General features: G+C 29.8%; 5 protein-coding genes and 1 long non-coding RNA gene across 9 annotated transcripts in view; 3 read left to right on the forward strand and 3 right to left on the reverse strand.

The window, feature by feature from the left end:
• The window catches only part of LOC135960121 (LHFPL tetraspan subfamily member 2a protein), a 3360-nt gene extending 1623 nt beyond the window's left edge, over positions 1-1737 (reverse strand). Inside the window, exons 1-2 of one of the 2 annotated variants that reach the window (XM_065511343.1) lie at positions 1201-1737; positions 1013-1126 (exon numbers count right to left, since the gene is read on the reverse strand). In XM_065511343.1, coding sequence (XP_065367415.1) covers positions 1013-1126; positions 1201-1657 — 571 coding nt within the window. In that variant the 5' untranslated portion in view covers positions 1658-1737. The remainder of the gene's footprint in view (positions 1-1012; positions 1127-1200) is intronic. The other variant, XM_065511344.1, reaches the window with a different exon arrangement.
• A 22464-nt stretch (positions 1738-24201) lies between these two features.
• On the forward strand, positions 24202-31155 carry LOC135961555 (protein kinase C-binding protein NELL1). Its single transcript, XM_065513060.1, has 4 exons — positions 24202-24342; positions 29977-30386; positions 30871-30978; positions 31035-31155. The coding sequence occupies exons 1-4, from the start codon at positions 24202-24204 to the stop codon at positions 31147-31149; spliced, it is 774 nt and encodes a 257-aa protein (XP_065369132.1). The 3' UTR covers positions 31150-31155.
• A 7787-nt stretch (positions 31156-38942) lies between these two features.
• Tina-1 (Troponin C-akin-1) lies at positions 38943-52391 on the forward strand. Its single transcript, XM_065513762.1, has 3 exons — positions 38943-39102; positions 51322-51641; positions 51727-52391. Exons 1-3 carry the CDS (start codon positions 39088-39090, stop codon positions 51896-51898), a joined length of 507 nt encoding a protein of 168 aa, XP_065369834.1. The 5' UTR covers positions 38943-39087; the 3' UTR covers positions 51899-52391.
• Positions 52392-55929: 3538 nt separating this feature from the next.
• Fem-1 (protein fem-1 homolog B) lies at positions 55930-76647 on the forward strand. 3 transcript variants are annotated; one of them, XM_065511026.1, is made up of 8 exons: positions 55998-56016; positions 56223-56434; positions 70456-70851; positions 73404-74216; positions 74303-74529; positions 74603-74705; positions 74769-74895; positions 76269-76647. In XM_065511026.1, the coding sequence occupies exons 2-8, from the start codon at positions 56261-56263 to the stop codon at positions 76430-76432; spliced, it is 2004 nt and encodes a 667-aa protein (XP_065367098.1). In that variant the 5' UTR covers positions 55998-56016; positions 56223-56260; the 3' UTR covers positions 76433-76647. The 3 variants fall into 3 exon arrangements, with proteins under 3 accessions (XP_065367097.1, XP_065367098.1, XP_065367099.1); XM_065511025.1 differs by having other exon boundaries at positions 55930-56434; XM_065511027.1 differs by lacking the exons at positions 55998-56016; positions 56223-56434 and adding an exon at positions 65143-65274.
• An 18648-nt stretch (positions 76648-95295) lies between these two features.
• LOC135962289 (uncharacterized) lies at positions 95296-140197 on the reverse strand. Its single transcript, XM_065514135.1, has 3 exons — positions 139973-140197; positions 139694-139915; positions 95296-95417 (listed from the first exon to the last, which is right to left on the reverse strand). The coding sequence occupies exons 1-3, from the start codon at positions 140103-140105 to the stop codon at positions 95332-95334; spliced, it is 441 nt and encodes a 146-aa protein (XP_065370207.1). The 5' UTR covers positions 140106-140197; the 3' UTR covers positions 95296-95331.
• On the reverse strand, positions 100722-108017 carry LOC135962519 (uncharacterized). Its single transcript, XR_010576656.1, has 3 exons — positions 107784-108017; positions 107393-107668; positions 100722-100940 (listed from the first exon to the last, which is right to left on the reverse strand). It is a non-coding gene; the product is annotated as an uncharacterized LOC135962519 (long non-coding RNA).
• Positions 140198-144179: the final 3982 nt, after the last annotated feature.

Genomic DNA, 144179 nt, shown 5'->3' on the forward strand with positions numbered 1-144179 from the left:
TATTTCCTTACTGTAAATTTTAAGTAAAACCTATTCAGAATATTATAGTCCATATAATTCTAAATATACTATGAAAGTTTTACTAAAATTGGAAAACGTTAAATCGCGAAGGTCAAAGGTATAATTCTTCAATATTTGGAAAATTTCAAAATTTAAATCGCAGGTACGGAAAAACTATAATATTCTCAATAAATCCCAATGAGATGATCTGCTAATTCTGAAATTTGTTTAACAAAATTTTTAAAAATTTGAAAATGGAGTTTTGAAAATGCCGTTAAAAATTTTTCTTTTTTTGGTCATACCTGCGAATAGGTTAACGGTATCCTACGAAGACAAAAACTCATATACGAGTAAATATGGTGATATATGGCCTGGCGAATTTTTAATAACTTTAAAATTTTTTGACCAATTTCTGTTTTTTATGTCTCATTAGAACTTACGTACGTACACATTTCTATTTTTTTAAATTAAATTGCAAAAGTAATTTTTTTAATGGCAAAATTTTTACAAAAACTAAAGAAAATGCATATTTTCCCCTTGTAAATGCTCTAATAACCCCAACTCTAACCCCAACCGATTTACCTAAAATTTTTTCAGGATGATTTTTTTTTCTAATGTTCACCATTATGGCCAAAATGAGAATGGGTGAGAATGGCCAAAATCCAACTTTCGTTAATTAAGGGCCACCCTAATATACATACATATCGCACACCCAGTTCAAAAGTGACGCAACTCAAAATTTAAATTTTTCAGAAATCGGAAATAAATTGAAACATAATGAAAGACATTAGTATTTTTTAGCCCCAGTTAACAACAACAGAATACACTGATATCTTTTGTATAGATAAACAAGTGTATTGTGCATAGTTTAGGCGTAAAATGAATTTTTCCGGTTTATATAACCCGACAAATTAATTTTATGTTGTCACTTTTGAACTGGGTGTGCAATATATCAATAACAAAAATAATTAATTTCCAGTTATGTATGTATGTATATCAATTAATTGTTTACCTATAGAACAACCAGCAGCATAGAAAGGCTCAGCATCGGGACCACATAATAGATGGACACGTGGGGCTGACCAACCCAAAGGATGCAAAAATAAACTCATCATTACACTTATACCTAAAAAGAAACCATGGTAATCATACAAAATCAGTTGATTATAGCAGCAGTCATCGAATAATTTATATGCTCACCTGCTATAACCTGTGCACAGGCAGTCATATTATGTATACTTTTGCCAAAAACCGACTGTCGACAACAAGAAAACAAAGTGCACAAAACAGTCAGGGTTAATAAAACAAAGCCCAACGATATGAAGAACATGGTGGCCTTCCAGGCTGTAGGATAAATTTCACTATCCGTCGCAAACCCATCCAAATCAAAGGGTCCACAATGAAAGCCAACATCTTTCATAGTTTTACATCGTGTATAAATACCAACCGACGAATAACGCAATGACTTGGTAGGTTGTACAATCTCATTTTGTTGCTCCAGCTTTACATCCAATATAATCCGTGGTATATTAAACGAATGAGGAGCGGGCGCAATTAGCCATTTGGGCGTAACTATGGCAGATATCACAAACATATCAGCTATTAGAGTTAAAAGAAACCATACCAGACTTCCACCGGTTACTATCAAATAACACATTGTTAAAATTCCAAGTCTAGCTTACAATCATTCCTTAGCTATTTTTGATTTGAATATTATGCTTAACTATACATGCGTTAATGTATGTATGTATAACCTGTAACGAGTATAAAAATATTGATTTAAAATAATGGATTATTATTTCTATATTTATTTATAACTAACTTGACCCCTGTCGTAGTTAAATAAAAAATGTGAAAGGATTTTATAAAAAAATGAAATCCGAGTTTTACCAGGAATTTTTTGATTTTTTTGCTTTACAAACCATCTCCTGAAAATTTCGAATCGAAAAAATCAGCCAAATCGCTCCAAGGGATCTTACGTTATGCGAATTCATGCAAGACCATTTCATTTTTATATATGGATGTATCAGAAGCTGAAAGGCCTAACTCCACTTTTCGAAAATTTCTCAATTTTGTTACATTACTATCTAATTAGTTGTGAATTCTTTGAAAATTATTTTGTTCTTCTATTATTTAAATATTAGGGTTTGAGTCTTATTTATTTTTTTTTCAGAAGATATTTAAATTAACATCCCCTCCCCAGTATTTTAAATACCATAGCCCATAATCATAGTCAAACACTAAAGTCAGTTCTTTTTAGAAACAACTTTAAAATAAAAACCAGCTTTTAATTATTTTGCAACTATAGTCAAAACTAAACTGTGTTTTAACCCAGATATGCCGACTGTACTACATGTAGTTCTTGTTTACAGGATACGTCACGTTTATCAAAATACCATTTTTTTTTGTTCACATACTTAGTACCAAAGTAAATTATTAAAGTAGCGACAGTACTACAACAAATACAACATTTACAAAAACCACAAGCAATTTTGTATTTGGTTTAAGGCCTGAGTTGTCAAAGTTGCCTGTTGTTGTTTTTGCTGGTGTAATGATATACAAGGTGACATTAATCAAACAGCTGATTATTGTTTTGCTCGAGTTATACCAAGGCGAATTCATACAAGGTGGTGTCAGTTCTACAAAAACAACGATTGGTCTTAACAAATGTCAAAAAAACAAAATGAAAAATTTAACAAATAAGTATTTAAACTTTATATAGTGTAGATAATTGAATAGTGCGGGCTTTACTTATTTATGTAAACAATAAATATTTTGTTAATAAGCTTAGAATATGTAGATATTTAAATATAAAAACAAGCTTTGACAGTTGTTAGAACCAAAAAGCGAAAAAAAAATTATCAGCTGTTTGACTGACTCCACCTTGTATAAATTCGCCTTGAGGTATACTTTGTGTCATGGGAGATTGTGTGATCGCATTATTTTTTGCTACTATTTTTGAGTTATTGAATTTTTAATTTGTAATATTTTCATAATGCCCATATTCAGTCATTATGGACATATCTCGTTTGTACGGAAAGTAAAATTTTGTTAATAAATACTATTTTAAAACAACTTTAAAATAAAAACCAGCTTTTTATTAATTTGCAACTATAGTCAAAAGTAAAGTATGTTTTAAATTGAACCGACTTTAACTGGGTGCCACCGCAAATGTAGAAAATGTTGTCATACAATATACAACAAAAAACAGACAAGTGGCAACGCTGAACAGCTAACATACAAAATAAAAAAAAACAAGTAAGAGTGCTATATTCGGCTGTGCCGAATCTTAAATACCCTTCACCAAATTATACTTCAAAATTTTAAATATTTTTAGGTAAACAAAATTTAATTTTTTTTTCAGTTGTTTTTTGAATTTTTTGGAAAAAAAAATTTTTCGATTGTTATTTTAATTTTTTTTTTAAATTTAAAATTTTTTTTTTTTTTTAAATTTTAAAATTCACGTCACGTTTATCAAAATACCATTTTTTTTTGTTCACATACTTAGTACCAAAGTAAATTATTAAAGTAGCGACAGTACTACAACAAATACAACATTTACAAAAACCACAAGCAATTTTGTATTTGGTTTAAGGCCTGAGTTGTCAAAGTTGCCTGTTGTTGTTTTTGCTGGTGTAATGATATACAAGGTGACATTAATCAAACAGCTGATTATTGTTTTGCTCGAGTTATACCAAGGCGAATTCATACAAGGTGGTGTCAGTTCTACAAAAACAACGATTGGTCTTAACAAATGTCAAAAAAACAAAATGAAAAATTTAACAAATAAGTATTTAAACTTTATATAGTGTAGATAATTGAATAGTGCGGGCTTTACTTATTTATGTAAACAATAAATATTTTGTTAATAAGCTTAGAATATGTAGATATTTAAATATAAAAACAAGCTTTGACAGTTGTTAGAACCAAAAAGCGAAAAAAAAATTATCAGCTGTTTGACTGACTCCACCTTGTATAAATTCGCCTTGAGGTATACTTTGTGTCATGGGAGATTGTGTGATCGCATTATTTTTTGCTACTATTTTTGAGTTATTGAATTTTTAATTTGTAATATTTTCATAATGCCCATATTCAGTCATTATGGACATATCTCGTTTGTACGGAAAGTAAAATTTTGTTAATAAATACTATTTTAAAACAACTTTAAAATAAAAACCAGCTTTTTATTAATTTGCAACTATAGTCAAAAGTAAAGTATGTTTTAAATTGAACCGACTTTAACTGGGTGCCACCGCAAATGTAGAAAATGTTGTCATACAATATACAACAAAAAACAGACAAGTGGCAACGCTGAACAGCTAACATACAAAATAAAAAAAAACAAGTAAGAGTGCTATATTCGGCTGTGCCGAATCTTAAATACCCTTCACCAAATTATACTTCAAAATTTTAAATATTTTTAGGTAAACAAAATTTAATTTTTTTTTCAGTTGTTTTTTGAATTTTTTGGAAAAAAAAATTTTTCGATTATTTTAATTTTTTTTTTAAATTTAAAATTTTTTTTTTTTTTTAAATTTTAAAATTTTTTTTTTTTAAATATTAAAAATTTTTTTTTTTAAATTTAAAATTTTTTTTTTTGTTTTTTTAAAATAAAAAAATCTGGTTCAAAATTTTTTTCCCGATTTTGACCCATTGTAGGTCCAACTTTCTATGGTCTTATATACGTCGTTGCAAATGTATTTGAAATATCTATCATTAGATATCCATATTGTCTATATTAATGTCTTAGTAATCCAGATATAGGTAAAAAAAATAGGTCAAAAATCGAGGTTGTCTTGGTTTTTTCCTCATATCTCAGCCATTTGTGGACCGATTTTGCTGATTTTAAATAGCAAACTTCTCGAAAGCATGTCTGACAGACAGACAGACAGACAGACAGACAGACAGACAGGCAGGACATGGCTTAATCGACTCCGCTATCTATAAGGATCCAGAATATATATACTTTATAGGGTCGGAAATGAAAAATGTAGAAATTACAAACGGAATGACAAACTTATATATACCCTTCTCACGAAGGTGAAGGGTATAAAAAACAAAAAAGGTAAACAAATAAAAGTAACCGGGAACTAAAGAAAAAAAGTTGTTTGTTGTGGAAAAATAGATTAATATCATAAATAGCTGTTGTTAAACGAATTAATAACGTTTATTTCATGTGTCAAAGAAGAAGAAGAGTTAATAACGTGAACCAAGATAGCGTCGACGCACATTGGGTTGAATCGCATCCAAAGTGACGCTTAACTCAGGCAATAATGTTAGAGTTTTTCAATATATTTTTTTTTTTAAAGATTATGCCTTATTAAGTAAAAAAAATAGAAAAAATGTTAAATACAAAATTTTATAAAAAAAATTTCACAAAAGAAGAAATTTTCAAGTCCATTGAAAAAAATTTTAAAACCAATATCTTCCGATCGGGATGAAATTTGCAGCAAGGTTTTCCAATTGGATAGTAGTTTATTCAAAATTCAACAAGATCGGTCAAGAACTCACTGAGTTAGAGGGGTTCCAAATTTGAAACTTTGACCAAACAGGTGTTTTTTCTCATCCCGAGTTACCTCAATTGGAGGCCTTGAGGATTTGCCGCGTATTAGTGATTTAACTCCAAATTCAAAACTTAAACTCAGCTACACCTCCTCTATAGCCATGGGTAATTTTATTAAAATCGGACAATACGTTTAGAATTTACACATTTATTTACAGTTTTTCATTTCCGCCACAGTGCAGCTCGAGTCTTTTAATAAAATCTCAATTTAAAGAAAGGCACGCAAAAATGTGCAACATTTTTTTTGTTAAAATAAAAGCCTAAATGTTGTACTTTTTTTATTATATAGTTTAGAAACAAACAACTACAAACATATTTAGTTATTATCCATCAAAAATTAAAAATACTCTAAATTTTGGAACATTTAGAAAAAAAAAAAAAAATACTTTTCCAAAAAAAATTTAAATAAAAGATTCTTATTCATATACTCAAATATCTGAAGTTGATGGTTCCATCATAAAAAGTTAGCTTTTAAATGTTTTAAACAAAAAAAAGTTATTTTAATTGTGTTTAATTTCTATTTTTATTACTTTATCAGAAAATACGAAAAAATTTTCCACTTTGACAGAATACTGCCGAAAAAGTATGCAACCTAGCAAGGCGTATTAACAAGGTGAGTGCGTCCCGGCAACAAATACAACAATGCAAAAACAACAGGCAATTTGTTTTTGTTAAAATGTACGTTAAATGTCAAAATCAAGGCGAATTAAAATATTACTATGTTATTTACAATAACAAATGTAAACATAAACAATGTTTGACATATAGTGTACATAAAACCACAGCGAATTAAGAAACAGCTGATTTTATGCACTCACCTTGTTAATACGCCTTGCAACCTAGAATAACGATTTTAGATATTAGTGAAGAATTTTGTCTACTTTTACCCGGTACCAAATTTAATAAATAAATATTAATTCTAAAAAATCAATTAAGCGCCACTTTGACCATGATTCAACCCAACGTGCGTCGTTGGAAAGGTGCTTAAATATTCTATCATTAGATATCAATATTGTGTTTTTTTTGCTTATAAATCAGCCATGTGTCTGCCAATATATTGATGTATTAACCATTTATGTAAGTTATTTGGGGGCTTCGGAAAGTCGATTTCAACATACATACAGACGGAAAGAGAAAACAAATTTTCGGTTTACTACAGACAGTGCGTCAAAACAATCAACACGATATAATGCTATTTTGTAAACAAAACAAGAAAACAAAAGAAAATAGACGATGTACAAACTTTTAAAATGTTTTGTTTTAAAAAGTTGTAATTGTTTATAAATGTGTGTGTGTGTTTTATTAATTTATAAACATATTTGGTCAATTCACAAGGTCTTTTATCGGCAGGGAAACTGGAAATATGCTCTAAAAAAATGCGCTTTAAATATGCAGTAAAAACTTTAAAATATGCTCTTAAAATTTTTATATAATTTTAACCAAAAAATATACTTTTATTTAAAAAAATCAATACAATTCATTTCTAAAAAGGTAAAGTAACATAAAATAAACAATAATAACAAAAACTAAAACAAGTATAACAAAAAATAAATACAACATAAAAACAATTGGAATTTAAGTTATGATCAATTAAGGTATTATTGCAATAAATTACAAAATGTTGACTTAAATTTTCAAATAAAAATCGTTGTCTATTGGATCTGAAAACATTTTTATACATAGAAAATGTTCTTTTGACATCAATTGATGTTATAGGAGCAAATTTAAAAGATAATATTTCTTTAACGCTTAGAACGGTTAAGTTTGAATTAGAACTAAAATTTGATATTTAGATGGCGCTATTATTAAAATAGTGCTTATTTTATATTAAAAATAAGCCATCTATTTTTCAATTTTGAATTCTAAACAAGACAAAATTTGTTTTTGATAAAGTTAAAATATGCTATTAAACAGTGAAATATGCTCTAAAACGCAAAAATTTGACATAAATATGCTCTTAAAGCAAATATATGCAAAAATATCCATTTAAGGGTAAAATATGCAAAAATATGCACTAACAAGTCGATGCCAAAATTCTTAAATAGTTCTGAAACGTGTAAATATATTATCCATGTGCCATTAGACTCACCAGAAAAAACATGCATTTGCATATTTTGGTTTCCCTGTTTATCAGTCATATTGTCATAATGTTCTAATATATCCCGACTCGTCAGCTCGGCTTAACCGACTCTAAGGCATTTGGCGCAGGTATCTGCTGGTTGGTTAGGATAACATAATAAACATAGCATACAGAGTAGTATTATTTTAGGACATTTTTTGCTTGAAAAGCAATTAAAACCATTGTGAAATATTAGGAGATTATGACAATGTGACATGATAAGAGACTTTGTGAATTGACCAATTATGTTTTTGTTATCGTGTTTCGCGCTAAAACATAAAACCAAAAGAAAACCATAAAAACGCGCTAAAAAATAAGCACAAAACCAAACCAGTTGAAATTGTTTCGAGCGAAAGAGACAAATATATTTTTTTGCCGTGTCGCCTCTGTATACTTTGTGATAGCATTATATGCGTTTTGCCTGGTTATCATGCTGGAAAACCCATCTTCAGCAGTTTTTGTACTCAAATCGTATTATATGATCGGTGATACGATAACTAAAATATATGTATCTATGTTTCCTAGATTCTAATTACCTAATGTAACATTATGCTTAGACACAGTATTATGAGGTTTACATTTTATTTCGTTAAACATTTACTGCGATAAAATTTCCTAAAATACTTTATAATATTATGCTACATCACTTCTTGTAATTCCAACATCAAAAAAGCCGTGCGTTTTTTTGTCACTCAGTGTTTATATAGTGTTCTATGCAATTCTAATCATTTGTTTTTTTCCCCGTCCGTTTCAAAAATAAGCAGAGGCTCACACAAAGTTATATTCAAATTCGTAATTTTAATGGTATTAAATAAATTATTAGTTATTTTGAAATAAAGTGTAGTAATATACCATCTACATACATTTGCTGCAACAACGTCATAATTCAAAAAAAGTCGTTTCGAGAAAAACGGCTTTGAATGTTTTATGACATTTTACTATTTCTTAAATAAATTTTCAACACATCATGCGATTTCAGAAATAAAACCTGATTTAAATAGTAGATATTAATATCTTTCTAATCTGTATTTAACCCAAATTTTTACTTGTCAAATATACGAGAAAACATGAATTTTAATTCTTACGTTTACAACGAAAAAACACTCTCATACAAGAAATAATTGAATTTTTTTAAAACTGATAAAACTATATGAAAGACTAAAGAACGGCGCATATTTTGTATTACTCAGTTCAAAACACCCAGATTTTGAGTTATGACGTTGTTGCAGCAAATGAGCGATATGTATGTATGTACGGATGTACATATAAAGTTGAAATGAAGAGAATAATAAAAATAAATAAAAAAAACTTCAAAAACGAATTTTGAATGACTTGGGGTGCGGCAAAATTACTTATAACAAAAATATGGATTGTCTAACATATCAATATGGCAGAGTATTTAAAAACAAAAAAAACACACACAGCACATACATACAGTGAGTCAAACGCAAAATCGGACAAGAGTTTGTCTGATATAAATGTGCTCTAAACATGAAAGGATGTACCAAAAAAATTGTTTTTTTACGCTTCTATTTACACTCCACATACCTATATCTCTAAAAATAACAATAATTAAAATTTGCATAATTAAAACTGTAAACTTTTGCATAAAAACTCAATTTCTTGCGCCAAACACAAAATCGGACAGAGTAAAATAAGTATTGAAAGTGGGCGATAAATATTTAGTTGCATATCTTTTGTTGTCTCGAATGACCTGTAATCGCTTTTGAATCGCATTTACCATGTTTTGGCATACTTTCGGCTCTATTGAGGTCCATGCTTTCAGTAAGGACTCTTTTATCTGAACTAACGTTTTAAATTTTATTTGATGCACTCTGATAGCTAATTCCTTCCAAAGATGCTCAATTGCATTAAAGTCTGGGCTCTGTGCAGGAGTTTCTATAAGTTTGGGACAGTTATGGATCAACCAAATATTTGCAACACCTGATATGAGCTTGGGATCGTAGACTTGATAAATGGAAAAGATGTTTTCTGTACCCACATTTTCGCACTTCTCTCTAAATTTTGCTTCAAAATGTTGAGATAGACAATAGCTTGCAGTCTGATACATGCTCAATAATTTTACTTCCGTCAGTTATTAAATGCTTAAAATAATGGCAACTATCAATAAAAATGCGCTTTACGATGGTTTACCACCTATAGAGGCTTCTTATATTACGTGAAATTAAATAAATAAATAAATTTGCTACTTTATCCCAAAAATCTTCTATTTTGTTTATGGTTTTGGGCTACATATTGAGTGCCGAAGTATGCAATTTGCATTTTATCGATGGCAAAATGTACAAATTTGTCTATCTCAACATTTTGAAGCAAAATTTAGAGCAAGTGCGAAAAAGTGGGTACAGAAAACATCTTTTCCATTTATCAAGACTACGATCCCAAGCTCATATCAGGTGTTGCAAATATTTGGTTAGTCCATAACTGTTCCAAACTTATAGAAACTCCCGTACAGAGCCCAGACTTTAATGCAATTGAGCATCTTTTGGAGGAATTAGCTAGGAGAGTGTATCAAATACAATTTAACACGTTAGTTCAGATAAAAGAGTCCTTACTGAAAGCATGGACCTCAGTAGAGCCAAAACAGGGTAAAATCGATTCAAAAGCGATTACAGGTCATTCGAGACAACAAAAGACATGCAACTAAATATTTATCGCCCACTTTTGAATACCTATTTTACTCTTTCCGATTTTGTGTTTGTTGCAAGAAATTGAGTTATTTTGGTTTTTATGCAAAATTTACAGTTTTAATTATGCAAATTTTAATTTTTGTTATTTTTAGAGATATAGGTATGTGGAGTGTAAATAGAAGCGAAAAAAACAATTTTGTTGGTACATCCTTTCATGTTTAGAGCAAATTTATATCAGACAAACTCTTGTCCGATTTTGCGTTTGAGTCACTGTACACAGTGTTGCCATTTTTTTTGAAGAAAACTTTTTATTTCTAAACAAAAAACTTTTTTTAAGTACATACAAAAATTACAAAACCCAATTCGTACATATATGTAATCAGACTGATATAATTTATGTGAATTTAGTGCTGGAAACACTTTAAATATTTTCAAATCAATCTCCCCATTTAGTAAATGAATTTGGGGACGATCATTTTGAAATTAACGGTTCAACTTATTGATATCATAAATTTATAATTTTCCACAAAACTTTTTCTTAAAAAAATAAAACTTTTTGCATCTCAAAAACCTTGTAAAAAAGGGAAAACTTGATATATGGTAACACTGTACATACATAACTCCCCAGCAGGCTAACAAAATTCGAAAGCCAAGCCAGAATTTATTGAAAAAATTGCATTATTTCACTCTTATCTTATTGTTAAATCCTTACAGTCATTCAAGCAACATTAATAGATTATTAATTAAAAGAATAAGATGTTACGAACACACGATTTTAAATTTTTTGTTTGTATGTATTTAATTGGCAATATTTGATTTTCCGGCCAACATATTTTTTTATTTTATTATTGTGATCACGTTTGTTTCTTTTTTTTCTAAATGTAAGTTTTCCTTATCATTTCAAACAAAAAAAAAAGAAGAAATAGGAATTAAAAATGTGACTGCTCAGTTAGACTATCGAACAACAACTACTGAGTGGTGACTGGCTGACTTCATCCAGAACAATTGAACTGAAATACACCACCAACAAAATGAATTAAAAACAAAAACAAAAAAAGTGGAATTTTATGTTTTGGAATTTATACACAAAAGAAAATGTGTATAAACGAATTGTCCCTCAGTCTATCTGTCAGCAGGCGAGTCAGTCGCTCCGCCATCTAATGTATTATACATACATACATATGTATTTTGTTTATACATACAAGACTAATGTTGCAAGCTTTTGTATGTTTTTTGGTTTTGTTGTGTATTGCATTTAACCCGCCCGCCATTATCCAGACATTTCAGAAAGCGCCCGCGCATTGTTTTGTATCTTTGCGTTGAGAAAATTTGTTTATTTATACACAAGGCGAATTTATAGAAGGTGGAGTCAGTAAATCAGCTGATAATTTGTTTTTCGCTCGTTTGGTTATAGCAACTGTCAAAGTTGTTTTTGTTTAAATTTTTCAGTACACTAAATTTCTAGAAATTTCCGTTATAAGTTTAAACTGTGAAAGTGTTTGAAAATTTAACAATAAATTATTCATGGCTATTACTATTCCCACTTTCACCATTCACCCTATTTTTGTATGTCCGTCATGTGCGTTAGTAAAAAGTTCTCCAATTAAAGCGGAACTTCATCCGTGGGAAGAGCCAGATGGAAATTGGCAACGCATACACATAGATTATGCCGGTCCTTTTCAAAATAATTTCTTTCTTGTGGTAATGGGCTGAAATCGGTATTAGCCGAACAGCACCGTCGTCATTGTCGACAATAGAAATTTTAGAAGAAATATTTTCGAGAAATGGATATCCAAACGTTCTGGTATCAGACAATACAACAATTTTTACAAGCGAGGAATTTAAAAACTTTTTGTAAAAACCGCGGCATTTTTCAAAAGTTTATAGAGCCAGGCCACCCAGCCACGAACGGATTGACAGAAAGAAATGTACAAACTCTAAATCACAAATTGACGACAATGGAAAATGAAACGATGTCTATTCGGAAAAACTCCTTCGGAACAGTATTTGGGAAGGCAAATACGTATAAGTCTTGATGCATTTAAACCAACTAAGTTGAACAGAACTCAATACTCAAAATGTATGGCCAGGCAACTGTATAATTACACAACAAACAAGACAACCTGGAAGACGGGTACAATTACCAAGAAGCTTGGAAATCTCCATTATATAGTTGAACTAGATAACGGATTTGTGTTCAAAAGGCACATACATCATTTACGTGCATCATATGTCCAGCCTAATATTCCCGAAAACAATAATAAGAAAGTAGTTCTGCGAGATGAAAACAACAGTCGACAATATGCAAACATCTATTTATTATATTTATGTTTAATTTATATTAAGTGAAAATTTTACTCTAATTATTAATAACTTATCGGATTCTAATGCTGTAATTTATAAGATACTAGCTAAAACACGGTGTACTTCGCTACCCGTACCGTAAAGATTTACAATATATGTACCCCCATTTTCTCAATCTCTGGTTATTTTTTATCGTGACGATAAACTCATACAAAAAAATGTTAATTGGAGGTTTATCGTTACGAAAAACGATAACCAGATATTAAGAAAATGGGGGTTAGTCTATCTGAAATTAGTTTCTGTTCATGTGAAAAACATGGATTTTCTAGATTTAGTCCGCAAACTTGCAAATACTGACGTTGAGCTTTATCAATTATCATTGCAAATACTAAGCAAATAGGAAAATGCAATCGAATAAAATCAAATGGCATTTCCGAAGTTATAATTCGGTCGCTCCGATTAGATTGTTCATTAATTGCCTTATTGTAAGTCGAGTGCCATTACAAATACGCAAACAATCATACAAACAAACACACATTGACTTTTATATTGTTACGAAATTGTATTTGAATTCAAATATAACGATTTTAAGGGCTGATTTAAAAGTAGCATAATGCTTTCAAATAACATTGCTGTAATAGCAAACTGTAACATATCTGTGGGCATTATTAAATAAAAGCTTTCAGTTGACCATTGATCGTAAGTTGGCAACGCTGTTTGAATTCGAATATTCAGTTAAAGAACATTGTAGAAAGTACACCACAGATGGCGTATGATCTAGAATATTCGAACTTTGACAGTTAAAGAGCAATTTACACAACAAACAACTTTCTTTCTCTAGATGTCCCGGTTACTTTTATTGTTTACGTTTTTTCCATTTATTTTTTAATTTTGTATGTCAGCTGTTCAGCGGTGCCACTTGTCTGTTTATTGTTGTATATTGTATGAAAACATTTTCTACATTTGCAGTGGCACCCAGTTAAAGTCGGTTCAATTTAAAACATACTTTAATTTTGACTATGGTTGCAAATTAATAAAAAGCTGGTTTTTATTTTAAAGTTGTTTTTAAAAAGTGTTTGACTATGATTATGGGCCAAAGTTTTTTGTTTAGAAATAAAAAGTTTTCTTCAAATATATATGGCAACACTGTGGCTACCTCAACTGCTACTTAACTGCTACTTCTTCTACTACTTCTTCTACTACATCAACTACTACTTCTATTACTACTAAATATTAAAAGTAGCAGATGTAATAGAAAACAAATGACTCTGCTACTTTAGAACTTCTTAATTTTTAAGGTAGCAATACAAATACAATACTACAACTACTGCTACTAAAATGTGAAGGTAGCAGTAGTAGTAGTAATTGATTGACTCCGAGTTTTATTTAATTTTTTAACTAGTGTGTTTTTTGGTTGCTTTTAAACACTGCCTCCTCCTTGTTTGTACAGCAGCAGGATCATGACAATTAATATGAGTATGAAGTAATCAAACACAAAGAAAAACAGCTAAAACAAAAACTCATACTACAGTGGCTCATAGCTTATTTCGTGTATATGACTTTTTTATAAAAGATTTCGTTATATTTTTATAATTATTCACTTAACAATTCATTTATTTAAAATATTTAACATAAAAACGAAATATTAAGAAAAGTAACCTCACAGCTTATTTCGTGTACAATTTGTCCATATTAAATTACTAAATTAATTTATTACAAACAATAAATTAAAATAATTTAATCATATTTTAAAGAAAACTAATATTTTGTGGGATATCCCTTTTGTTTTAAAACTGTTTTAAGTCTAAATTGTTATCTTCTGCCATTCATATTGGAGTGCATTTTTTAAGTCCAACTTACTATAGAACACTCCACAAATTATCAATAACATTAATATCTGGTGATTAAACTAAACTAAATTAGATAAATACTAATTTTCCGACCACTGCTGACGACATGCATACCCACACCATGACATGGCCTCCACCATATTTAACAGTGTCACGTAGATTTTTGGGTTAAATTTATGTTAAATATTTTTAGTAAGTTTTTAAGTTTTTTGTAAATACAACAAATAATATATGTATTTTCAAATATTTTTCGGTGTTGTTTTTGTAATATGTAAGATAATTATAAAAATATAACGAAATCGTTTATAAAAAGTCATATACACGAGATAAGCTGTCAGCCACTGTACATTGAGATAAGAGCGTTCAAAAATCGGTTTCCGGTTTAACCGAAAAAGTATGTTTTTCGGTTTCGGTTTTAGTCCTTTAAAAAACGAGTAACTCGATTCGGCTTCTGTCTTCGAAAAAACTTGTTAACCGGTTTTTATTAAATTTTAATTCAATATGAAAAAAGTCTACTTAAATAAATTTTTATTGATATTTTTGTTAAGGAACAATTTGGAAGTGGGCCTATATGGGAGCTATAAATAATTATGTACCGATCGTCACAAAATTTGGTGAGACCAGTTTGGCTTATATAAATCATATTTTTGCTGAATAACTAAGATATTTATGAGAGCTTAACAATTTGCAGGGCAATATGGGGTCTAGGACAGTGATGTTGAAAAATAAAAATGAAGATGTATTGGTGAGAGAGTTACCCAGCAAACATAATGTCAAACACTTAAAATAAGAACAAAATAAAGAATGTTTAGTTTTAGAATTTTTGCCAGATATAACCAATTTATTAAATGAATGTAATATAAATTTTAAGGAAATGAAAGAATATACATTATACGGCCTAAATTCTCTCAAATTGTTTATTTATTTTTGACTTTGTCTTTTTTGTGTTCAATCGTAATTGAAACGAGTGTGTCCGCTATGCTTCATCCAAAAACCAACCAACAATGCTTAATGAATTTCTTTTAAAAAAAGGCATTTGTTACGATCATTAAAAGAGCACAACAAATGTGTGTACATTTTTTAAACAATTGTTGTATGGGGTGAACATCACTGGTCTAGGATAAATAATGGACAAATCTAACGATATTCAATAGGCTTTGTCCTGTTGTTTCATTACAAGGTTTACAGACGGACGGTCGGACATCGCTTGATTGGTATAGATGGGTATACTTTAAGGTGGGTGTTGGGACAATATTTTTGCACGTTACAAACATCAGCACAGTTAAATTCGACTGTGCCGAATCTTGTATACCCTCAATCAATATATAGTTTTGGCCTTCTATGGGGACTTGAAGCAGCATTTATGGATGAATGACTTATATGTTAATTTTTATTTAATATCGTATATAAATTATTCAACATACTTCTGAGAGAATTAAACACATAAAAATACTTGAAATTTTAACATCGATATTCGATTAAATAGAGACCGAACCACTTTATTATTACATTCTACACAATATTTGTCATTTTTTTTGAATACTTTTCAGGACACTTTTTTGCCGAAACACGTTAATATTGCTCAAACGAAAAATTTTTTTTATTAATTTTTGACACTTAATTTTTTTTGTGGTGGAATTTAATTTATAGAACAGAGTTTAAATTTTAGGTATTGAAAATAGAAGAAAATTTAAAGAAATTAAAATTTAAACATTTTTATAAAACTCTGTGTGTCTGGTGAAAATTAAAAAGGCACCAATACAATATCAAAACCATGATATAAAAAATACAAGGTAGTTTCATTTTCTCTTTATGTCAACCTTATTAAGCATTTGACAATAAAGGAGATTTGAAGTTTATGTATAAAATAAAGCTACCATATTCATAAAAATTAATCCCATTTTTGCCTTTATTGAAGTAAAGATACTTCAAACATAAATAAAATAATACAATACATATTGTATTAAAAAAAATATTGATCATCGACACAATAAATATTGATCATCGACGCGTTTCAAATAAGGCTTAAGAACCATAAATAGATAAGCGAAGCACACTAAAAGTCCAATCCAATTGGTTAGCATCGTGACTATTGAGCAAACATATTAATCGATCCAGGACACGTTGAAAATAGGGATAAAAGTCTTCTCTTAAATCCCTAGCCAACACATAAAGTAGTTAGTACAGACTGCTGTATCAAGTTTGTAGCACAGGTTAGCTTTATAAAAGTCGACCACAAAATCCTTTTGATGCAATAATTGGGGAAACGTTAGAATTCCTCTGATAAATTTAAAAACATCAATTTTTTTAAAGTCTGATTGAAAAAGGTATCACTATCTTCGGGCAGCTCTTAATTGTCATGGCCTATGTGATATAACGGCACACGTCTTAGATTATTGTGAACTGTTACATACTACACATATTTCATGGAAAATTTCTCGGAGTATTGAAACCTTTTTCTAAATGTGGCAACGTTTCACTGAATATTTACAAATAAAATAAACTTCAAAAATCTCCTTTCTTGTCAAAAAAATATAAATGAAACTACCTTGTAATTTGTTTATATCATGATCAAAACTATGTACTAATACATTCTCATGACTTAGGTTTTCTCCCTCTCAGTAACTCTTCTATGGATATATTATTCTATGCTTTACAGTATAATTTCATATTTTATCAGGATTGCTGCATAATCAACATATTTATGACTAGTATTCCGGGGACAATTGTATGGGGCTAGGGGAAATCATGGACCATTTTCAATACTAAACGAACCTTATCAACAGAGAGTATATGTGGAAAATTTTAGCCACTTGGATCCTTTCGTTTGATCCCTATCGTGTTATAAACAGATAGACGGAAATTTTTTGTTATAAAATAAAACAAACCTTTAAATTTTATTTTAAATGTTAATATAGGGAGGAAACAAACATTTTCGACTAAAATTTTTCAGTTTCAATTGTTTAATTAACTTTTAAACTGCCTGCACGCTTTCCTAACAATCCTTAACATACATATGTACTCAATACAAAAGTTATAAAATGTTCAGTTTTGTTATTGATTTCTCACTGTTATGAAGTTCAGGGTGGGTATAAATCTGAAATATCTTCTGTGTAAAATTTATTTTAATTCAATGCATTAGTTTTTGTTGTTATATTTTTAATTAAATATTTTTTTTTTTGAATCGTTTATTGAATAGAAAACAAGGGTATTTTCACTAAAATAAACACTAGTTAACAATAATAATGTTTAATATATACAACGTCCAATATTCTGGCTCTCTAGTATTACTAATATAATAATTGGTTTTAACAAATTTCAAATGGGGTTCTTACTATAAATGAAAATTATATAACGATATATGTTTTTTTGCAATGAAAAACTTGTTTTTTAACAAGTAAAGCTAGGTACTCTGTTCAAAATTTCGTGCGAAATGCTGTCAAACTACATATAAAATATTTGGAATGAAATATATGCGAAATAATTTCGCACAAGCAGTACTCTGTTTTTATTGTGGAAAACATGTGAAATACATCTGGCAACCTCATTTTTTCACACGAAATAACATACGCAGCACTTCTTTCGCACGAAATTAAAACCAACAGCTAGCTGTCAAACACCATGTAAAATTTTTCGCATGAAAAAACCATAATTTTTCGCAAATATGAACAGAGTACTAACCTTAAAGCTAGGTACTCTGTTCAAAATTTCGTGCGAAATGCTGTCAAACTACATATAAAATATTTGGAATGAAATACATATATGCGAAATAATTTCGCAAAAGCAGTACTCTGTTTTTATTGTGGAAAACATGTGAAATAAATCTGGCAACCTTATTTTTCCACACGAAATAACATACTCAGCACTTCTTTCGCACGAAATTAATACCAACAGCTAGCTGTCAAACAGCATGTAAAATTTTTCGCATGAAAAAACCATAAGTTTTCGCAAATATGAACAGAGTACTAGGCTTAAGAGTGCTATATTCGGCTGTGCCGATTCTTATATACCCTTCACCAAATTATACTTCAAAATTTTAGATATTTTTAGGTAAACAAAATTTAATTTTTTTTCCAGTTGTTTTTTTGATTTTTTGAGAAAAATTTTTTTTCGACTATTTTATTTTTTTTTAAATTTTAAAAAAAATTTTGTTTGTTTTTTAAATTTTTTTTTTTTGAAAAAAAAAAATTCGGATTCAAATTTTTTTTTCCGATTTTGACCAATTGTAGGTCCAACTTACTATGGTCTTATATACGTCGTTGCAAATGTCTTTGAAATATCTATCATTAGATATCCATATTGTCTATATTAATGTCTCAGTAATCCAGATATAGGTCAAAAATCGAGGTTGTCTTGGTTTTTTTCCTCATATCTCAGCCATTTGTGGACCGATTTTGCTGATTTTAAATAGTAAAATTCTCGAAAGCATGTCTGATAGAATTATTGAAGATTTGGATCCCGAAGATATCTGGGGTCTTCAGAAAATTTATTTCAACAGACAGATAGACAGACAGACAGACGGACATGGCTTAATCGACTCCGCTATCTATAAGGATCCAGAATATATATACTTTATAGGGTCGGAAATGAAAAATGTAGAAATTACAAACGGAATGACAAACTCTAAAATCCCGAAATTTGTAAAACCCAGTTCCGTTTGGCATCCCTAGTATGTATATACTTCAAACCATAGAGAATAGACATAGAGCGGAAACTCTGCTGTCAAAGACCTAACTCAGTTGTCAGAAACCTAAGTGGTGAGAATGTATTAGTAGAACAAACTATATAGTTTGTGAAAACAAACACAACACTCGTATGTGTGATTAATTTGAGTAATATTTTTGTTTGAGTTTTTTTCTAGTTTCCGCTCTATGTTTCTCTATGCTTCAAACCACTTTATTAACATCCACTCTGAATTTTCAAAAAAAATTGTATGTTGTATGGGAATTTTAAAAATTATAAAGCCATTTGTTTATTAATAGTTGACACAGAACTTCACAAACAAAATAAATAGATATTATTAAATAGTGGTGAACTGTATTAGAGAAAGCCGCTAAACTTTGAAGGATTTATTTCGTTACCATGGTACGTAGTTGGCTGAAAATGTGATGGATTGTATTAGTTGTTTTCGAATATTTGGAGAACAATAATTGTGAAAGTCTTTAAGATTAGTACGAAGTGTAGATAAAAATGTGCGAGATCGGAACAGTGGGTGAAGGACCTCCATTTTTTGTTCTGAATCACTTTTTTTATATTTTAGGATATTTGGCTGAATAGGTCGGGATCGGCTTAGTAGGAATGAACCCTCTCATATAAAGAAAATAATTATAATTGAATATATGGATATATAATTCATAGTAATTTTGTTACCATTGTACATAAAATATATAAAAGTGCGTGTGATCAGAACAGTGGAGTGGTATATTCATACATATATTATTATTTTCGAATATCAAGTGAACTACAATTGTGAGTCTTGAAACTTTATGTAAATTACGTTGATGCCAGTGTCCTGTTATGCTAAAAATTAATGGGTCGGCGAAAGGGACGTGTCCCTCCCATACAAAGTAAGTATTTATTATCGAATATCTGCAACTCTATAATAGTGCAATTCTCAATACTTTGCATGTATAATTCGAATATCTAAAGAACTGTTGTAGCTACAGTCTTTTAACTCTTTATAAATTACTTTCCTATCACTGCACATTAGGTTAAACTAGAGTTTCGTGTTCGGTTTTAACCGAAACCGCGTTTTTCAAGGCCTAAAACCTAAACCGACAATTATTCTTTGGTTTTTACTTTGAATTTATTTTCAGTAGAAATATTCAAAATTTAGAACTGAAAACAAACTTTTTCATTCAATGATTCATCTAATTTCTCTAAAAACAAATCAGTTAACATATCTTAAGATTTCTTTAAATTATTTAAATTGTATTACAATAATGGCTTCAGATGATGAAGAAGGCTAGGCAAGGGAAACCTGTTAAATAAGAATGAGACAAACACATTTGAAAATATTGATCACACGAGTATTTCCTGACAATTAAACTTCAAATAACTGTTTATTTATTTAATTTAAAAACAATAATGAAACATTTTTGTAAGTATGGAGGACTCGCCATCCCAATTGGAAGAAAGAAATAAATAGTACATACTATTAAGTCTCCCTTTGTGAATTAATACTAATTCAGGATAACATATCTCTAGTTTCATGTTAATTGATTCACTGTAAAGTGGATTCTATCTCATTTGAAACGTCTTATTAGAATACAAAAAGTACCATAAATACTAGGGTATTCGAATTATTCGATTTTTTTCTTGTTCGAATAAAACGAATAATTCGAATAAGAGATTTTAACTTGTTCGAATAATTCGATACACGTTTAAAATTAATCGAATTATTCGAATAATTTAATTTTTTTTTAAAAAGTAAAGAATGAAGTTGGCTGGCCATGAATCTGATTTCAAATACAATATAAACGTATTAAGAACTTTTTTATATCGTTCATTAATTCGGGTTTTAAATTGAGTAACTAATTCTTTAGTAAATTAATTATTCACTATTTCTAAATTATTTATAACAAATTGTATTATACATCACGTTCTATCAACGTTGCCGAATCTTTGCTTAATAAAGTGGTCTTGGTTAATTACGCAATAAAGGGAATCTGTCCAAAGTTTGATATCATAGTCAGTGAATGTGGCTAATTTGAAAGGTAGTGCATGATTGATGCATTTACAAATACGCAAAAAGTTTATTACCATGTTAGACAAAGCTGTTCAACGATGCATCGCGATGTTCAAAACATGTATAAGACGAACTCCATGCTTTTCTTGCAACAAAACGTTAGTTTGCAATATTTGTGTTTATCATTCGATTTATTAAATATTTTGCAACACTTACGTACGCGGTTAATAACATCAATTATGTATGAAGGCCATGGCCTTCATCTATTTCAATGTAATCATTATAAATGTCATCCTCAATATCACTTTCGACGACCGTTTCAAAATCACATTCAACTCCACTTTAATCTATGTTAATATTTTGATTATTAACTGCGATTCTTCTAATATTTCGCCAGATCAATAACAAATATTTTATTCCGTACCTTTTATTTTCATTGGTTCAAGTCCTAAATTAAAAATTTTTAAAGATTTGTTTTTAGAATTGTAAGTTCTTGCAGTAACATTTATCTATTTATAGAAGGAGCTATCGGAACACTCATCTACAGTGATAGAAAATCCTATTGTCTTATTTGTCGAATTTCAGAAACAATACAATTTTTGTGAAATTATGAAAAATTTTAAGCAATTTAATAAATTTAAATATGTATGAACATTTATTCGTTTTATTCGATTATTCTACATAAAATTGTTCGAATTATTCGTTAATATATATAAGTTAACTAATTTAATATGCATATTAAAAAAGTACCATTAAAAGAAAGAGTACCAATTTTCTTTATCCTCTTGAATTTTAAATATGTATAGCATTTGCTACATTATTAACTGATTTTGTTTTTATAACATCAATATTTAACAAATTATCACTAAACCCAAATATAACGGAAACCGCGGTTTTGAAATTCCTCGGTTTTTTGGAAACTCTAGGTTAAAAAATGGCTACCAAAACTGTGCTAAAGTCTAATTTTTCAAATCCAAATATAGCACTTTTCTTAATGCCATTTTGTAACGAATACTCCTAATTAACTAAATAAGCTTTTTGTTTTTGGTAAATATTAAATTCCGTTTGACAACACGCAGTCAAAAAAAATACATTGCATTGTAATCACTTAATAAAATTTGTTGAGAAGCCTGTATTGCTTTCAAAGATTCAATTGATTGTTTAAATAATTTCGCGATTTATAAAGAAGAATGTGAAAATAGAGAACAATAAACTAAGTAAAGTAAGTATTAACGTTTTTTGTTAAAAAAGGTGATAAATTTATTTGACTTGCTTCAAATACAGCCACATTTTTAACATAAACTTAAAATTGCTGCGACTGTATTCAAAATGTAACTTCGTGGAATCTTTTAAAATTTCGGAGAAAATTTTTTATGTTATTGTGTTTTAAAAAAAAGCGGAGTTGTTTGAAATTTAGCTTAACGAAAATTCAAAAAAAGGATACCGTTTTCAAACATGTAGATGACAAAATTCAAGTTAACATATTGTTACGTTTTAACCTTTTCAAAACGCTGGTTTATTTCCTTTAAATAAACCGGATACTTTTGATTGCAAATAAAAGCCGTTTAGTAGTTTAAAAATTGTAACAACTCTTTATTTATTTAAAATGTACAACAACCACTGAATTAAATAGCCCTCAATGTTTTTTATACAGGTTTATAAATTCTCAGAATTACAGACACAATTTATAATGTACACGAATTTACTTGAAAAACACAACACACTTTAAGGCACTCAGATGATGTTTATTCGAAAAGCGTCTCTGATAAACTCACTCACGACTGCAACCTCTGCCACTATTTATAACACTGCATTACCATCTAGAAAGCTCTTTAACTGTCAAAGTTCGAATATTCTAGATCATACGCCATCTGTGGTGTACTTTCTACAATGTTCTTTAACTGAATATTTGAATACAGCGTTGCCAACTTTCGATCAAATCAACTGAAAGCTTTTATTTAACAATGCCCACAGATATGTTACAGTCTGCCATTACAGCACTGTTATTTGAAAGTATTATGCTACTTTTAAATCAGCCCTTAAAATCGTTATATTTGAATTCAAGTACAATTTCGTAACAATATTTTCAGATGAAGTACAGAAGCATATTACGCAAACAATACATTTTGTATACCCTACACCACCAGATGTTTGTAATATCCAAGAATATTATTCTAACACCCACCTTAATTAATTTGTTGCATATAATTTTTGCCTCCCAAGGACGAAGCCTATTGAAACTGCCTGAAATATTCCACCTTGCCCCCATGCAAATGTCCTCACGAAGTTGGACTTTATCTGTCATAAATATTTAATTTATATAGGTATCTACACAAATTTTGCTCCAAATAAGTTTTATATATTCGGAATTCATGTCACCTGATTTAATGATCATAGCTCCCATATAAGACCCGCTTCCGAAAATCACTTTAACGTACATACATCTCTTAAAAATTTTGGTATACACATACAATTAAACAGAAACAACTTTCATATAGAAATTAATCACACGACCTAATTTCATGGCGATCGGTCCATTCCGAAAATCACCCACGAATATAAATAATTGAAATTTTAAAAAGTTTTGTTGCAATCTTTTTACTGCATGTTGCTAAAAAATTATTTTTTTAAGCTGCGAATTAATACTAAGCTGTCGATACCATTAATTTATAATTAATTAATTTTTGGTCGTTAGTGGGTTAAATTGCATTTTTTTAGTAGAGTTCTTCTTACTTATGAAATTCTTTAATTTCTATGTGTTCCCAGTAATTTGGTTGAAGCGGAGTGAGCATTCGCGCGATTTGTGTTACTTTTGCCGAAATCAGCCGAATACCATCAGGCTGAAGAATCAAGATAGGGAGAAAATCGTTTACCATAAATGTGATTCAGTACAGCCCGCGGTACTACGTTCAACATCAAATCCAAAGGCTCCATCGGAAGAGGTTCGCACAATTCCATGTGATGATTTAGAATTACTGAGTATCGGCTCTAGATCAGAACTTTATTCGGAATTTTTACCAATAGGAAATATGCTAGCCGATCCATCGCCGCATTTTATAACCCAAGCGGATTTTGATGATCTCGTGCGTGACACAAATATTTCGCAAAGAAGTGCTGAAGTATTAGGTTCCCGATTACAACAGTGCAAATTGGTTTCTGAAGATTTTCGGGTAACATCAGTCCGAATGGGTTTAAAAAAAGGGTTTGCCAAACACCAATGTTTTTTGTGTCTTTGGGAAGGTCGGCGCAAAGATCTTCATTACACCGACCACAAATGGCAGCCTCGTATTATTCATCAGCTTGGACAGGATAGCATTGAGAACATTCCGCTCGTGCCGTCATCAAAAATAATACTTCCACCGCTACACATTAAATTGGGACTTATAAGAAATTTTGTTCGTGCACTCGACGTTAACAGTGCAGCTATGGTGCACTTGAAAATTTTTTTTCCCAAATTAAGCGAAGCAAAGATTGACGCCGGTAGGTTCGATTGCTAAATACTTATATTATTGTATTACCCTAAGTAATCTTTTATACTTTAAGGTGTTTTTAATGGACCCCAACTAAAAAAATTTTTAAATTGCAAGGAATTTCCAAACCTTCTATCACTTATTGAGAAAAATAGTTGGAGGAGTATAGATGCCATAATAGAAAATTTCTTAGGTAATAGAAAATCTGAAAACTACGAAGTAATCGTCCGCAATCTCGTTCGCAACTTCGGTGAACTGAAAATACACTTCTGAGATAGGCACCTAGATTTTTTCCCCGATAATTTGGGTCATTTTAGTGACGAACATGGGGAACGATTCCACCAGGACCTAGCAATTATTGAAAATCGCTTTAGAGTAAAGAGCACTTGTCGCATGCTCGCTAAATACTGTTGGTCGATATGTCGAGATTCTCATACTCCATACAAGCGGCAGAGTAAACGTATTCATTTTTCTCCATAATACATTTTTATATTTCTTCTTTCTTTTATATCTTTATTTAGTATTTAGTATAGCTTAAATATTTTTTTTATTATATAAATTTAATTTTTTTATAATAATTGTTCCTGCTGGTACTAATTGGGAATTTGTGAAAGAATAAAATTTAAGTAACTCTTTTGTTTCATTTCCAAAGATTGTCTTTTTTTATTTGATACACATATTGACAAACGTTTATAAAAATATTTATTTAATTTTTTATAAATTTGTACATCCTTGAAACTTTGAAGTCCTTTAAAAAGAAGAAAGGATCAGAAAATTAAAAACTGAGAACGTAGATTTACTATATACGATCTCCAGTTTCATGTGTATGTGGACTTGTTCAAGTCCAAAAAGTACTATCTAATATTTTTGTAATCTTAATTGCTGTATCGATAAAAGTATTTTTTTTTAATGAACTTTGTTTATGCGTAAAATGTGTTTGTTTTGTTAACTGCCCATATTTAAAGATCCTGTGCTGTACAAAAACTTCCAGTCGACGGGAAGTTTTTGAACTCTCACTTGCTCTCTTTTACTAAAGTATATTTTATCCGTGTGCCTTAAACATAAAAAAGAAATTGTAACTAAACTTACTTACCAAACAACCCCAGAGAAAAAAGGTTCGTATAACCAGAATAAAATATTGTTCAAAGTACACAATTAATCCCCCGTATTTTTATTTATAAAAATTTGTTAAATTTGTTTACGCTGCATCCCAACAAACTTAATAATATGTTTTTTTCTGTTTAGGCTTAACTTATAAAGCTATAAGAACGAAATTTAAGCATGTGTTAAAGTATATGCATGGTTTCAACATATATTTTTTTAGAAAAATATATTGGAAATTCTCAAGGATATAAAAGGATACATTTTTCAAAGGACATTTTTTACAACTTTTCGTCCTGAAAAGTAAAAATAAAAAAAATTATCTACTTCTAGAAATTGTCCCCTTTCATTTGATATCCATATAAAGAAAAACTAATGAGCAGAACTATTTAAATAAATTTTAAGAAATTTCTATATCCTTAAAACTTTGAAGTCCTTTAAAACGAAGAAAAGATCACAAAATGAAAAACTTGATTAAAGCTCTTTTTCTTGATTAAATGCTTATTGGCCAAGTTATTAGCGAATTTAGATATTTTGAGTTTTTATATAAAAAATCGATTTTTGGTCAGAAATATGAGTGATCACAGATCGAGTTCTTTTTCTTGATTAAACGCTTATTGGCCAAGTTATTAGTGAATTTAGATATTTTGCGTTTTTATATAAAAAATCGATTTTTGGTCAGAAATATGAGTGATCACAGATCGAGCTCTTTTTCTTGATTAAACGCTTTTGGTCAGAAATATGAGTGATCACAGATCGAGCTCTTTTTCTTGATTAAACGCTTATTGGCCAAGTTATTAGCGAATTTAGATATTTTGAGTTTTTATATAAAAAATCGATTTTTGGTCAGAAATATGAGTGATCACAGATCGAGTTCTTTTTCTTGATTAAACGCTTATTGGCCAAGTTATTAGTGAATTTAGATATTTTGCGTTTTTATATAAAAAATCGATTTTTGGTCAGAAATATGAGTGATCACAGATCGAGCTCCTTTTCTTGATTAAATACTTATTGGCCAGGTTATTATCGATTTAAGCTATTGTGAGTTTTTATATAAGTAATCGAATTTTGCTCTGAAATATGATTGATCACAGACCGATGTATTTTGCAGATGTACAGTGGTGGCCACCAATTTAAGACAAATACTTGAATTTTTTTCAGCAACTGAATTTTAAGTGCGATAGCGCCAAAATAAAAGGACCTCTAAGGTATGAAATTTATTATTAATGTTTCTAGTTTCTGAAAAATATTTGGAAAAATCGGTAAAACATATATGGACAAAGATATGTGGAAATACGTTGACCCACCTCAGCGAACATCCGCTGTTAATAACATGATATGAAGGTAACTAATGGAACTAAAAATAAGAAATTTGGTCCGAATATTTTATAATAATAAAAATATAATGATATAAATGTGAGAAAATATGTTTATTTAAAAAAAAATTTTTGGTCAAGTTGTAGAAAATTTTTATGTGTTCGTGGTGAATATGTTTGAATTGACACAGTCGAATATAACACACTTGTGTGTTAAAACAGACCTCATGCATACATATTTGTGGAAATATTTGAAAAAATAATTGACAATCACGTGGAATTTAGCAAACAATTTTTGTCTTAAATTCCTGTCCACCACTGTATTTAATAAGTGGGCGTATTAGTGGACGGTAACAATTTTTATTTATGTAAAAACTTAGCCGTTTTCCGATTTTAGATAAATCGAAAAAAGTGGGCGTAAAAGTGGGTGTGGTCAAGTTTTCATTCTGTAAAAACCTAAGTTGGGCTATGACCAACATTTTTTAAAAAAAATTGTTTAAATCGCCAGCCGTTCTCTACTGATGCAATTACCAACGAACGACATTTGATTTTTATTTATATATGTAGATGCTCTAAAGATTTATAAACACATCAAATATAGTACATACACATAATTATAGAGGTATGACTGTTTATACAAAAATACATTTGTATGCACATACAATTAAGTATGTATGCATTTATGTACATACATATGTATGTCTGTGTGTATGTATACCAAATAGGTTAACAATCAATTAAAGTTGTAAATCAATAATATAAATACATAGTAACATTAATAACGTAATACCAAGTACATACTGTATGTACAAGTATAATAACATTTATTAGGGGGCCAGTTTTAATTTTACAAAAGCTGGAAAATGTTCTAAGCGTTAAAAAATGGCGGGACATACAAAATATAACTGCTCCCATTATATTAAATATACATATAAATTTTCCTTAACAAATTTTTTCACGTAAAGCAATGCTTTTACGAACGCTAAACTTTTAATTTACTGCAGTGATGGAAAATTACTGCATTTACGAACCCTAAATTACGCATCCTAAATTAAAGAAAATACTAAAAATATTCGTTTCAAAAATTTTAAATATTTTTTATTAGACTCTTTTTAAAATTAAAACGGAAGAGTGTGTATGATTATATACTTATTGTCGTTCAAGTAATAAAGAATCGCTAATGCGCTTTTTCGATATACATACATAAATAACTATAGGTTTCATCCCTGTTCCAAAATAATGATATGTGCCAAATATGATTAAATTATTTAGTATTTATTTCACAAATAAATAAATTGCTGCCAGTTTGATCACAAAATTAACATGGCAAATGAATGTACCATCTGAAGGACTAATCGGAACATTTTGCAAAACTAATACATATCTATGTATGTATATGGGGGATTTCACGTCAAGTGAACAAACTTTTAAAATCGATGTCTTCCGATCGTAATTAAATTTGCACCAAGGTTTGACCTATTCAATCTTTCGAAAAAAATATTTAAAAAAAAAATAAAAAAATTTTAATATTTTTTTTCCGAAATCAAAAACTTTTTAGATTTTTTTTCAAAATGGTCCCATTTTTTGATTTCGGAAAAAAAATATTAACAATTTTTTATTATTTTTTTTAAATATTTTTTTTCGAGAGATTGAAGAAATAGCTATGTAAACTATTTGGGACACATTTTGCTAAGAACAATAGGTAATAAGTTACATGGATGAGAAAAATCACATGTTTGGCCAAAATGTCAATCTATACAGAATTATATTTCTAAAAATATGTATGTATATAAAAGTAGGATATGGGATGGAAAATGTTCGAGTTATTAAAAAAATAATTGCAAAAAATTGGGTTCCTGCCTAAAGATAAATTCTCAAATTGAAAATTGCCGCAGTTGGAAATGGATGGTTAAACGTTATCATAGCTAGACAAAAATTTATATCAAATCTTATTAATATTGGAAAGGTTAATATAGTATTACACTATAAAATTTGACAATACATACAATTAAAATTTATTTCGCATTGTCCTTTACATGACTAATCCGAAACTGGTATGGATTTAAAACTTTATACATAATAATATTCGATTTGACTTAAACGTTGATTTGATAAAAGTAAAAAAAAACACCCTAATGTATTGATAAGTATTATACAAAAGTACATACATATGTATGTACATTAGACAAGCCCTTAAAAAATATATTTGCTTTGGATGGGTCTTCTTATTTTGTTCATTAGTAGCTAAAACTAACTACTGCAACATTTAAGTGCAATCTGACAACTAGAACACGTGCCGGAAATCAATTGTATTATTTACTCACTGTTTTGCATGCAAACAACTATGTCAACAACAGAAATGCGAGTAAAATATGCGTAAACTAGTACTTTTTGCTCAATATTTGGTCAGATAAAACTCGTACCTATAACTTTGTTATTTTTCGAAAAATATTCGAAATTTTTGTTTTATACCTTGCTAGAAAGATAATTTTCTCTAGAAGCTTAGGTTTATTGCAAATGTTTAAAAAACAGTATTCAAGTAGGGAATTTTTTTAAGATGTCGGAAAAGGTACCATTTTTTCCCAATTTTACAACATTCAATCGATTTCAGGCACGTGTTTTAGTTATCCGATTGCACTTAAATTTTTCATTATGTAGATAGTTTTAGCTACTAATGAATAAAATATGAAGGCCCATCCAAAGCAAATCTATTTTTTAAGGGCCTGTCTAATGTACGTACATACATATGTATCTGCACTACTTTCATTACTTATAGTTGTACATATGTACATACATACATACATATGTACGAATGTATAAGTACATATTACTAACTTTTAGTTTTGTCAGTATAATATTATCGTTTTGGTGCTATTATCATTTAAGTAAATGATTTCTTCTGTTATTAAAAATATAGCTTGATCTTATCGAAATGTGTTTGAAGGGTGTCATCAACGGGATTTCTGTGTTATTAATTTTGATTGTAAATAATCACAGTTTTAAAGCATACAAACTAAATGATCCTCCGCCAATATGTTCAGCTTACGAAATGTTAATTGTGAATACCAAACAATGTGTTTCTCGTTGTCCCATACGTTGTATCGGGGAAGTGTGTTTCGAAGACGGAGAATGTCCCTGTGAAAATTCATATATGACATCATTTGGAGTTGGCCTGGTTTGCGGGAAAACTTGTTTGCCTGGGTGTATACAAGCTGGTGGTTACTGTGCAACAACACAAATATGTGTGTGCTCCCAAAAAGGATCGTATTTTGATCCCGTTTCAAGAAAATGTAAAAAGTATTCATTATTTAAAGACAAATGTGGAGGGTAATAACACTGTTAAACTAAAAAATCACTTGCATACGTATCTATATTAGATCTCCTTTATGTTCATCCGTTACATTACAAAGTAGTACATACTACATACATACACACATACGTTAAATTGCGATGTGGAATATATAATTTGTAAAATCTTTGCGAAATTACAGTCGCCGAAATAATGATAGGTTCACCAAATTTTTTGCTTTGAAAACGGTAAAATTTTTGTTTCTTTATTGTAGCATAAAAAATAAACGAAAAATTTTAACGGGATATGTAAAAATTTGACGTATAAATACACTGACACAATAAACTGTGATAAAACTCGGTATCACTTAGAAAAAAATGAGAAAAATTTTTTGAACCTATCATTATTCGGCGACGTTGAAATATTTTCATGATGTTGAAATATTTTCATAACTTTAGGGACGTTGAAATATAGCGTATACAAATTATATTTGCACATAAATGATTGGTTTTCCCTTCGCAGGAGATGTCTTTATGGCAAATGTGCATATGATGGCGACTGTACTTGTTTTGAAGGATTCAAGTATAATAATAATTTATTTGGTCAATTGTGTAGTCCAGTTTGCAAACAGTGAGTGAATTATAAAATGTAGTTATCATTTATTCCATTTCCTTATTTTCCAACAGAGATTGTGGACGAAAAGGGTTCTGCTTCCTACCGAACATGTGTGCCTGCCGTAAAAAGCATTATCACTACCAATCGGATGGCTTGTGCCACAAAGATGATGATTACATTTTTTAATAGAAAGAAACTATTTTGTTTTGTGGACAATGTTATTAATAAAATGAATTTTATATATCAAACATGTTCTTTATAAGCCCACATTTAAGCATTAATAAATAAAGGTAGCAAAATTCAAAGCAAAAAACATGGAGCCATAGGGAATAATTGCTGATGATAAAAACCTTATTATGCTACCAGAAAACTTTAGAGTTACCTCCCTATGTGACTTTCTAAAGTCATGACTAGAGCATCCAAAACCGAAAAACGGTCATTCGGTTTTTTCATCTTTGTAACTTTTCTGTCTTTTGAGAAACCGGTTTTGTAAGGCGATTAACCCGTTTTAATGAGATATACATATTTTCTAAAGCTCATTTAAATATATTTTTGAAAAACTTTGATACCATTTTTCAATATATTGTTTTATTTTATTTTATAAAAAATTGTAGCATTGGACAATAGGTCTGTTCATTTACTTTCCCAGTAAATACTTGCAACGAGAGAATAAAATCAAAATTTACAAAATTACTCTCTTAAATTCTCAAGAATAGTAAAAAGTAAATGAACGCTTTTCCAGTAACTATTGTTTTATAGACACAATTTTCTTATTTTATTCCTTTTAAAATGTAAAATACTCACATTTTCTTCAATTTAAATTTTTAAATTCTTTTTTTTACATTTTTTCACCACAAAAATAAATAAATAATAACACAAAACATATGAAATATAAGCTGCTAACAATTACGAGTTCAAAATAGGACTTGTAATAGTTTGCAACGAGAGAACAGTCTCTAAAATTTATACGCTCTTGATTTTTGCTCTACTTGAAAGTTTTTTGAGTTAATGAACGCTTTTCCAGTAACAATTGTTACTAACTAGTAACAACTTTTAGTTATTGAAAAAAGCTAATATTTCGTAAAAGATATAAAATAATTGCATAATGATAGAGCCTTAAGAATCAAAAAAGTTAAATTTCCGACGATTTAGTACACAATCCCTAACATATATCATATTGAATAAAAATTTAATATAAACCGTTTAACCGGTTTTTTTTAAGACATAACCCGAATCCGGTTAACCGGATTTTTAAAAGACAAAAATCAAAACCGGTTTTATCAAAACACAATTTTCGGTTAAACCGGTTTTTTAAATTTGACGAGTTTTTGGACACTCTAGTCATGACTAAAAAACTTGTTGTTGAACGGTATATTTTAAATTTTACAGATATTAATTTGGATATTTCTACCGCAAGTTTTGTTGTGATAAAAGTTCTTAAGAGAGGCATTTCGCATATTTTGATGTCCCGTGCGATATTGTAAAACAACATTTGTTATCAGTACATGTCAAATATTGAGTACAAAGATTTTATATACAACTAGCTTGACCCGGTGCGCTTCGCTACCCCTGTCATAGTAAAATAAAAAATATGAAAGGATTTTATATAAAAATAAATGAATATGGGCATTTCCTTGGGTCACGAACGTACGTTGGTACGCTTTTGATGTCCAAAGAACATAGACAAAAAAACTTTTCCTAGCATTTTTTTGCGATTCTGTAGCATTTTGGTAGCTCTATGTTTAGTGCAAAAGATGGATTCCATCAACTTTACGTTTTCATAATGATAGTTATAAACATGTGATAACGAACGTACGCAAAATAGAAGTCAACTTTAGCTGACAGTAGTGAAATGAAAAAATCTGCGAAATTGAACGGAATATTTAAAAGCGATTAATTTATTTTAAATGTGTACTAATGTAGGTCTCTATCCGGTATTTACACAATAAAATATCTCTATTGGTTCTTGTTTAATTGGCTTAAGTACTGGTCGCGCACGTACAAGTCGCGAACATACGATTGCTCCATATGTTTTTTTATTATTATCACCATGCATTTTCTCATAAATATCTTCAAATTTCCTTAACAAACAAGTAAGAAAGTATGGTCGATCAAGCCCGACCATATAATACCCTACACCAAGATTTATTAACCAGGTGGCAGCGTAACTACAACGACTAGGATCGCCTGGTGGTCAAAATTCGACCACATAACGAAAATATACAGTTACTTTTGAGTATACACAAAAATATTTTTCACGTTTGTGTAGAAATACACGTGTATTTAGATTGTATAAACATGTTGTTGTTGTTTTTCAAGCAAATTTAAAACGCTTTTTAACACTTTTATGGAAAGAATTTTTTAAAAAAAAAAATATATTGTGCACATCTAGAGAAATAACCTTTTAAACCATATATGTTTCATCAATATCGGTGGACAATAACATACTTAAATGTGTACCACAAAAAAACGTGTGGCCTATTTATATAACTACAACAATTACAACATACAAGAACAACAGTCATTTTTACTTTCTAAACTGTCAAAAACAAAATTCACAAAAACACACTTTTTAAAATGAAATAGTTTGTTGTGGCACTTTAACCCATTACCGCCCACTGTCCCCATATGAGTACACCTATTCAAAGACTGATAACTCTGACAGTTATATTTCTTAAAGTAAACATACTTGTAACTTCTTTAAGCTCAATTAAGTTTATAATCGGAGACACATGTTACTAAATATAAAACAAGTGCAATTTTTAGTGTTTTTAATTTCGTATTTCGATTGGGTCTACTTTGCCAAATCTATTATTGTAATTTTTATACCCTTCACCATGAGTGGCAAGGGTATATATAAGTTTGTCATTTCTACATTTTTCATTTGCGATCCCATAAAGTATATATATTCTGGATCGTTATAGATAACGGAGTCGAAATAGCCATGTCCGTCTGTGTGTTGAAATCAACTTTCCAAATCCCCTAAATAACTTACAAACATGATTGATACATCAAAATCTTCCGGCTCCGTTGCTATTTAAAATCAAGAAAATTGGTCCACAAATGGCCGAGATATAAGCATGAAATCATGTACATATGTATATAATAGCATAATAAAAAGAAAACAAAAGTTTAGTTGTGTGTATATATGTATGTATGTAGATGTGTGCAATACACATAATGTGTTGCCACAACCTCAAAATATTGTTACGTTTTAACCTTTTCAAAACGCTGGTTTATTTCCTTTAAATAAACCGGATACTTTTGATTGCAAATAAAAGCCGTTTAGTAGTTTGAAAATTGTAACAACTCTTTATTTCTTTAAAATGTACAACAACAACAGAATTAAATAGCCACTCAATGTTTTTTATACACGTTTATATATTCTCAGAATTACAGACACAATTTATAATGTACACGAATTTACTTGAAAAACACAGTTTAAGGCACTTAGATGATGTTTATTCGAAAAGCGTCTCTGATAAACTCACTAACGACTACTTGTACTTTCTACAATGTTCTTTAACTGAATATTCGAAATCGAATACAGCGTTGCCAACTTACGATCAAATCAACTGAAAGCTTTTATTTAATAATGCCCACAGATATGTTACAGTTTTACAGCACTGTTATTTGAAAGCATTATGCTACTTTTAAATCAGCCGTTAAAATCGTTATATTTGAATTCAAGTACAATTTCTTAACAATATGTTCTCAATTATACATGCCTTGAATTGTCAGACTAATATAAAATAAAAAATAAAAGTACAATTGAAATAAAACATCAAAAATTAACTACATACATAAATTGAAAAATATGTAATTTAAATTCATTTTCAAAATATAAGAAGAAACATGCGCGTTAAATGTTGTTTGTGTAAATGTTTGTCTTTGTGTAAATGTCCTGAAAATAAAATTAAAGAATGGAGTGCAGCCAGAGGTGTTGAGCTGAAGAAACACTCCCGGATTTGCATGCATCATTTCAATGACTCCGATTATATTGAACTGCATCAAGCCACAAAACATGCACGTCTAATACCAAATGCGACATCTTATCTTGAGCCAGTAAATGGCGTAAGTGATTTTTTTTTCGTATTTCAAATATAACTGGCCTACCTAAACAAAAGCGTAAGGCGGAACGTTTTTTTCCGATTAGCTTTAACGCTGAAATGTCATACCTAAATAAAAGCGTCAACGCTATGTCAAACAACAAAAACAAAGTTATCAAAAAAATAAATATAACAACACGGATTATTTAAACAATAAAGTAAATTACGATAAAGGTGTTTCTGATTTTTGTTTTGTGATTTGTAAACAAAAATTTTATAAAAAAAACTAAATATTAAAGTTTAAAAAATGAGTTTCTTGCTTATTTGTTTCTCCTTCTTTATTTATTTGTTTACATTTGTTGTGTTTTGCAACTAACTTCACTATTAAACGCGCTGTCAAAATTGGATTTTACAATTGCAAAGCGTTGCCATAGCGTTGCCGCCGCGTTATTTCGGTATGCTACATACAAATTGTATGGGCATGAGGATTTTTGACAACTAAAAAACGCTTGCCGCCCGTGTTTAGGTATGCCAGTAAACAAAATATTTCTCAATTTTCAGTTGTTATTATTCGTATTTTCGTATTTCTGTTTTTTGTTTTTCTATTATTTGACGTAACTCTCTCCCTAGTGGTTGTATCATGACCAATTCTATTTTGTTTCTTGTAAATCAAGGCGAATTTATATAAGGTGGTGGTAGTTCTACAAAAACAACAAATGGTCTTAACAAATGTCAAAAAACAGGAATTAAAAATTAAACAAATATGAATTAAAATTAAATATAGTGTAGATAATTGAATAGTGAGGGCTTTACTTATTTATGCAAAATATAAATATTTTGTTAATTAGCTTAGAATATGTAGATATTGAAGTATAAAAACAAGTAAGAAAGTATGGTCGGTCAAGCCCGACCATATAATACCCTACACTAAGTAAAAGAGCAAAAAAAAATGTTCATTTAAAATTTAAATAATTAATATTTTTGAGTGATTTTCGGAAGTGGGCCTTATGTGGGGGCTATGACCAATTATGGACCGATTACCATGAAATTAGGTCGTGTGATTTATGTGTATATTAAAGTTAACTATGTTGAATTTTGTGTGTTTACCAACATTTTTAAGCGATTTATGCACGTTAAAGTGATTTTCGGAAGCGGGTCTATATGGGAGCTATGACTAATTATGGACCGATAGTAACAAAATTTGGTGACATGAATTTTGTGTACATAAAACTTATTTGGAGCGGAATTTGTTGAGATACATATATAAATTAAACATTTATGACCGATAAAGTCCAATTTCGGGAGGACATTTGTATGGGGGCTAGGTGAAATAATGGACCGATTTCATCCAGTTTCAATAGGCTTGGTCCTTGAGCCGAAAAAATAATATGTATCAAATTTCATCGAAATATCTTCAAAATTGCGACCTGTACTCTGCGCACAAGGTTTACATGGGCAGCCAGCCAACCAGACGGACGGACGGACATCGCTTAATCGACTCAGAAAGTGATTCTAAGTCGATCGGTATACTTTAAGGTGGGTGTTAGACTAATATATTTGGGCGTTACAAACATCTGCACAAACGCATAATACCCTCCCCACTATGGTGGTGTAGGGTATAACAAGCTTTGACAGATGTTAGAACCAAACAAGCGAAAAAAGAGTAATCAGCTGATTGACTGACTCCACCATGGCGTATTTAACAAGGTGACAGCAGTGGCGAATTGATATAAATACAGGCGAATTCACTTATTTTTTATATATAGAGTTTGACATACGGGCGTACGGGCGGATATTTTTTATATATGTAGTTTGACATTTGTGCGTGATATTTCTATAATCAGCTGTGCTGCCGATGTCACCTTATTAAATGCACCTTGGACTCCACCTTGTATAAATTCGCCTTGTTGTAAATCTTATTGTCTAACAAAATAGAGTGAGTTGCAAGGTGCATTTAATAAGGTGCCATCGGCAGCATAGCTGATTATAGAAATAGTACGCACAAATGTCAAACTACATATATAAAAAATATTCGCCCGTACGCCCGTATGTCAAACTCTATATATAAAAAATAAGTGAAATCGCCTGTATTTATTTCAATTCGCCACTGCTGTCACCTTGTTAAATACGCCTTGGTGACGTCGAAAAGCCAGCTGTCACTTCTAGCTGTCAAAGTTTGTTTACATTTCTTTATTAATTTAAATTAACGTTTTTGTTTCTTTTAATAAAAAATATAAAATAGTGGAAAAGTGAATAATTGATAATATAAAAGTGAATGGAGTACTTATTAAAAGTAAATTTCACGTATTTATTTATTTTCACCCCTGTTTTTGATTTTTGGTAAAGTGGTATTTGTTGTAGAATTGGGTATACCTGTAAATAAATTTGCCTTGTACCAGGGCACACTTAGAAAGGTGACTGCATCACTACAACAATACAAAACCAACAGGTACTTTGTTTTTGTTAAAAAGTAGGTAAACTGCAAGGTGCATTTAATAAGGTGCCATCGGCAGCACAGCTGATTATAGAAATAGCTCGCACAAATGTCAAACTACATATATAAAAAATATTCGCCCGTACGCCCGTATGTCAAACACTATATATAAAAAATAAATGAATTCGCCTGTATTTATTTCAATTCGCCACTGCTGTCACCGTGTTAAATACGCCTTGGTAAACTGTCAAAGTTGCTTGTTGTTGTTTTTGCTTTTGGGTTTGGTTTTTTCGCCACAACAACCACAAATGAATTAACAATTCAAACCAAGGCGTATTTAACAAGGTGACAGCAGTGGCGAATTGAAATAAATTCGAATTCACTTATTTTTTATATATAGAGTTTGACATACGGACGTACGGGCGAATATTTTTTATATATGTAGTTTGACATTTGTGCGTGCTATTTCTATAATCAGCTGTGCTGCCGATGGCACCTTATTAAATGCACCTTGATTCAAATAGAATAAAAACAAGTAAGAGAGCCATATTCGGCTGTGCCGAATCTTATATACCCTTCACCAAATTATACTTTAAAATAAAATAAATTTTTTTAATTTTTTTTTTGTAATTGTTTTTAAAAATTTTTTAAAAATTTTTTTTGTAAAAAAAATGAATGACAAAAAAATTTTTTGATGAAAAAAAAATTCGGGTTAAAAAATATTTTTCCCGATTTTGACCCATTGTAGGTCCAACTTACTATAGCCTTATCTACATCGTTGCAATGGACTATGAAATATCTATCATTAGATATCCATATTGTTTATATTAATGACTTAGTAATCCAGAATAGATAAAAAATAGGTAAAAAATCGAGGTTGTCCCGGTTTTTTGCTCATATCTCCCTTATTTATGGACCGATTTTGCTGATTTTAAATAGCAAACTTCTCGAAAGCATGTCTGACAGAATTATTGAAGATTTGGATCCCGAAGATATCTGGGGTCTTCAGAAAATTGATTTCAACAGACAGACAGACGGACATGGCTTAATCGACTCCGCTATCTATAAGGATCCAGAATATATATACTTTATAGGGTCGGAAATGAAAAATGTAGAAATTACAAACGGAATGACAAACTTATATATACCCTTCTCACGAAGGTAAAGGGTATAAAAATAATCAGCTGTTACATTACAAGGAATATTGTTTTCAAAAGATTATCTTAAGTTAAATAATTCTCAGTGTTTTAATATAGTAATTAAAAATTACTTATTAAAAAAATGTCACACAGAAATGTACCAGAGTAAAGTCACATAAAACCAATATTAAATTAATTATTTTTTTTTATTAAATAATAACTTTATTTATAATAACGTATTTTTGTCTTGACGATTTTTTTTTTTAAATTGACGATTTCTCCAAAAAAAAGTTGGCAGCACTGCCTGCAACATACCATACAACAAATAAATTTGAAATCAGTTGAAGTTTTTCTCTCCGAGGGTGCGTTTACACATATCGGAATTTTAAAGTGGATCAGATTTTGTTAAAAGTTCGACTAATTTGAAAGAACTTAGAAAATATTTTTAAAATACACAACTTTAAGAGATTAATAATTATTTGTTCTTAAAAGGCCAAGAGAAATGTGTAACTTGAGGGTAAGAACTGTGTGCAATACGTTATACATAATACAATAAAAAGATGCTTGGTTTAAGCAAATGTCTCTCTCTCTGTGCAAGGACTCTACAAGGAGTATAGCTAATGTTATAATAATGTGTATTACACATGCAGCTTTATTGATTACCTGATGTAAAGTGCTAAAAATTATAATTTTAAATTTTATAAGCAAACCCAAATTTATTAGGTTGACTAGTTAGAAGTGGTGTCTTTGCCAAAGAAGGTATTTTAAATTATGTAATCTTATTGTTAAGGGCCATAATTTCTGGAGATAATAAAATGTTTATTATAAAAAATAACTACGCTGCACCAGACATTGTATTAAAAAAACAGGCCTTTTAGACAATACAAATTAACATTAAACCCATTCAGAGGCGTTAATACACTTGAAACGTGTCATTTATCTACATACATACATAGTAGGTACATACATATATACATTTAAATTAAAATTAGTATGGCCAGAAAAGCCGAATTGTTTTTACTAACAGGTGAATACAATTTTTGGGCGACTCTCCGTTCAAATCATAGCATGTATTTACTTATAGTAAATATTTAACTAAAACGATAAGGCAAAGAAGTTTTTTAATTTTGGATTTTTTAGGTTTCATAATTTTTATTTGCTTGTTTTTCCAAATAAGCATATTACGCAATTTGGCTATAATTTTTATAAAATTTATTTTTATCTATTATAAAGTCAATTTTATTTTTGTTTGTAAGAATAATTTAAGAAACGTAAAATTATTTCATTATCATTGAACTTTTTTTAATTTTTAGTTGGAAAAATTACATTCTGATTTTTTTAGCATTGGTTTTGTTATAAATGCAACTTTTGGTGGATTTTGTTTTCTTGTGTTTGTTTGAAATGAATACGCTTAAAGGGGGGTCAGACGGCATGTATTCCTTGTGTTTTGTGCCATGTATTGGAAAATTTTTCCATATGTAAACATATATGTACATACTAGGGATGCCAAACGGGACTGGGTTTTACAAATCCCGGGATTCGGGATTTTAGAAATGTAAATCCCGGGATCCGTAAAGTACTGCGGAAATCGGACTACATTTGCCCCTTCAGAAAATAACTTGAACATAAATTTCGTAAAAGTGTAAATTGTGTAAAAGCCTGTCAGAAATGAAAAAATCTGGCTGCGTTTGGATTTGAAGCGAGATTATTATAAATATGCTGAAATTTAGCTTTCTAAGTATTTTGGGTGCTTCAAAAATCTTCCTAAAATATCAAAAATCTCATAATATTTCCCGGGATTCTTTTTCACAAATCCCGGGATTCGGGAAATCCCGATCCCGAAAAATCCCGGGATTTTCGGGATCGGGATTTCGGGATTGGCATCCCTAGTACATACTGTGAGATCCATATGAAACTTTGTGTATGTAAAATACATTATCCCCTGTCTATACTTGACAAATATTTATCATAACAATTAATGACGTTTGTTGTCAAGACAAAGTTGTCTGAGCAAAAGCACTAACAATTTTGTCATAACGAAGCAATAATACTAATAAATGGGGATTATACCTGATAATTTTGTATCTTGACAAACATTTTGACGTTTATCATGATACAAATTTGTATTTTGAAATACAACACTGTGTGAGTGCAAAATAAAAAACAAAACAAAAAAGAGTAAAGAAAAATCATAACAAAATAAGTTTCTTGCTTTAAATATATTTATTGTGATTTAAAAATGTTTTAAATAAATATACATATAAACTAATAGAGGCAATTACATATGTAGGTTTGAACGTAGAAATTATGAATCGTATGTATAACGTGAATTTTGACATACACATGGAATTCCATATGTATCGAATACATGTCCCAATACACAAGCAATACATGCCGTCTGACCCCCCTATTAAAGAAAAAAACTTTCTTCGGGACTTTGATACAATAATTGTAGAAGGCAGAATCACTAGGGAGAGTTTTAAATATTTACCCCAATAACATAAAGGTTGTACCAACTTTTAATACATTTCTGTTAAAAGCAACAGTGGGCCTTATGTGTAATTTATTACCATCTAGATTCTAGAAAATCGCAGATTCATTTGAGACCTACCCTGGTTGGGTTTTCGTCAGACACAACAAATGTTATGGCTGGATGACATAACTCTATTTTTAGTAATTTAAAGAAGTCTGTTGAAAATATCGCATGTAATTAATGTAGCTTTCATTCCATACACCTAGTAGCCTTAAAGTCATGCTAGAAATCATAAAAGTTCAATTGAGGACGTGAGGACAATTTTACCACTGTTTTTACTAAAAATATTATAATTATCCTTACGTAAAAAAATGTCATACAATAATTGCTTATGATCAATAAGAATACAAAAACAGCAGATATGGACAATTGGATACCCTTTTTAAGCAAAATCAGTACTGTTGAAATTAATACAGCAAAGCGTTGCATTTTTTATGCTCGGTACTGTACTGTACATACATACATGTATGTATACATATAAACCGGTTGAATACGAACACACATTACACATTCCTAGTACATACACAATACAATTTATTTATTTAAAGTTTCTATAAAAACAATTTTAACTTTTTTAAAGCTACCCCTGGCGACGCTGCTACATAAGTAAATACATATTTTATTTTCAAATTTGTTGCGAGTTTTATCAATACACAACTAAAGAATAGAATTGGTAATAACAACAATAACAAACAAAAACAAATCGAAAGAAACTTCTTCGCTTTAAAATATACCTATATGTACATATCAGTGTTGCCACCAAATAAATTATAAACTACACATGCCTCATACCTAAATTATACATACGAGAAAAAATTACACATGTAAATAAATTTTCGTGGTACAAGATTATTAAAACGTACATGAATATAAAAGGTTTGTCACAGTGGACTCTGGGATGTTTGGACCAAATACGATCACTTTAGTTTATCCAGGAATTGGATATATGAGGTTAATACCCCTTAACAATCTCTATTGTTTTAGTGAACTCTTCTAATTTAATGAATTCTTGAGATCAGTCAAATATGTCAATCCCAAATATGCTTTTAACAAATATTAATCAATGTTCATTTGGGATTGTTCCATTGCAAATTGTTACATTTCTATTAAAAATTTAAATTTTCGAATTTTTTCCTAATTTATATTAAATGCTTTGAAATCAGTTTTGTTTTCTGTTTCAAATGGTCTTAATTTCGACAAAGTTAAATATTTTTTACTATTTGTTTAAAAATGATTGCTCTGATCATTTACCTTCCCAGTAAATTCTTGTAACGAGAGAGAAAATTAGGAAAAAGTAAATGAACCCTTTACGAGTAAAATCGTGTAAGTAAATAAATGTATAATTTTTGTAACGTTTAAATTTTGAAAATTTAATTGTAAATAGTAATTCCATTTAATATATAAAACACACACCAGAAACCAGACAGACAATAGCATAAACACAAATAACTAGTAACAATTTGTAAATAAATTTTTCTCACACAAATTCCTACATTCTTGTTTTTTTTCTTAAGATTGGCTAACGTTACCCCGAAATAACTGCAATTACCTTTAAAAATAAGCCAAACAAACCTTTACCGCTAAATCACCTTTATCGAAATAATCAAAATTAGCGTTATTGTTAACTTTTTACAGTTCTGAATCGATAGTCAACCTTGGGATATCTTGAAAATTAACGTTTTTCCAATAACAATTTGTAATAATTCGTAAAAATTTATAATTATTGAATACTATTTGTTGTTTTATATTTTTTTTCATGTTGGAATTAAAAGTTTGTAATATAAACTAAAATTTGGTTTCATTACCAATATCACAAACCAAACTATCACAAACGGCGAAATGTCCGCTCGGTAAACCAAACATAGCAATCTCCAAATTACTTATCGTATTTTTCTACAAACCTTAATGTTAATTTAGTTCAAACTTAATTCATATCTTCATACATATGCATAATTCCATTATACAAACAAACGAGTACAATATAATATACATATATAAATACATTAAGAGATACTGGATTTGTTATTTATCAACTAAAATAAAGCATATTATTTTCAGTCGGATTTGAAATCTGAATAATCCATGATTCATTTAATAAAAATAAAAATCCAAAATATAGATAAAAGATATATGTATGTTGACAATATATTTTGGATATAATTGGAATTTAAAATTACACATGAATTGCACATGCGATCAATTACACATGGGCTACACATCCAAGTTAAAATTACACACAATATGTGTAATTACACATGAAGTGGCAACACTGGTACATATGTATAACTAAAGTACCCTATCAATGAATTTTTTCATATGGTATTTTTTTTGTATAAAATCAAAGTTTTAAATATCTATTATTATTATTTTCATTTGTTAATATGTTTAGTATTGGTAAACAAATACTTTCAAAGTTAACCTTTCTATAAGAGGTAACTTAAAATCAAAAAATATTTTAAGGTAGAAAATGAAACGGACAAAACTAAAGCACCCCTTCAAGGATATACTATAAAAAAAAATTTAGTTAATTTTTTGTTGCAAATCCTTTGTATCTCTTGGCATAGAAGATAATATGTTTTTATGGCGTTTATCGATATTCCTTCCCAGACTATTTTAACGACATGAAATAAATCGCGAAAATTTCCGATCCTTATTTCAAAAATTTTCAGGATTTATTTTCATATTATCAATGTGCCACAAGTTCTCAATAGGATTGAGATCGGGAGATTGGCCAGGCCAATGAAGAACTTGAATCTTTTTTCTGTGTAGCCAAGTCTTACAAACTTTGGAGGGGTGCTTAGGATCGTTATCCTGTTGGAAGCTCCCTATAATTGACATCTCTTTACTGGCATAAGGCAACATTACATATTTCAATACATCACGGTACATGAACCGATCCATAATCCTATAAATTTTATGATTTGGCCCAAATCCTTGACCAGAAAAGCAACCCCAGACCATTACATTGCCTCCTCCATGTTTATTGTTCCTTTGCAATACTTAGGATTCAGTCTTCCTCCTATTGGTCTGCGTACACGCCTTATTCCAGCGGAACTTTTTAAGTTGTATTTGGATTCGGCAGGGAACAGTACTGTGTTTAATTTTAGGACACTCCAGTCGATGTGGGCTTTGGCAAATTTCAGTCTAGCTTTCTTGTTCTTAGCTGATAGAAATACTTTTTTTTGCTGGTCGTCAGCTGAATAATCGGGCTTCTACTACTCTTCTACGGATTGTTCTTTCGCTAACGTATAATCTTAAACTTGTTCGTACTTGAATAGCTGATGCTGTAGGATCTTTTTGTATTGCTCTTTTGATCAAGGAATCATAATATAGTGTTTTTTTTTCGCGAACGACCTGCACCGGAGATTTTCGACCAGTCTTAAAAAATTTTGAAACGAGTCTGGAAATAACTGATCTGTTAATTGAATATTTTTTACTACATTCATGTAGTGATAAGCCCGTCTTCCAGTCTTCAATAACTTTAATTTTTAATTTACTGGAGTACTTGTTCCTTGTCATTGTTTTTGGAATTTTTAAGTCCATTCATTGTGATTCCCGATAGTTCACATTGCAAATATGCAGTACCGAGTCAAATTTTTAAACATCTTATAAAGAGGGTGCTTTTGTTTTGTCCGTTGCGTTTTGAGTTTTTATATGATTTATCATTTTAAATTAATTTTTAATAAAATTATCTTTTACTAAATGAATATTAAATGAACAATAACAATATTAGTTAATAAAATATATACAAAATACATCCCAAAAAAGCCGTTTTTATCAAAAAAAAATATGATTTGAAAAAATCCATTGAGGTGGTGCTTTAGTTATGGCCAATACTGTATGTACATACTAGGGTATTCATCGAATAATTTCTTACGAATAATTATTCGAACAATTTAAAAATTACCATTTTCGAATCACGAATAATTCGAAAAATTTTATGTAGAATAATAAAATAAAACGAATAAATGTACATATATATTTAAATTTATTAAATTGATTAAAATTTTTCATAATTCCAAATTTCAATAAGTAATAATGACTCACAAAAATTGTATTGTTTCTGAAATTCGACAAATAACAAAAAATAAAGGGAGTCTTACGATCACTGTAGATGCGTGGTCTGATAGCTCCTTCTATTAATATATGTATGTATAAATATTACTGCAAGAGTTACAATTCTAAAAACAAATCTTTCAAAATAGGACTTGAACCAATGAAAATAAAAGGTACGGAATAAAATATTAGTTATTTTTTAAAAAAAAAAGCTGAATGATTTAAGAATTGATTTCGAAACACAAATTTTAGGGTCTAAACATGACGTGGCGCCCGTGGTGTGAACATAAATTAGCTGGCCACCACTGCAAGTGATGTTATTAACCGCGTGCGTAAGTGTTGCAAAATATATAATAAATCTAATGATAAACACAAAATATTGAAATTTACGTTTTGTTGCAAGAAAATATGGAGTTCGTCTTGTACTTGATGTTAAACATCGCACAGTGGGGGATCTGAAAAAAAAGTGGAAATAAATCTGTAACTTCTAATCGAATAGCCCGATTTTAATAAAATTTCCTATGGCTATAGAGGTGTCGATAAGTTCTAGTTTTTTAGTGCCACAATACCATCGGGTATATCAAAAATTAAAATTTTTGTTTGCGGTCCGATTTGAAAGATTTATATATATAGGAATCTACTAGACGAGATCTACAAAAAACATTGGTTATTATATATTATCTCTTATAGTTTACGAGTTATTCGCATTTAAAAAGTAACATTTTATTTTATTTACCCACCTTGGTCTGGCTTTTCGACATGGTGGTTAAGCCCATACTAATGTATGGAGCACTAGTTTGGTGGGAGGCTCTAAGTAAATCCACCTACTGTAGGATAATTGAGAGAATCCTGCGAATATCTGCACTAATGACTACGGGTGCGCTGCGCAGTACTCCGTCTCTGTATTATTGAAGCGACTGAAGACAACATTAAAGCCAAAGAAGCTGTCGATCATTTGAAATTCAGCACACTGAATTTCAAATGATCGATGAAACTGACATTAAAGAATTGAAAAAAATCAGGGAAGTGGCGGTAAATAATCTGGTCGAACAAAAGAAAAAACAGAAAATAATAACCGACTATTTTCATATTTAATTATGTATATACAAATGATATATTGTAATTTTTTTATGAAAGTGGATTTTTAAAAACTTTTTATGTTCCAAATAAATTACTAAATGATGTTTTACTAATGCTTTGCGTTTTCATTACTTGTATAAATTGTTTTTAGACAGAATAACATAGTAATATATAAAAAAATTTACAATCGAAAATGTGAACAAATTCGAAAATATGAACTACCCCAACATTAATTAGTTCACATTACCGAGAGTTCACTGTAATTTATTTACTAAAGAATTAGTTACACATTTTAAAACCCCAATTAATGAACGACATAAAAACGTTCTTAATACGTTCATATTGTACTTGAATTCAGGATCATGTCCAACTAGCTTTACTATTCTATACTTTTTTAAAGAAATTTAAATTATTCGAATAATTCGATTCATTTTAAACGTGTGATCGAATTATTCGAACAATTTAAAATCTCTTATTCGTTTTATTCGAACAAGAAAAAATCGAATAATTTGAATACCCTACATACATATGTATATGCATATTAATATGCCAGTGTCTAAACAACGCGTGGAAATTTTTTGACAGTTTGGTATATATTTATATGTTGTGCATGTATGGATATTTACAAATATTTTAAAAAAATAAAGCAGTATTTTTTGGATGGTATACATTTTTGTTGTTGCCGGTATACATAAATGAGTACCAAGTTGTTATACTGACACATAATTCGTTGAGGTCTTAAGCCATATAATAAACACATAGAACGGAAGGAGAGATTAATATATATGAAAAATTACTCTCTTTTCACACATGTGATACAATAACAAAATACATGCAATACATTCTCATGAATTAGGTTTTTGACAACAGACTTAGGTTTTTGGCTTTCGGTTACCTACTATCTAGTTGTTGTCTATGTCTTAAGCTATGATTATGAGTTATATCTCAATAATTGTTTTAATTTCTATTTTTTTTATTACTTATACCTACATACATGAAATAATCTAAACATACGGTATTATCATTCATCCGGAAAATCAAAAAAAAAATAAAACTTAATCTACTTTTATAAAATTAGTTTATGTGATTATAGAAATTGTTAACGTAAATTTAGTTTCATAAATTCGTTGAAATGCATTGTTGTGGGGATAAGATATATATATCTGGAATTCTTCCGTCTCGGTTGCTATTTAAAATCGACAAAATCGGCCCACAAATGGCTGAGATATAAGGAAAAACTCGGGACAACCTCTTGATCTATATCTGGATTACTAAAGGTAGGGTCACACATGGCAAATATTTGACGAAAAAGACGTAACCACTAAATAAAATACATTTGAATTATTTTATTTATATGTATGAATAACTTCTTTTACTTAGGTTGATCCAAAACAAAAAATTTAGTTTTATTTTATTTGATGCTGTTTGATCTTACAAAACTCTTGTAAGAGTAAACACGACAAACAATTTTGTGCTAAAAAAAGTGGTTACGCTTGATTTTGACCAAAGATTTAAGAACTTCATTACCGACTTTAAGACTCGACATAATAAAAGTCATCATAAACGTGTGACTTTTTTAAAAAAAAATTACATTTATAAAATTTTGTGAAATACAAAAATTGGATTTTAAATTAAATTTATACTACAATAAATACATATACTAAATTTATTATTTGAATTTTTTAATAGCACATTAAGTATGCTTTAATTTCTAATTTTATTCATTGATTTATCGCTTTTCATTCCAAAGTTACAGCATATATTGTGAACTAAGGTATTTTTTTCTAAAAAACCATAATGCACTTAAAGGGTTAAAAATTTTTTTTTTCTAAAATGCTGTGTTTTTATGTATTTATAATTATTTATTACTAAAAAATTATAATATTATCTTTTGTGACTTTTTTGAAAAAATTTGTAAATTTATACAATTTTGTGTAAAACAAAAATTGGATTTTAAATTAAATTTATAGTAATATAAATTTATAATTTGAATTTTTAAGTATGCTTTAATTTCCCATTTTATTCAATAATTTATCTCTTTCCATTCCAAAGTTACAGCTTAAATTGTGAAAAAAGGTCTTTTCTTCCAAAAAACAGTAATGTGCTTAAAGGGTTAAACATTTTTTTTCTAAAATACTGTGTTTTTATGTGCTTATAACACCGTGATACAATTTTACATTTTTTTTGTTGGACTTGAACGACACTATACACATATGAAACCTGAGATCATATATAGTAGAACTGCGTTTTCAATTTTTCATTTTGTGATCTTTTCTCCTTTTTAAAGGACTTCAAAGTTTTAAGGATATACACATTTCAAAAAAATTATTTAAATAGTTCTGCTCGTTAGTTTTTCTTTATATGGATATCAAATGAAAGGGGACAATTTCTAGAAGTAGATAATTTTTTTTATTTTTACTTTTCAGGACGAAAAGTTGTAAAAAATGTCCTTTGAAAAATGTATCCTTTTATATCTTTATGTAACATCAAGCATCTAGCAGTTTTGAATTGACACGTCAAAATTCTGTTAAATAATTTTTAATAAGTGGTCATTTTTAAAAAGTAATATGGAATGTCCTAATAAAAACAAATTTTGTGTTGTTTGTGGTTTATTTGTACCTTTTAATAAAGGAAAAAGTGTAACAAAGGCTTTTGTGGATAAGTATGAACAATATTTTTTAATAAACATGGTTCCGAAGGCATGGTATATACCAGAAGTTGTGTGTAATTATTGTTACAAGGGGTTACTACGATCTAAGCAGTTCTCAATAAAATATGTGTACCCAGTAATTAGGTTGAAGCGGAGTGAGCATTCGCGCGATTTGTCTTACTTTTGCCGAAATCAGCCGAATACCATCAGGCTGAAGAATCAAGATAGGGAGAAAATCGTTTACCATAAATGTGATTCAGTGCAGCCCGCGGTACTACGTTCAACATCAAATCCAAAGGCTCCATCGGAAGAGGTTCGCACAATTCCATGTGATGATTTAGAATTACTGAGTATCGGCTCTAGATCAGAACTTTATTCGGAATTTTTACCAATAGGAAATATGCTAGCCGATCCATCGCCGCATTTTATAACCCAAGCGGATTTTGATGATCTCGTGCGTGACACAAATATTTCGCAAAGAAGTGCTGAAGTATTAGGTTCCCGATTACAACAGTGCAAATTGGTTTCTGAAGATTTTCGGGTAACATCAGTCCGAATGGGTTTAAAAAAAGGGTTTGCCAAACACCAATGTTTTTTGTGTCTTTGGGAAGGTCGGCGCAAAGATCTTCATTACACCGACCACAAATGGCAGCCTCGTATTATTCATCAGCTTGGACAGGATAGCATTGAGAACATTCCGCTCGTGCCGTCATCAAAAATAATACTTCCACCGCTACACATTAAATTGGGACTTATAAGAAATTTTGTTCGTGCACTCGACGTTAACAGTGCAGCTATGGTGCACTTGAAAATTTTTTTTCCCAAATTAAGCGAAGCAAAGATTGACGCCGGTAGGTTCGATTGCTAAATACTTATATTATTGTATTACCCTAAGTAATCTTTTATACTTTAAGGTGTTTTTAATGGACCCCAACTAAAAAAATTTTTAAATTGCAAGGAATTTCCAAACCTTCTATCACTTATTGAGAAAAATAGTTGGAGGAGTATAGATGCCATAATAGAAAATTTCTTAGGTAATAGAAAATCTGAAAACTACGAAGTAATCGTCCGCAATCTCGTTCGCAACTTCGGTGAACTGAAAATACACTTCTGAGATAGGCACCTAGATTTTTTCCCCGATAATTTGGGTCATTTTAGTGACGAACATGGGGAACGATTCCACCAGGACCTAGCAATTATTGAAAATCGCTTTAGAGTAAAGAGCACTTGTCGCATGCTCGCTAAATACTGTTGGTCGATATGTCGAGATTCTCATACTCCATACAAGCGGCAGAGTAAACGTATTCATTTTTCTCCATAATACATTTTTATATTTCTTCTTTCTTTTATATCTTTATTTAGTATTTAGTATAGCTTAAATATTTTTTTTATTATATAAATTTAATTTTTTTATAATAATTGTTCCTGCTGGTACTAATTGGGAATTTGTGAAAGAATAAAATTTAAGTAACTCTTTTGTTTCATTTCCAAAGATTGTCTTTTTTTATTTGATACACATATTGACAAACATTTATAAAAATATTTATTTAATTTTTTATAAATTTGTACATCCTTGAAACTTTGAAGTCCTTTAAAAAGAAGAAAGGATCAGAAAATTAAAAACTGAGAACGTAGATTTACTATATACGATCTCCAGTTTCATGTGTATGTGGACTTGTTCAAGTCCAAAAAGTACTATCTAATATTTTTGTAATCTTAATTGCTGTATCGATAAAAGTATTTTTTTTTAATGAACTTAATAATATGTTTTTTTCTGTTTAGGCTTAACTTATAAAGCTATAAGAACGAAATTTAAGCATGTGTTAAAGTATATGCATGGTTTCAACATATATTTTTTTAGAAAAATATATTGGAAATTCTCAAGGATATAAAAGGATACATTTTTCAAAGGACATTTTTTACAACTTTTCGTCCTGAAAAGTAAAAATAAAAAAAATTATCTACTTCTAGAAATTGTCCCCTTTCATTTGATATCCATATAAAGAAAAACTAATGAGCAGAACTATTTAAATAAATTTTAAGAAATTTCTATATCCTTCAAACTTTGAAGTCCTTTAAAACGGAGAAAAGATCACAAAATGAAAAACTAAAAACGCAGTTCTACTATATATGACATAAGGTTTCATATGTATATGGTCCCGTTCAAGTCCAATAATTGCTGTCGCACGGTGTAATAACTCGTCAATAAAAAAAATACATTTTAAAACTACGGCTTCTATGAATTAATCGCCACTTTGGGTGCCATCGAACCCACTGTGCGTCGACCGGATGTATTTGGTTGACCATGTTTTTGCTGTGCAATTGTAAACTTTTTAATTATTTTTCGTGAAATATATTTATTGTTTTTTATTTTTAAATGTTAATTTTTATGGTTTTTATTAATAAATAAATTACAGAAAGCATCTTCCGCTTTGCATAAACTTTTTGTTTATGGAGGTCTGAAGTATGGTCAACCTAGCCATTCGATTTTGGCCAATGATGGTAACGGATTTGCCAAGTTTTGGTGTCGTGCCACTACCACCGAAAAATTACCTCTGGTTATAGCTACTCGTTACAATATTCCCTTCCTACTTAACAAACCTGGTCTCGGATATTATGTAACAGGAGAAATTTATGAAGTTGACGACAAAATGCTTAAAAGTTTGGACAACTTGGAAGATTGTGAAGATATTTATTCCAGAGAAATGCGTGATATGAATATTGGTGTTGGAGAAGGGTAAATATATTTATAAATATTTGTTTAAAATGGTATTCAAATAATTAAACTTTATTGTTTTTTGTGTGTTTGTTTTTCTTTTTAGAACCATTCCATGCTGGGTTTATTTGTTGCAAAAATATCCCGAAAAACTTTTGAGCCTACCTTTCCTATCCAGTTATGAAAACAGTCCAGCCCATCCCTATGTTATGCGTAACAAACGTCATCATAAACATCCTCCCAATGAGGATCTTTCATACACTGCCACTAATGCCTAAATTTGTATGGCCTCTTGTGATGTGATCAACAAATATTCTATATAATAACTCGTGTACTATTATTATTTTTAGTATGTATATTAGGATTGGACCTCAAAATATCATATCACCATCTTATGGGGTTAGAGTGGTTTTCGAAAAAGCGTTATTTTTAAAAACCGGGTTTTTCTATCAAAAACCGGTTCGAATAACCGGTCTTTTGCCTTTTTTTTGTCCATTTATGAACTGAGGTATAAATTTAGCTTAAATAATTTTTTTTGTATTAAAACTAATTAAAAAATCGTTCAGTTTTTTAAAAATTAATTTAACATAACTCTAAATTTATTCAATATTTTTGATATACAAATTACACAGAATTTGAAATCAAAAGAAAGGATATATATTAATATAATATTAATACATAATTTTATATAATAATAATAATAATAGTTAGTAGTATTTTTTAAAATAATAATCCAAGAAGAGAATACAATTTAAATGATTTAAGGACATACGATTCCTAATTTTATTTATTTTTTTGATTAAAGATGAAACAGAAATAACACGTTCACATTGCACGGTGGGGCAGCTATATGGTGACTTGTGGCGATAAATGAAAAATGCGTTTTACAAAACAAATGATATGTCATTGGAAAGAGGGCACTTTTCTACATATAGTTTGTTCAGAACATTTTTTTAAAAGCTTTGGTTTAAGAGTAGCAGCAGTCCAAACGTATGAAAAAAATACTTCATTTAATATCTATTAAAAATGGAATATTAAAGTGTATATTTGATTATTAAAATATCCTATTCATTATTGAATAAAATAGTTTTTTGTATTAATAATATTGATATATGTTGTTGGGAACTGATTTGTGAGTTTTTTTTAAAGAAATTATGAATGCACGTACTTAGATTTTGGTAAATTCCGAACAATCTATTATTATAATTTTTTTTTTTCACATTAAACAGTTCTTTGGAAGTAAAAAAGTAGCATAAATGCGCAAAAATGCCCATAACTATTGTTGATTAAAGAAGGGAATGTATAGAATTATATTCTATATAACTTTTAAACTAACGATAAAAATAGTTACCAACTTTTATATCGTCAAAATTTTAAAAACATAACTTTTGTGAATATTCATTTCTCAAAGAGTTATATTAAATAATAAAAAAATATACAGAAGGAGTTCAAAATTATAACTGGTTTAATAATTGACCAACCGAATCCCGGAATGGGTAACTATAATGACGGCAACACAGCTCGTCGGTTTTTTAAAAATTACTCAATATCATCTGAAATAGCCAAAATAAATGAACAATTAATTAAAAATATGTATATATATATGGGGGATTTCACGTCAAGTGACCCAATTTACACCAAGGTTAGACCTATTGGATAGTAATTCAGACACAATTTTTCAACAAGATCGGTCCAGAACTATCTGAGTTAGAGGGGGTCAAAATTTGACATTTTGGCCAAACATGTGATTTTTCTCATCCATGTAACTTATTACCTATTGTTCTTAGCAAAATGTGTACCAAGGTATATTAATTATAAGGTAGTGTCATCGGCGAATTCAGAATACCGAGCGAATTGGTTATATTTTTTTTATATGTAGTCAAGGTGCATTTAATAAGGTGCCATCGGCAGCACAGCTGATTATAGAAATAGCACGCAGAAATGTCAAACTACATATATAAAAAATATTCGCCCGTACCTCCGTATGTCAAACTCTATATATAAAAAATAAGAGAATTAGCTTGTATTTATTTCAATTCGCCACTGCTGTCACCTTGTTAAATACGCCTTGTATGTAGTTTGACATTGTGCCTGCATTTGAAGGCGAATTGGCTGGCAGGGAAAAATGTCAAAAACAGCTCACAAATAAATCAAAGCGAATTTTTGTTAAACAAAAAATGTTTATAAATTTGAATTTGTAATTTAATTTGATGTTTTTAAAAATAAAACTAATTTCGTGTAGTATTATTATTGGTTTTAAAACATAAACGAATTTAATAGCAAAACAAAGTTTGACACTTACAAAATGTAAACAAAGTTTGACATTTATAATGCATTACGGCGAAAAATTAACATAGTAGCAAAAAACGATCAGCTGGTCTGATAACACTACCTTATAATTAATATACCTTGATGTGTTCCAAATAGTTTAGAATCTAAACTTAAACTTTAAGGTCTGAGCTGTCAAAGTTGCCTGTTGTTGTTTTTGCTTTTGGGCTTGTTGTATTTTTCGACACAACAACCACAAGTGAATTGACAGTTCAGACTGAATAAAAAAAATAGTCTGCTGTTCTACTGAGTCTACTTTAATAATTTACTTTGCAAACAACCAAGGCAAGGCGAATTTATAGAAGGTGACGACAGAACTACAACAAATACAACATATACAAAAACAACAGGTACTTTGTTTTTGTAAAAAGATAAGTGAACTGTCAAAGTTGCCTGTGGTTGTTTTTGCTTTTGGGTTTTTTGTATTTTTCGCCACAACAAACACAAGTGAATTGACAGTTCACTTGTCTAAACAACTGAATAAAAAAAATAATCAGCTGTTCTTCTGTCGTCACCTTCTATAGATTCGCCTTGCAACCAAGGCGTATTTAACAAGGTGACAGCAGTGGCGAATTGAAATAAATACAGGCGAATTCACTTATTTTTTATATATAGAGTTTGACATACGGGCGTACGGGCGAATATTTTTTATATATGTAGTTTGACATTTGTGCGAGCTATTTCTATAATCAGCTGTGCTGCCGATGACACCTTATTAAATGCACCTTGCAAACAACTTTGTCTTATTATTTTTTTTTCGTTCTTCACTAAATACACGCATGTTGAAAGCAACAACACTTTCAAGGTGCATTTACCTAGCGTTTACACATGCAAGTAACAGTTCGAAAAACACAATACATTCACACTTTTGCACTAACACAAGCACACATGCAGCCACTTACAGCTCACTGCCTAGTGAATTTCGATGGACAGTGAATTTTTGACACTTACTGCAATAAAGTGTCAAAAACACAAACAGAGTTGCCTAACTAAAAAAATTTAAAAAAAATTACTGGATTGTGGTAAAATAATTATTATATTTTTAACTTATTTTATGTATATTTGTAAAAAAAATTGTTTTTTCTCTTCAAATATGAATAAAGAACGCTATTATTTTTACTCTCTAAAATAAAGTTACTGGATATTTTTTACTGGAAAGTACGCGAACACACCTAATTACAACAATACTCATTTTTGTTTGTGTAAAACCGGGTAAACTGTCCAAAAAAAATCTCAAAAACACACTTTTATAAATGAAATCAAAGTAAATTAATAAAGTAGACTCCAAGGCGTATTTAACAAGGTGACAGCAGTGGCGAATTGAAATAAATACAGGCGAATTCACTTATTTTTTTATATATAGAGTTTGACATACGGACGTACGGGCGAATATTTTTTATATATGTAGTTTGACATTTGTGCGAGCTATTTCTATAATCAGCTGTGCTGCCGATGGCACCTTATTAAATGCACCTTGGTTTGAACTGTCAGTTCACTTGTGGTTGTTGTGGCGAAAAATACAACATACCCAAAAGCAAAAACAACAACAGGCAACTTTGGCAGTTCACTTACCTCTTAACAAAAACAAAGTACCTGTTGTTTCTGTAAATGTAGTATTTGTTGTAATACTGTCACTACTTTATTAATTTACTTTGAATTGTATGTTTGTAACAAGGCGTATTAACAAGGTGACAGCAGTGGCGAATTGAAATAAATACTGGCGAATTCACTTATTTTTTATATATAGAGTTTGACATACGGGCGAATATACGTACGGGCGAATATTTTTTATATATGAAGTTTGACATTTGTGCGTGCTATTTCTATAATCAGGTGTGCTGCCGATGGCACCTTATTAAATGCACCTTGGTTTGTAATTTCTAACAGGTAGGTAACACAGTTTTACTCGCTAACAATTTTTTAAATCGTTACATTTATTGTGAAAATCACTATATTCCCATCACTTGTAACAGCTGTAGTTTAAAGTTTTAGTTAATAGAAGAAAGAACAGCCCTGACTGATACTCAAAACAAGGATAATAATTGCGAAACAAAATAATAAACAAAAAGTAGAGAACACAAATTGAAGTAAATTTTATGAAAATAAAGTGTTTGAGATTATATAGATTTTGGAATATTTATTAGTGCTAAGCTATTGCCACAAGCTATTTTTATACTTAATGCGTCATTGTTAGTCACTGTCGCAGTTGCACGCAATAATATATAAGGAAAATATATTACGTACTTATGTGCTCCAGGATTTATTCATTTTTAGATAGTGAAATCACCGATCTTGACATACACACACGCATCATGATTGAAGAATTGACGGAAGAGGTTCAGCAGTTGTTTCCAAATGAAACAAAGGTTTTACCTTCCCTTTTGACCGTGCTGTATTCAGCTGCCAAACTAAATCATGCTAAACAGTTGGTGGCAACAATGAATGAAATACAAAATCACGAATTAAGGGAATATCTATTGAATCTGGTAAGTGTAAAGTTAATGAATGGTAATGTATTTTACACACAATAATTCATTGCATGCACATAAACAGTTCTTTGTCAAGCCAATTTCATTTATAATGTTCAAAATTATTGTGAGGCAATTGGCAACAAGCAACAATGATTTGTATTTTTAAGGTTCTATATACAAATTATTTATTATATATAATGGCAGAATCAACCAGGTACAATTATTAGAAGGTATACTTTCTAATAATTGTCCTGGTTGATTCTGCCATGATTATATATATGTATATTAGTATGTCCCAAAAAAAAATTGTATTGGGGCTCAAGCAAGGAAGAGTTCGCTCAAGTCGAGTTTTTGTCAAAAATCGGGTTTGTCGACCTTTTTTTGAGTGTTATTCATAACTTTGTCAAAACCCACGATTTTCTTTACTTTTGTGGAAACATTTTAAAAGAAGAATGTCCATGCTTTATTTTTGTGTGAGAAGGTGCCCTACATTAGAATTTTTCGTAATTTTTCCAAAAATTTGGAAAATAATAAATAAATTCTTAATAATATAGGGACAACAATTTTCTTTTAACAGTTTTGTTTCTTTTAAAATGTACCAACATATTTAAGAGATTTGTGCTCGTTAAAATAGTTTTCGGAAGTGGGCATTGTATGGGAGCTATGACTAATTATGGACTGATCGTTATACAATTTAATGACATGACTTTTGTATATACATATGTATATATAACACATTTATTTTAAATTTTATTTGCATACGAACATTTTTAAGAAATTTATGCTAGTTAATGTGATTTTCGGAAGTGGACCTTATATGGGAGCCGATCGTCACAAAATTTGGTGGGCGCGAGTTTAGCTTATATAAAACTTATTTGTGCTCAATTTGGTTTAGATATCTTTATAACTAAGATATTTATGAGAGATTATCTATTTTTAGATAGGGCAATCCTATGGGAGCTAGTAGAAATAATGAACCGATTCTAACCAAATTCAATAGGCTTCGTTCATGTGCCAATAGAAAAGCTTGTACCAAATTTTATCTTTGAAATTGCGACCTGTAGTTTGATTACACTACGGTGGTGTAGGGTATAAAAATAATTTTGTGTACATAAAAGTTTTCGTATTCTTTATATAACTCAGGAACGGTAAAAGCAAATTCAAAAATTGTTGCACTAAATTATTAAGAATTATTTGATCTTTCAAACTGCATTATTAGGTTTTTTCATTTTTATAAAAATTTTAAAAGTTATAAAGCGTTGTTTACAAAATTTATGGAAAAATTATGAAAACATGTATTGTAGGCCACCTTAATGATCCAATTCATTGGAAAAACTAATAGTTTTTTAGTTTTTGCACACAAACATAAAGCTTGGACATTCTTCTTTTAAAATGTTTCCTCAGAAGTAAAGAAAATCGTGGATTTTGACAAACCCGATTTTTGACAAAAAATCGACTTGAACTCGACCTCTTCCGAAAAATCTGAAAAAACCTCAAAAATATTTTACCCTATAAGCTTTTAATTTATGTTTGAGCACCCATGAAAATATAAAAATAAAAAAATTTTGGAACACACTAATGTATATATGTATTCATATATTACGGTGGTCCGCAGTAGTACAAACGTAGTCGAAGTTCCCAACTAAAATTAAAGTTTGCTTCGAATGGAATAAATTTGGACACTTTAAATTTTTTTAGATATATCAGAAACATTTTATGCATTTTATCACAAAAAGCCTTGAAAAAGGACCTGTTTGTAATTTGATTCAGAATTAACTAAAACTACTAAATAAATAAATAGTATTCTTTGATAGTCAGAAAATATTGTTTGAATGTTAAAAAAATTTTTCCACACAGTATTGATATGTTAATAATTGCACGTTACTGCGTATTTGCACACAGTTTCTTTGTCGTTTTTTGTATTTCTACATGCCTTTGTGTTTTGTAAGACCAATTCAGTACGTACATACGTACATACATACATACATACCAAGAGTATTTTATTTATTCATTTATGTAATATCAAGCCTTATAGGCCAAAATAACAATATTACAAGTAAATAAAACCTGAGATTCTTATAGCTATTTTCAATTAATAAATTCAATAAAAACAAAAATAAATTATCACTTTAGATTTAGTTTTATTTATTTATTTATTTATTTATTTAATATTGATACCCTACACCACCATAGTGGGGAGGGTATAATGCGTTTGTGCAGATGTGTGTAACGCCCAAAAATATTGGTCTAACACCCACCTTAAAGACTTAGAATCACTTTCTGAGTCTATTAATCCAATAAATTGGACCAACGCAATACCAAGAAAAGCATCCCCATATAATAATATTTCCCCAACCATGTTTAAACATTTTTGGACGTCTAACCCATGTCTTATCATCACTACCAATTAAATTAATGGTCGTTTCGTCCGTCCACAACACATTTTGCCACTTCTTTATATTTTCTGGCCCACACCAATCCTTATGATTGCTCCTGGTTTTAAATGAAATATTAGTAGTGATTCTATTGTAATGTCCGTCACTGTATATATATATACAGTGGTGGCCACCAATTTAAGACAAATACTTGAATTTTTTCATCAACTGAATTTTAAGTTCGATAGAGCCAAAATAAAAGGACCTCTAAGGGTATGAAATTTATTATTTTAAAATCGGTAAAACATATATGGACAAAGATATATGGAAATACGTTGACCCACCTCAGCAAACATCCGCTGTTAATAACATGATATGACCGAAACTAATGGAACTAAAAATACGAAATTTGGTCCGAATATTTTATAATAATAAAAATAGAATGATATAAATGAAAATATGTTTATTTAAAAAAAAATTTTTTGGTCAAGTTGTACAAATATCTTATGTGTTCGTGGTGAATATGTATGAATTGACACAGTCGAATAAAACACACTTGTGTGTTAAAACAGTCCTCATGCGTATTTGTGGAAATATTTGAAAAAATAGTTGACAATTACATGGAATTTTGCAAAAAAAATTTTGTCTTAAATTCCTGGCCACCACTACAGTTAAGATCGGTCCATAATTAGTCATAGCTCCCATATAGACCGGCTTCCGAAAATCACTGTATCGGTCCATAATTGGTCATAGCTCCCATAGGGTATTATATGGTCGGGCTTGACAGGAAAATAGATACCCTATATTAGAAGTTTCACCATAATTATGGACCAAATAATTCCATTCCCACTACAGTGGTTCTACGAACCGGAATGACCCGAGCTAGTGTTTGTGCGAGAAAAGAAAATAAAACAAGTCATGGTTTTTGTAATTTGTATTTCAAATAAATTTATTTTATTATTATTATTGTATATTACCTTGTAGAATTTGTAAGTTTAAAAACTTTCAAGGCCTTATTCATAAACAATTTTTATATTTAAACAACGGCCGACTTCATAAACGCAGTAATGCAAAGCAATTACAAGGCAAAGCAATACTTTCTGACATTCATGAACGCATAAATGTTTTGTAAAGAAACATAAATAAAAACAGTTCACAAATTTGACAGATGCTGCGGCTGGACAAGCATTGCCATACAATAATGAACTTGCGACATTGCCTAAACAAAATCTATTGCGTTTATGAACACTATGCATTGCAGTGTTGCTTTGCAAAATGCGTTTATGAAGTCAGCCAACCTTTTAAAATCAAATTTTGTATTGCTTTTAAACATTGTTTAAATTTAATTTTTTTATGAATATTGGGGTCAGTGTATAACACTTAAATGATAATCAATAATCGAATAAAGTTCGTCAGATTAATCGATTAATTTCTTACGAATAATTATTCGAACAATTTAAAAATAACCATTTTCGAATAATCGAAAAAAAACGAATAAATGTTCGTACAGTGTTGGAATAATAATAGAAACGAGTGTTTTTTTTAAATTTTGTAAGTATTTTGTAAGTTTTTTATTTATTTTATTTATTTATTTTCAACAACCTAGCCTATTGGCCATAACCGGTTATAAATTCCTAATTAAAAGTTTAGTTTTGTTAAAAAAAATTATATGCAGTTCCTCTTTTCATTTATATTTAAATAATTTATATGACTAACAATGTGATGATTCAATATTTTTGCTGGGAAAAATAATAGAAACGCGTAAAAGGATTCAATTTTTAGAGGCACATCTTTATATATATATTTTTTTTTATTTTATAATTTTGTTGCTCTACCTTTGTTTTTCACAACATGATTGCATCTGCGACTTATGGAATCAACAAATTATTTTGCAAACGTCCTTTTCAATGGAAAACCACTCTTCCTGGATTTATTACATAATTCGGCCTTATTTTATGGACTGAAACCCTCCAGCTTCCTCTTGAGCACTCCCCAAAGGTGTTCTAGTTGGTTTAATTTTGAGGATTGCTTCGGTCCTGCTGAAACTCCCATATCAAGGGCATCTCTTCCTCAGCAAATGGAAGCATTATGCTTTGCAATATATTTGCGTAGTCCGGGGCGCATATTTTGTTCTTGACTCAATATACTGGACCGACATCAGAAGAAGAAAAAATAGGGCTTGCTGAGTTCATTCAGAAGTTATTCTGAAAAAACCGTTTTCAGTGATGTTCGTTATCTTATCGATCTGTAACTCAGTCAGTTTTTGTCCGACTTTAAATTAGTTAACGGGTTTAGAAAGAAAACTGATTACGCTTTAAAATTACGTGTAGTTTTTTATACATTTGTAAGTTATAAGTATTGTTTTTCATAAGAATATCTAAAAGAAAACCAAAATTTATCGACTTTTTTGAATTTAGTCGCTTTTCATTGCTTATATTCATTTGAACAAAAAACTGTATAAAAAAAAAAAAAAATATTTGTAAAATTTTGAATTTACAATGTAAATTTTTTCGAACTTTTTTCAAAAAAGTTTAATAACTTTTGCAAATATAAACCGATTTTAACAAGTAATATCTCATTATTTCCCATATAAAGTTATCTTTAAAACACTGTGCAAAAAAGAATAAGTTTTTTTAGAAAAAAATAAAATAACTATTGTTGAATTTGAAAAAACATAAAAAATAAAGCGAAACTTTTTATAAAAACTTACGCAATTTTTTCGATATACATTTTATGCATACATTTTATGAAAGCTTAAATCGGTCTAAAAATGTGTGAGTTAGAGGTACTAAAGTACTACGACCTACCCTAAAACAGTTTTTTAAAAATATCTCAAAATTTTGTGTGTGTTTCAAAATCTTTGAAAACGGTTTTAGTATGTCCTCACCTAGGCCTACAACCCCCATTAGGTCGCTTTTCAAGTTCTGACAAAAAGTGTCATTTTGTAGTAGTGTGTAATCATTATCTAATAGTGATGTTTTATAATATAATATGTTGGAGTCAGAGTTGGGGGTAGTGCACTAATTTTTAACTATCACTAATAGTAAGTGGTAGTGTAAATTTATTCACTAAGTTTTTTAATGTTTAGTGATGAATTGAAAAATATAAGCCTCACTCAATAATAGTGATATAGTGTAGTTAAAAATGTTTAACTAATAATATTTTGAAAATAGTTAAAATATTTTTTTTGCAGCGTAATGAAATAATTTTTTCTACACTAAAATTTTTAGTTAAAAAAATATTCCTGCACTCTATTCATAGTTTATGTTAATATATTTTAGGAAAAAACGTAAAAGCGGTATATAAATACACAAATTACAATAAAAATTGAAATAAGCAATACATAACACAGAAAATAATTAGCGACTATTGGCTTTAAGTAAAACAAGCTTTTCGAAATTAGAATCACTTAATTTATTTTTCCGAGGAGAATCCACCATTCCACTAAAAGAAAAAAACGCTCTACTGGAGCAGAAGAAGCCAAAGGCGTGTATTTTCCATTTTTAATATATCTTTTAATAAATTAAATCTTGTAATGTCCTATGATTTCTTCAAGTCATTATTTTTATTTAGTTTTTTAAGTTTTATACATATATATTTAATATTCTAGTTTAAACTGGAATAACTTCATGATCACTAATTTTGAATATATTAGTGCAAAGAAAATTATTGAAGCTTTTTTTAGTTATTGTTAAATTTTTAACTATTTGAGTTTAGTGCTTATTTTTACACTACCACTCAATTGATATATAGTTAAAAAAATATCACTATCACTAAAAAATATTAGTGATAAAAATATAAGCTTCACTAGCACTAAAGCTGATGAATATTATTTAAAAATATATTTTTTAAAATAATATTTAGTGCTAGTGAAATGTTGATTGCACTCAACATTTAGTGCACTACCCCCAACTCTGGTTGGAGTTTAAGTTTTGACTTTGTTCAATTTTATTTATAATAATTATTTAATTTATCCCAACAAGCACTCAAAAATTTAATTTCAAGTGTTGGAAATTAAATTTGAATTCAATTTGAATTCCAGTCCATTTTTCAATTATTTTTCAAGTCAAACATTATTTTTGAAATATTTCAATATTTTGTTAATTTATTCTTTTTTGTCAAACAAATAAAATTCATCAAATTAAAAAAAAATATTAAGAAACAATTGAAAATAGATTAAACAATTTTTCTATCAAATCAAACATCAGTAAGTAAAATGCGAAAAAGCATTATGGACTGTATAACAAATTCCTTCCATATCACACAGAATCCATCGCCAATTTCCAAAAATGAAAGACTCGTCAGTAGATGAAACTCTTAATTATTTTGTTTTAGATTCCCAGAGGAAATCGAAAATAATAAAACTTCAGAATGTATCTCCAAAATCTTACAATGAGCTGATTTTTTTTAATTATTTGTGTTTTAATAATATAAAACATGTTTTTTTTTTGCAAAATAAATAGAATCCAAACAAATTTGAGATTAATTAATTAGAAAAATAAATAAATCAAAGCTTGAATCCGATTATTTTTTCGACTTGAAATAAACAATAATTAAAGGATTGAATTAAACTGTATTTGAAAGCTTGAATTCAAGTAGTATTCCTATTTGAATTGCATTTTAATTCAAGACTTGCACTCAACTGTATAAACACTGGAATGTTAGACTTGAATTCAAGTTTCCTTTTCACTGGAGAATGCTATTGAATTAAAGCGTAATACAAGTGTATTTCAACCCTTGAAATGTGAATGTATGACTGGAATTAAACTTGCTTTAGACTTGAATTCCAGCGAAAATGCTTATTGGGATATCATAATTATTTAATTTATTTCATATTTAAATTTTTTAATGTAAACTATTTTTTTAAGTAGTAATTTATAACCGGTTATGGCCAATAAGGTTAGGTTGTTGAAGATAAATAAATATATTGCATTCATAACAGCATTATTAATTACTGGGATTAAATAAATGCCAACTGCTAAGTGTGCTTGCTATACTGCGATACGTTATACTAATTACATTTATATTATTCGCTGAATTAGGACAGCTGCAAGGTCACATGTCATACATACTTAAGGTATTTATAGACGGCAATACTGAGTATTAATATTTGTCAAAAACTCAAGTATCATAATACAATTTCATCATCTAAACAAAATTTGTATTAGATTTTCAAAAAATACAAATGATTTTTTTGATTTACGGTCGGTATTGAAAATTTGTTTAAAACAATTCAAAAACTTTTTATTTTCATATGTATCGGGTATGTATTTATAAAAACAAATAAGGCAAATAAAAATGTCAAGAAAATATAAAATAAAATTTTCAGAAAAATATCAATCAACAAAGAAATAAAATATTTGTAATACTATCGTGTAAACAATAAATGTTTTTTCAAAAGGATTTTGAATTTGAAAAGTGTTAATACTCAGTATTGCCGTCTATAAATACCTTTAAGAGTATTAATTTAAAAATAAAAACTCTAGAAAACACCCTTAAATTTTCCAAATTGCACTAAAAACCATATGTATGTACATACATATGCAAACATACATACATACATACATATTTATGTACATTAAGGTGGCCCAAAAATAATTGTTAGCTATATGTTCAAGAAAAAATGTCTATAAAGTCGTATAACAAATTGTTATACGACTTTATAGACATAATAGATAGTTTACTGTTATTAACAGTAAACTATCTATTATTTAATTAACATTACAAATGTAATTCACAAAGAAAGCATACATTTTTTTTGCGTGAAATGTTGCAAGTATTTTAGTAAAAATAAAATGTTTGTTTTATAACAAAATGAAATTATCGGAGAGAAAATATGTTTCGAAAAAATTAAAAAAATATATTTATACTGAATTCAAAAAAATGGAAAAAAAAACCATTTCGTTGCATTTATATAATGTTTATATTTATATAAAACGCATTAATTTAAACTAATTACATTAACAAATTCTATGACATTAAAAAAACTTAAAATTGTTCACAAAAATTAAAAATACTTCGAATATTTATGGATTATCACTATAATTCAGATACGGCGTTGAAAGCACCTGTTAATGACCTTTCCAAACTAAGCTTTCATTTTAGTTGGGACACCTTCTTTTTCCTCAATACTAACGGGGCTACCCTAATGTACATATGTACGTTCATGAGTATATGTACATGGGTAGGAATTGTAAAGCGATGTGTAAGGACTTGCCAGTTCCTATATTTTATTTTAGTATTGCAGTTGGTCACTTATACATGTCTCTCATATAATAAATAAATATTATTGCGGAAATATTATCACGTTAAATTATTAAAACAATTACATATTATTTGTGTTTTCGCAGTAAAGTATTTTAAATGGATCAAACTCGTTTTATTAATCGTAAACGTTGGTTTACTTCGGTGTGGCCAGGAGCCAAATTCTGGAAAGGATCTATAACAACCCCATTATCACCATATATAACATACCCAGCGGTAATACCTACGAAATGAAACAATTTTGAATTTCTTTCTTTTCAAGTATGTGTTTTTGAGTAATTACATTATATGTATGTATATTTTCGGCAATCTTTTAAGCATGATTGAAAAAATTATATCTGAAATTACTGTGATTATGCCATCTTACAAAAATATACAACAATACATGTATTCTAATTTCCGCAATTATAGATTTCCAGGAATAGCGGGAAAAATATTTGGGCTACTTTGAAATTTGTTCGGAAAGCATATAATGGTAAAAAAATTGCAAACTTTACATATTGAGGGACTATATTCAATAAACTTTAACTTAAATTTTCATGAAAACGGGTTTTTGATGGGAAAATATCAAAACATTTTAAGAATAGACAATGACGATTTTATATGTATGTACCAAAGACCGAAAATAACAGGTTCTCTTTCATTTCAATGGTAAATTCTTATTCACAGCCTTTTAAAAATAATTTTTTGTGATATATCACTGAGAGAGTGATTTATTAGAGAACATTTTGGGGTAGAGAGAAACAGAAAAGAAACAAACACAAATAATCAGATGAGTGATTTATAACTTATTTTTTTCGTAAAGGTCAGCTTGTGACTTTTATTTGCGAACTTGAAAAATTAATCGCAAAAATTCATATGATGCAAATCAAAGCTTTAAATATATAAAATTTATCAAAAGATTTATAACAAATTAAAAAAAAATCATTTCTGTACTCAGACTTCATTACTTCATATTCATATTCTTTCCATAATTTGTTAAAAATAAAAGAGTCAGTAACAGTTATTAAGAACAAATGATTTGTTTATCTCACATCATACCTAGTGTTTATAAAGCGGTTAACCGGTTAACCGAAAAACCGTTTTTCTTCGAAATCTCGGTTTTTTTGCGAACCGGTTAATTTAAAATGTTGATTTTCGGTTAACCGGTTTATCCGGAGTTTATCACTCGGTTAACCGGTTTTTAAAATTTAGGTTTAAAATTAAGAAATCTCATGGTTTTGTGCATTTTTTATATTCATTGTACAAACATTATTGGTCTGATTTGAAACCTAAACTGCTGATTTACAATATAAACCTATTTAGATTAATATTTTTAAGAATTACAATGATTCTAAATAGTAGAGGACGATGAGTTTACTTAAAAACTTTTTCAGAATAAATTGCACATAATCAAACTATAAAAATTAAATTCCGCAGAATTCTAGAAATTAAGCAAAATCTTAATAATGATTCATTATAAACTTAGTGATGATTTTACAAAACGTCAAATTGAATTTGATGTGCATACCTTCTTTCAATCAATTTGACTTATTTAGTGTGTTTTGTTCTTAAAATGTTATTTTATTATTCATTTCGTTAGCTTAGTGTACAAAGTCCTTTTCAGAAATAACAACGTTCCAAAATCCATAATTTGAAATATTTTGAAATCTGATAATGGAGTTTAATTAATTATTTGGTATGATTTATAATGACAAATAATCACAGATAAGAAGAAGTGCGTTTGCATCTTATAGGTCATTTTTTTTTTTGGGACTTGCTACATTTTCTGTTCCATATCAGAAAAATTTAATGAATAAACCAATAATTAAAACAATTTTGAAATTTTTACAAAATAAAATGGACTTAGCACTTTTGTATATTCATAGGTATTTAATATTAACCATTCCTGACTACTAAAAACTACAAATTTTAAAGCTGTATAGACTTTATTGGACATTTTATGTTTTCCACATATATATGACGGTTAACCGGTTTAACCGGTTTTTTCGATGTCGGTTAACCGAAAATCCGGTTTTCTAAAAAAGCCCAATTTTCGGTTAACCGACAAACCGGTTTTTTAAAAAGTCGGTTTTTTATAAACACTAATCATACCATTAAAAAACAACAAAAACAAATAAAGGTCATACCAAACCATTTAAATAAAAATAATTTTATATCAGTTATTTTCAGTCATTTACTTTTATCACATTATGGATTTTTTGGTATATGGACGATTTATTTTCGATCTCTGGTATATACTAATTTGGATAACGAACACTTCAATAAATATTGTAGAAAATAAAATTTAAAATTCCTTCATAATAAGAGACTCAAAACAAATTTGTTACTCTGCTGAAAACTTGCGTTTTTTAAGCAAAGTATATAGAAGTTGTCTGACTCTTTGACAACAGTACCTAACTATATACATATATGCCGAGCATTGTTGCCAGATTTGTCGAATTATCGGCATTTTGGCGATTTTTGATCGGAAAAATTGCAAAGTGCGATTTGCCGATTTTAGTACTCAAAATGACGATTTTATGAAAAGTTTATATTTACATCAATGTTTTCATATTATTGGGATATTCACATGGTAAAAGATTAAAAAAATAGAAATCTTTAAATAGCAGAATACATATCGAGCCGTTACAGCGAAACCAACAATATATTCTCAGAAAATGTTGACATTTCATAGTTCCGTTATAATTTTATAAACAAAATCTCAAATCCACATCGTCCATATGTTTACTATGAAGTAAAACATACAATCACAAAAAAAGGTTTTGGTGTAACTTTTGTTATGCACTTTCATGGTTAATGCTCGATAAACACACAGCCTCAAAAGTGAGTAAACGCCAGTGAATTTTTGGATTTTTTTAAGATCATGAAAATAATTATAGTCCGACTTAAATTTTTTATTTCAGAACCGAATCTATTATTCAGACCAATTTCCAACAAACCAAAACTTTTAAATTTTAATCGTGGATAGATTTTAGGATTTTCATTATCTTAAAAAAATAAAATTATTTGTGGTGTTTACTCATTTTTGAGGCAGTGTGTACATTAGAGTGCTCCAAAAAAATAAAATTGCGAATTTTGACCGTCCCCCCATCTAGAATTGTTCTATGTATTGTAGAAACATGTTGTGTAAAATATTAGGATGATAGGATAACGTTAACTGGTGGCGCAACGACGCTGAAGTTTTGAGGTGCATTTACAAGGGAAAAAACAGCAATTTTTTCAGTTTTTGTAAAAAATTTGCCATTAAATGATGACTTTTCCAATTGAAATTTGGAACGTAGATAGATCCTTACTGGGAAGCGTCAATAGGCTATATATTTTTTATTTTACTACGACAGGGGTAGCGAAGCGCACCGGGTCAAGCTAGTATGATATAAAAGACAAAAATTGGTTAAAAATGTTAAAGTTATTAAAATATCGCCAGGCCATTATCGTGTCTCAGGCCACTAGTACAAGAAATGTACGAACAAAATTAACATATTTTGCGAAATATTAAAATAAAAACTCATTTTTACTTAAAATATATCCATATTCACTTGTATATGACATTTTGTCTTAGGAGGATATCGTTAACCTATTCGCAGGTATGACCAAAAAAAAATATTTTTTTTAACGGCAGTTTCAAAACTCCATTTTCAAATTTTTAAAAATTTTGTTAAACAAATTTTATAATTTTTTGATCATCACATCACACAATAGGGAATAAAAATATGAAAAAAGTATGTCAGTACCTTAGATCAGGGTCATTTGGACCCCAAGAGCTATTAAGGGTTAATATCCATTTATGTGCTGTTATTGTAAATACTAGACTTCATGTTATATTTTTCTTAAGTTTCATCAAAATCGGCACAAAAATATATAACATTTGGCTATCTTTCCATTAGAAATTCCAAATATTGAAAAATTTGACCTTTGACCTTCACGAGTTAAGGGTTAACGTTTTCCGATTTTAGGAAAACTTTCAGACTATATTTAAAATTACATGGCCTATAATATTCTGAATAGCTTTTACTTAAAAATCATAACAGTAAGGAAATTCGGCTCATTCGCCAAAATATGGCCAAAAAATTAGTTTTTCTCGAAAATCTCAAAATTTAAATCGCAGGTACGGATCTGCTAATTCTGAAATTTGTTTAACAAAATTTTTAAAAATTTGAAATTGGAGTTTTGAAACTGCCGTTAAAAAAATTTTATTTTTTTGGTCATACCTGCGAATAGGTTAACGGTATCCTATGAGGACAAAAACTCATTTAAAGTAAATATGGATATATTTTAAGTAAAAATAAGCTTTTATTTTAATATTTCTCAAAATATGTTAATTTTGTTCATAAATGTCTTGTTCTAGAGGCCTGAGACACGTTAATGGCCTGGCGATTTTTTAATAACTTTAACATTTTTTAACCAATTTTTGTCTTTTATATCTTATTATAACGACAATTACGTACACATTTCGATTCTTTTAAATTAAATTGTAAAAGTCATTATTTAATGGCAAAATTTTTACAAAAACTGAAAAAACTGCATTAAATGCACCTCAAAACTTCAGCGTCGTTGCGCCACCAGTTAACGTTATCCTATCATCCTAATATTTTACACAACGTGTTTCTACAATACATAGAACAATTCTAGAGAGGGGGCGGCCTGTACCTAGAAATTTTTTTTCGCCCATACAATCTTGGAGCACTCTAGCAACTCCTCAGAATAGCAACAACAACAGTACAAAAAATATTTACTTTTTAAAACAATGAATTAATAGAAACATCATATCAGAGACAATCACAATACCGAGAGAAGCAAAAGTTAATTATATTCCTCATGAAGACTAAAAGTCATACAAAAAGCATTACAAAATTTCGTAACCCTAATAAAATCTTATTATATTAGTATTAGAGGAAAACGATTACAAATTAACTATTCAATGTCCACACAATCCATCACAAGTCAACTTCCACTAAAATTGTTGCCTTGTGAATGCTACCGAACTATTTATTACTATATTTATATTATATTATACAATTGGGGGATTCAAACGGTCTCCTATTAGGTCGTATTGTCATAATGTCATAAAATATTTTTTTAGTTTAAATAAATTTTGGTTGGGTTTCAAACAAAAAAGTTATAAACTAATAAGACTTTTAGAATTATGTTTATTGGTTTGTCATAAAATAACACTTTTTTTGTTTGCAGCACAACAAGAATTTGTTTAAACTAAAAAAATATTTTACGACATTATGATAATACGACCCAATAGCAGACCGTTTGAATCCCCCAAATATATTACTAACGAAAATGCTGTTCAATAAAAAACATATGTATCTCTAAGAAAACCATAAAATATATGATAAAAATACCCAAATGACGCCTTAACAGAAAAAATGTTGTATATAATTTAAGAAATTTGATGAAATTGATGGGCAATCAATTACACCTCTAACCATGGCAGCTATGGCGGGTAATACAATGTATGTAAAAACCTTGCTTTCTCACTACAGTGTTGACTTGGAACGGGAGTGTAATGTAATATTTGACGGTTTGGTTGTTTACGGAGCAACTGCTCTATGGGTGGCTGCTGGATTAGGTCATTTACAAGTTGTCAAACTATTAGTTAACAATGGTGCAAATGTTAACCACAATACAAAAGCGCAGTCTTCTCCGTTACGCGCTGCATGCTACGCTGGACGCTTGGATATTGTTAAATATTTGATTGAACATGGGGCAGATGTTAATTTGGGCAATAAATACAACAACACTTGTATAATGATTGCAGCTTACAAGGGGCATGCTCATGTGGTAAGTGAATAACAAATATACATATGTACATTGGGGCTATAATATATATTTCACTTTTTCCAAATATCAAAATGGCTCTAGCATATTCGAATAAGTCATTGAAAACTATAAAGAAACGTGGTATTATATTTTCGATGTTGTTAAAAAATTTCACGCTCAAATCGCGACGAAATTCGAAATGGACAATTTGAAAATTTTTATTTATTAAATAATTTATTTAACCCATCTAACATCACTAGATTTTATAATTAAATTTAGGGATTACATCATTTCAAATTAATAATATACAGTATTGGCCATAACTAAAGCACCCCCTCAATGATTTTTTTCAAATCATAATTTTTTTGATAAAAACGGCTTTTTTGGGATGTATTTTGTATATATTTTATTAACTAATTTTTTTAATTTGTTATTGTTAATTGTTAATGTTCATTTAATATTCATTTAGTAAAAGATAATTTTATTAAAAAATAATTTAAAATGATAAATCATATAAAAACTCAAAACGCAACGGACAAAACAAAAGCAACCTCTTATAATATGTTTAAAAATTTGACTCGGTACTGCATATTTGCAATGTGAGTTATCGGGAATCACAATGAATGCATTTAAAAATTCCAAAAGATAAAAATAATGGAAGGCGTAGTGTGTAAAATTTAAGTTTTATACAGTTTATTGTTAAAAAAAACAATGATAAGGAACAAGTACTCCAGTGAATTTAAAATTAAAGTTATTGAAGACTGGAAGACGGGCTTATCACTACATGAATTGAGTAAAAAATATTCAATTAACAGATCAGTTATTTTCAGGCTCGTTTCAAAATTTTTAAGACTGGCCGCATATCACCGGTGCATTCCGCAGGTCGTTCGCATAAAACCACACGATATAATGATTCATTGATCAAAAGAGCAATACAAAAAGATCCTACAGCATCAGCTATTCAAGTACGAACAAGTTTAAGATTATGCGTTAGCGATAGAACAATCGGCAGAAGAGTAGTAGAAGCCCGTTTATTCAGCTGACGACCAGCAAAAAAACCATTTCCATCAGCTAAGAACAAGAAAGCTACACTGAAGTTTACCAAAGCCAACATCGACTGCAGTGTCCTAAAATGGAAGACAGTACTGTTTCCTGACGAATCCAAATACAACTTAAAAAGTTCCGCTGGAATAAGGCTTGTACGCATACGAAAAGGAGAAAGATTGAATCCTAAGTATTGCAAAGGAACAATTAAACATGGAGGAGGCAATGTAATGGTCTGGTGATGCTTTTCTGGTCAAGGATTTGGGCCAAATCATAAAATTTATGGGATTATGGATCGCTTCATGTACCATTATATATTGAAAGATGTAATGTTGCCTTATGCCAGTGAAGAGATGCCATTTATAGGGAGCTTCCAACAGGATAACGATCCTAAGCACACCTCCAAAGTTTGTAAGACTTGGCTTCAGAGCAATAAGATTCAAGTTCTTCATTGGCTTAGTCAATCTCCCGATCTTAATCCTATTGAGAACTTGTGGCACATTGTAATATGAAAATAAATCGTGAAAATTGCGGAAATAAGGATCGGCAATTTTCACGATTTATTTCATGCCGTTAAAATAGATTGGGAAGGAATATCGAAAAACGCCATAAAAACATAATATCTTCTATGCTAGAGATGTTCTTGTGCCATCCAAAACAAAGGATTTGCAACAAAAAATTAATTAAATTTTTTTTTTATAGTATATCCTTGAAGGGGTGCTATAGTTTTGTCCGTTTCATTTTCTACCTTAAAATATTTTTTGATTTTAAGTTACCTCTTAGGAAAGGTTAACTTTGGAAGTATTTGTTTATCAATAATAAACATATTAACAAATGAAAATAATAAATAATAATAGATATTTAAACCTTTGTTTTTATACAAAAAAATACCATATGAAAAAAATGCACTGAGGGGGTGCTTTAGTTATGGCCATTACTGTATGTGGAAATTTTCCTAAAAAAATTAACGAGGGTGGGTATTCATTTCAAGAAAATGGAAAATTACACTCTGATTTTTTTACACTTTTACACAACAAAAACAAGAAAAAAAAATCCAAAAAAAAATTGTATTTTTTGTGGAATTTTGTTCATGTCCAAAAAAAAGTTGTATTTTTGTGGAATTTTATTCATGGTTTTGTTGTGTAAAAGTGTAAAAAAATCTGAGTGTAATTTTCCATTTTTTTGAAATGAATAAAATTAACAATTTGGATTTCCCTAAATATGTGAATGTGAATTTTCGAACATGAAAATTTATACGTTATGTAAACCAATGCAAATTAACAGTTTTTTTCCTTTATTTTACTATTTTACATAATACATAAAAACATAAAAAATAAAATATACTTACATACATATTTACAAATTTTGATTTTACAAAATTGATTTTGTGCGTGGGGTTTTTGTTCCAAAATAACCGGAAAAATAGATTGTCGTATAGAAAACTAGGCCAATATATCGTTGTAGCCATAATGTACCTATGTATATGCATTTAAATCAAGTTATCTTATGTTCCATTTATTGAATTTTAGGTAGACACCCTGCTGAAAAATGGCGCTAATCCGAATGAGCAAGCTCTTTGCGGAGCAACTGCTTTACATTACGCTGCTGAATGCGGACATTTGGAGGTATGTCGTATACTGCTGGATCATGGAGCGCGTTTACAAGAAAACGAACACGGATTAAGTCCTGTTCTAAACGCTGCCGAACGTACGCACGAGGATGTAGTACATTTATTTATTGAAAGGCCCGGCCTTATGAAGAAAGGAGACGTGATAACTGCTCTTGAATTAATGGGTGCATCGTTTGCAAATGATAAAGACAACTATAGCATTCAGAAGGCATACACTCATTTAATGCGTGCAATGGAAATGCGATATTCGGACTCGGAGAAGGTAATACGGAAAAGAGTTATTCCGCCTGAGTTAGCCTATGATAAATGGCTTGAAACGGAAAATATTCCGGAGCTACAAGCAATACGGTTAAATCATCATTCAATACACATGGAATCGTTGACCATAAGGGAGCGTATACTGGGCAAACACAATCCGGATTTACCTCAGCCGATTGTGTATAGAGGCGCAGTAATGGCAGATCAAGGTCGATTTTCGCAATGCCAAACACTTTGGAACTATGCCATGGACTTAAGAATGATGAATAATATATCAGTAGAGCGTGACTTACTGCGTTTTGCCCAACTCTTTTCTCAAATATTACGCATTGAAGACGTACAATTAGATTTATCCCATGTTTTATCTGTATTAGTCAAGTGTCAACAAGAGATAGAAAGAAATAAATACAAAATTGCAAATCCCGGTCCCAAGGATGTACCACAAATGATTGCTGTAAGTACAGCAATATTAAATTTTTATTTGCCTTGACATATTAAGTAAATATGTATGTATATATTTTTAAATTTATTTTTACATAGGATCAAAATGAACAAAATGTAGCGTCTGCCTTGTATCTTATAAAAATCATAACAAAAATGTTGGCCCAACAGCCACAATTGAACAAAGAACATCTAGATCTGTTGTACAATACAATAAAAAAATTTATAAAATGTGATACTCGTCTTGCAGATGGACAATCTCTGCTTCATATGGCCGTAAATGGAGTGACACCTGTTGATGATTTCTTTACCAGCGATGTTTGCAAGTAAGTTTCATACATTCTGCTGTACAAATGCGTTACTTTTATTATTTTGTGGGTTATTTTACATGAATAAAAGGTTTCCATGTTTTCGAACTGCTCTTCTGTTAGTACATGCTGGAGCTTCTGTTATTGCAACGGATGAGTTGCGTAACACTCCACTCCATACTCTGGTTGCGAGTGTAAATATAATTTTTTTTTATTTTTGGAAATATTAATTTTAATAGTTGTGGTTGCTTTTTTAGTATCCTCGTGACAATCCCCATTTGTTGCAACAGGCAGAAAAAATCGTTAAACTATTAGTGGATGCCGGAGCTCATTTGGATGCTATAAACGCTCAGGGCTTAACACCTGCTCAAGTTGGTAATGTTGGTAAGATTTAAACAGAAATAATAGCAGTATTCGTCCCCTCAATAAAACAATAGTGTATAAGCATATACACCATTCACCATGCATAATAAGAATCTACATAACTGATTCTATATGTGGTAAAAATTTGGTGAAATTCTACTTCCACAAAGTGGGTCAAAAGATCAATTGAAATATTACTTTTGTTCTAGATGTCTACTAACACACAAATTTTAAACTCAATTATTTCGAAATGGCAAAAAAATTATACACAATTGTTTTATTAAGGGGAGGGGACGACTTTATGTATAAATATTAGGGTATTCAATTAATCGGGTTTCTTGTTTAATCGGTTAATCGAGCAAATAATTAATCGAGGTTTAGATTTATTCGGTTAATAATCGGTTAATTTAAAATTATTCGATTAACCGAATAATTTCTATTTTAATTTTAAATTGAAAATACAAGAGCGAATTTTGTGTACAAAAACATAAAAAAACGGCAAATAAGGTATTTAAGATCATTTTTGTGAAACATATCGCCTATTTGCTGCAACAACGTCATAACTCAAAATCCGTGTTTTTTGAACTGAGTAATACAAAATTATAAGTTTTCAAAAAAGTCAATTATTTTTTGTATGAGAGTATTTTTTTTTGTTGTAAACATCAAAATTAAAATTCATGTTTTCTCGTATATTTTATATGTAAAAATTTGTTTAAAATTTATTTAAGAAATAGTAAAATGTCATAAAACATTCAAAATTATGGCGTTGTTGCAGCAAAGAGCGATGTGTGAGTTTTTAGGGTTTTAGTGAGACCTTCTGAAATAATCTTTTATAAAAAGAATATAATTTAAACGATTTTTTCTTTAGATTTAATAAAACATTTCTTGGAAAAACACTCTCGATGTTTGTATATGTTGGAGAAATCAAAAGCATGATAAAGAATACATATTCCTTTTTGGATTGCTTTAGATTTTGATTAATTTAATAGTTTCGTTTAGTTATGATAAAAGAATCATTTAAAAAAAAAAGTTTCGTCTATACATGTAAATACAAACAAAGTTTCAAATACATGTAAATTAAATATGTCAGTTGTTATACATACTCACTAATCATGTTTATTGGATGTTCCAAAAATATCTAATTTTAATTTGAAATTTGTATTTGAATTGAAAAGGAAAAATAAATACAAAAAACTTATTTAAAGTGCAAAAAAAAGGAATTTCGGTTAATCAGTTAATCGACACAAATTAATCGGTTTATTTGTTATTTGAAAATCGGCAATTTTAAATTATTCGAACATTTAACCGTCCAAAATTAATCGGTTAACCGATTAACGGTTAATCGATTGAATACCCTAATATATATGTATTTAATCCTATTTTATATTTTTCAGCTGGCTTACGAAACATTATATTGGGGTATGAAAATTTATTAACATCACTAAAATGCATTGCCTCCCGTTGTATTGCCGTTAATAAAATAAAATATCGGGGTCTAGTCCCCACAGTTCTGGAGTCTTATATTCAAATTCATAGTGCAGAAAAATATTTTTCTTAAGGATAATTAATTATGTATATTAAGTAAAAAGCGACTGCGTGTGTACATTAGGGTTATTACATTTAAATCTTTTAAAATCGTTGTTAATGCTACTCGAAAAATGGTTTCGAAATATCGTAAAACCATAATATTTCTTGTGTACACTTCTTATTAATTGTATTAATAGTTGTTTAAAAAAATATACATATTATACATTATTTATTTTTATACCCTAATTTGTTTAATTTATTTATGTATTTGAATAGAACAAAGTTATTCTTTGAGAACAAACCTTATTGTTATTAAAAATCAATAAAAAATATGGGTTTTTATAACTTTGATTTTTTTAGGATCATGCAAATCATTATAGTCCAACTTAAATCTTTTTTTTCACAACCGAATCTATTATTCAACGATGAATAAATTTAAGGATTTTTATTATCTTAAAAAAATCAAATAATTTTTGGTGTATACTTTCTTTTGAGGCTCACTGTAAATATAAAAATTATGTTTTAGCTATAATTTATATATTAGCGGTATTCATGACCTAGAACTATTGGCCGGGTTAAATAGTAATATAGCAATTTAGTAACAATACATTTCAAATTTGAGAACGTACCTTCTTTTTGTTTCGTTACCGATTAATAGCTTTTGGCATGAGGAAATAAAAATTCAAAATAATTTTTTAGGTAAAAAAAACCATAAAAATAAAAGTTAAGAAAAAGCCAATTTTTGGACTTTTTCTGAAATTTGGGCGCCTCAAAAATTATCTTTTTGATATGTCGTCATGCCAAAAGCTATCGAAAAATCTATGGCACAATATCGATTGCTAAATCGACCACCCTAATGTACATATTAAATTAATTTCGCTAAACCGTTGTGTAGCATCTTCAGCGACAAAACTGTTCTTTCCTTTGACCCCTAGGCAATTTAGTTGCGCAAGACTCTTGTGTTTGTAGATGCCAGAGGTAATGTCGGGTTAAGGAGAAAAAAATTTAGAATGCTGTTTTGTTGTTGGGCAAGATACTTGCGCCACTAAAGCCCATTGTTACAACTTGCCGTTATAGTTAAAGTTACCTTTAAGGGTACCTTTTTCTATTGCTTAAAGTTACCTTTAACTATAACGGCAAGTTGTAATAATGGCCCTAATTTGTCTAGTGTGAAAGGGGTCTTTAACTCTAACCCCCAGTAACACGAAGACTAGTTATGTCTTAACTAATAGTTATACTGTCGGTTAAAAATATTTTTGTATGAAAATTGTCAGTATAACTATTAGTTAAAACATAACCAAACTTCGTGTTACTGGGGGTAAGACTAATAACTAAAATTTATTTTACAATGTTATTTAAAAACGACGTCTAAATCCTACATATGTTAATTTTTTATTAATTCCTGATATTTTATCGATTCTAACAGTGAATTAAGCAGATAGCACTACTTGAACAAAAATAAAAATGAGCTTTAATGAAAACTTTGAGAATTTTATGTAAGTAACAGAGTTTTTAATAAAATAATTAGTTATTTTTCAAAGAAAATAATATTTAATATATTATGGATAAGTAAAATATTAAGAAACACGTTGTCATGTTAAAAGAAATTGTAATAATAGTTAATTATATTAACTATTAACCTGCGCCGAACGCATAAGAGTCGGTTAAACCGAGCCGCCGAGTCGTGAAATGTTAGGACATTATGACAGTATAACATGATAGAAGACCTTGTGAATTGACCAATTATATTTTGAATTTACAGTAGCATTTTTAGTAATACTAGTAATATAATTACAATGTTCGTAAGATTAATAAATGAACAAATCGATATTAAAAGAAATTCTTCTCTATGAATTTTTGGTAATCCATATAATCTAGGAGCTGTAGCTACATTTGTATTAAATAGGTTTTAAATGTAGAAAATAATTACTAACGTCGTTATATGTATGTTAGAAATTGTAAATGTTGCAACAAATCTAAGATCATTTTAAGGCAGATACATATAATGTTGCTCAAAACTATAGACACTTGTGGTTTATAAAAACAGAAACGGAAATTAAATAATGTTTAATATTTTTATGTTTGTATACATAGAGAAACATAGAGCGGAAACTAGAAAAACACTCAAACAAAAAAATTACTCAAAATAATCACACATACGAGTGTTGTTTTTGTTTTCACATAGTTTTTTCTACTAATACATTCTCACCACTTAGGTTTCTGACAACTAAGTTATGTCTTTGACAGGAGAGTTTCCGCTCTATGTATATTCTCTATGGTTTTTTCTACTAATACATTCTCACCACTGAGGTTTCTGACAACTGAGTTAGGTCTTTGACAGCAAAGTTTCCGCTCTATGTCTATTTTCTATGTTTGCATATTTTCATTTTGACTTTTTGTTTATTGTTTATTTAAAAACACCCATTAGGATATTGAGTTAACTTAAAAATAACTCATGGTTAACCACAAAACACTCTATTCAGTTTTTCAATGTAATGTCATAGGAACGAGAACCAGAAGTTACCTAATTATGAGTTAGCTTTTGATGCATAAATAAAAGAGCACTAGGAATTAGCTATGAATGACTAACTAATAAATGAATTCTTTTTCATTTCTATTTTATAATTGTCAATTATTTGTTAAAGTGTTTATTAATTATTGTTAAATTGCGAAAAGTTTTACATTTATTTAATACTATAAGCTATTCTAAATTATACAAACTAAATATTTAATTCCCGCTGTTAAATTAAATAATAATAATAATAATAAGTTAATTTGAGTCATTTAAATAATCATACATATAAAAGGTACAACAGATCTGTTATAAAGAATTACTTTCTAATTGCTATTAACTAAAGCTTCTTTCTTTTTATTCACGCACTAGCTGAACCCGGTCCGCGTTGCTGGCCTTTAGAAAATATATGTTATATATTGCATCTCGATTTTAATATACAGTTACAATCTTCAATGTTAATACATGTATTTCGGCCGGTTCCAATGAGCTCAAAAATTAAGTATGGAAATTTCTTATTTATGCACTTAATATGCAAGAGTAAACAAAATTGTTTATCACAGACCGAAAATCAAAAATCGAACTTTACATTGTTACCCAAAAGGCTTTTCTGAAGATTCCGTGAAAATTTCATCAAAATCGGTCCAGCCGTTATTCAGTTCATTCGGAACATACATCAGAGTACGGAAATAAACAAATCGAACATACATTAATATAAACGTACGCAGCTAGAAAAGAGTAAGAACAATATTGAAACATTCTGATAAAAAACGTTTAACAAACGTTTTTGATCAAACGTTTAACAATACAAAAAAAAACAAAACGAATAAAAAATACGTTTCTCTATCTGTTTTGTACTCAAATGAAAGAATGCAGATGAGTGAAAAGCTAATCGTTTCGTTTTCTCTCTTTGTCACTTAAAAAGTTTTTGTTTTTGCTCATGTACAATTTGCAAACGTTTGCGAAATGTTTTGTTTCCCAGCGGGAAAAAGATGCAGTAAAGAGGCCTTCCTAAAGGCCTTCTTTTGCAGACACAAGGACTTCTAGCCGCATTGCAAAATCATTTCAATTTTACACGGCGTGTCATTGCGAGCCAAGGCCTTGCACACTCGCTGCTGTTAGAGGGCTGAGAGAAGGCCTACTTAGGAAGGGCTACTAGAAGGCCTACTTTGCAAGGGCTTCTAGAAGGCCTAATTGGAAGGGCTATTAGTAGGTCCACTTTGGAAGGGCTATTCGCAGGGCTGCTATATGGTCTTATGCCTGTACAAAAACCTGTTATCTATATTACTGATATAATGAAAGGCCTGTAGAGGAATGTCATATGGAATGCCTAGAAAGGTAGGACTACTCCAAAGCCTGAAAAGTCTTATGGAAGGGCTACATGAGAGGCCTAATAAAGTGGCTAAAAGAGAAAAACAGTATTAGAATAAGTCATCAAAGGACGGCCTATGAAAAGTCGTGCATTTTCAAGTTTTATAGAACGTCTACAATGGAAGACCTATTTAAAGTCTTATTAGAAGATCTAAAATAAAAATAAGAATTAAAATGAAGTTGTTTGTTTAATTTTTTGAAACATGATAATTTCTGATTACATATGTACTTAAAAACAACAAAAATAAATAAGAAGCCACATCAAGCAATTTATTGTTGTAAATTTTGTAAAGAGAGTTAATCAAAGAGATGCAGAATATTTTATTTTTTGATGTAGACTATTTTTATTTAACCACTTGTTATTAGAAGGGGATTCATAGGCCTTCTTGTACACCTTCTAAGAGCAGGCAGTGTGGAATGAGTATCGGATCTTTTAGAATGTGTAAGTATGCCTTTTAGAAGGCCTACAAACTGAAGTCCTATAATTTTTTCCCGCTGGGTTGTTTTCATACTCTGTCATACCCACATACAAAATCCATTTTTATATACATACCCTGCCAGCAATTGGAAGTTATATTTTCGATATGTATACTAAAATGTGTCTCTTTTGTGTCGCAAAAATGTTACTCAGCATATAAAAAACATTTTACAAAAACAAATTACATTACTATCGAATTATGCTCATCTTAAAGTAAATTTTAGTTACAAACAAAGATCCCTAAAAATTAACTTAATAGGCAATATTAAAAAGTACATTATGATACAAAAACGATCCATTTTAGTATACCTACAAAAGAATATTATTTTTGGTTAGTGACAAATTTTACAATAAACAAGTAAGAGTGCTATATTCGGCTATGCCGAATCTTATATACCCTTCACCTTTGTTGTGGATGCATTATTATTTTTTATAATTAGTATATAGGTATGTATGTACATTGCCCACTTTCAGCGTACAGCATCCTAAATTTATCAAGAACACAAAAAAACAACAACAACGCCAAACGAAACAGAACACCAAAAGAAAAAACAAAAACAAAATACGCAAGGCAATGAAACCAACACACATCCAAACATACGTTTAATTGTATAAAAAACAACAACAACGCCAAAAGAAACAAAACACAAAAGAAAAACAAAATACGCAAAGCTTGCACATCCAACCATACTTTTTGTTGTTTTTTTGTCAAAAAAACCAACACACAACCAAACAAACGTTAGTTGTATAAAAAACAACAACAACGCCAAAAGAAACAAAACACAAAAAAAAACAAAATACGCAAAGCTTGCACATCCAACCATACTTTTTGTTGTTTTTTTGTCAAAGCATGCAATACATTGAGTTTTTTGATGAAATTTTCAGAGGTTGTCTCGGATTTTTGCTCATATCTCCGTTATTTATGGACGGATTTTGCTGATTTTAAATAGCAAAATTCTCGAAAGTATGTCTGACAGAATTGTTGAAGATTTGGATCCCGGAGATATCTGGGGCCTTCAGAAAATTGATTTCAACAGACAGACAGACGGACAGACAGACAGACAGACAGACAGACGGACATGGCTTAATCGACTCCGCTATCTATAAGGATCCAGAATATATATACTTTATAGGGTCGGAAATGAAAAATGTAGAAATTACAAACGGAATGACAAACTTATATATACCCTTCTCACGAAGCTGAAGGGTATAAAAATTACATTTTTATACCGACTTTTTACTGTTTACATTTTAAAAGAAAGAAGAAGAACATGACAATACTCAGTATATTTATGAATTTTAAAATCATCGGTTGTGTTAAATAAAAAGTGTGTGTTTTAACTTAAGTTCAAATTAAATAGTGATAAAGTGATATAATAATAATAATACACTAAATGGATAGAATTGGTAGGTATCATATGCGTGGCACGTTTTTCCCCCGCACTGTGACACTATTACCAAAGACTATAAATATATACATATATAGGTATATATTTATAGTCTTTGCTATTACGATAAGAAAGCGATATCATATTCGATGAGTTTCAACTTCAAGACGTACTAGGGTACTAGTTGATCGCCCCGCCCGTCTTCGCCCGGTAGCATTTACTAATGTTAGTTCTTCAAGTTTCTCCAACCCACTCACACCAGCCTGTTCTTATTTACTTGCAAATAAAATATCTAAATTTGTACTGTATACTTAAGGGAGCTTTTTTATTACAGTTGACTGGAATCCAGTGTTGGCACTTCAAAATATATTGTCAATGTATGTCTTTTATCAATATTTTGGATTTTTATTAAATGAATGAATCATTGATTATTCAGTGATCCTTAAATTTTTAGTTCTACAACACTCTGTTGCTGAAAAGTCAAAACAATTCTAGAACAAAAAAGTTACTAAAATATTTCAAAACCGACTGAAATTAAATATGTACGTTTATATGAGGTGATATAATAAAAGTAGCAATATCCTCTATTTTAGTTGGTAAATTGAAAAAGTTGATAAAAATAAACAATTCCAGTAACTCTAAATGTATTCATATTTATTATAGTTATTGTACTGGTATGTTACTCAGTATAATGGAATTATATGAAGATTTGAATAAAGTTTGAACTAAATTAACATAAATGTTTGCAGATATATACACTACCACGACTGAAAACACAAAAACCCTTGAAACTTTTTTTCAAGATGAGTGAATAGAAGAAAATAATAAAATGTTAATATGTGAAAGTATTTAGATCATATTACAACATTTTAAAGACAAAAATAATAGTTTCAACTGATTATATTTAATTTTTTAATGTTTTAGGTATGCTTTAAGCTAAAATTGCAGCATGAAATGAATTTGACTCTTATTGTTTTTTTACTGTTGTCAAATTGTTTATTGAAACCGAAACATATATTTTCTATTCACTTTTTTAGTTTTTGTATACATATATATATTTACAGAACATATATTGTTTTATTATAAGAGAAAAATCTGTCACGTACGATATTAAATTTTATTTATTATAAAATCATCCAAAGATTGTTTTTATTAAAATATGACGGATTGTGTAAGAAATTAAAAGGAAACATAACGCCTCTCACGATTCGAATATTTCTACATGTACCCCAAAATGAGTTCCGTTTTATGTCACGTACGATATACCCTTATTTCGCATAATATTTTCGAAAGAATATTTCGAAAGAACTTTCTATTATTTTAAAATATAGTACCCTCTGAATGGAACATAAAGACCAAATTATTTTTGATATACTCTTATTTTTGCAAAATCTATTCCACTCTATAGGCGTACAAATGTCACGTACGATGATATGGAATTGCGCATATGATAAGAAATTTGGAGATTGCCATTGTAGAATTAGCAAGGTACAATTATTAGAAAGTATGTTCTCAATTATACATTCCCTATAACGTCAAACAAAAGAAAATTAAAAAATATAAAAAGGAAATGCCAAAAAAATAATTGAATTCAAATTTTTATTACAAAAATTTACTAACAATTGAAGAAAAACTATATTTTTTTTAATAAGTATTTATAATTTCAGTTAAAACGTAACAATTATAAAAAATATCGCGGTAACAAATTAAAAAAAGTTAAGTGATTAAATACATAGTTTTGACGTTTTAGGGGTGAACATTGGAAACTATTTCTAATAATTGTACCTGGTAACTGATTGTACCATGGGAGATTGCTATGTTTACGTAGCATATTCGCAAATAAAAATTATTTGCAATTAACTAACTCACTGTTTGTTTATATGTCACTTTGGTTATGGAAAATTCTTATTTTTCAAATGCAAAAATTAAAGAATTAAAAATTCTTGTTTGTCTTGCAATCCAACTAATGCTAAAAACGCAATGAAATATTTAAAAAACGAAAGAAAAACTAAAAACGTTAAAAAATATGGCAATGTTTAAAATCTTATTTGCAAATAGTGTCGTTAATCAGGAATTGTTTTCGTGAGTTAGCTATTCGCAAATAAAACATTAATTCACTGTTTATGCGGAATATTTTTCTAATTGCAATATTTTTATTTGCGAATAAGCCGTGCGTAGTATGTGATAGTTTGGTTCGTGTAAAAATGTAAAACAACAAATAGTGTTTAATAACTACACTGGTGGCCACCAATTTAAGACAAATACTTGAATTTTTTTCATCAACTGAATTTTAAGTGCGATAGAAGGACCTCTAAGGGTATGAAATTTATTATTAATGTTTGGAAAAATCTGTAAAACATATATGGACAAAGATATGTGGAAATACGTTGACCCACCTCAGCGAACATCCGCTGTTAATAACAAGATATGAGCGAAACTAATGGAACTAAAAATACGAAATTTGGTCCGAATATTTTATAATAATAAAAATATAATGATATAAATGTGAGAAAATATGTTTAATTAAAAAAAAAAATTTTTTGGTCAAGTTGTAGAAAAATTTTACGTGTTCGTGGTGAATATGTATGAATTGACACAGTCGAATAAAACACACTTGTGTGTTAAAACAGTCCTCATGCATACATATTTGTGGAAATATTTGAAAAAATAATTGAAAATCACGTGGAATTTAGCAAACAATTTTTGTCTTAAATTCCTGGCCACCACTGCCGAATTATTACAAATTATTGGAAAAGCGTTAACTTTCTCGAAAATCTTACTAGAAAACTATTATTTGAATATTTCGATAACAGTGATTTAGCGGTAACAGTTTTTTTTTGGCTTATTTCGTATGTGTAATTTTTTCTCGTATATGTAATTTAGGTATGAGGCATGTGTAGTAGGCTGTCCCGAAATTTTTTTTTTTTTATTTCGTTAACGCAAGACCTCCTAATATTTGCGTAATTGACCGTAGATTACAAACATGATTTTAAAAATAAAATGAAACTATATCTTTAGGGCGCTACCGATCTTCAAGGTTTTGAAAAGTAGTTATTTTCATGATTATATTTCGCTATCCTTAAATTGACACATATTATAAATATGCCACGACTATATATAAAAACGACACTACGAATTTGCTAGATACAGTGGAGTTCGAATTTGCTAGATACAGTGGAGTTCGAATTGCTAGATACAGTGGAGTTCGTTTTAACAAAACATTCACTTTTAAATTGTATACCAATTATTACGGTTAGTCATTTATTATAAGTTTTATTTTCTTGTACATTAATTGCAAGTATAAAATATATCAATAAAATAAATTTGTATCTCGTTTTTTTTATGTATACGGTTCAGGTTTGTAAAAACGTTTTCAAAAGTAGAGCCCTCAAGATGGCATGTAATTCGATTTTTATTACTTTTACCGTAATCTGTGTAAAATTACCCAAATTTTGATACCTCTTGTGAAAGTGTAGCTCGAAAAAACATGTTTCTCATCCAGCGACGGGACAGCATAATGATCATTCAATAATACGTTTTTTTATTTTTAACTATTTTTACCCGTTTCAAACCGCTTCTCACAAATTCACAAATCGAACACAAGCATTTTTTTAACTAGGACAGGACAACGTCTGTCGGGTCAGCTGGTATTAAATAATTTTCTTGGGCTGCCTCTTCTACCAGTTTTTATTTTTCTTGGTCTTCCAGGACCATGTTTTGAAGTTAATGGTGTATGATTATCTTCAGTTCTAATACCGTTATTGTCATCATTAATAATATCTTCATCAGTTTCAGAAAATCCATAAAATTCTTCGATTTCACTTTCACTATCTTCTTCATTTGCTTGAACTTGTAAATTTGTGTTATTTTTTGGAGTAAACTTTAATTCAATATGTTGTGTATTTGACACTGAATTGGCGATTATTTTATTTTATACATTGACATTATTTTAAATTCATTCATGTTTCTTGTGTTCATTTTCATTCATGTTAATTCTTGTTTTATCATTCTACTTTTAATTTTTGAATAAAACTAAGACCATAGACAACTACTAGATAGGTAACTGAGAGCCAAAAACCTAAGTCTGTTGTCAAAAACCTAATTCATGATGCATTAAACACCATAGAATAATATATCCATAGAAGCGCTTATGAGAGGGAAAAAACCTAAGTCTATTGTCAAAAACCTAAGTCGTGAGAATGTATTAGTACAAAGTTTTGAGATTGCGTTGGTGCCTTTTTAATTTTCACCAGACACACTGAGTTGTATAAAAATGTTTAAATTTTAATTTATATAAATTTGCTTCTATTTTCAATACCAAAATTTGAAACTCTGTTCAATAAATTAAATTCCACCACAAATAAAATTAAGTGTCAAAAATTAATAAAAAATATTTTTTTTCGTTTGAGTAAAATTAACGTGTTTCGGAAATAAAATGTGCTGTAAATTGTTAAAAAAAGAAATCATAAAATAGTTTATAGAAGCGTAAGTGGTTCAGTCTGTATTTAGTCCAGTAATGTGCAGCCCATACCACAATTGTGGAAAATAAAATCACACGTATTCTTAAGGCTCCATTAGTCTTTGCGTTCTGTAACGTTTCTGTTCTGTGCCGTTCTGAATGCTGTTTTATCGCAGTTATGCATTAAACACATTGAAGACAGCAGGCTTCCGACTTCAATATGTCAAAAATAGAATACACACGTTTATATGAAGACGATTCTTTTGACGACAGCACAACTTCACGACGACACGACTTCGTTTGCTGCTGCTGCCCAATTAGGCTAATTTCTATTTTTGTCAACTTCAAAACAGAAATAGTGTTGCTAATATAATAAAAAATGTAAATCAAATTAGTGCTTAAAAAAAATATATTTTTTTACTTAATTAAGAGAAGTTTCTGATAACCATATTGAAATAAATTAATAAAAGGTACATAAATTATTACCACATATATATATTTACTCAAAATAATTGTTTAAATCTTAATTTCTTTGGAATTTTGTACGGTTATGTTTTCTTAAAGTAAAAAATTAAAGTGACACCACTGAATTATAAATCAGCTGTTTACTTTGAAGCTGTCGTCTTTAAAAGAATTCAGCGGCTGCCGCACGACTTCAACTTCAGCCAGCAGCATTTGTGTTCGTGAAGTCGTGAAGCCTGCTGTCTTCAATGTGTTTAATGCATTAGTTTTTCCGTAAGATCGTATCAGCTGTTTTTAAAATAATAACCATAAAACCATCTTGGTGATTTTGTTACTATTTTTAGTGTTTTTTGTATTTAGACCTTCAACATATTATTGTGAACATTTTTATAAATACATACATATATTTTTTGTTAATGATTTAATTTAAACTAATTTTTTTACATAAATAGTACATACATTAAAAGAAATTTATATTTATTTTATTAAATTTCAATGTTTTTTTGAAAATATTATATTTTTTATTCTTTTGTTAATAATAAACATTTCCCTTTCAAAAATGTTGGCACCACTGCTTTCATATTGTTGGCATTTTTGTGTATATATGTATAAGCTGTTTTAGCTGTCACTTAACATTGCGGACAAAATTCTGTTTTCAACAGATTCATCCGCAACAGAACGGCAACGTTACAGAAAAACTAACGACATACACAACTTTCCCTATGCTAAAAACAAAACAGCTGATTCGGAACGGAACGGAACGTACAAACTAACTAGGCCTTTATGCTCTTACATTTTAGTAGTCGTTGTCAGCGTTGCCACTCATAAACTATTTTTCCTACCAAATTTCTGATTAAAAACTACCACAAGCTACCAAATTTTAAATATTTGAGAAATTCTATTTGGATTCGTTTCAAAATTAATAGTTAAATTAAAATAATATTAATGCTGTTATAACATTACCCAAAGGATGAATATTATTTAATTACACTACAATCATAAATATGTCACACCTAAAAATTGAGTGTGAATCGTTTCATTATTCACCATAGCTCCCATATAGGGCCCACACCTAAAAATTACTTTAACTTCTAAAAGTGTTGGTATCCCGACAGTATTCAACACAAATTAGTTTCATACAGAAATAAATTACGCGTCTTAATTTCATGGCGATCGGTACATAATTGGTCATAGCTTCTTCTCAAAATCACTCACGAAAATAAATTATTGAAATTTTAAAAGAAAAATGTATTTGCTAGCACAGGCTATCACTTATTACTTATTTTAACATGACTACGCACAATTTAAATAATATTTGTTATAATTTGGAAGATTTAGAATATGTAAATTAAATTTTTCAAGAAATCTTGAAGCAGCAGAACAAAAAATTTTAAGAAAATAAAAGTATTGCGAGCCCTTTGGCATTTTTTGAACTGAACTTTACGAAATACGTACACATTTACCTGACTAAACTAAAAATTTAAGATAATTCTGTCTTTATATTAAATTTTTCATAAATAATTTTATTATTTTGGAGTAACATATTTTTTCTGTTATGATTTTTATTATTTTGTTCTTAAAAATTCTTATTCAAAAACCTACCAAAATACGACAAAAATCGGAACAAACCAACCTAACTACCTAAAAGTCAATTTATTAACTTAAAACTACCAATTTTGGTCCAATTGGACAACGCTGGTCGTTGTCCACTCAACGAGACAACTAGGAATACGCATGAGCACTGGTGTATGACTTTTTCTTTATTTTTTCAGTTTTTGTATTTGTGTGTTTGTAGGTGCACTGAACAGTGCTGCCAACTTTTTTTTGGAGAAATCGTCAATTTACAAAAAAAAAAATCGTCAAGACATTTTTTTATTAACTTTTTAAATATTTTTTTTTTATTTACAGGCAAATAAATTTATTATTTAATAAAAAAAAAAAAATTTAATTTTGGTATTATGTGACTTTACTCTGGTAGATTTCTGTGTGACATTTTTTTAATAAGTCATTTTTAATTGCTATATTAAAACATTGAGAATTATTTAACTTAAGATAATCTTTTGAAAACAATATTCTATTCCTTGTAATGTTGAAGAATCCAAAGCATTTCTGATTTTTGTTTTATTTAAATTTACAGTATTAAAAATTCTTTCAAGGTTGTTCATATTACGTAATTCTCGAACTTCATTATCAAGTTCTTAATATTCTTTTCCATTTAATAAATTTGGAATAAGTGTGGCCAATTGTAAAATTGAATCATTTTTTTTTGTTCATAAACCTTTATAAGGATTAACTCCATTCTAAAGGTTTATCGCCAAAATCAAAATGTTTTAAAATTTGTGAAACCAATTCAATATAAAACTGGACGCTGTCTGCCTTTCAATTTGTACATTGCAAAAGGGGACTTACAAAATTTGAATTTTAGGAAAAAAGGTTACCATATGTTTTGCTTTTAAAAAATCGTCATTTTTGTTCGCGGGAAAAATTAAAAATCGTCAATCGTCATTTTAATAAATTTGACTTAAAAAATCGTCAAAATGACGATAAATCGTCTAAGTTGGCAGCGCTGGCACTGAATAAAATAAAGAATTGAATGTGTTGGTGAGAGTAAGTGTATTGGTGAGAGGATTTATTTTTGCGAACCTCTGATTCAAAGTAAATTAATAAAGTAGACTCAGTAGAACAGCTGACTATTTTTTTTCCTTTGGTCTGAACTGTCAATTCACTTGTGGTTGTTGTGGCGAAAAATACAACAAGCCCAAAAGCAAAAACAACAACAGGCAACTTTGACAGCTCAGACCTTAAACCAAAAACAAAATTGCTTGTGGTTTTTGTAAATGTTGTATTTGTTGTAGTACTGTCGCTACTTTATTAATTTACTTTGCTCTGATTTAGTCGTAAAATCAAAGGTAAAATTTCAAGTATTTTAATGTGTTAATTTCTCTCACAAGTATGTTGAATTCACATATCACAAGTACGTGTGAAGAGAGGAATTATTGTTACTCTCAGCTTACTCTCAGTTGCGCCTCTAGTCTAGAGTCTAGTTGTACCCTATCAAGGCGAATTTATACAAGGTGGTGGTAGTTCTACAAAAACAACAAATGGTCTTAACAAATGTCAAAAAACAGAAATTAAAAATTAAATATAGTGTAGATAATTGAATAGTGTGGGCTTTACTTATTTATGCAAAATATAAATATTTTGTTAATTAGCTTAGAATATGTAGATATTGAAGTATAAAAACAAGCTTTGACAGGTGTTAGAACCAAACAAGCGAAAAAAGAGTAATCAGCTGATTGACTACTCCACCTTGTATAAATTCGCCTTGTACCCTATGTTAAACACATTCAAGACAGCAGACTACCAACTTCAATCTGTCAAAAATAAAATGCACACGTTTATATGAATACGATTATTTTGACGACAGCACAGTTAAGGTCTAGTTAGTTTGTACCAAGACGAATTAATACAAGGTGGTGTTAGTTCTACAAAAACAACGATTGGTCTTAACAAATGTCAAAATACCAAAATGAAAAATTTAACAAATAAGTATTTAAACTTAATATAGTGTAGATAATTGAATAGTGAGGGCTTTACTTATTTATGTAAACAATAAATATTTTGTTAATAAGCTTAGAATATGTAGATATTTAAATATAAAAACAAGATTTGACAATTGTTAGAACCAAAAAGCGAAAAAAAAATTATCAGCTGTTTTACTGACTCCACCTTGTATAAATTCGCCTTGGTTTGTACGTTCTGTTCCGAATCAGCTGTTTTGTTTTTAGCATAGGGAAAGTTGTGTATGTCGTTAGTTTTTCTGTAACGTTGCCGTTCTGTTGCGGATGAATCTGTTGAAAACAGAATTTTGTCCACAACGTTAAGTGACAGCTAAAACAGCTGATATCATATATACACAAAAATGCCAACAATATGAAAGCAGTGGTGCCAACATTTTTGAAAGGGAAATATTTATTATTAACAAAAGAATAAAAAATATAATATTTTCAAAAAACATTGAAATTTAATAAAATAAATATAAATTTCTTTTAATGTATGTACTATGTATGTAAAAAAATTAGTTTAAATTAAATCATTAACAAAAACTATATGTATGTATTTATAAAAATGTTCACAATAATATGTTGAAGGTCTAAATACAAAAAACACTAAAAATAGTAACAAAATCACCAAGATGGTTTTTTGGTTATTATTTTAAAAACAGCTGATACGATCTTACGGAAAAACTAACTACAATATAACAGCATTCAGAACGGCACAGAACAGAAACGTTACAGAACGCAAAGACTAATGGAGCCCCTAATTAGTTTGTACGTTCCGTTCTGTAACGAATCAGCTGTTTTGTTTTTAGCATAGGGAAAGTTGTGTATGTCGTTAGTTTTTCTGTAACGTTGCCGTTCTGTTGCGGATGAATCTGTTGAAAACAAAATTTTGTCCGCAACATTAAGTGACAGCTAAAACAGCTGATATCACATAGACACAAAAATGCTATCAATATGAAAGCAGTGGTGCCAACATTTTTGAAAGATAAATATTTATTATTAACAAAAGAAAAAAAATTTAATATTTTCAAAAAACAATGAAATTTAATAAAATAAATATAAATTTCTTCTAATGTATGTAAAACAAATTAGTTTAAATTAAATCATTAACAAACAATATATGTATGTATTTATAAAAATGTTCACAATAATATGTTGACGGTCTAAATACAAAAAACACTAAAAATAGTAACAAAATCACCAATTTTTTTTGGTTATTATTTTAAAAACAGCTGATACGATCTTACGGAAAAACTAACTACAATACACAGATTATTACAGATAAGAGACCATTGACAGCTGTCAAACAAGTAATTTCGAACCGTATGGTTTTGTTTACATTTTTTTTTAACATTTTTTCCAATTCCGCCATTAAGGCAGATCTTAGAGCGAGAGAAAAAATAAAATGTAGTAAAAAATCGATGAGTGTGTGAGACGAGATATAGAGTGATAAATTTATATGTTTGTCCCTCTTTTAAATCTACCGTGGTTTATTATACATTTTCTTTTGTTAATTTTTCGTAAATTTTTTTTGTTTGCCTCCGCCATGTTGCTAAAAACAGCTGATTCGGGTCTATGTTAGTCTATGCTACAATATAACAACATTCAGAACGGCATAGAACAGAAACGTTACAGAACGCAAAGACTAATGGAGCCTTAACACAGCAACGTATCAAACTCAAACCATCAAATTTCATTTCAAAGCTGTTTTTTAAAGTTAAGAATTTTTTTTATTAATTCACCCTATGATGTTGTCGCTGCGAAAACTGAATAAAAATGCCATTTGACGTTTTTCACAGCAACACATCAAATTCGCTTCAAATCATATTAGCGGCGGCAGTGAAAATCTAAATTGTTTTGATTTTCGTCAAACTCACATCAACATATACGTGTGAGATTTTTTTCACTAACACAATCAAAAACAAGTAAGAGTGCTATATTCGGCTATGCCGAATCTTATATACCCTTCACCTTTGTTGTGGATGCATTATTATTTTTTATAATTAGTATATACATATGTATGTACATTGCCCACTTTCAGCGTACAGCATCCTAAATTTATCAAGAACACAAAAAACAACAACAACGCCAAACGAAACAAAACACCAAAAGAAAAAACAAAAACAAAATACGCAAGGCAATGAAACCAACACACATCCAAACATACGTTTAATTGTATAAAAAACAACCACAACGCCAAAAGAAACAAAACACAAAAAAAACAAAAAAACGCAAAGCATGCACACCCAAACATACGATTTGTTGTTTTTTTGTCAAAAAAACCAACACACAACCAAACTAAACTTTAGTTGTATAAAAAACAACAACAACGCCAAAAGAAACAAAACACAAAAAAAAACCATATACACAAAGCTTGCACATCCATGCATACGTTTTGTTGTTTTTTTGTCAAAGCATGCAATACATTGTGTTTTTTGATGAAATTTTCAGAGGTTGTCTCGGATTTTTGCTCATATCTCCGTTATTTATGGACGGATTTTGCTGATTTTAAATAGCAAAATTCTCGAAAGTATGTCTGACAGAATTGTTGAAGATTTGGATCCCGGAGATATCTGGGGCCTTCAGAAAATTGATTTCAACAGACAGACAGACAGACAGACAGACAGACAGACGGACATGGCTTAATCGACTCCGCTATCTATAAGGATCCAGAATATATATACTTTATAGGGTCGGAAATGAAAAATGTAGAAATTACAAACGGAATGACAAACTTATATATACCCTTCTCACGAAGCTGAAGGGTATAAAAACTGAGTTTGTCAAATCAGTTTGATACGTGGCCATCGTGCTTTAAATTGTTTTAAACAAATTTTAAATACCGACCGTAAATTATAATAATCATTAGTATTTTTTAAAATCTAATACAAATTTTGTTTACATGATGAAATTGCATTATGATACTTGAGTTTTTGACAAATATTAATACTCAGTATTGCCGTATATGTATATACCTTTACAAAAATAAATTTTTATTTTTTTTAGTCTGATAGTTTCGATATGTTACTCAGACCGTCTGGTCAGAGATATTCACTTAAATATTAAATTAAAATAGTAAAAAATGCGGTAGCTTAGTAATCACGTAGTCTAAATAAAGGATTCTATGAAGTAGGTACAGTGTCAAATTTTATATTATTTACAGTTGTCTTCCTCTTCTTTGGAATTCGTTTACATACCAAAATAAATGTATATTTGAATATGATTTCATTATTTGTAATTTTTACAGACCACATGATGTCATATGATTGTGAAAATATTATTTTAGCATTAAATTTCAGCACCCTTCTAACATTACCTAGTCAATTATCATTCGTTAATATTGTTAGCCTTTGCAGATTTCATATCCTTGAATCTATTAGTATTAACAGTAAATTGTTGTATTGTAACAATATTATAGTTTTTAGCCATTTTTCATAATTATTTTTTAAAACAATTTACAAATCTATTAAATTTTCTTAAAGTTGCATTTTATTTGCTCGCACTAATTTACCACTGTTTTTATTAAAAATTGTATTATTATTCTTACCTACAAAAATATTGGACAAAATGTCATACAATTGACTATGACCACAAAGAATATAACAAGTAAGAGAGCTATATTCGGCTGTGCCGAATCTTATATACCCTTCACCAAATTATACTTTAAAATAAATTTTTTTAAATATTTTTACGTAAACAAAATTTAATTTTTTTTAAATTGTTTTTCAAATTGTTTTTTAATTTTTTTCCAAATTTTTTTAAAAAAAGTTTTTTCCAAATTTTTTTAAAAAATTCTTTTTTGAATTTTTTTTTTTTGGGAAAAAAATGTATGACAAAAAAAATTCGGGTAAAAAATATTTTTCCCGATTTTGACCCAACTTACTATAGCCTTATCTACATCCTTGCAATGGACTTTGAAATATCTATCATTAGATATCCATATTGTCTATATTAATGACTTAGTAATCCAGATATAGATCAAAAATAGGTCAAAAATCGAGGTTGTCCCGGTTTTTTGCTCATATCTCCGTTATTTATGGACCGATTTTGCTGATATTAAATAGCAAACTTCTCGAAAGCATGTCTGACAGAATTATTGAAGATTAGGATCCTGAAGATATCTGGGGTCTTCAGAAAATTGATTTCAACAGACGGACAGACGGACAGACAAACAGACGGCATGGCTTAATCGACTCCGCTATCTATAAGGATCCCGAATATATATACTTTATAGGGTCGGAAATGAAAAATGTAGAAATTACAAACGGAATGACAAACTTATATATACCCTTCTCACGAAGGTGAAGGGTATAAAAATAGCAGATGGGGAGAATTGGATTCAGTTATAAGAAAAATATTACCAGTTGAAGATCACATAGCATAGCGTTGCATTTTTTATGCTCGCAACTGTACATATAATCAAGAAAATAACTTACATGTTCTTAAAAAATTGTTCTAATGTATTTTATTATTTTTAGTTTGAGCTAAAGACTCTTTTTACTACATTATCAGCCCAAGTAGTCACAACTTATGCAAATAATTTTTGAGTTAACATAACACTGAATTCCGTTGTTCTGTTCCAGCTGTGTTCTACATCCCCTTTCACTTCAGCTATTACAACGTTATTTAGACTATGTTGAATCACAGATTATGTTTCCAGATATAAAAATATAAACAAATCCAATTGCCATTTGGGATCAAATGTTCGCTTCGGTGATTTTATTACTGACCTTCGGATAGATCTCCGGTTGCCTCATGACTTCATCATATGATGGAGGAGGAGCTGAAACAATAAAAAATTTAAACAAAATAACTTTCTTAATAAAGTATATGTAGAATAGTTTAATATTCACAGAAAAAATTAGTGTGTTACTGCCTGCTAACAACTGGCATTCAGTCTTATGTCAATTAAACGCTAAAATAAGTCAAAAAACATTTCATCACATTCATATCACATGTGCATATTTTGCTGCAAATATTTGAAGATTTTAATATTGCATGTAGGTCAATTCATCATAAAACTGAAAAAACAAAATGATTTAATATTCATTTTGTTTTCATCTTTCGTATGTTTGAAAATGTTTAAATTAAATTGATTTCTGTTTTATGATCATTAATGCAATTTTCGAGAGTGGTCCTTATATGGGAGCTATAGCAAATGTCCACTCTCTTTTATTACAAATTTTAAAAACACAATAGCCCAATTCACAATCTTGTGCAAATGGTCTTGCAACATTGTATATCGCTGGCTTAACATGCAAAGGCTCTAAGTCCATATTTTAATATTTTACAGGAGATACAAAAAACAATCAAACTTTGTTTTGTGTAAACATTTTTTAATTCTGTAACGCAATTTTTTATACTTTTCTTTGTTTTCTATGTGCGTAAAAAGATCAAAGAAACTGTACTTTTTATAAAGTCTTACAGTTTTTTCTTGTGATAAATTGGACTAAGCGCTTTTGCACAACGACAAAACGAGATAACTGCAATTTTTTTCTTTGTAATCAATGTATTTTTACTTATTATACATTACTGCATTAAAATCTCAATTTCAAAAAAAGCCTTTGCATGTTAAGCCAGCGATATGCAATGCATTTTTACTTTACACTAACAAAATATACATAAATATACCACTACTAGGGTATTCATTCGAATAATGATCGTTCGATTAATCGAATAATTTCTTAGGAATAATTTTTCGAACAATTTAAAAATTACCATTTTCGAATAACGAACAATTTGAACAATTTTATGTAGAATAATCGAATAAAACGAATAAATGTACATATATATTTTTTGTTTGTTTTTATTCATTAATTCAAAAAATTACAATTTTCATTAATATGGTCTCAGCGCCTCTAGGGCATTGTTGAGACAACGTTGGCTACAATATACAAATTATTAATGCTTCAAAAACTGATTTAAAAAATTTAAAAAGAGATAATATTACATTAGAAAATTTAATAATTTATACTATATTAAAAGCATTTCAATATTATTTAAATAAAAATCTTTAAGTTTTTTCTTAAACAACGATATTGACGAACAGTTTTTTATAGACTGAGGCAAATTATTGTATTCTAAACTACCAATATACTCAATTCTTTGTTTTGTGATTTCTAGACGACATCTACAAATCCATAAATTCAAGTTGTTTCTTGTATTAAAAACAGTCTGGTTGATAGAAAATCTGATTGTGTGATGTCCAATTCCATGTATTATTTTATAAATATAAGTCAATAGCTGCAGTTTGTAAATACCATATATTGGTAAGACTTTTTTAGCAATATCCCTATACAGCAGCAATGTCGGATATATTTGCGGCAGATTAAACACAGCCTTTAACGATTTATTTTGTATAATTTGTAAACTCTTTAAATCAGCGTTTTTTTTAAATCCATAAACAAGTGTATGTGACGGTCACCTCAAAAACAAAATAAGGACGGTTTCTTCTTACTCCATCCATTCATTCATGGAGAGTACACCGCCTTGGACACTTTCATCACAAATTTATTAGTTATATTTATTTTACTTTACTTATTTTTACGTTTCTCACAATTTCTGATACAAAACGTTAAGAAACGCAGTTTATTTAATTGTTTTTGTTTTGGTTCCTTTTTATTGTTCTTCTTTTTTTTGTTTATTTACACTTGACACTATTTTAGTACGAAAGTAAACCTCACAGGTTGTTAGGATCATGACGTATAGAGGGCAGTTATGTCCTGATGTTCTAATGTAAAATTCACAATAACCATACAGTGAAGGGATTCAAATGACGACAGACAACTATGACCTTTCTTTGATCTTGACATACCAATCAATAACAACAAAGATATTGATTTTTAACGATCATATATTGGTAGCTATGTTGCCGAAGATCGAATGATTGTTTGAACGGTGTTGTATGGGTACATAATCGATCAAACATCAATAAAACTCCGTAAGATAAAGTAGTGACAGTCGTGATCGTGACAATATTAACTTACATAAAATATTAAATGAAATTCAGTGGGAAAATAGTAAGAATAAATCAAGAGAGATTAAATAAATTATATGTATACGGAAATAAATGTAAGTTTTCATCAGAAATGTTCATATAATGTACGTAATAAAACTATGATTTCATTCGAAATCTTATTATTATTTGATCCTATCTTTTTAATGGGATTAAATCAAATTTAGTTTTATCGCGATTTTGCCAGATACTCTATATAGTATTTAAATTTAATACCAATTTCTTGGGTTTTCAATTTAAATACAATATAGTGAATCATATATTTAGTAAAAATTCAGGAAAATGAAAACTAGAATATATATAGGCATTGTTGTTCTTTTATTTTGTTTGTTAATAGAATAAATAAAAGGAAACATAAATACACGCCATCTATTGCCGCAAAAGTGAGGCTCTAATAATCTAGTCAGGCCATAATCCCGAAAACTAATTTCTTTTGAAATACACGATAGAGGGCCACCGAGTATCGTAAAAACCATCAAAGGAGTGTGAAAGTAATAAAACCACTATCATAAAAGTCCGGACATAAACCAAAATAGGAACAGGGTAGTCCCAAACCACTAGAATTCAATTAAAACTGTGGCATGTAATTTGTGGGACAACAATAGAAAAAAGTGGAATTTCCAGGGTAAGAAGTGAAATTGTAGCAAACAAGATCTTGACATTTCATGACCCATCTGACCTTCGAAGGTCATTATACACACAAAAGGTCACCTTCGGAATAGAAAAAAAAAACTAGTTCAAATAATAATATTCTAACATCCAATCAATGTTGTATGTTATGTGTACTTGTGTATACGTGGTAGTACATATTTAAAACTTAAATTACTTAATTATATATATATTATATTATGTAAATTAGAATAAAAAAAAAAGGAAAACGTTGTAAATCATATTTCCTAACTCGTAAAATCTTTCTTTGCGAATGAAACACTTCCAACTAGAACGATTATACAATCAAATTTAGAATTGTTATTTTTCATAAGCAAAAAAAAAAAAAAAACTTATCCTAATTCCTGCTATACAGGATTATTAATTATCTTAATTAATTACTATTAAATTATATTATTATTATTTTTCTTACACATAGTTTATATAACTTATTGAAACATATATATTTTTATATAATTACAATATTTAAATTTTATAATATTAGATCTGTTCAATAACAAAAATCTATATATTTAGTATTGTTTTGATACAACTTAACATAGTTTATTTTGTTATTGAACAGACATATATTATACACCTAATTAAATTACTAACTTATTTTTTTTTTTTTTGAAACATAAAAATTTTAAATCAGTTCGATTCTAGAAAATCAATTAATCGAATATACAAAAAAAAAAATACTCTACAATTCAATTAATTAGTTGTTCACAAAACATATTTAATACTACAAACAGCAACAATAATAAATCAGATTAATTATTTGTGATAATAATTAACTTATTTTTTTTTTGATCTCCAATAAATAATAATATATAAACAATAATAAATATTATAACAAATATCAACCAAAATAATATTTAAATAAACGTTTATTTAAGATAAAAATCTTGGTTAAATAATTTAAAAAAAAAAAACTAGTCTAAATAAATAACTAAATGTCTAAGTGACAAAATAACAAAATAACCAAATAAATAAAAAACTATTTAAATAACTAACTAACTCAATAACTAAATATCAATATAACTAAAACAATAAATAAATACATAAATCAATAAATAAATACATAAATCAATAAATAGATACATAAATTAATAAATAGATACATAAACAAATAAATTAATAGTGAAATCAATCAAATATGTTAGGAACTATAAAATGCCATAGTGAACAAAAACATTAAAAATACAAATTTATAAATTGTAAAACAAACTTATTTAAAACTATATTTCTATATCTTTTGCTTATACTTAAACACATTCAAATATTGTTAAATTGTTAGATTTTTGTTATATCTTTATTTTGTTATTTTTGTAATTATTTGTATGTTATATATTATATGTTAATTGTTAATTTTTGTGATTATTTAATTATTTAAGATTTGTTATTGATTTTGTAACGATAATTATACATGAAACTACCATATAAAGATAATTTTAATCAATAAAACTATGTTTATAATTAAGTTTAAGATCTGAAATCTGTTACATGTTATTATTATTCGTGAGAATGCAAGGCTAAGAGGAGAAAGGTAATGGTGTGAGTCGTGGTAAATGGTGAGTTTTACTTAGGGGTTCCTACGATTCTAAATACGGGTGCATAGGAGCCATGGATGGCTGAAACAATGCCATATCAGGGGAGGGCAACCCGTGAAGGTAACTCAAACAATACCTTCAGTGATTCCTGAATATATTGACCACCTAACAAACCCACACGCAACTGTCAAAACGTCCGTCCGTCAAGCTTAAAGGTATACCATAACATTGTGTTTAATATGTCTGTTGTTAAGTGTTAGGAAATATGGAAAATTACAAATGGCACGAAAAATTTAAATGTCGACAAACTGAGTGGAAAAGAACCGACCCCAATCCGACGAGCTAACGCCGTGCAACCACCAGCGTGCCAGTTCCACTCCCATTCAAAGGTTTGTCACATTTATGGCGCCCAACGTATGAGCATTTTTCAAAATGCCATACAAATTTCAATACGGTAATGTTTATACAACAAACACATGTCCCGGAAGGAGTTTAAAAAAAACAACATACCATGCCTGCGTCGCGGCGTTTGTTTTGTAATCATAACAGTATTGAAGAACGAATCATTTTGGAATCAAAGAGTGTCGTTAAAGTATGTCATAAACCGTTATGACTAAAACGTCTTAAGTTTATTCGCGACTCTAACGAACACACGGCGAGAAAAAACTGATTAGTTCAAATTTTGTTTACTCGATTATAGGAACTCGAATCAAAACAGTTCTGAAAATAAAGTAAGTCATAAGCCAAACGACTATAAAGTCTCGAGCTTATTAGCGACTTTAACAGACTCGTTGCGAGAAGATTTCTATAATCCATAATAGTATTGTCCAGTGAATACATTTCGTCCGCATTTTTGACAGGAAAACAACAATTTTCTTCACTATAACGTGGGTAATAATTTTATTTAATTTTCGTAATGAAAATTATTTCAAGATTTATAGATGTTTTTGCAAATACAAAACATTTTCTTGATTTCACAATTTGTAGAAAAATAATGTAAAATGTTAAAAATTTGAAATAAAAACATCATCAGGATCACCAATCAATAGTAAACTACCAGCCAAACTCGATGATTCACACCAGCCAATATCTGAAAGAAAAAAAAAGTTAATATATAAATTGACTAACAGCAAATTCACTTTGCTTAAAACTAAAAAAAAAAAAAAATCAAATTACTAAAATAACAGAACCAAAACTTAAAATAATAACTAACAAAATAAAACTTTGTATGTATTATATTGTAGAATTGTAGATTGAGTAAAGTAAAAGTATTGTTTCTTTGTATTAAGTTAACTACTAATCCTAGTACACTCGACTGAACTAATATCAAAACCATACATTGGTTAATAAGAAAATCCTATATTGTTCATATAATTACGTTTTTTTCTTAATTAGCTATCTTCTTTAACTATTAGATCATTTCAATTTTCTTTTGTATAATTATTTTTTTAAACTTATTTTTTTTGATTCACGCTTGTGTCTTGAATCTTTTGTTTTGATTAGTGTTTTCTCTCAGGAGAAGATTTAGATTAGATTTTTTTCGTTAAACTGACATATATTAATTAAACAAAAACTATAAATAGGTTTATATTCCCTTATAGGATAGTTAAATTAGTATTTTTGTACCGATCCTCACCACTATAGTCAACAATATAGTTTTGTTTTATTAGGAAAATAGAAATCTTGTTTTCGTTATACTAGTTTTTATATAAACAATCATGGAACAGGAAAGAGCACTAAGATCTAAGGGCAAATCTAAACAAAGCGACCATACACCAAACAGAACAGTAACGACAACAACAACCACTACTGCTACGGCAACTACAACAAATGTAATACCATCATTATTATCTCTGACATTCCCACAACTACCGGTTAATACTCAGCAACCATATCCACAACATGTTACAACACAACAAACAACTTCGTCTCCCGAAACCGACAACACCATAGTTTCACCCCAATATAGTAGTACAGCAGCCCTGGGAATACGACAGGAGTACATTGAAAATCGTTCAAACCAGAATGTAAGGTTAAACCAACACATGGAAAACGACACTGTTGTAAACAACGATGGCTTAACTCTTAGAGATTATGTAAGTGCATCAGTAGGAGCATCTCAAGCTGAAGTGTTAAAACAGGTATCCGAAACACTGCAACAATTAGTACCTAGAATTGTCCAAGAAGTGATGAGAGCCGAAAGAAACAATTCATTTGACATCTTTAATAATACCCAGGCACCTCAGCACAACTACGTAAACTTCTCTCAACAAAGACCAATGGAAACAGAAAACCAACAACAACAGCAAATACACCAACCAACTCCTAACCCAAACCCCAATTCTAGAGTACACGCGCCGTTAGAACTGGAGAAATGGGGCATCAAATTTGACGGTAGTAGAAAATCATTTACAGTCGAAGATTTCGTGTTTAGGGTTGAATCGCTACAAGTCGATTACAACTGTCCGATGACAACGCTAATGAAAGGTTTCCATCACCTATTGTCCGGGAATGCTTATGAGTGGTTTTGGACATTTCGCCGCGAAAACCCTTATTGCGAATGGCCACAATTAAAATATAATTTGATAAGGAAGTTTCGTCGATTTGACAGTGATTCCGAGATCCAGCGATGCATAATGGAGCGTAGACAACATCCCTCAGAGCCATCAGAAACATTCATTGGTGAAGTAATAGCTCTAAAGAATCAACTTAGCCGTGAAGTGAGAGAGGAAGAATTGGTCAGGATCGTAAAAGATAACCTAAAGGATGGAATATACCAATTAATATATCCAATATACATCCGAAGTTTCGACCAACTTTTAGATGAATGCCGACGTGCTGAACGGAATTTGGTAAAAAGAAATAGCCACAGACAATATGCCGTTCGGAGAGTAAACGAAATCGATAGTACTGAAACGCAAGGCGATGTCGATTTTAATATAGAAGCGTTTAAATTAGATAAACCACCTGCCAGACAACTCGTTTGTTGGAACTGCAAAGCTCCAGGCCATACTTTCGTAGAGTGTAGTTCCGAACAGCGAAACCTATTTTGTTACAAATGTGGGTTCGCTAATGTCATTACACCTAAATGCCCGAAGTGTTCGGGAAACAAATAGACGAGCATGGCAAGGACTGGGTTGACATGTTCGAATCAAGACCAGTCGTAACGATAACAACAAACATGAACGAAGACTACCAAAAACCGAAGACCGTAACGAAACCTTTTCGAACATATGAAGAACGACTCGAACATTATAACAAAGTACGTGAGAGGATCTTTAATGACGTTGAATTTAAGCCGAACGAGAGAATCATAAAAACACGAGAGAGATACAAGAAGAGAAAAGCCGAGAGAAAAGAAATAGCAACAACCTCGATAGAATCAGATTTCGACAACAGACCTTACATGGATGTACTGGTTAATGGATTACACCTTAAAGGACTGATGGATAGTGGAGCTTCAATAAGTTGCCTAGGACACAATTGTATGCAAAATGTTAGGAAAATGAATTGTCAGATAATTGATTACAAATCCAACATAAAAACAGCAGATGGTTCAGGTCATCAAATAATAGGCAAGATACTGGTTAACTTGAAGTTTGGATCTAAAAATAAGGATGTTGTACTATACTTGATTCCGAACTTAAAACAGGAGCTAATACTCGGATATGATTTTTGGCAAAGTATAGGAATCAACATAAACCCTGCAAGTCTCGTAGTCGAAGAAATAGGGACAGATACAACTAACAATAACAACATACACATATTATCCGAACAAGAACTAAGGATATTAGATAACGTAAAAACGTATTTCCGATGCTATACGAAATATGGATTAGGTAGGACAAATCTGGAAAAACATATTATAGACACCGGAGATGCTCAGCCCAAGAAGATGAGGTACTATCCAGTGAGTCCAGCGGTACAAAAACTGACTTATGCGGAGCTCGACAGGATGCTGGAACTGGATGTAATCGAAATAGCCAAGGAAGCCGAATGGAATAGCAGGACAACGCTGGTGATAAAGCCTAACAAGAATCGCTTATGCCTAGACGCACGGGAGCTAAATAAAGTCACAAAGAAGGATGCTTATCCTCTCCCGAATATCGATGGTTTGCTCGCGAGACTTGGAGATACGTACTTTATATCTGCTATCGATCTGAAGGATGCCTTTTGGCAGATCCCGCTAGAGGAATCTAGCCGAGCTAAGACTGCATTTACTGTCCAGGGGAGGCCTCATTACCAATTCAAAGTAATGCCCTTCGGCCTCTGTAACGCGGCCCAACGACTCTGTCGCCTGATGGACAAGGTCATCCCATCAGAGCTGAAGGACAGGATCTTCGTGTACTTGGACGACCTCCTAATAGTTTCATCTAACTTCGTAGAACATGTGGAGATGTTAAAAATTGTAGGCCAGAAACTAACGGCGGCAGGACTAACCATCAATATGGAAAAATCCAAGTTCTGCTATAAAGAACTTAAATATCTTGGATACATTGTCGGAGGAGGAAAGCTAAAACCGGACAAAAGTAAAGTAGAGGCAATAGTTAACATGAACCCACCTAAAAACGCCAAGGAGGTACGTCGATTCTTAGGGACTGTAGGGTGGTATCGAAGATTCTTAAGCGAGTTTTCAACATTAACAGCTCCGCTAACAGATACTTTGAGGAAAACGACTAAATTCATACTAACGCCAGATGCCCTGAAATCTTTCGAAGAGTTAAAAAAGCGTTTAGTTTCCAGCCCCATTCTCACCAGCCCAGATTTTGATAAGCATTTCTACGTGCAATGCGATGCATCGAATGTTGGAGTAGGTGCTGTGCTTTTTCAAAAAGACGAGGATGGAGGTGAACATCCTGTCGAATACTTTTCTAAAAAGTTGAATACTGCCCAGAAAAATTACTCAACAACGGAAAAAGAGTGCTTAGCTGTTGTGTTGGCGATAGAAAAGTTTAGGCAGTATATAGAGCTAATGGACTTCACCGTGATAACGGACCATTCAAGCCTCAAGTGGTTGATGAAGCAAAAGGACTTGAATGGAAGATTAGCTCGATGGAGCTTGAAGCTACAAGGCTTTAGATTTGATATTGAGCACAGGAAAGGAAGCAAGAATATAGTACCTGATATGTTATCTAGATTAGATATTGAAGAAATAACATGCAACGAAGACAGATTGATCGATTTAGATTCAGAAGATTTCAAAGACTCAACTTATTTAACGCTAATTCAGACAGTAAATGACAATAGCGAACGGTTACCAGACATACAAGTTAAGGAAAACAAGGTATATAAGAAAATTAAGTTTGATAGGGAAAGCGGAAGTGAAACATCTTGGAAAGTATGGTTACCAAATCCTGCGATATCTAAGGTCCTAGCTAAATGTCATGAAGATAATACGGTACATGGTGGCGTAGCTAAAACTTTATATAAGTTACGCGAACTTTTCTATTGGCCGACAATGGTTAAAGATACACGGAATTTTGTAAGATCCTGCGATTTGTGTAAGGAAATAAAGCACCCAAAGCAAATTTTGCGACCTACAATGGGGAAAGAAGTAATAACACACAGACCCTTTCAGAAATTGTATATCGATTTCCTTGGACCATACCCAAGAAGTAGATCTGGAAACACATTTATATTTATAGTGTTGGATCATAAAACCAAATTTGTACTTCTTAAGGCAATGTCTAAGGCTACCACTAAAGCAGTCAACAAATTCTTAGTGGACGAAATTTTTCATAAGTTTGGCGTGCCTGAACAAATCCATTCTGATAATGGAAAACAATTTGTTTCTGGGGCTTTCAAAGACCTGCTAAATACCTTCGGCATAAAACATATAAGAACTCCCATATATGCTCCACAGGCAAACGCGAGCGAGAGAGTTAACCAGATGATAATAAGCGGTATAAGAAGTTTCCTCCAAAATGATCAGTCGAAATGGGATGAGAATATCAGTAAAGTAGAACAATCACTACGATCTACTATACACGCGTCAACTGGAGTAACTCCGTACTTTGCTCTCACTGGCTACAACATGGTTACGCATGCGGATGCTTATGAAATCCTGAGAAAATTGAATGCGTTAGAAGATGGTGAAATAACAATACTTCCTAAAGCTGACATGATGCAGAGTCTACACAACAAAATCAGTGACAATGTTCATAAAGCGTATGAGAGGAACGCAAGATATTACAACAAGAGGAGCAAGATCATAACTTATAGAGAGGGACAAGAAGTTTATAGAAAGAACTTTATACAAAGCAATTTTGCGAAGGGTATAAATGCAAAACTGTGTAAGCCCTGGTTAAAGTGCAGGATCAGAAGAAAAGTAGGATCTAACCAGTACGAGGTTGAAAACTTGAATGGCCAATTAATCGGTATAATGCATGCACAACACCTTAAGCAGTAGAAAACATTAGAGAAAAATATTTGGACATAAGACTAAGATAACTACAGAAAACAGGATTATAGGTGAATATCAAGTTTATATGGCTAATAAGTAGGGTATTCAATCGATTAACCGAAATTCCTTTTTTTTTTTTTTTTTGCACTTTAACATATTTTCTTTTTGTATTTATTTTTTTTATTTCAATTCAAATACAAATTTCAAATTAAAATTATATATTTTTTCGAACATCCAAGAAAAATGTTTAGTGAGAATAACAACTTGCATTTACATGTAAAGAACTTAACGAAACTATCAAAAGTATTCAATATCTAAAACAATATAAAAAGGACACCAATGATATACCGAAAGATTTGAGATGCTTAGAAAAAAACTGGAAAAACTGAGATATTGGTTATTCTTTATCATGCTTTCGATTTCACCAACATCTACAATCAACGACAGAGTTTTTATTTTTCGGTCAAGTTTTATTAAATCAAAAAAAAAAAAAAAGAAAAAAAATTAAATTATATTCTTTTTTCAAAAGATCATTTGAGAAGATCTCACTATTATCCTAAAGAAACTGAAATGTGTATACAAAAAGGATCTCAAATACCATATTTGCTATTATTTTTTTTTGGTTGAATTGTTATATTTTGTTTTTTTTATGTTTGTGTACACAAAATTCGTGGTTGTATTTTCAATTTAAAAATTATTATAGACATTATTCGGCTAATCGCATAATTTTAAATTAACCGATTATTAACCGAATATATCTAAACCCCGATAAAGGATTTGCTCGGTTAACCGATTAAACCAAAAAAACCCGATTAATTGAATACACTACTAATAAGTAACATGAAAATCCATAAAGCTATTTCTTTTAAATTTAGATAAATTGGGTGATAACATAATCTTAGAGATGACATAAGAATTGGAAAAAATACTCAAATCAGGCTCGAATTCTGAAAGTCAAAGTCTTTACATTTTTGTTAAACTAACACATATAATACCTCTTTGATCAAATTGAAACCCCCTGACTTTTTTTTTATAAACCGAAAATAGAACTATTCTAAGAACGAATCAAAATCAGTGAAAAAAAAACTATAGTAGACATGTTCGGAAAGAAAAAAAAAAAAAAAGAAAGCTTTACTCACAAGATCTTGTATATGCTTCTTGGATAAATCCGGAACACATTAAAGGAACAAGGTGATAGCGCGGGACATTTATAATCGTGTACAGACTTCCACAATTGAAGATTTATCTGGAAAATAAAAATTTTTTTTAGTTGTTGTTTTAGTAATAGATCAAGGGGAAAGGAAACTAAACAAGAATAGAAGATTTGATTTGATAGATAGATTTGATACGATCATGATACTGATAGGAATACGTGTAGATTTCATAACTTCCAAGACCAGATCAACGAACAGAACCTGGATGAATAGATAGAATACAATTAATAGCGGGATATAAACATTGACGAAAACGTATGTATATATACGAACTTACCCTGAATGGAACAAAAGTATTTAGTAATACCAAACTTACCGAGGTATTAGACAGGTGCCCGGCTTCGTGGTTCCCAGTTTTTATTGCTACACAAGTTCTGCAATAAATACTGGCTTTGTGACGGTCACCTCAAAAACAAAATAAGGACGGTTTCTTCTTACTCCATCCATTCATTCATGGAGAGTACACCGCCTTGGACACTTTCATCACAAATTTATTAGTTATATTTATTTTACTTTACTTATTTTTACGTTTCTCACAATTTCTGATACAAAACGTTAAGAAACGCAGTTTATTTAATTGTTTTTGTTTTGGTTCCTTTTTATTGTTCTTCTTTTTTTTGTTTATTTACACTTGACACTATTTTAGTACGAAAGTAAACCTCACAGGTTGTTAGGATCATGACGTATAGAGGGCAGTTATGTCCTGATGTTCTAATGTAAAATTCACAATAACCATACAGTGAAGGGATTCAAATGACGACAGACAACTATGACCTTTCTTTGATCTTGACATACCAATCAATAACAACAAAGATATTGATTTTTAACGATCATATATTGGTAGCTATGTTGCCGAAGATCGAATGATTGTTTGAACGGTGTTGTATGGGTACATAATCGATCAAACATCAATAAAACTCCGTAAGATAAAGTAGTGACAGTCGTGATCGTGACAATATTAACTTACATAAAATATTAAATGAAATTCAGTGGGAAAATAGTAAGAATAAATCAAGAGAGATTAAATAAATTATATGTATACGGAAATAAATGTAAGTTTTCATCAGAAATGTTCATATAATGTACGTAATAAAACTATGATTTCATTCGAAATCTTATTATTATTTGATCCTATCTTTTTAATGGGATTAAATCAAATTTAGTTTTATCGCGATTTTGCCAGATACTCTATATAGTATTTAAATTTAATACCAATTTCTTGGGTTTTCAATTTAAATACAATATAGTGAATCATATATTTAGTAAAAATTCAGGAAAATGAAAACTAGAATATATATAGGCATTGTTGTTCTTTTATTTTGTTTGTTAATAGAATAAATAAAAGGAAACATAAATACACGCCATCTATTGCCGCAAAAGTGAGGCTCTAATAATCTAGTCAGGCCATAATCCCGAAAACTAATTTCTTTTGAAATACACGATAGAGGGCCACCGAGTATCGTAAAAACCATCAAAGGAGTGTGAAAGTAATAAAACCACTATCATAAAAGTCCGGACATAAACCAAAATAGGAACAGGGTAGTCCCAAACCACTAGAATTCAATTAAAACTGTGGCATGTAATTTGTGGGACAACAATAGAAAAAAGTGGAATTTCCAGGGTAAGAAGTGAAATTGTAGCAAACAAGATCTTGACATTTCATGACCCATCTGACCTTCGAAGGTCATTATACACACAAAAGGTCACCTTCGGAATAGAAAAAAAAAACTAGTTCAAATAATAATATTCTAACATCCAATCAATGTTGTATGTTATGTGTACTTGTGTATACGTGGTAGTACATATTTAAAACTTAAATTACTTAATTATATATATATTATATTATGTAAATTAGAATAAAAAAAAAAGGAAAACGTTGTAAATCATATTTCCTAACTCGTAAAATCTTTCTTTGCGAATGAAACACTTCCAACTAGAACGATTATACAATCAAATTTAGAATTGTTATTTTTCATAAGCAAAAAAAAAAAAAAAACTTATCCTAATTCCTGCTATACAGGATTATTAATTATCTTAATTAATTACTATTAAATTATATTATTATTATTTTTCTTACACATAGTTTATATAACTTATTGAAACATATATATTTTTATATAATTACAATATTTAAATTTTATAATATTAGATCTGTTCAATAACAAAAATCTATATATTTAGTATTGTTTTGATACAACTTAACATAGTTTATTTTGTTATTGAACAGACATATATTATACACCTAATTAAATTACTAACTTATTTTTTTTTTTTTTGAAACATAAAAATTTTAAATCAGTTCGATTCTAGAAAATCAATTAATCGAATATACAAAAAAAAAAATACTCTACAATTCAATTAATTAGTTGTTCACAAAACATATTTAATACTACAAACAGCAACAATAATAAATCAGATTAATTATTTGTGATAATAATTAACTTATTTTTTTTTTGATCTCCAATAAATAATAATATATAAACAATAATAAATATTATAACAAATATCAACCAAAATAATATTTAAATAAACGTTTATTTAAGATAAAAATCTTGGTTAAATAATTTAAAAAAAAAAAACTAGTCTAAATAAATAACTAAATGTCTAAGTGACAAAATAACAAAATAACCAAATAAATAAAAAACTATTTAAATAACTAACTAACTCAATAACTAAATATCAATATAACTAAAACAATAAATAAATACATAAATCAATAAATAAATACATAAATCAATAAATAGATACATAAATTAATAAATAGATACATAAACAAATAAATTAATAGTGAAATCAATCAAATATGTTAGGAACTATAAAATGCCATAGTGAACAAAAACATTAAAAATACAAATTTATAAATTGTAAAACAAACTTATTTAAAACTATATTTCTATATCTTTTGCTTATACTTAAACACATTCAAATATTGTTAAATTGTTAGATTTTTGTTATATCTTTATTTTGTTATTTTTGTAATTATTTGTATGTTATATATTATATGTTAATTGTTAATTTTTGTGATTATTTAATTATTTAAGATTTGTTATTGATTTTGTAACGATAATTATACATGAAACTACCATATAAAGATAATTTTAATCAATAAAACTATGTTTATAATTAAGTTTAAGATCTGAAATCTGTTACATGTTATTATTATTCGTGAGAATGCAAGGCTAAGAGGAGAAAGGTAATGGTGTGAGTCGTGGTAAATGGTGAGTTTTACTTAGGGGTTCCTACGATTCTAAATACGGGTGCATAGGAGCCATGGATGGCTGAAACAATGCCATATCAGGGGAGGGCAACCCGTGAAGGTAACTCAAACAATACCTTCAGTGATTCCTGAATATATTGACCACCTAACAAACCCACACGCAACTGTCAAAACGTCCGTCCGTCAAGCTTAAAGGTATACCATAACATTGTGTTTAATATGTCTGTTGTTAAGTGTTAGGAAATATGGAAAATTACAAATGGCACGAAAAATTTAAATGTCGACAAACTGAGTGGAAAAGAACCGACCCCAATCCGACGAGCTAACGCCGTGCAACCACCAGCGTGCCAGTTCCACTCCCATTCAAAGGTTTGTCACATGTAATATAGTTAAGATGACTGTGAACCAGAGCTTGAAAAATTATATATTTGGTTTTTTCATCAAGTTTATGTCTTAGTTTAAAAAGAATACCAAGTGCTGGAGATATTTTCGATCGAACATATTTAATATGATGATTCCATGTTAAATTACTTTGCTTTTTATTTAAATATATTAAACTGCTTAAATTTTTCAAAATTCCAAATTCAAATAAGTAGTAAAATGACTTACAAAAATTGTATTGTTTCTGAAATTCGACAAATAAATAAAAATAAAGGGAGCCTTCGATCACTGTAGATGAGTGGTCTGATAGCTCCTTCTATAAATATATAAATATTACTGCAAGAACTTACAATTCTAAAAACAAGTCTTTCAAAATGTTTAATTTAGGTCTTTAACCAGTGAAAATATAAGGTACGGAATAAAATGTTTGTTATTTAGTAAATAAAGGCTGAATGATTTTAGAATTGATTTCGAAACAGAAATTTTAGGGTCTTAACTGGCGAAATATTAGCACAATCGCAATTAATAATCAAAATATTAACTTAGATTAAAGTGGTATAGGCCATGATCTTAAAATAATAAGTCAATTGACAATGTAAACAATAGAATTTCAATTCAACAATAAAATAAAACCCCTGAAGAAGTTTGAAATAAACCAACGAAACGTTGGGTAAATAATAATAAAAATTAAAATACATACTTTGATTTTTATTTATACATTTGGTAACAAATAATTGACCATAAATAGCCCGTAAGATTGGAATCTTAAAAACTAAAAAAAGAAAAATCTAATAATTTGAACACCCCAACCATTACATAAATATTCAATACAAAGGCACAAGATTGCGAATACCCATTATAAAAGATCAGATACTCATTCCACACTGCCTGCTCTTAGAAGGTGTTCAAGAAGACCTATGAATTCCCTCCCTTCTAATAACAATTGAGTAAATGAAAATAGTCTACATCAAAAAATAAAATACTCTGCATCTCTTTGATTAACTCTCTTTACAAATTTATAAAAATAAATTGCTTGTTGGCTACCAGCAGCCCATCATAAGTAGGCCTTCTCTCAGTCCTCTAACAGCAGCGAGTATACAAGGCCTTGTCTCGCAATGACACGCCGTGTAAAATTAAAATCATTTTGACATGCGGCTAGAAGTCCTTGTGTCTGCAAAATGAGGCATTTAGGAAGGTCTCTTTACTGCATATTTTTCCCGCTGGGTAGTGCTGATGGTAATAAGGTTGATTTTAATTCTAACAGCGCCTATGATACAATAACTCACTGACAACTCGTACGTGCATTTAAATGGAATTTTTTTTAAATTTTCATTGTTTATTACATGTTATGAAGCTTCTGAACCTAAAAGCATCAGTTAAAGAAAGAAGTTTCTGGTGGTTTAATTTAAGGTGACCATACGTCCTCTTTTTTAGAGGACAATCATCTATTTCAACTGCCTGTCATCTATAAAATTTGTGTCCTCTATCTGTCATCTTTTTTCCTAATCTGCCATCTTTTGTCATCTTAATTTTTTAAAGCATGATCAATATTTATTTTAAATTTTATAAATTAAAAGAAATTTGATTTACCGCCGGTCACCGGTTTTTTTTTTCAAATCGTATATTTCTGTCCATTGTTCTGTTCATACCATAGAGAACATAGAGCGGATACTCGAAAAAAACTCAAACAAAAAAATTACTCAAAATAATCACACATACGAATGTTGTTTTTGTTTTCACATAGTTTTTTTTTACTACTATATTCTCACCACTTAGGTTTTTGACAACTTAGTTAGGTCTTTGACAGCAGAGTTTCCACTCTATGTGTTTTCTCTATGGTTCATACTCTTCTGAATTTTGTTAAACAAAATTTGGTGTTTGTTTAAGCCATAGAGAATAGACATAGAGCGGAAACTCTCCTGTCAAAGACCTAACTCAGTTGTCAGAAACCTAAGTGGTGAGAATGTATTTGTAGAAAAAAATATGTGAAAACAAAAACAACACTCGTACGTGTGATTATTTTGAGTAATTTTTTTGTTTGAGTTTTTTTCTAGTTTCCGCTCAATGTTCTCTATGGTTTAAGTTTTGATATTTTTACAAATAAAGCGTCTCAACTTCTCATTCACTCTATAGTTTCATTTGTATAATATCTTTAGTTTTTCTAAAGCCTTTTTGGGAAAAGGTTTCCTGATGATCTGGCCTAAGCAACCAGTGAAATGCGCATAGGAACTAGCTTATCCCCAACAATAAATTTTAGTGAATTTATCAATAATTGGGAATTCAGCACAATTCTAACCAACATTTTTTTAAAATTTGAAATGGAGTTTTGAAACTGCCGTTACAAAAATTTAATTTTGTGGGTCATAACGGTATCGTATGAAGACAAAAACTCAAATACAAGTAAATATGGATATATTTTATGTAAAAATATATTTAATTTTAATATTTCTCGGAATATGTTAATTCTGTTCCTACATTTCTTGTTCTAGTGGCCTGAGACACGTTAATGGCGTGTCTCTAAAATTTTGTAACCAATTTTTGCCCTTTATATCTCATTAGAACGACACACAGTGCTTTGTTTTCATATAGGCAATGGACAAAAATAGAAGGAGTTATTGCAGACGAATAAAAATTAGTGGAATATTACCTTTTGGTAAGATTAAGAAAAAATATAATTCTTGAAAAAATCCTTGAAAGGACACGGGTACCTCCCATATATCCTGAACATATAATTTTCACAGTTAAATTCACAGTTATACTCCTAACATTTTAAATTTTGGTTATAGTCATTTTAATAAAGTTATTGTTGTTTGTGAAAATTTTTATTACAATCGCAGCAAGGATTCGGGTGGCTGCCATACATCCTTTTCCTTAAAAAACCTATAAACCTGAATAAAATTATTAATTTTCAGAAATTATTGTTCTCTTATAATATCAGATTAATTTAGTTATTAACATTTCAATTCTAGCAAGGATTTACATAACTGCCATATATCCTTTTTTAAAAAAATACTGAAATATTGTATATATTTTCTAAATTCGGAAGGACGGATGGACTGACATTTTCAAATGTTCATAGCCTTATGGTTCAGCTGTAATATTAGAATCTGGATGTTGAATTATACTTTAAGTGTTCCTAAGTAATATCAGCAGAAGCTCATATTAATATCTCAATCTGAGGATATGTAGGTTATATTCAATTATTGAGTTACTTATATTTACGGTAAAAATGTATTATTTATGGGTGGCATCAAAAACCATTTTTTTTTAAAGTTCTACATGTTCTAACATGTTTTTTTTTCAAAATTAAATCAAACTTTGGATTTTTTTTTGATTTCAGCAAAAAAACATACAACATCAAGAACCAAATAAAGACCTATTAATACACTTTATGCCATTAAACTACATTTGTTAAATAACGCAATATTTCTTAGTTATTTAAAAGAAAAAACGGTATTATTTTATAAAAAACCAAAAATCTGGAGCTCTTTCCCCAAACCATCAAATTGTAAATTTACGAAATGGTAATTTATACATTTAAACAAAAACAAAATTTTAATAGTTTTCATACGAAAGGACAACTAATGATTACATTTTCTTATAGATAATACTTATGGCTATTCTATAGTAAAACATAATCAAAATAGATTAACACGTATTTTACTAATATTCCAACAAAGTTTTAGAATTTCAGGCTTACAATAAAAAAAATGTTGATTATTAAAAATTGCGCAGATTAAACTGTTAAACCTTTTTTTGACAAAAACAGTAATTTTCCATAATTCCCTATTCATATTCTTTCATTTGCAGCCAATCGCGAGTTTATATCTTTTAAAACGAACTTTTTTAACAATGATTTTAGTTAACCTTAAAAAAAATATATTTTTCTCCATAAAATTTATGTTGAAAATGTACTAACTTTAGCGACCTCTAGTGGCGACAAAAAGAGAAATATATAAAAAAGTCTTTTTTACACGAATGAGTTATTTAGTTGTCTATTGAAAAATATAAATTTCATTAACATCAAAGACATGATCTTGTTTTTGATTTTTGTCCATTGAACAAAGCACAGTGCGACAGCTATGATCGTAATATTTTACACAAGGTGTTTCAACAATACATAGAACACGTACCTTTAATTCAAATAAATTTTTGACTTTTTTCTTTATGTCTTCTATTTTCATTTTCAAAATCTAATCGCCTTATTTAATTGTATATTAGGGATTTACGTTCCGAAATAAAAATTTAATTTTTCCAAAAAAAAAAAACCGGCGATATCTGGGTTAATGCTGTCCTAGCTTTCTGGTTGGGTATGACATATACCCCTGGCCACTAGCTGAAATAATCCATTATCACTAGATGGTATGGACCAGCTACATCCATTGTAGAGAAATGTATGTAGATACCTATATAAATCAGACATTTATGACAAAAAAAGTTATATTTCGGAAAGACATTTGTATGGGGGCTAGGTGAAATAATGGACCGATTTCAACCAATTGTGACGGCCACCTACACTTATTTATTTAATTAGTTTTCTTAATTTTTAAATGAATTTTGTTATTTTTACATATTATACAAACTTCTGTTCAAAGTTGATGTTGAAATTTAATTGTTTTTGTTTTGAATATCGATACTCGCAAATGAAATGTAAATATGCCCTGTGACACCAGAGGGCAGATGTGTTCTGGTATAAGAAAGTTCAAATCACAATAACGATACAGTGCAAGGTTAATTATGAGAACTATCGATGATGACCTTATATTGATATTGACATGCCAATGTAAAACAACAAATATATTGGCATACCAATGTAAAACAACAAAATACCGGCATACCAATGTAGAACACCACAAAGACATAATTTTAACGATCGTATTAAGCTACAGTAGCCCAAGAATGTCTACATACAGGAAAAATTATTATGTTACTTTAATTTAAAGCAGCTTTTTTAGTTTTTTTTATGAGATATATAATAATAAATGTCTTATGTCGATTTTAGCAAAAAAATTCAAATAACGCCCAAAAGTTCACCGTTATTAGAGTTATTGATTCTGAGTAAAATAACGAAAAATTTATTCTCGGTCACGCCTACTTTTGGGTGGGCGGTACTATTAAGTTTCATAATATTTTGAACCAAAGAATAATAACAAGAAGTGAAAAATTAAACTTATTTGAATTTTGTATTAATTTTCAATACGAAATTTAACAAATGTGTTTTTTTCAGTTTTAATTTCAGCACCCAAAAATTGAACGTCAAAAAAAATAAAAAAATATGTTTTTCGTTTGTGCAAAATATGCATATTTCGGTTAATTTAATGGTTTAAATGTGTAGAAAAAAATTAAAAAATTGTGTGTGTTTGTGAAAGTGTGTGTTAGAATTGCAATTTTGTCGCAATTTTCAATAAAAATTTTGAAGATAAATCTCTCTCTCAAGTGTGTTGATTTCACATACTACTTGTATGTGAGATGAGAGAAAGGTTGTTGTTGTAGACAAAGAGAGAGCCTTCCCTTCTTGTTGTTCTTTGTTTTGAACATTAAAGCCAAAAAAACCAAAAAAAAAATTCGTTATTTGACTCAGAATCAAAAAATTTAATAACGGTGAAATTTTGGAAGTGATAGGAAATGTTGCTAAACCCGACTTAAGTGATGTTGTTTAAATTTTTTTTAGTGTGAATTTATTTTTTTAACAAATATATTTCACTACTTTTAACTTACAAATACAGCTTTCAACGAAAGAAATTTAATTTGAATTCCTGTATGTAGACTTTATTGGGCTACTGAACGTACACACGGTTGTCAGATCTTACAATATTGTCTGAAAAATGTTCAGAAAATGTCTAACAACCGTGTGAACTTCCAATTTTTGTCTTACAACGCTGTCAGAAAAAGTATTGTCAGTACATTGTAAGACAATATTATTGCCAGACATCTGACAATCGTGTAAACACCTTACCTCTGCCATTGCCAGATCATTGTAAGATCATTGTCAGAAACTTTTTATTGTCATATGTGCGAAGTTTATACATCTGACAATGGCATCATTGATTGCAGTTTTGAGCCTTTAGATATCCAGTTACCAACAGGCACTGAAGGCGCTTAATCAAGGCCAAAACAAAAATCATACCGCAAAAAGGTGGAATCCGCGTGGACACACGAGAGTATTTTAAAACTTATAGAGGGAGTGAGGCACCCCGTTGCCACATGCAAGTAATTACTTGTAAGTAATGAATACGTATTATCATCGAAAAACACCGAAAAACCACACAATTTTTTGTGTGTCTACACTATGCGTTGCCAGTTCATTTTAAAAATGTCGCCAACAACGAATGTTCTTGCAAAAATTGCTATGTTGAACGGTGCCCGGATAGGCTAGTCGATAGTGTGCTGGACTATTAATCTGAGGGTTGCGGGTTCGATTCCCGCCAGAGACTCTGGGTGTAGCTGCAGACAAGCAAAACGCTTCGCAGTTTGTGTTTGTTTTAAAAAAAAAAAAAAAAAAAAAATTAAAAGAAAATATTAAGGGAAAGCCAGTATTGCCGTGTTGTCAATATAATGAAATTACTGCAAAAAATATTTGCGTTAATTTTTCTTTTAAATTAATTAAATTTATTTTTAAAAATATCATTAATTCTGTTGTTATATGTTTTGTAACATAACGTTTGAAGTAACTACACTCCAGATTACTTAGAGACACTTAAGTGGCAATTGTCTTCACGCTAGATTACTTGGGATGTATAAAGTAACCAATTGTCTCCTCTCTGCGCTACAAAGTGCACACACGTGTCAACTGACCAAAATATATAAAATAGAGTCATCCAAGTGATAAGAGATTTGTGACAATTACTGTCTTTAAGGGATACATTGACTATAGTGTAACTTCTAAACGAATAGCCCGATTTTAATAAAATTTCCCATGGCTATAGAGGAGGTGTCGATAAGTTTAAGTTTTGAATTTGGGCTTAAACAACCAAGGGGGGGCCGAGCCACAATGCCCCAAAGTGGGGCACCTCGGGTATATCAAAAATTAAAAATGATGCCAAATTTTTGTTTGCGATCCGATTTGAAAGATTTTTATATATATGGAATGTACTAGACGATATCTACAAATCTACATTGCTTTAGCCATATATTATCTCTTATAGTTTACTAGTTATTCGCATTTTAAAAGTAAAATTTTATTTTTTTTGCCTACCTTGGTCTGCCATTTTGCTAATAACGGATCCAATTCTTTCCCGATTTTCTTGAAGTATCTTTTTTTGAATTAATAATCTTAAGAAAGAATTGTTAAAAACTATCTACTGAGTCAAAAGTTATGTGCATTCAAACTTAAAAAAATAAAAAAAGTCGTTTTTTCGCCATTTTTTTCGAAAAAAGTACCTACATTAATTTTAAATTATACAGAAAATGAGAAAAAAATAAATAATGTGTTTATATTTTTCTGAAAGATAACATTTCGGGAAATATTATAAAAGCAAAATAATATCAAAATTCGTATTATTGCGTGGTCCAGAGCCTTCCGAAGTAGACCTATTTTTTATGTAAATTTCAACTTTAGACAACATATTCTAAAATCGCATAGCTGCTTTCAAAAAATTAAGACCAGTTTTGTATGTCCCAATCTGTTCTTCAATATCATACAAAAAATGTCTATATAATTGTAAAATTTAATTAAAAAATATTCATAAACCAAAAAGTTATAGCAGTTTAAAAATTTAAATTTTCAACAAAAAATAAAAAAAAAAATTATCTTTTTTTTTGCAAAAACTCTTCTATGAAGTTTTTAATTTTCAATATATTTAAACATTTTTAAAAAGAAGATGCAATTTCCAAAATATTGATGTATAATATGTCTACCTTATTTTATCCACGTGTCACAGTAATGAACGAATGATTAACATGTCTAGTGAAATTTCATCACCAAGTTATTTTCTTCCATAACAACTTCAATGTTAAGTACTTATATAATACATAAGTACAAATATTAAGCGATTCCAACTCTTTTTTAACAATGAATCCCAGGTATCAAATATTTCACATGAAATGTATGCTATGATATCTACCTGTTCTATTACCTGTAGTAAAAAAATAGTATTATGTATGAAATATGACATAATACTATTTTTTTACTACAGGTAATAGAACAGGTAGATTTCATAGCATACATTTCATGTGAAATATTTGATAAATAAACAAAAAACTAAAGAAACAAGTAATGTTTTTTTGGGAAAATATTTTTTATTTTTAAATTTATAATTAGCTTAATTTAGTAAAATAATCAGAAACAGAGCAATCCATATCTAAAAGATAAAGAAAATCTTTAAAGTCATGACTATTTTCAAACGTCAAACTTCTGTAGCAAATCCAACGTTTCCTAATAGATGATAAGACTGGATCTGATGATAAAATTAGATTATTCAAATTGTCTTCATTTTGAGATTGTCGAGAACACTTTCTGGAGCTGAACTGCTGAACATACTTGAAGTCCCTATTTCTCGATTCTTGGGCTTCTTCTGTAAGTTCTCCTAAGGGCAAAATATTATGTTCAATTATGATTTTTCCATGACATAATACTTTATGTACTGTTGGTGTCATTTCTTTCCAAGGGTACAACGATAATAGAAGTTTTGAAATTTCTGTGGAATACTCGCCAAATTTTGTTGCATTCACTTTGTGCTTACTATTTATTGCCATTAAAATAATATTGACTTTTTTCAGTAATTCCATATTAATTCCCGTTATATCTGAGGTTGTTTCAAAATCTTTGAAAAATCGTCTAGCTGTGTTTCCATCATTTGTGCTTCCATATCCTACGAGTGGTTTATCAATGTTTAATCCAATCTGCTTTTTGAATTCTTCTTTTCTCCGTGGCTCTCATTTCCATCAGTTCTTCATTTTAATTTACTGATTTATTGATATTTTCTGGTATGCTTCTATATTTTAAATCATATGCCAGATGTAGAAAATGTTCAAGAAATCTTATACGGGCATGTAGAGGAGATATTCCGAATTTGAGCACTTCCTCGTTAGTTGTTCTTTCCTTGGATATATTCGAAAATTCCGATTTTTTTCACCACATATGGAACAGTTCCAAGTAGATAATGTTCCTGTTATGGCGTTGCTGACTTTTCCATCGATCATCGTTAGTTTCATACTAAAAGAAACGTTGAAGGAATATTGAGCTATTTGGATTGTAACCGGTACCAAGTCTTTAATTTCAGATTCAATTAAGTTGATCAAATCTTGTGTCGTAATCTTTGTTTCTTTTGTATATTCGAAACATATTGGCCTACAAAAGGCTTTCGATCCAGGAGTTGAATTAATCCATATATCCTCAAAACTAGTTGATGGAGAATCACTGGCAGCATACTTCCGAATTCTTAATGGAACCAATGATGACATAAATACACTTTTATACTCTGATGAGGTTTGACTCGATGTAGTTTGCTTATATTCCGAAAGTGATGATAAGCCATCACATCCCTATTTTTGATCTATATCTGGATTACTAAGTCATTAATATAGACAATATGGATATCTAATGATAGATATTTCAAAGTCCATTGCAACGATGTAGATAAGTTGTAAGTTGGACCTACAATGGGTCAAAATCGGGAAAAATATTTTTTAACCCGAATTTTTTTTCATCAAAAAATTTTTTTTGTCATACATTTTTTTTCAAAAAAAAAAAAAAAATTTTAAAAAAATTTGGAAAAAACTTTTTTTAAAAAATTAAAAAAAAATTTGGAAAACAATTAAATTTTGTTTACCTAAAAATATTTAAACAAATTTATTTTAAAGTATAATTTGGTGAAGGGTATATAAGATTCGGCACAGCCGAATATAGCTCTCTTACTTGTTTTTATATTAAAATGTAGCAACACAGAAAACACTATTTCGTAAACGGTTTAAATTCAAATATTTATTACATATTGAACTGGTTTCAATTATTTTATAATTGAATCAAGTATTCGTGTGCTCAAAAACAAAATTTTCTACCGATTTTTGAGTTTTGAATTTGATAATTTTGATAATAACTTTTTTAATTACAATTCAACCAATAACGATAATTGTATATTAAATTATCAAATTCAAAATACAAAAAAATAGTAGAAAATATTAGATAATTTTGTTTTTGAGCACATGAATACTTGATTCAATTTTTAACAATTTTTATATTTAACAAAATGTAAACTTTTTTCTGGATAATGAAGTCTGAATTACTGACAATATTTTGAAAAACGGGTTTATGAGCACATTTGTTTTGGTTTTTAATACAAAATTACGACGATATGCACTAGCTTTATTTACTATGAATTTTGTTTTCTTTTTAATAATTGTTTTAAAAGAAAAAAAAAATAATTATCTCACTATAGTCATAAAATATGTTTTTTTTTTATTTATTTGCTAATGTATTTGCCTTAATCGGTCATAAATTTATACTTAATATTAGAAAGTTAATTTTCAAAAATATTGTTTTTATCAATTTTTATTAAAATAAATTTTATATTCAATTAAAAATTGATCTCAAAGTGTTTTGAATAAATAAATTATTTTTGAATATCTTTGGCATTGAAAGTGTCATTACGTTGTCTTTGCAATCGAAACATTGATTTGCCATCTGCTTCCTCGGTACGCCAATCACGTGGGATAAGTGTGCCGTTGGCATCGTAATGGTCAAATGCATTGGAAGGCACATACTTTTTTTATTTATTGTTATCAAAAAGTTGTGGAGCACACAATACGCAATTGTGTAATTGTTTTTCCGGATTCAGACATATTGGCTTGCGCAGTACCCGAAAGCGTGCAGACATGATGCCAAATACATTTTCAATAATACGGCGTGCACGACTTAGTCGATAATTGAACACACGCTGTACCATTGTGAGACAGCGTTGGCTATACGGCTTTAAAAGATTATATCGCATAGCGAATGCATCGTCAGCAACAAGTACGTACGGAATAGTTTGTTGTCGACCGGGTAGTGCCTTAAGAGGTGGTAAACAAAGCTGGTTAGTATCCAGAGCCTGACGAAATGTGCAACGATTAAACATACCCTCATCAGAAAATCGGCCATTACGACCCAAACCAACGCACTGAGGGAAAAATGACGTTGCAAAATCGACAACGGTTGGTGTCATTTTGGCACCATACGGTGTCACTTTTTTTCGACACCGTACGTTTACAATTTGTAAACAAATGGGTACGAATCGACAACGCAATGTTGTTAAATTAAACGCCGACGCATCTCAACGTGAGTTGCTGATAAGTTATTGTCAAAGTGTTGCGACGAAACTTTTTGCTCTGCTTTGTTTTTATAAGTGAGTTTTAAATTTTATTTACATTAAAAAAGTGAAAATATTTAAAAATGAAAATATGTATTAAAGAAAGTGTAATTGTGTTTAATAGTGAATTTGTGTTGACACAGATGAAGATCCAGGCAGTGCAAGAAATGAGAAGATCACCGAATCCACTGACGACATACAACTCCAAAAATTCCTGGAAACAATAAACATACAGTTTTTGTACATTTAAAAGGAAAGTAGAGCTATATATATATAATTATCAGCAATGTAGAATACAATAAGTATTTGTTTTATTTTTTAGAATGATGACCTGTGGAAGCAGTGCCACAATTAGGGATGCTATTTGAAATTTCACATACAGGAAATTTAAACATGAAATTTATATGTATTTCATATTTAAGTATTTATTCGTATTGTATTTAAAAATAAATGTAAAACATAAAGGAATTATTATTTATTTCAATTACCAAATCGTACACGAACGGTATCAAATCCACAACATATGGTTTCAAATTGACAACGGTGCGGTATCAAATTGACAACGGTCTGGTGTCAAATCGTACACGAACGGTGTCAAATCGACAATGGATGGTGTGAATTCGACAACTGAATGGTGTAATTTTTTCGTTGACAAATTGACACCGTTCGTGTACAATTTGTGCACATACGGGGTTGATACACTATTGACACCGAATGGTGTCAAATCTCTGGGTGCGTATAATAATTTATACACCGCATCAGCAATGCCCATTAATATGATGCTATGTGTGCCCTTGTAGTTATAAAAAATACTGCCAAAATTGGCTGGTGCATCCATTACAACATTCTTTCCTTCCACTGCACCTATACAGTTAGGAAATTGCCACAATTTATTAAACTTGTCAGTAATGGCTTCCCAAGCATCTGCTTCTTTTTGTGTCTAGAAATTAATTTAAATCTGTTTTATGCTACTATGAAAGAAGAAAATCAATTTACCTTCAGATACATATCCACAAGCACTTTGTAAATTGCATCTAAAACTTCGGGAATAATTGTGGATATCGTTGATGGTGGAATGCGAATTAGATACTGGTGTGACCGATAGTTTTCGCTAGTAGCTAGGAAACGTAAGGTTAACACTAGTCGTTCAGCTGCTGAAATGCTCCTGCGCATGTTGGTATCTTTCTTTTGAATATGGGGAGTTACTAAACTTAGAAGATGATCAAATTGTTCGGAGTCCATTCGCAAAAAATTATGATACAACTCCGGCTCGTCAGTTTGTAGGTGGATGAGCAATTTAGCATAAAATCCCTCCTGCTGACGGCGAAGTACCCAATCCTCTACCCAAACTTTGCGACGATTTTTTGCTATTTTGTGTTCATCCTCGCTACCTTCTAATAAATATGTAGTTAAAATAGTTGCAATGGCTTTTTTCTGCTCCATAATAATATCTTTAATTTCACACTTTTTTTTATAAATACACACAGATGACAATTAAAATTATCTGTCAAATGATGAAATGATTTGAATTTTCTTCTGACAATGTCTAACAAGAGATCTGGTAACTTTTGCCATACAACAATCTGACAACCGTGTGAACTGACAATTTTTGTTTGCAGGTAAATTTATTGTTTGACAATTGCTTGACAATGAAATTGTAAGGTTTTCTTACAATTTTCCTTTTGCTAATAATATTTAATTGTCAGTACATTGCGAGCACATTGCCAGATCTAAAAGTTTGTAAAAAGTGACAGTGTTATATTTTTTGCATCAGATTAAATTAAATTATAATCCGGAAAATTATTAAATAGTTAAATTAATTTTAAACACAGGAGAAAAGGTAAGGGTTTTGCTGGAATTAATAACGAATTTTAGAGAAAAATTATTTTAATGGAATAAACAAGTTTTACATAGGATCTGATTTCCATTTGACTATCGAATACTGTAATATCAAAAGGTTAAATCAGATTTTATATAAAATTATGTTTTTTTATTATAATTTTTCTACAATTTTTAAGTGATTGTATTAAAATTTATTCCTTATTCTGTGAGATTAGAAGTTAAAAGCAATCAAGAAATTTATTGTGAAACTCAAATTAAGATAGACACTATAGATAGATGTTGTGTTCTTTTTTTGTTTGTTAATAGCCAATAAACAAAGAGGAAACTAAATTTACGCCATCTATTGAAGGAAAACTTAGAATATGAATAGAAGACATCTGTATAAAACTGTATTTACATTAGACAATGATATTTAAATTCAATTCGTTTTATTTATTAAAAATTTCATTAATAATTTTTTTTTATAAAAATGATAAAATAGTTATCTTACTGTAGCCAGTAACGTAAATAAGATAATTAAAAAGAACAAGTAAGAAAGTATGGTCGGTCAAGACCGACCATATAATACCCTACACCAAGTAGTGAGTAGAAATATTTTTCTTTTAAAATATCAGTAATTTATATTCGTGAGTGATTTTCGGAAGTGGGGGTTATATGGACCGATCACCATAAAATTAGGTCGTGTGATTTATGTCTATGTTAAAGTTAACTATGTTGAATTTTGTGTGTATACCAACATTTTTAAGCGATTTATGCACGTTAAAGTGATTTTCGGAAGCGGGTCTATATGGGAGCTATGACTAATTATGGACCGATCGTAACAAAATTTGGTGACATGAATTTTGTATATATAAAACTTAATTGGAGCGAAATTTGTGTACATACATTGATAAATTAAACATTTATGACCGATAAAGTCCAATTTCGAGGGGACATTTGTATGGGGGCTAGGTGAAATAATGGACCGATTTCAGCCAGTTTCAATAGGCTTGGTCCTTGGGCCGAAAAAGTAATATGTACCAAATTTGATCGAAATATCTTCAAAATTGCGACCTGTACTCTGCGCACAAGGTTTACATGGACAGCCAGCCAGCCAACCAGACGGACGGACGGACGGACGGACGGACGGACGGACGGACATCGTTTAATCGACTCAGAAAGTGATTCTAAGTCGATCGGTATACTTTAAGGTGGGTGTTAGACTAATATTTTTGGGCGTTACAAACATCTGCACAAACGCATAATACCCTCCCCACTATGGTGGTGTAGGGTATAAAAATGTTCAGCAAACCTAAAGTGTAATATTTTTAAATCTATGCCACTACACTGAGGGAAAATCGACGTTGCAAAATCGACAAACGGTTATTATTATTCGCTAACGCATCTCAACATGAATTTCTCTGCTTTGTTTTTATAATTAATTTTGTTTACATTAAAAAATTTTAATAAATATAATGGATTAAAGTGAAGTAAATAAATGGTTTAAAAACCAAAATATGTATAAAAGTAAGCGTAATTGTGTTTAACATCGAATTTGTGTTGATGCAGATGAAGACCCAGGCAGTGAGAAGATCGCCAAATCCAGTGACGACATACAACTCCAAAAAATCCTGGAAACAATAAATATGCCTTCAGTTTTTGTACATTTAAAAGGTAAGTAGAGCTATATGTGTATATAATTAACAGCGATGTAGAATATAATAAGTATTTATTTTATTTTAATTATTAGAAAGAGGACATAAGGGAAGCAGTGCCACCATTAGGGATGCTATTTGAAATTTCAATCCGACAATTGACACCAATGTTTAGCCACATTTAAACATGGAATCTTTTATATGTACATCTATATATATAAAAGAGTAACGTTACTGACTGACTGACTGACTGACTGACTGAATGACTGACTGACTGACTGACTGATTCATCATCGCACAGCCCAAACGGCTGAAGCTAGAATCACGAAATTTTAACTGTGGGTTCCTCCCTCCCCAAAACGATCCGATAAGAAGGGATTTTTGGAAATTCGAACGTTTAGGGGGTAAAAAAGGGTAAAAACGGGTAAATTCGGTAACCTTATATCTTCAAAACTAATAAAGATACAAAAAAACTTAAAATAGCATGTTACTCCATTTAAAAAATAAGCTGACAGGTGTTTCGTACTTTTTGGAAATTCGAAACTTTTAGGGGAGAAAACGGGTAAAAACTGTATTTTGGTACTTTTTTTGCACCCTATGTATCTTTTAAACCAATAAACATAGAAACAAATTTTAAATCGTATTCTTTAACTAACAAAAAATAAAAAATATAAGTTTGGTACTTTTTGGAAATTCGAACCTTTAAGGGATAAAAATTGTGATAATTTTTGGTACTTTTTCATAAAATATGTTTTTCTATAATTTGACATAGACATACAAATATTTTATTATGAGCTCCCACCACGTTACAGAAATTTATTTGAATGAAATTGTACCACCTCAATGGCGATAAAAAAGGTACCAAAAAGGGGATAAAATCGGGAAAATACATTATATTTGAAATTATTAAGCCAATTTTGATAATTTTTTTAACGTTGGTTCCTGGATTCATACAAAAATTAACTAACAGGGTGTTATTTGGAACTCGAGTACCAAGGTGTATATTGGGCCAAATCCGGGTAAACAGTTTGGTACTTTTTTTAAAACATATTTATTCTTGGTCACATTAACACAGATTTTAATATTTTGATACATGCCTGTAGCATAAACAATTTTGGCAAAATGGAATATTTTTAAATTTCAAACTTGAGGGGTGTTCAAGTAAGAAAAGGGAAATTGGTACTTTTCTCCTAATGGTACTTTTTTAAAATTTTAAATTATTTCAGTTATCGACATTAAAGTTAGCTGATATGTATTTGAGTGAAGTTAGTGTTAGGAATAGGGGATAATATTTAGGTACCAAAATGTGTCAACTGAACTATAGGTACTTTTTTGTTCATCTAATGGTACTTTTTTGAAATTTCTATAATAATGGACTTAGAAACATGAAATTAAACATATATGGTCCTAAGTGAGTGAGAATTCTAGGGGGAGACTTTTTGGTACTTTTTCTTTATTGGAATGGTACTTTTTGTAATTTCTTCACCAATGAACCTAGAAACATGAAATAAAGCTTATATATAAACCGAGTGAGTGGGAAACCACAAGTGTGGGTTTTTTGGTACTTTTTCTATATTCTAATGGTACTTTTTTGAATTTTCTATAACTATGGACTTAGAAACATGAAATTAAGCATATATGGTCATAAGTGAGTGAGAATTCTAGGGGGAGACTTTTTGGTACTTTTTCTTTATTCTAATGGTACTTTTTGAATTTTCTATAACTATGGACTTAGAAACATGAAATTAAGCATATATGGTCCTAAGTGAGTGAGAATTCTAGGGGAGACTTTTTGGTACTTTTTCTTTATTCGAATGGTACTTTTTGTAATTTCTTCACCAATGAACCTAAAAACATGAAATTAAGACCGGAGTGAGTGGGAATCTACAAGTGACTGCTTTTTGGTACTTTTTCTATATTCGAATGGTACTTTTTGAATTTTCTGTAATAATGGACATAGAAATATGAAGTTAAGCATATATGGTCCTAAGTGAGTGAGAATTCTAGGGGGAGACTTTTTGGTACTTTTTGTTTATTCTAATAGTACTTTTTTGAATTTTCTATAACAATGAACTTAGAAACATGAAATTAAGCATATATGGTCCTAAGTAAGTGAGAATTCTATGGGGAGACTTTGTGGTACTTTTTCTTTATTCGATTGGTACTTTTTGTAATTTCTTCACCAATGAACCTAGAAACATGAAATAAAGCTTATATGGAACCGAGTGAGTGGGAAACTACAAGTGGGTGCTTTTTGGTACTTTTTCTATATTCTAATGGTACTTTTTGAATTTTCTATAATATAATGGACCTAGAAATATGAAATTAAGCGTATATGGTCCTAAGTGATTGAAAATTCAAGCGGATACTTCATGGTATTTTTTGTTTATTCTAATGATACTTTTTTTAATTTTCTATAGCAATGGACTTAAAAACATGAAATTAAACATACATGGTCCTAAGTGAGTTAGAATTCTAGGGGAGACTTTTTGGTACTTTTTCTTTATTCGAATGGTACTTTTTGTAATTTCTACACCAATGAACCTAAAGCCATGAAATTAAGCTTATATGGACCCGAGTGAGTGGGGGATTTTTGGTACTTTTTATATATTCTAAGGGTACTTTTTTGGATTTCCTATAATAATGGACCTAGAGTTTCCAAAGCCGCGGTTTCGGTTTTAAAAAATTAAAAACCGATCGGTTTCGGTTTTGTGATAATTTATTAAATCTTAAGTATTATAGAAACAAAATTAGTTGATAATATAGGAAATGATATACAAATCTAAAATTCAAACTTGATAATCAATGGTACTATTTCCTTATTGCAATGGTACTTTTTGAATATTTTATAATAATAAACCTAAAAATTTAAAATTAGGAACACATTTTGCATTTTCTATAATAATGGACCCAGAAATATGAAATTAGACATTTACAATTAGATTCACAAAGTGAGACTTGATAGTACTATTTCTTTCTTCTAATTGGGGTGGCGAAGCGCACCGGGTCAGCTAGTATTTTATATTTAAGTATTTATTCTTATTGTATTTAAAAATAAATGTAAAAAATAAAAAAAAAATTACTTATTTTAATTACTAAATCGTACGCGAACGGTATCAAATCGACAACGTATGGTGTACAATTTGACAACGGTGCGGTATCAAATTGACAACGGTCTGGTGTCAAATCGTACACGAACGGTGACAAATTGTCAACGGTCTGTTATAAAATCGTACACGAACGGTGTCAAATAGAAAACGGATGTTGTCAATTCAGCAACGGAATGGTGTAATTTTTTCCTTGTCAAATTGACACCGTTCGTGTACAATTTGTACACATACGGGGTTCATACACTATTGACACCGAATGGTATCAAATCGTACATGGAAGTGTTCATTTTTTCGCTGGGTGTATTTGATATGTTTAACTCTTTGAGGTTTGGTGGTTAGTTTACTAACCACATTTTCTATATTCTTTAAAACAGAGTTTATTGTCATCTATTGCCATTTTACTAAACAATTATATTTTTTTAAGTTATCGTTTATGATTTTTTGCAAAACTTTGCCGTCAGGATGCTCTGTATTATTTTCATAATATTCTAAATCTTGACATAAAATTTATCTTGAAGTATGAAAACGTGTATAGAATGTATTAAAAAAAATTAAATTTCATACTTCTCTTCATATTTTTTAAAAAAAGTTAAAAATATGACGTTTGCAATAAATTTTTTTTGGTTACTTTTTAGCAAATTTGGTAACAAATATTTTGAGTGAGTGGCAACACTGCAGTATGTACTTAAATTGTCAATTAAGAGAGTTTTGTAGATAATCCACATTAGCCAGCCAAAAATATCCACAGGGGAATGACGACTAGCAGGGATAACATCACTAGCAAAGATAACATTCGTAAATTAAACAAGTAAGAAAGTATGATCGATCAAGCCGGACCATATAATACCCTACATTAAGTAAATGAGCAAAAACATTTTTCTTTTAAAATTTCAATAATCTATATTTGCGAATGATTTTCGGCAGTGGTCAGTGGGAGCTACGACCAATTATGGACCGATCACCATGAAATTAGGTCGTGTGATTTATGTCTTAACAAAATTTGGTGACATGAATTTCATATATGGGGGATTTCATGTCAAGTGAACCAACTTTTGAAATCGATGTCTTCCGATCGGGATGAAATTTACACAGGTTAGTTCTATTGGATAGTAATTCAGACACAATTTTTCACAAGATCGGTCGAGAACTCTCTGTGTTAGAGGGCGTCAAAATTTTATATTTTGTCCAAGCAGGTGTTTTTTCTCATCCATGTAACTTATTACCTATTGTTCTTAGCAAAATTTTTCCCAAAAATTTAAATATCTATTTCTTCAAAATATTAAAAATAAAAAATGTTTGATATTTTTTTTTCCGAAATCAAAAACTATTTTTTGACTTTTTTTTTTCAAAATTGGCTCTTTTTTCTCAAAAGAGAGATTAGATATTTTCCTTGAAGACCTATTTGGTAATAAATCTTTTGTAACTCAAAACATAAAATTTTTAAATTTTTTTGCAAAATCAAAAACTTTGTTGACTTTTTTTCAAAATGTACCCCTTTATTAATTTTTTTTGCTCAAAAGAAAGCTGATATATTTTCCATGAAGACCCTTTTGATCGCTTAGTGTAATGCGAGTGGAATATCTATCAAAATAAATATTTTGTAACTCAAGATACAGTAATTTTGACTTACCTGCGCAACCAACTTTGCACGATATTTTGTGCAGGTAAGATAAAAATGCAGTTAACCGTAATGCACTTACGTGCTCATTGATGCTGGTAAGTGCATTTAAGTTTACTGCCCAAAAAAGCAGCTAACGGCAATAATTTACATGAAGCTTTGTGATTTTTCCGTCTAAACATAACGACAAATTTGTTATTTTAGCTACGTTTCAAATTATTAAGAAGTTGCAAACTTCTAATTTTTTCAAAATCGTTTATTCCTTATTTCGTTTTGATTTAATTTTGTTCAGGCAGCTAAATGACATTTTTTTATGAAAACCAGTTATAGCTTCCAAAAGTATTATGCACTTATCTTAAATGTGCAGGTATGAACAATGCACTTAAATTAACGAATTTATATGGAGTTTGGTAAATAAATATACAAAACACAAGTTTTATGCACTTGTATGCAAAATGCTCTTAAGTGAAAGGCAGGTAAGTCAAAACTACTGTATACATTTTTTAATTTCTTTTTTTTGCAAAATCTAACTTTAAATTTTTTTTGCTCAAAAGAAAGCTTAGGTTCATTCCTTTAACAGTTTTTGGTCGCTTAGTGGTATGCGAGTGGGATATCTATGTATCAATATAAATATTTTGTAACTCAAGACATACAATTTTTGACTTTGTTTTAGAAAATCAAACTTTTTCCAAAATGGGCACATTTTTGAAATTTTTTTGCTCAAAAGAAAGCTAGGTTTTTTCCTTTAAGACCTATTTGATAGCTTAGATGGATCCGAATGGGATATCTATCAAAATAAGAATTTTGTAACTCAAGACATACGATTTTTATTCTATTAGATGAGAGATCAATTACATCCCCTGGGCCATAAAGGCCCTTCCGAGCCATCTTGTTCTGCGTTTTGCCAGCATTGGGCAGTCGCATAGAATATGTTCAGAGGTTTCAGCTTGAAGTTCACAAAACCTACACTGCTCATTCGCAATATTACCTAAATTAAATTGGTGATACCTAAAGCCACAGTGTCCATTGAATAATCCAGTAAGTAATCTCAATTCACCCTTTCCGAGCGATAGCAACAATTGAGATCTTCGTTTGAACAGAGTAATAAACCTTTTGGACTGTATAATGCCCGTAACTTCAACAAGTTTTGTCAAAATTGAATTTATCAAATAAACAATAAACAAATTTTATTTTGGCATCTTTTTGATTTTTTTAATGGAATTTTTTTTTAAGTTCAATTTTATTGATACTCACCTGATTATTTTGTATCTTTTATTTATTATTTTTATTAACGTTGATTTTAGCTAAATTTTGCTTCAAAATATTGCTTTTCAGAATTAAAGAGATTTTAATTTTTGTTAGAATTTTTTAATTTATAATTTTCTATGTCAACACACAATGTTTGACAAAACCGTTACCAATGTAAACACAAAGCTTTTGTTATTTTTACATATTAACTAAAAAACGGCCGTTAAATTTAAATTATATTTGATATCGTTTAAACGATATTAAAACGACATCGAAACGATATCATCTAGATGATATAAACTATCATATATGATATCGTTTTCGTGTCATAAACGATATTTTTTGCGGACTAAATTGTACCGTTCCTTATAATATCGTTTTTCCAGGAAATTATAATATCGTTTTCGCTATCATAATTTCCAATAAAAACGATAGTAAAATCGCCATGCTACAGATTTTATTCTGAATTCTATTTAATACTAAAAATAATACTTTTTATATTTTATAATACATATTCGCTGAAATAAGACAAAAAACCTGGAAAAGAAAAATAACATATCATACATCATTTTAATATCATTCATGCATATTTTTGCAAATATGTGGATGTTTTAAATATTGCATGAATTTCAAATCACCATAAACTTTAAGAAAATCTTCGCGTGCTTCTTGTCTACCCATAGTTTAAATCAAATAATAGCGTATTAAATGATTTAATAATTATTTTGTTTCCTTCTTGCGTTTGTTGTTTGAAAATTTTTAATTTAAATTATTTTTCAGTTTGAAGTTTTTTTCAAATGTTTGTAATTTATTTATTTATTTTATTGGAAGGAAAATATTTGAAAACTATTTTATGATAATATCGTTTTCAATAATAATATATGATATCATAATCGCCCCCATAAGGTACTATCGATTTTGGTATATGAAATCTTTTTATTCACATTTTCATTCATATTTTTTGAAAATAAATTTTTTTATTTTTTTTTTATATTTTCAAAAGTTTGACAAAACTCAAGCACTTTCAAAATAGATCAAAGTATATTTATACAAGTACATGCAAGTAATCAGCTGTTCATTTTTTTCTCCTTTGTAAATACTTGTGAGATTGTCAAAATTTTTTACTTTTTAGTTTTTCTTTCTGTTTGTTTACATTTTTTGTATATGAAAATATTAATAAAAAAATTAATTTTGAAAATTTTTAATCATAAAAGTAAAAATAACAATTGGAATTATGTGTTTTTGATCATTGTGCAAAAAATATGTACAAGTGGCAGTGGTGACTTTTTCTATGTGCTAAAAGACCCGACCATAAGTAACTAAGCACTGATAGATATCTATTTGTGGAAATTACGGGCATAAGTCCTGGTAAATTGTTTCAAAATCGGGAAAATTCCGATTCAACCCAAGAACGAATTCGTTCCATAGTGTATCGACGTGGGATGCCAAAGAACGGTTCAAGGCCTATTTATGGGCGTCGGGCACCTCTATTGGCCAAAAAATCAGCACGTTCATTACCAGCATGGCCTTCATGACCAGGTACCCACCCAGCACAAGGTAAGTTCATTGTGTGTGTCGAGTTCATTCAATGATGTCCAGCAGTCCATAACAACACCAGACCTTACCTTCATATGAAGTAAGGCTCTAAGAGCAGCTTGGCTATCCGACATAACAAATATTCTATTATTCCTAACTCTCCGTCTCAAACATACGTTAGAGCATATAAGGATGGCATAAATTTCCGCCTGAAATATAGATGGGAATGTACACATTTGGATACCCCTTTGAAAATTGGGCTCATATATACCAGCCCCAGTGTCACCATTAGCCTGTTTGGAACCATCTGTAAACCACACTTGATCGGCATTATTCTGCCACCATGTCTGATTTAACCACTCATACCTTTCAGGTATAAGGACCATAAACTTTCTATTAAACACCAGAGTCGTTGACATATAGTCCGATACTGCAATACTAGGATCGTTCCCAAAGATACCCAGATAAGCCGATAGACCTTATCAAGTAGCGATCTTGCAGTTATCTGTTCCACTTTTTTCCACCATGCCAAAGCAGCATATGTTATTATTGGCCTAATAATTGTAATAAAAGACCTGTAGATAATTTTCGGTCTTAACCCCCACGTTTTACCAAAAAGTCGCTGGCAGGCATCTGTGCTCTAGTAGCTCTTTTGATAGTGTTGGATAAGTAAGAATTCCAAGTGAGAGTACTATCAAGTGTAACCCCAAGATATTTTACCTCCTTAGAAAACCCTATAGATGAGCCATTCAATGTAGTCTCTATGAGTCTAATAACTCTTCGTTTTGTAAATGGCACAAGAATTGTCTTAGATGGGTTGATGGTTAACACCCTATCCAAGCACCACTTGGAGGTTATATTTAGAGCAGTCTGCATCCTATCCGATATAGTTACGTCATCCCACCCAGTTATAGAAATTACTAAGTCGTAGACGTATCCATATGTACGGAATCCTAAGTTGTTAAGTTCCTCCAGTAGTAGTTCATCGATAACCAGAGTCCATAATAGAGGCGATAATACGCCACCTTGTAGACATCCCCTGGTTGCCCGTATGGTTTTCGATGACCCTCCTAAGTCCAACTTAATAACCCTTGATGACAGCATTTCGTTACTTGATGAATGGCAGTCACCGTAGATTTACCAGGTTGATAGGCAAACTGGAAACGGTGTATTGGATTCAGCATAAGATAGGTATCTCTTATATAACTATCGAGTAGTGTCTCCATCGTTTTCAGAAAAAACGAGCTGAGACTAATTGGTCTGTACGACTTTGGCAGTTGTTCAGATTTTCCCCCAGCCTTAGGTATAAATACCACTTTAATCTCGCGACAAGTCGTTGGCACACGGCAAGCCATTAGACTTGATTTGAAGATTATCGATAGTTGAGAGACAATAATGTCACCTCCTTGTTGTAGAAAGCATGGAAAGATTCCATCTGTTACTACGTATTTATATGAGCTAAATTTAGATATCGCCCATTTTACCAGCTCCGTACTAAAGATCCTGCCTGCCAACCTGCGATTACTTTTGGATATTGAGGGAACCCATGTGTAAGTCGCAGTTGCACTGAAAGGCAATGAACCGGGAAAGAGTATCCAGGAGAAGTTTACAGGTCTCCTCCGGAGACTCAGCGTACGTACCATCTGGACGTTTCAGCATACAGAGACCACTGGTATGACCCCGAGATAATGTCTTTTGTAGCCCAATAGTTTCCGGGAGATTATCAATTTTCTCGCAGTAGCTACGGCATATTGATCTTTTTGATCTCCTGATTTCTATATTGTACTCAATGAGAGCCATTTTGTAGGTGATCCAGTCACCTGTACGTTTGGCTCTGTTAAATAGACGTCTTGCCTCAGCCCTAAGTTTGTCAAAACCATTGTGCCACCAGGGTACATCCCTTTTCGGCCTCCTTGACTTTAACTGAGAACTAGATTCGAAACATTTGAAAATCATTTTAAGGCCCAAGTATAATGTGCATAAGCTAGCTTAAGTTAATGTCAAAACAGAACGAAAAGACTGTCAAATGCTTAAGAAAATCCGAAGAATCTTTTAGGTGGCCATAATGTACTTATGTGCATTCAAAACAATTTAGCCCCATTTACACATTTATGTGCAACACGTAATTAAAAAAATACGTATTTCTTATTATTTTATGAAAATAAATTAATTTTCTTCATCCTTTTAATTTTTTCTTTATTTTCTTTGTATACAATAAAAAAAACTTACGGAATGTGCGACCAGCTTCGCTCTTTGCTTAAGCAAATAAAATTTGACGAAACTCTCTTAAGTACCCCTGAAGGAAACCTGGGGACAAGTGTCTCCAAGTCACCAGTTTTGTCGACTATTTTGGTGACTTTTTAGCGACATTGTCAACGAATTCATACCATTTCGTTTTTTAGTTTGTTTAATACAACGTCAAATGTTAACAAAATATGCAGATTCATTATTTACATCTACTTCAGAAAAGTACCAAAAGTGTAGATTAGAATTTCTAAAATGCACTAGTGAATCAGTACCTAGTCAATAGTAATATCGTCAGTAGTAGACTTCCAATGACACGCACATGTTAAATGTCTATAGTAAATATCATTGTCTGGGGTAAAATAAGTCACTAGTACTGGTGACTGTGTCAATAGTAAATCAGTATAGTTTCACTATTGACACATTATAGTTTGTCACATACGTTTTATATGTATTCGAACAGTTGCTTAAGCTGACTTAAACTAGTGTATGCATATTAAGTTGGGCCTTTAGTCGCTTAGTGGGATATCTATCAAAATAAATATTTTGTAACTCAAGACATACAATTTTTGACTTTTGTTTTGCAAAACTGAATTTTTTTTCCAAAACGGTCCCTTTCACCATAAGTGGTGAATGAGGGTATATATAAGTTTGTCATTCCGTATGTAACATTGAAAAATATTCATCTGATACCCAACAAAGTATACATATATGTATGTATATTATTGATCTCTATGAAATTCTGTCCGTCTGTCTGTCTATGTAAAACACGCTCACGCCCAAAATAGACATACAAAATTGATAGAATTGCAAAAAAAATTTTTATTATTCTCCTAGGCAGTTTGGTATTGAAAATCGGTTCAGTGGAACCAGAGTTATGAACCAAAATGACAACCTAAAAAAAAACTTGATAATTTTAAAATAGTTTTTGTGATTTGTGCAAATATATTGCAGATAATACCATACAATTTTACACACGTTGTTTTTATGTTAAAAGGACTAACTCTGGTAAAAAATTATACGAATCGGACCATGGTCTGTAAATGCTTACAAAATTGTACTATCTACATGAAATTCAGGAAAAATAAGTTTCGTGCTTAAAAACTTCACAACACCAAATTTTTTGTGGATCGGCCCATATTTGACCATAGCACCCATATAAAGTTCACTTCCGAAAATCACTTAAATAAGCATAAATGTCTTATAAATATCGCTATTAAGTTGAAATTTGTCATAAATAGTCCCCATATATACCAAAATCGCTGTACCTAATTCTATGAAGAACCGCCCATAATTAGTTATAGCTCCCATGTAAGGACCACTTCCGAAAAACACATTAACCTACATAAATATCTAAAAATATCAATATCAAAACAAAATTTTACACAGATACGCAATTTATATTTAGAAATCATACTACAGGATTTTGTGAATATCGGTCAATATTTGACCATAGCACCTAAATAAGGTCCACTTTCGAAAATCAGTTATGTACTCATAAAATCTCTTATAAATACAAATTCTCTTATAAATATAAATTTTTTACAAATATAATTATCAGGTTGAAATTTGAAAAATCGATGTAAAAATTTAACGATGTTAGGCCCATAATTTGTCATAGCCTCCATATAAGAAGCACTTCCGGAAAACACCTGTAACAAATATCCAAAATAATCTGTACTGAACCAAAATTTTACACCGATCAGTAATTTGTATCCATGAATTGTACTACAATATTTTTTAAATATTGCTCCCATATAAGGTCCACTCTTGTTAAAAGCGTTGTTTATATGAAATTCTACAAAAATAAACCTCAAATACTTGGGTCAATAATTGGTCATAGCTTCCATATATTGAACCAAAATAGTACAGAGATCAGTAATTTGTATTCAAAAATCATAGTACTGAATTTTGTGAATATCTGTTAATAATTGGCCAAAGCTCCCATATCCATTCCATATATACATATATATACTATAATATCTGCACTTTCGTAGAGTACTATATTCGGCCATGCCGAATCTTAAATACCATCCACCTATATATGATGGTATAACAACTGAAATAATATAACAATTGTGAGATAGACTATTTTACGCAGAAGATTCAGCAATTTATAATTGAAATTCCTATGAGAACGTCTGAAATTTAACAATTTATATACTTAATAATTAGTTAATACGTTTGGATCAACATTTTTTCCTTTTTAACATCAAGTGAAGAAACATAGTATAAAAAAGGGTATACAAATGTATTGTGACAAATTTCAAAATATTGGGTTGTAGGACTTATATGTAACGCAATACAAAAAAGTAAAATTTTGTGAAAATGAGCGAATTTACTTAAACTAGGAAAATGAGTGAATTCACTTAATTGTGAATAAATTCGAAAAAAATCCATCGATTTTTATGTTTGATACATCATTTTGTTGCTATTATATACGCTTTCGCGACAAAGTAATAAACCTGAACAATTTCTGGCGTTTTAGATTTTTCATGAGTTGTTTAAAACACAAAAATTTGCTATTTTCACTTAAAAAATATTTTTTTTGCTTCAATTTGTTATTATAACTCCGAAACTACTAAGCCGATCAAAACGCAATATATAACTTCAATAATATCGAACTAACCCATTTTGAGTTATCATAAATTATGTGGAGAAACATCTAAAAAAATTAACAATTTTAGAAAAAAATATTTAAAAAAAATCTATCCATAGAATTAGTAGTACTTAGGTAACCATGATGCATCAAATCTATATAGTGGTTAGTGAAGCATTTCTTTGCTGTTGACCTGTGTTAGAGTAAATTTTCATTTATGGAAATTATTGTCGAAGATTTCTATTTAGCTGGACAAATTCAATTTTACCTTGAAACTGGACAGACATAAAAAAGCTGGACAATCCAACCAAGTCCAGCCCGACTGGCAACCCTAGGTGTGGCACATCCCATACAAAGTAAATAGTTGTTTTCAAATATATGGGATTTTGAGAATTATAATTACGAGATTCTTCAAACTGTATCCGAATGGCTTTCTTATCAGTTTACATAGTTTTACAGAAAATGTTCGGGATTAGATTACTGGCACATCCCATAACAAGTAAATACTTAATTTCGAATATATAGAATTAATTTCTCATCACTGTACGGAGTTTAGCTAAACATGGCTGGGACAGGAACGGTGGTTGCGGGCCCTTCCATACAAAGTACTTTTATCAATTTTGTATATCAGGATAACTAAAATTGTAAGACTCTTCAAATTTTGTCCGAAAAATCTTTTTATAATTTTACTTAATTTTTTTGACCGAAAACGGGCGAGTTATTAATATTTATTATCGAATATCTGGAGAACTCTAATATTGCAGTTCTCAATACTTTGCATGTGTTATTTTGGTACCTCGACGTATTAAAAATTGATATCTAAACAACTGTTAAAGCTAGAGTCTTCTAACTTTTTATAAATAGCTTTCATAGCTTGGCGAATGTCTTAAAAAAAGCTTCAAGATTTTTTAAAATCACAGGACATTTTTTATACCTTCAACGGCATAGTATGCAATTAATCACTAACAATATATTCATTTATTTGCTTATAAAATCTTTTCACATTTGTTTTTCTTTTACTTCGACAGGGGTAGCGAAGCGATAGCGTATTTGCTAGTAAATACATAAAAATCACGTTAAAATATTTTATGACAATCGAATCATAATAGGTCATAGCTTCCATATAAGTCCTACAACCCAATATTTTGAAATTTGTCACAATACATTTGTATAACCTTTTTTATACTATGTTTCTTCACTTGATGTTAAAAAGGAAAAAATGTTGATCCAAACGTATTAACTAATTATTAAGTATATAAATTGTTAAATTTCAGACGTTCTCATAGGAATTTCAATTATAAATTGCTGAATTAGATACAATTTTTTGTACATTTGAAATAAAATATCTTCTGCGTAAAATAGTCTATCTAACAATTGTTATATTATATCAGTTGTTATACCATCATATATAGGTGGATGGTATTTAAGATTCGGCACGGCCGCATATAGTACTCTTACTTATTTTTTTTATAAAAATCAGAAGAGCGAAAAATAAAAGAATTTCATACATACCGTTGATAATGTATTCTTCGTCGTGTGTATAGGCTGGATTAACAATAGCTTCTGTAGGATATGTTGTTTCAATATTACGTTCCCCAATAGCTGATAAAGGCTGGCGCTGAGAATGGCGCCTTAAACTATTGCTTCGTTCGTGATAGGCATCAATTAATTGATGCTCGTTTTCTAAATCCTCCCGTTGTAGTTGAATCACATGAACAGAGGGTCGACGTTGATCTTGGAAAGTATGATTAAATTAAATATATGTACACATGCACAAACTCATGTACATACCCGATCCAATGGCATCTGTGTAATTATCAGTTAACCCAATATGGGGAGTAATCGATTTTTTACACTTTAAAAATAAAACAATCAATATCCAACCCAATATTAGAACCAAGTAAACAAATCCCAGCATGCTCATGTAGATGTGTGGGGCAATTTAAATAATATTTGCAAATAAATAAGATTCAAATGTTGTATTTATCTATCAGTCACATTTGCACACATACCTACATAAATATGTATGTATGTAAATTACAATTTTTGATCGTATTTGAATGGGATCTATTTATGTATTTTACATAAATCTATTAATTTGAAGCCGTTAGTTATTATTGTTTTTTTTTTTTTTTGATGATACGAGTTGTATATCTATGTGTTTTATTCGGTCAAAAATTAAATAGGTTTTTCTTTTTTCTATTTTTGTTTTGTTGTAAAAAATTAAAATCGATAAAATACCATTTATAAGTACTTTTTCAGTGTATGTGTACAGGTGGAACAAAAGGCTCTAGACATTTTTGACGCGTTATTTGTATTTAGAATTTCTCGCAAAGACAGAATGAATGGCAAGTAAGCAACTAAGTGACTGAGTGACTGAGTGAGCGAATTAGTATGACTGACTCTAGTTATGTATGTATGTATACTAGCACAAGGACATACGACGCTTCTGTTGTCGAATATTGCTACCGTACTTGATAATTTCAATGTGGTGAATGTCCGAATAATGCATTAAACACATTCAAGACAACAGGCTACACGACTACACACAAATTCTCTGGGTGCAGTTGTAGTCGTCTGGCAGCTATTGAATTATTTTAAAGGCGACAGCTACAAAGTAAACAGCTGATTTATAATTCAGTGGTGCCACTTTAATAAAAAATAACCGTGCAAAATTCCAAAGTAATTAAGATTTAAACAATTATTTTGAGTAAAAATATATATATGGTTATAATTATTTATGGACCTGTTATTAATTTATTTCAATATGGTTATCAGACACTTCTCTTAATTAAGTTAAAAAATATATTTTTTTTAAGCACCAATTTGATTTATATGTTTTATTATATTAGCAACACTATTTCGGTTTTGTAGTTGACAAAAATAGAAATTAGCTTAATTCGGCTACATCGGCATGAGAAGTCGAGTGGCCGTGTAGCTGTGCTGTCGTCAAAATAATCGTCATCATATAAACGTGTGCATTTTATTTTTGACAGAGTGAAGTTGGTAGCCTGCTGTCTTGAATGTGTTTAATGCATAAGTTTTTATTTTATATATAGGGTTGAATCAGGGATGGAAAAGTTGATACGATCGTAATTTTTTTGATACTACATATTTCCAGCAAAAACTCTACTTACATAGTAATGCATTAAACACATTCAAGACAGCAGGCTACACGACTACACGAACACAAATTCTGCTGGTTACAGTTGTAGTCGTGTGGCAGCTACTGAATTATTTTAAAGACGACAGCTACAAAGAAAACAGCTGATTTATAATTCAGTGGTGCCACTTTAATAAAAAATAACCGTACAAAATTCCAAAGTAATTAAGATTGAAACAATTATTTTGAGTAAAAATATATATATGGTTATAAATAATTATGTACCTGTTATTAATTTATTTCAATATGGTTATCAGAAACTTCTCTTAATTAAGTAAAAAAATATATTTTTTTAACACTAATTTGATTTACATTTGTTTATTATATTAGCGACACTATTTCTGTTTTGTAGTTGACAAAAATAGAAATTAGCCTAATTCGGCTACATCGGCATGAGTAGTCGTGTGGCCGTGTAGCTGTGCTGTCGTTAAAATAATCTTCTCCATATTATTTTTGACAGCATTTTATTTTTGACAGATTGAAGTTGGTAGCCTGCTGTCTTGAATGTGTTTAATGCATAAGACAGCAAAAAATCTGTGGTCACAAGCAATAACCGCTATTTATATTTACAAAAGCGTTTCTGAAAAAAAATAAAAGGGTGCATTAGAAAAAGTATAATGCAGAATCAAAGATTCTTACCCCAACAATGCTAAAAGGAAAAATTATAACAAAAAGCTTTATATATTTAATAGAAACAAATATCATCGCTTAATGCAACTCAGAAATACTAAATTGAAAATGCTAATGTCTGATTAGATTAGTTTGTTGAAAATAAGAGATTTGATTGTTGCTTGGCATATGTTGAGTTAAGCTGTTATTACATATTTAAAAATTGACATGTCAAGTAATTAAGCCAATTTGCAATAACCGTTTATCTTTAGTTTGGCTCTTATAACAGCACTCTTATTTATGAAAATTTATTTCTTATATAATTGAATGTTTTATTAAGTATATTTTAGCGCTTATTTTAAATGCAATAGTCTTCCTTAGGGCTTAAGCCAATATGTTTCTAATTAATAACCTTTTAAATAAGAAAGTTAGGAAGGTAGGGATTTCACGTATACATACAGTTCTATGAACAGAATAATGTAGCATATATAACTCAAATCTTTCTTAAGTTGACTTAGGTGGTTATTGCTTATGACCACAGAAATATTGGAGCTAAGTTATAACTATAACGACCTCTCATTACAAAACAATGTACATATGTACTGAACACTTGCGATAATATTAATTGTCTGTAGTATATAATAAGCTTACATTCGTAATATTTTTGTAAGCTTGGGAATATAACCAAATAATATTTTTACTCGTTTTTCATTTGTACTTAATTTTTGTGAAATTTATTTATAAATTTTTGGTAATTATTCGAACTTTATATACATACATATATAATTTTAATTAGGCTTAAGTTCATTTTTTTATTATAATTTATCTATCTATATAAATAAAAATCAAATGTCGTTCGTTGGTAATTGCATCAGTAGAGAACGGCCGGACCAATTTAGACAATTTTTTTTAGAATGTTTGTCATAGCCCAACTTAGGATTTTACGGAATGAAAAATTTACCACACCCACTTTTTTCGATTTATCTAAAATCGGAAAACGGCTACATCGATGTGGCTATTTTTTTGTTTAAATGATCATAGTAATCCAATTTAAGTTTTTACTGAAAGAAGAATTGACCACGCCAATTTTTTCTTCGATATATCTAAAATCGCAGGGCGCCTGTACCGATTTAACAAATTTTTTTTAATGTTCGCAATACATAGTCCGCAAAAGTTTTTACATGAATAAAAATTGTCCCCCTCCACTAATACGCCCACTTATTAAGTACATCTGCAAAATACATCGGTCTGGGATCAATCATATTTCAGAGCAACATTCGATTTTTTATATAAAAACTCAAAATATCTAAATTCTCTAATAACTTGGCCAAAAAGCGTTTCATCAAGAAAAGGAGCTCGAGCTCTGAGCTAAAGAGTTGGCAACCTTGACAATATGAACGCCTACCATGGCTCTATAGCAGTGGTGCCCGAAATCACAATTCCCTAGCACGCGTAATAGGGCAAGAAAATTCTGCTGACGTTACTTTGTACTAATTACATCATGTACTAATTATAACTTCGATTACGATTTAAGCGGATAGTCAGCAGCTATTTATTTTTTTTTTTTTATTTTTCACTAAAAATAAATAAACTACCGTTTCTTACTTGTTTATACATGAAAAACAAAATCGATAAAATTTATATTTATGTTGTAAGTCAAGGTGTTGATTTTAGTGCCGTAAAAATTATAAATAAATTAAATGAAAAAGGTTTTTTCTCCAGAAATTTATATATGAAAATATACAAAAGTATTCCTTCAATTACGAAATCAGTATGCATGGTACTATTCCTTAACTTGCAAATGCAAATAGGATTGTAATCTACATTTATTACATTTTAATTTGCAAGTCTTTATAGGCGTATCATCAAGTTCGCTTAGAACTCCGCTTTTAATGTAAATTAAATAGTAGTGACACCTACTGATATTGTGGCTTACACTCTAAGCGAGAGCACACCGATTATACATCCTATGACACTTTTATGTTAAATCTAAGTGGGAAAATAAGCGAAAGAATCACCAATGACTGCTACGAAATATTGCTTAGATAAGCGCTTACGTAATGTGTATTTTTACCGCTGGGAATTGTTGTATGGGGTGAACATCACTGATATATAGCAACAACATCAAGCAACTTAATGAAATGTATGTATTTTTACGCTCTTTTGTTCACATTCGTGTTGTTTGACGAAAATCATCGTAACCTGAACAATATGAACGCCTACCAT

Source organism: Calliphora vicina, chromosome 5 (genome assembly GCF_958450345.1).
Source record: "Calliphora vicina chromosome 5, idCalVici1.1, whole genome shotgun sequence".
NCBI lineage: Eukaryota > Metazoa > Arthropoda > Insecta > Diptera > Calliphoridae > Calliphora > Calliphora vicina.

What these genes read in the sequence shown, in the direction of transcription:
- Tina-1 (XM_065513762.1), top strand. An exon ending in AATATTGGTGTTGGAGAAGG is followed by an intron (nt 51,642 to 51,726) that starts GTAAATATATTT and finishes TTTTCTTTTTAG; the next exon opens with AACCATTCCATGCTGGGTTT.
- LOC135961555 (XM_065513060.1), top strand. Translation starts at nt 24,202, where the DNA reads ATGCTAGCCGATCCATCGCCGCATTTTATAACCCAAGCGGATTTTGAT. An exon ending in TGGTTTCTGAAGATTTTCGG is followed by an intron (nt 24,343 to 29,976) that starts GTAACATCAGTC and finishes TTAAAAATATAG; the next exon opens with CTTGATCTTATCGAAATGTG. An exon ending in TTTAAAGACAAATGTGGAGG is followed by an intron (nt 30,387 to 30,870) that starts GTAATAACACTG and finishes TTCCCTTCGCAG; the next exon opens with GAGATGTCTTTATGGCAAAT.
- Fem-1 (XM_065511025.1), top strand. Translation starts at nt 56,195, where the DNA reads ATGTGCTCCAGGATTTATTCATTTTTAGATAGTGAAATCACCGATCTT. An exon ending in GGGAATATCTATTGAATCTG is followed by an intron (nt 56,435 to 70,455) that starts GTAAGTGTAAAG and finishes ATATAATTTAAG; the next exon opens with AAATTTGATGAAATTGATGG. An exon ending in ATGTACCACAAATGATTGCT is followed by an intron (nt 74,217 to 74,302) that starts GTAAGTACAGCA and finishes ATTTTTACATAG; the next exon opens with GATCAAAATGAACAAAATGT.
- LOC135962289 (XM_065514135.1), bottom strand. Translation starts at nt 140,105, where the DNA reads ATGAGCATGCTGGGATTTGTTTACTTGGTTCTAATATTGGGTTGGATA. An exon ending in CACAGATGCCATTGGATCGG is followed by an intron (nt 139,916 to 139,972) that starts GTATGTACATGA and finishes ATACTTTCCAAG; the next exon opens with ATCAACGTCGACCCTCTGTT. An exon ending in CGAAGAATACATTATCAACG is followed by an intron (nt 95,418 to 139,693) that starts GTATGTATGAAA and finishes TTATTGTTTCAG; the next exon opens with CTCCTCCTCCATCATATGAT.